Source organism: Malaclemys terrapin, chromosome 1, assembly GCF_027887155.1.
Source record: "Malaclemys terrapin pileata isolate rMalTer1 chromosome 1, rMalTer1.hap1, whole genome shotgun sequence".
NCBI classification, from domain to species: domain Eukaryota; kingdom Metazoa; phylum Chordata; order Testudines; family Emydidae; genus Malaclemys; species Malaclemys terrapin.
In genome coordinates, this window is record NC_071505.1 from 90,400,525 (window position 1) to 90,542,938 (window position 142,414).

Below are 142,414 nucleotides of genomic sequence, written 5' to 3' on the forward strand. Positions count from 1 at the left end.
ACTTAAACAAGAGACCAAACAGGGTTTGGACAACTATGGCAGACCTGCCAGCAGGACGGCACCACCAGCTTTCTTCACACTGGTCACTCAGCCCACTTGTATACAAGATAATCTCAGGGAGACCAGGAGAGGGTTTATCTGGGAATTTCCTTATTTTTTTTAAAAGGAGAGTCTAAAATATGGACATGCAAGAGTTGCTGTAGATCTATATTTTCTGCTGGCAGGCTAACAGAGAATCCAATTACAAATACGATGTAGAAAGGACACATTTCATTCAGCAGGAGCCTGCCCACCGAATGGGAGCCCTTCCACCAAACTAAATGGACTTTGAATCAGGGCCTGAAACGGAAGCCAGGACTGGAATCAAATATTCCATCAGCAGACTCTTCACCCTCTTTGAAGCAGAGCAGCTTAGATAAAGATTACCCAGTTTTAGGCTAACGGGAGTTTTTAGAAATTCATTAGCACATGCTAAAACCCCCAAGATAAGTCACCCAAACTGTACAAAAGGGTGGGTTTCCTTATTGGAGGACACGTGGATAAAGCAAATTGGGAGTTTTTAAAACAAGTTGTCAGATGGGAGATTAAAGTTTGAGTTTTAAAACAAAAAGCCCAGGTTTCAAAATCCCTTGTCTGATTAACTTCTGCCAAGAAAAGTTGTCCAGAGAGACTGTATGAGAAGTTTGGGGTTTTTCTGCACATTGTTAGAGGAGGAATAAAAAAAAAAAAAAATAACCATCAGGCATATAAATGGAAAGGGAATGGCTGGTTCCACAACACACTTAAACACTGCGTTGCTCAAATTTTCTTTCCTATTGTCTTATCAGTAGTAGTTAAGCTTGGGCAAGTTACCCAATGAATCAGCAACCTACCGCTATACTTCCCATCATGAAGCAGCACCCCAAGCCAGCAAGAAAGGCTGGGGTAGAAGGAAAGGATTTCAAGAAGCATGACAAATGAACTGGCATAGTAAAAAAGGTATCTGAGACCACTGCAGTGTATGTGCAGAGTAGGTTATGCAGAAAGCTCTAGCTACTCAAGAGCCAGAGTGACCCGGATATGAGTCACCATTACTATAGCAGAATCTCCACAAAGAGTGATTTTATTGCCAGGGAAAGGTGCTGGATTCACAGCCTGGAGACCTAGTCCTCACTAGAACAAATACAGAAGCAGCCAGCAGAGATGTAAGGTTTCCCAACACACCGCCCTCTCCTACCCAGGTGCCTCGACCCCAGAGGACCTAGTACTATGACTGAAGGGAGTTGTCTCGGGCCTTTTGTCCTGATTTTTTGTTCTGTAAGTGCCAACAATAATTAGTGCCAACTGTGACTGTTGTTTCTGAGATGACTACTAGGAACTAGAACAAGACCACCAAGTCATTTCAAACAGGGCATCACAAGTGTCAGATGGTAACAATTTTCACCCACTACTAGCTTGGGGTCAAGTCTGAACCAGTGATATACAGAGATGCACACGCCTGCATTTCAGTGAAGAAAGATCTGCTGATCTCCAGAGAAGCGTGCTCACTTTGTACAGTCGTGAATAGCAGCCAACAAGATCAGCAGTTGAAGTTGGTGAACCCATCACTCGCCTACCCCCTCCAACTCCCTCTCAAGCTGAACCTAGGAAGCAACTAACACATGCAGAAATTCAAAGATCAAGTAATTTTCTTATAACATTTGGATCATGGTTACAAGTTTATACTGGACAAAAATATCCATTATGAGGCTTTTGGGGGGCTTTCCACTAAACTTAGGACATGCCTATGTGGGAAAATTGACTGGCATATTTCACTATTGCTATGCCAGTCAATTTCTCACGTGGACAAGCTCTGGGCTAGAAATTCAGCAGAAGGGAAAAAGTACTTGGGAAGCTCAGTTAAGTGTGCTTGGAACGGCAATGCATTAACACACACCTCCTGCCTCAGCCTGGATCACGCCTTTGATGTAATTGGCAGCGAAGACAGGCTGCTCGATGGAGCACCCTTTCACCAAGTAGAATGGCATCATGAAGGACATCATGGGGTCCTTGCCTTTAGACACAAAGATCATCTGCAAGATAGAGGGGACATTTTAAAGTTGTTAATTTACAATCAGTCTTTATACCTAGAGTGAAACAGGCAGTTTCAAGAGTGTTCAAAGCAGAGACTGCTTTAAAAAGCTGGTAAAGAGAAACTACAGCTCTGGAACAATTAAACATGCAAGTTCCTATTCTACAGCTACATAGCAGTTTTCATCCTGAGAGATCCAAAAGAACTTTGACAATCACATATGTAGGGCTCCCACACCTGAAACACGTGTAACTTCCACAGTAGCGTGCAGTTGACTGAGAAATATTTTCTCCCTTTAAAACTTCAAATCACTGCACTATTTTCGTGCCACAGTCTGCAGCACTGCAGCTTGAAGTTCCACTGCACCAAGTGGACCAGAAGTTCTGGACTGCTTAGATGTGTGGTCTTTCTGCTCAAATCTAGCAGCCTGTTTGAATAGTAACTTAGCAGTTACTATGATCATTCTTACATAAGGAAAACCAAAGGCAGGGGATAGAAGAGCAGTGCCCTGGCGTAACATTCCCTCGCTCATTAAAAGGTCTAATGTCACAGGCTATGTGTAACTCACTGCAGCATACAGGAATGCTGCTGCATTGCATCTTCCACAGCTATTACACCCTTCCGGGATCTAACTCATTGGTGCGTCCAGTGCTTTGGCAGATTCAGTGCAGCATATCTAGTTAAAGCTAAAGTCAAAACAGGACACTCAAACCAAATGAGCAGTGTCCATCTACAGACTTACAAACCAAAAGCTGTGAATTCAGACCAGCTTAGTTTGTTTGGTGACTGTCTCTAGAGAAGCACCGGCTAAGTGAAGAATTCTAGAGTGCTGCTGGCACCCGAAGACTGGATACAGTCCAAAGGGATGAGGAGTACCTGTGGGCATGCAAAATTTTGCATGAGCCACATCATAAGCCACAGGACTGAAGACAGGAAAGATTTACTGTCCATCCCCTCAAGCCAGTACAGAACTGACCCCTTTAGGAGGTTCTCCAGGGCTTTCCTAGTCCAGTTTTTTGGACTACACTGAACAGTTTCCCCTAGTCATTTGTACTTTCACTCATCAAAACACTTGCAGAAGCATCATAGTCACCTTCAGTAATCCCTGGAACAGCAGGAGAGAGTTTTTTGCCTCCAGCTTTCAAATGTTTACTAAGAAGGGGTTTGTTTCAATCAGATTAGTCCACTGTGCCTGTATGATAAGCCATAACAGGTCAAAGCCTATGCCCATTTACGTGGATCTAGAGAACATTATAAGTCAACTCCTGTTCCCGTTTAAAAAGCTACATACAGCGGCAACAGGCATGAGAACTGAGAAGCCACGTTAAACAGTGGTTGGCGTTCAGGACAGAGACTTTGGATGTGCGTATGGAGGGTTTGTGTCTCTCTCTCTCTCAGCAAGGATTGTGAAGGAGACTTTCAAAGGAAATGGCGGAACCCCCACTGACTGACACTGGAAACAGGACAATGTAAAAGACACATGAAAACATGCTGTAGAGAATAATCTGGCACCAGCCCTAGCTGGGAAAGAGGACTGTGGAGAATAGGACAAGCATGGACCTATTTCCACCACCCTCTCCCATCTTGAATTTCTAGCCTCCTCATAACTAGGAGATTTAGCCAATCATTTACAAGCCTCCAGGACTAGAAGCCTGTGGGAGAATGCTGCTGGCTCAAGACTTACCCTGTAGGGGGTGAGGTACACCATTCCCTTCTTGGTGCCTTTGAAGATTTCAGCCTTGTCAGACACATCGCTGAAGGAAAGCTCCACGTCTTTACAATGCTTAAGAATACTGCAGGAGGAGGAAGAGACAGACATCAGGGATGCATAGTATCAAACAGTCCTAAAGCATGTGCAATCAACATACGTTAGTTGGCATGCCAAGGAACAGGTCATTTCCCTAAAAGGCTCAGTTCAGATACGGAGCCCACCTTCTCTCTCTGCATATGCATGCACTGTTTACGCTACTCTCTCAATAAGTAGAGCAGCCAACCCTACTCCGCCAAGGGAAGCCTCTAGCCTCGGGACAGTTTGTTTCTCCCTGCATTTCCAAAGCCATTTGAGACAGTTGTTGGGGAAACCGTTCATTTCTCATTGAAAGAGACTCAGTACAAAAGGTCACAGCACAGAATAAGCACAACTAACTGCAATATTTCTTTCTGGAATAAGCGCGTTGCCTCAGAGCAAGTCCCTGTCTGACTAGTCCAGTATCCATATGTTGATGCTACACAGGAAAGCATAACCCCAGTAATGCAACCCCCGTTGTGTCAACTGTACTAAAGACGACGCTTCTTCATAACTAGGCTAACTACAGATGCAGTCACTATTTCCTGTAAATGACCGAGGACTATCAGCAAAGATTAGTGATAAAGAGCAATGCATCCAGGGATAGGAGAACTGGGGAAACACTGTTCCTTGTGGTGGGGTTTAGTCTTTTTCAATGATCTAGAACAGGGAGCCAACATGTTAGTGAAGTTTGCTACAGACACTACCCGTGAACACTAGCAATGACAGGAAAAATATAGAGGGACTTCGGGATAACAAATGTGAGTAGAAAAAGTCAATTTGGGAAAATGTGGGGGAAGTGATCCAAAACAGACAGACAGTCAAAGAGAAGCAGAAATACTGAAAGACTTAGGGAGTGATAAGTTTGCAGTGTATTATGCCAGCAACACAAACAAACAAAAATGCACTGCAATCCTAAGCAGCATACAGAGGCATCATAGATGAGGTGGCTACATAGGGCTTGATGAGACCATATTTCAAATGCTCCATTCAGTTGTAGGGACCCTGCTACAGGAATATGGGCAAATTAGAAAACAGCAAAATTATCGAAAGGGAAGAATTAAAGGGACTTGCTTCTGAAGTAAACAACTGAAAGCTGGATAACATCTAGTGGAACTATTTAAGGGAGACACAGGATAACAATCCACAAGTACCTGAAAGGTGTAGCTGTCAAGGACTGAGGGAAATGTAGGGTATTACTGAAAATGCAATACTCTAGTCACACTCCTGCAAGGCTGGAAGGGACAGACTGAATGACCTAATACAGGGGTAGCCAACCTGAGCCTGAAAAGGAGCCAGAATTTACCAATGTACATTGCCAAAGAGCCACAGAAATACATCAGCAGCCTCCCCTCTCCCCATCAGCTCCCCAGCACCTCCTGCCTGCCCACAGCCCCCACCAATCAGCACCTACTCCCACCACAATCAGCTGTTTCAGTGCACAGGATGTTATGGGAGGAGGGAGGGCTGTGAGGGAATGCAAGGCTCAGGGGAAGGAGCAGGGCCTTGGGACAGGGGTGGAGTGGGGGCAGGGCTTGGGGCAGAGCAGTGAGCACCCTCCAGCACATTGGAAAGTTAGCATCTGTAGCTCCAGCCCTGGAATCAGTGCCTAGGTAAGGAGCCGCATATGGCTCCAGAGCCACAGGCCTAATAGGTTCTCTCCAATTCTCAGATGCTATGGGGAGACATTTCTTCTTAACTAGGGCAATTGCTCATGTCTAATCCAGTTCTGAATCCCACCAAACTCTTTGCCTCAGCAATATTCTACGGTAGTAAATTTCATAGGTCACTTTTACATCGTGTAAAAATAACTGTCATGTATTAAATTTAAAATGTGCCTTTTTAAAGAGCTTTTTTTAATCATACTTTATATGTATGTAGGTAAAACAGCACTTAATACGTTTAGTATACCTGTGCAGTGGTAACTACACTAAACCTACTGAACAATTTTACTTATAAATCTAGGACTGTCACAGGGAGGGCTGGCCCCTTAAGGCAAATTGGCTTCACCCCACCTGTGACTAAGCTTTATCCCAGGTAATAGGTTTGAGGTCAGAGATCAAGTGATTCTGGCAGGTCACCTGGCTCTTAGTTAAGAGGCCAACAAATAGCAGATATGGGGAAGGATCTGGAAAGGGGCCAGGACCTAGTTTATTTAATTTATGTTGGAGTTTTTGGGTTTTGAGATGTAAACCCATCCCTGAAGAAGACTGAAATTCTGCTGCTGTTAGGAATTTATATACTGTCCAGCAAGATGGCCTAGCAGCTTACAAGGAAAACTACAGCTGGTCATATAACATTTGCCAAATATTACTTGACAAGTTTTAAAGTTTTGAGCTTCATAATATTACTTATTCGTTTATTTTTCTGTTATTCACCCAGCTTAAAGGACAATTTAGTAATCTAGAAGGCAGTTTTCTTTCCCACACTTCTCCATTCAATGTCTTGTGTCTGTCCAGGATCTCAGAGCTACCTTCACACAATTTAAGCAGATTGCCTCCTGACTTGCAGATCAGGTCCAGCACTAGTGGCAGTACCATCCCAAGACACCTGGTTTGGATTTCATAAGTGAAGTTACTTCCTGCTACAAGGAGGTGAGGAATTTGCTCTGCTCAGACCCACCCCCTCCCCCATCTTCAGAGACAGCATTTTGCTAGTTCCATCCTTGCCCTACTTATTAGTTACTGTTTTGTCACCTACATTGCAAGGGACTGAACTTGTGATTGACTTTGGTGGTACTGATTAGGGTACATCTCCCCAACAGGGATAGGCCAACATACAATCATATTCGAAAGCAGACTGTTCACATACACCCATTTTGCCCAGAGGCTGATGACTTTTCACCAGTGATGCTGTTTGAAATACAAGTAAATAAATACCAAGCTTGAATAGTGAAACTAGGCTGACCAGTTTCATGATTTTTAACCAGGTTTACTTCCTTTTTCATGCACTAACCCAGTGCAGCTGTTTCGGGGCAGCCAGGGAACCAAACAAACCCCATGACTCCATTGTTTTTAAATGGCACAAAATCATTCTATTTGTTTCAAGTTTGGTAAAACTCCCTCTGTATTGATTTTTTTTTTTTTTAAAGGGCCTGACTTAGCATGACTATGTGCCTTTAGATTATACCAGCAGCCCAGACATTGACCATCCGTCAGGGTGCTCTTAGGGCCAAGCCACAGCCTCAAGCTCCAAGACCATTTTGGATAACACAGGAAGCACCACCATGGCCACTCCGGCCTAAGGGCTCATTCCCAAACTCTGAAATCTTCAATCTTTTCAGACTGCAGATTATCCAGGAGGGAAACGGGGCAGTTGCAATGGTTGTTCTAGGTCTGAAACAACCAACTGCCAATGACATCTATACTAGATAAACAAAGAAGGAGAGAGAAAAAATGTTCAGTAGCTTGGGAAAGCCCAAGCACAAACAACAGGTTGAATAAACAATCTAATACTACTACCATGGGTGCAGCTTAATGCAAAAGATTAATGTCTGTAAAGGTGCTGCTTTATTTTGATGGTTCACCAGTTGTGAATAATTGTGCCAAACCTTAATACAGAATCAGACCAGGAAAACACAGGGTTTGTCCAAATCACTCCTCTCCAGCGCACTATTTACCAGAAGAGAGATGAGAAGTGGTCTAGATGAATCTTTAGGGATACCAGAATAGCAGTATTCCTGTAGTCTCCTTAAGAGGTACACTAATGAAGTGAGGAGGCCCAGAGTTTGAACTGATTTTGGTGGTGGGTTGTTTTGGGCATAGTCCCCTAAGAATACCATGGAATTTCTAATGGCCATGAGCAGTCAGACTCAGAATTACATCTCATTTGGAAAAAGCAAAATAGGAGTTAGAAAGTCAGTACCTCCTGTACATACCTCTGTTGTTTACAGCTAGTGCAGATTTGTGGACAGGGAGAATTAGGTCTCAAACTAGAGGTACATTTAATATTTAAGAGTATGTTTACTGGAGTAATTTACTGCAGGTCTATTCAGAAAGTGACTACTTCCCTATTTGCAACCTGAGCATATTTAATTCAGACCTCAGCACACACCCAAACCCATGCAGATGTTGCTAATGACCTAGGATTGCACACACTGCTAATGAAAGTACAGGTAATGTCTTGTGATGGAGCTCAGACACTAATCTGTTGACAAGCTAAAACTCATGTGACTACAGATTCACGCCTATGCATTTCCTCTGGGGTTGTCACGCCCATTATTAGTGAGCAACAGCTTTCAGAAAAAAACAAACTGCCCTGCTGCCAACTTGGGAGTTGGTCAGAGAGCACAGGAAAAAACTGATGCCGAAGTCAAGGAAACAGTCTGTAGAGAAGAAAAGCTCCTTAAAGAGAGTGGGCTAAAGGAAGCTGGGTTTATCCGGGCAATGATCTAATCACTGCTCATCTCCCAGCGGCCTCTGGCCAGTTCCCCCAAAGAGCTTGACAGTGCTACGCAGCCCTCAGTCTCCGCTCCGCTCACTGCCCGACACACCGACTTTTCCCACCAACTTTTTAATTATTCGGCAGTCAGTGACCGCTGGCACCTGGGTCAGGCCTGAAGCTACCGGGACCGGGTTTGAAGAACTGAAGCTAGATACGGATTAACCCGCAACAGCGAGTGTCCCGGGCAGGGCGGCCTCAGCCGGGCCAAAGGGCGAGACCCGAGCGGCAGGGCAGGTCCCCGTCCCTCCGCTCTTCGGGCCGGGGCACCCCGGGGCCGGGACCTCCGCGGCGCCCGCAACGTAAACAAACGAAGCGCCTCAAGTCCTGCGCCGGGGGCGGGCCGGGAAAAGCCCAGCCCGGGGCGGCCGAGCAGGGACATCGGATCCTCCCGGCACGGGGCAGGGCTGGGGCCAGTGGCCGGGCCGCTGCGCGGGGCTCGGGCCGGGGACCTGGTTCGGCTCCGGCCGGACCCGCCTCAGTCTCGGAGGGGAGGGGCCGCGCCCCACCCGGCACGCGCGGGTCCCCCCGCGCCCCGGTACCTCTCCCCGGGGGGGACGATGACCCCGCCGCCCTGCGAGTGGTTCCTGTTCAGCGCCATCTTCCCGGCCAATGGCAGCGAGCGCCCCCCCCCCCCCCCCCGCCTTATCCCGCGGCCCCGCCCCGTGACCTCATCGCGTACAGCCCCGCCCCGTGACCTCATCGCGCACAGCCCCGCCCGCGGGGACTCGGGATAGAGCCGGGGGCGGAGGGAGTCGCGTGGGCGGGTAGCTAGAGCGCCAGGCAGAAGCGGGACTGGACACATGGGGCGGTGTTGGAGGGATGGGTGGATGGACGGACGGAGGAGTGGAAGGATGGGTGGATGGATGGATTGACAGACAGAAGGACGGATAGATCAATGGGTGGATGAGTTGACAGAAGGACAGAGGGATGGGTGGATGGACAGACAGGTAGGGGCGGTGTTGGAGGGATGGGTGGATGGACGGACGGAGGAGTGGAAGGATGGGTGGATTGACAGACAGAAGGACGGATAGATCAATGGGTGGATGAGTTGACAGAAGGACAGAGGGATGGGTGGATGGACAGACAGGTAGGGGCAGAGGGATGGGTGGGTGGACGGACACAGGAGCGGATGGGTGGAGAGAGGAGTGGAGGGATGAGTGGATGGACAAACAGAGAAGTGAATGGATGGGCAGACAGAGGGGTGGAGGGATGGATGGACGGACAGACAGAAGGATGGGAGGGATGGGCAATGGCCAGACAGGGATAGAAGGATGGGTCTTTTCCAGTTTTATAGCGCTGTGACAAAGCTGTATCTGAATGGCTAATTTCTCTGTCTCGTAAACTTTTTAATCAAAGAGTTGTTTGCTCTTGAGGTTGGTGAAATCCACATTTTTGTTTGCTTGTTTCTCATTGGTCTAGAAGGGCCGGTTTGAGAACCTGTTTGTTACTAAAATGCCAACTCAGAGAGGTAGGAGAATATTAACCTGATGGGAAAGGACAGCTAGGAAGAAAAATAGCGTAATGCAGGTTGAGAGTAAGCAGAAGAATGAGGCCACTGAACCAGATTCCAGATGGTTTCACCTTGCTAATATGGTTTTATAAGGCAATGTAATGTGCAGACCACCAGCTTGATTCAGAAGGGCAGCAGGTGCCTTTTGGTAGAACGAAAGTGATGTATTCCTTACAAAGCGGTAAAGGAGTTCCAGTTCCCCATAGACCTTCCTCGCGACATTTGACAGACTGAAAGACAGAGACAGCTTTGCTATTAGACCAAAGGCTCTTCTACCGTGTACAGTTTTTCATGTATCTAACCCAATATTCTGTAGCCTAAGGTTTGGGCCGGCTTTCTTGTAGTAGCTGTGCAGGTGAGTGCAGATTTTACTTATCCTCTTATGGTTTCTTCTCTTGGTTTCAATAATTTGGCAATAAAATCTATTTTTAGTTGCAAGTACCGTAAGTGGGTTTTGAATACTATTCAGCGCGGATAATCACCTCAGAGAGAATCTGACTTCTGACTAACAGGGAGGTAGGGACACAAACCATAAAAGCCAGAGTTCAAGGTCTCAGGCACAGTGGCTATTGGGTTCCCCATTCTCAAACACTGCCTGAGCAGCTGGCATGGTCCCATGTGGTACAGGGAGAAGCAAATCAGTGATCTAGTGATCAGACACTGAGAATGTGCGTGAGACCTGCCAGCAAGACACATGGAAAAGAATTCTCTGTAGTAACTCAGAGGCCTCCCCGTCTAGTGGCCCATCTCTGGCTGCAGAGGCTATTTGCCAGTCACAGATCGGCCACATGCCATTGTAGACAATCACGTCATACCATCCCCTCCATAAAAAGCTATTCAGTACAGCCCTCCTGCTCAGTCGGGCTCTGCAGAGACCTCACATCACTCCTTGCAGGCCAATGACAGAAGGACCGCTTATAAACGTGTGGGAAAAGGATTCTCCGACTGTCCTACAATTCAGAAGGCAGTCCTCAATCTACTGGCTCTACCCCACGTACCTGTGAGCCTAGCTTTCATGATAGTTCCAGATTTCCAACTGTATGTACATAGAGGTTAAACTCAATCCCCCTCTGCCACCCAGAATTCCAGTTCTGTGAGCCGATCTGATTCATCTCCACCAGTTCCCTGCCTGGGTGGACCCTGGCTTGTGCAGGTTTAGGACAGACCTTGAATTGAGAAGAAGCTTGGAGGGGGATCTTCTAGAAGGGCTGATTCCATCTAGCCTTCCTATGTCAAGCTCTGGTCTTCATGACATCACCAGATTTCAGAAAAGCATCCAAACACTGATGGGAGTTGAGAGAAGAGCAACCCGGATCATTAAAGAGGCTGGCATGTTGACTTGTGAAGAAAGAGAGAGAAATATTTAGTGTTGCTAAATGACAACTGAGAGACTCTGAAGGGTGTAAACACCAAGCAGCGAGAAAAATAGTTCAGGATGTTTTAGGGGAGTATAAGTAGGAATAATAGGGGTTACCACTTTAATATATGACACATCCTCTAGTTGGAAACTCTCCTGCATGAGAAGATTATCTAATAGGTCTTCTCTGCTGTAATTTAAAGGAAGCAAAAGAATATCCCAGCCAAATGTCAAGGAACTTTGCCTAGTCTATTAGGCAGTGAAATGTTCTCCCAAGAGAATAGGGGGAAGTCTCATCACTGGAGTGATTAAAATCAGATTGGACAAAGTCCAGGATAATATACAAAATGTAAGGAATCAGTGAGCACTGGATGGGGGACTGGGAGTAGGGTGACCAGACAGCAAGTGTAAAAAATTGGGATGGGGGTGGGGGGGTAATAGGATCCTATATAAGAAAAAGACCCAAAAATCAGGACTGTCCCTATAAAATCGGGACATCTGGTCACCCTAAATGGGAGGCAGCAAGCAAGTTGTGACCTAACAGCTCTTTTCCAGATCTTATTTTTTATTATTCCTGTTTCCTGGACAGGCCCCTGCCTGTAGTTGCAGGATTGTGCTACACAAGGATAGTGCCAGATGGATATTGGGGCAACTCTAACTGTACAGGGGAAGGAAAGTAAAAAAAATGAAGTGTAAAAAAACAAAACAAAGAAGAAACAAGACAGGCACTTGTTCAAATGGCAACATTTTGTTTAATCATACAACACAGATAGAAAGTTAAGTCTAGCGACATTTACACCACAAGTTTGTGTGATTTTGTTCTATCTCGACCAGCGCTGGACTGATACAAGAAGACTCCATCATGATACTGTCAGTGTACGGGAGTGCCAGGAACCCGGTTTCATTTGCTTGTTCATGCTTCCATTTCTTGCTCTACCATCTCTCAAGTAAAATTAACTGTCTTCCACGGCACTTGCTTCCAAAAGAAAAGTGGAGTCTAGATTTCTGAAAACCTGTGGGTGCGTCTTGAATGGCGGATGGTGGCACAGTATTTCCAGAACCAAGGCAGGAGTCACCATTTATTTCTTTTCTCTCTCTGCCCTGTAAGCCTTGGTGTCCTGGAGCTGCCATACAGATTCATAAGTAACATCGAAGGGGAGTAGATGTCCCCTGATTGCTAAGGGGCTTTTTTCATTCTTCTTTGTAGAGTTCTGTAATAAGGTACATCAGAGTTTGGTATGTACCAAATGATTTTCAGGTTGGCAGTAGGGAGAAAGGAAAACTCAGGGTGCTTTGTCACCCACTATTAGTTGAAATATGTTGGGCGGGAACATGCAGCTTTAAGAGTGGAGTCACCTGTTTTGTTGTTGGGCATCACCAATCCATCCACTGCACTGGCATTTGCTCTGAAATCAGCAGCCCTATATCTTTCTTAAGCTCAGGGGTACTGCACGGGAAGGTGCTGCATAAAGGATATGGGAGCTAGAAAGGGGAGAGAGTGTGGGCATGACAGCCAACATCAGAGGGGCATGCTCAGAGGTTGGCCCATACTTTGGGGGAAGAAATAACCTGTTAAGAAGTGACCCTAGATTCCTTATGGTTTGTTCAAACAACAACAAGTGGTTCATTCAAGGTACAGGATGTTCCCCATCCTTGGTTTTTAAAAGCACATGCTGATGGGGGAGGCAGCATAGCTGTGGTACTCAGGAGGTGTGGATTCTAGTCACAGCTGTGCCCCTGATTTGCTGGGTGTTTTTAGGCAAGTTGTGTAACCTCTTTGCCTCAGTTTATGTCTGTAAAATGGGAGTAATTGTTACCCTCTTTTGTAAACTGCTTTGAGATCTCTGGATAAAAAGCACTACCTACTTTCAAAGTATAGTTATTGTATTTTATTAAATATTGTGTTTTCTCCAGGGAAGAGCTTACTGCAGCATCTGATCTGCATCAGCATCTGATGTTTCCAGTGAGGTTCAAAATTTTCCCAGTTGTATTTACTGATGGACAATGTTAAGTGTCCTTAGGGGAAAATCTTTACATTTTACAAAAAACCCCAACCCCAAGAAAACACTCTCTCTTACCAAGACACGGCCAGTTCAGTCCTTGAGCACTTCACTTACATGTTTACCTCTTTCCAGATGCCTACTTAGGCCTTGTCTATACTGGGAATGAAAACATCCTGTTAGAGAATGTGTTGACTAACACAATGTTGCTGCTATTAATGAATTAACTTATGTATTTACTTATTTACAAACCAACCATAACACATAGGTGCCATAGGCATGGAATAGGACCTCACTGTGTTACATACAGCTTTGTCCTTAGTGTGAACAAGGACAGGTATGTTTAAAAACATGAGCTGGTCAGGGTTAGTTCCCCATAGGATTAACCATGATGAGTTAACACATTTTTTAACACAACTGTCCTTGTCCACACCAAGGGTAAAACCATGTTTAACATCATGTTAGTTAAGACATGTTAGTTAACATGCTAACATGACACTTTTTTCCCAGTACAGTAATAATAAGAATACCTATTTCTTATATAGCACTTTTCATCAGTAGATCTCAAAGTACTTCACAATCTGTAATGCAGTTATCCTCTTGTGAGGTAGGATGCATTATTATCCCCATTGTGCAGACGGGAACTGAGGCACAGCGAGACTGAATGACTTGCACAAGGTCACACAGGATGTCTGGGCAGAGCAGGGGATTGAAAGCAGATCTTCCACATCCTAAGCCAGTGCCCTAATCACTGGACCATCCTTTCCCATATGGGCTAGGTTGTGCAACCCATATTCATCTTGGTGAACACCTCCTAACTGGAGGAGTCAGAGAGACTTTGAAGTCACTAGGGCTGCTTGCATGAGCAAGTGTTCACCTGCTTGAGAAAAGGTTGGACAATCAATCCCTATATGTTAGGAAAATGCTTAGCATATTGTGTGGGTGCCAGTAAAATAATATCTATTAAGGAAGATCATCTTACACAGGGGGTCCGTGAGTGGCACAAGAGAACTGGAATCCCTGCTTGGACGACCAGGCCCAAGTTTCTCCACAGAAGACCATATCTACTACTCCCCTTCCACATACACGAGCCCCTTTGACACAGATCACAGAGCATAGCCCTAGTACTTATAATCCAAGTGACAGACAAAGGGAAATCGGTCACCTTTGTGCATGTGGCCTGGAACTGGCCATTCCTCAGTTAGCCAGGGAGATATCCACACTCTGCAGTGACCATTCTTCAGGCCCCAAAGTCACAGAAACTTACCACTGCACAAAGAAACTCTGATGTCACTGGAGTTGATAATACCCCAGTATGTTCAGCATGAACAGGTGCAGTTAGTGGGGAAGCCAGCTTGAGTGTTTTAGGGTACATCTACACTGCGATAAAAAACCCTGCGACAGCAAGTCTCGGAGCTCTGGGCAGCAAACTCAGGCTCATGGGGCTTGGGCTACAGGGCTGTTGAATTGCATTGTAGACATTTTGGCTCAGGCTGGAGCTTGGCCTCTGAGACCCTCCCCCCTCATGAGGTCTCAGAGCCTGGGCTCCAGCCCAAGTGCCTACACTGCAATTTTATAGCCCTGCAGCCTCCACCCAAGGCAGCTGACCCAGACCAGCCACAGCTGTGCAGCAGGCATTTTATCTCAGTGTAGACATAGCCTTAGTTTCCCCAGCATGGCAGGGCTTAGGCTCCATCCTTCAACCTGATGGCTAGGAGAAGCACTGATGGAATCTTCATCCTGCTGTATGGGCAGGGGCAGCCTTCCCCCAGCAGGTGGCTGAGAACAGCTGAGATGAAGGCTTATGGGCAGCTGCAACACTGAAGAGACCTTCACTCTGCAGCGGGGTTGGGGACAGCTGATATGTTTGGCTACTCAGGAGTAGAGGCCTCTGGTGGGTTGAGGACAGCTGAGACGGATTGATGGACAGAAGCGGCATTGAAGATGCTTTTGCCCTTCAGTGGGGTTTAAAAAACAGCTGAGTTTGATGGACAAACAGGAATTGTTCTGCGGAGGCTTTTGCCCTGGATTAGTCTGTGAGTGGCTGGATGGAGAAAAGCACTACAGAAGATGTTTTCACCCTCCATTAGGTCTGCCCTACACTAGGTCTGAGAATGCCTGGCCCAGATGGAATGATGGGAGCAGCAATGAAGGCCCTCTCCGTGCAATGGAGCTGGGAGGAGTTGATACAGATGGATGGACAGAGTAGGGCTGAGGGGGCCTTTACACTTAGTAATGTTGAGAATGGTTGATCTGTATGGACAGACAAGAGCGATGCTGAAGAGCCCTTTGGTCTGCAGTGATAGCACTAGCTAACACCACAGACCCAGCGCAGGCTTCTCTGACGCAGCTCTGCTAATGCATGTCACTTCTAGAGCGCTCCCTGCTCTTCCAGTCCTGGGTTTCACACGGTTCTGCCAGCATACCTCAACTGCAACACTCCCAGAACACCTCAGTCCTGACCTGCAGCTCTTTCTGCTGGTTGCCGTGCTGGATGACTCAGCAGTGCTAACGCATCTCAGATGTGACCTACTGCTCTTCTACTACTAAGGGATGACCACTAATCATGGGACCTGCATCCTCTTAGGATCAGAAATCACCAAACTCATTGCAATTGTTGTCAGGTTGGATTGATTCCAGCAGCTGTCTGCCATCTTTGTCAGTCTCATTGCGTTCTAAACGGCTGAGCGAGATAGAGGAATGCTTGGGCTTCAGTGTTAGAGACTCCGCTCCAAAGCAGGAAGAGTTAGCCAAAGACTCAAAAAGTAATAGCAATTTTTTTTTAAGTACATCCGAAGCAGGAAGCCTGTTAAACAACCAGTGGGGCCACTGGACGATCAAGGAAGGACGATAAGGCCATTGCGGAGAAACTAAATGAATTCTTTGCATCGGTCTTCACGGCTGAGGATGTGAGGGAGATTCCCAAACCCGAGCCATTCTTTTTAGGTGATAATCTCAGGAACTGTCCCAGATTGAGGTATCATTAGAAGAGGTTTTAGAACAAATTGATAAATTAAACAGCAATAAGTAACCAGGACTAGATGGTATTCACCCAAGAGTTCTGAAGGAACTCAAATGTGAAATTGCAGAACTACTAACTGTAGTCTGTAAAAGCAGCAAAGAGTCCTTATAGACTAACAGACGTATTGGAGCATGAGCTTTCACCCACGAAAGCTCATGCTCCAATACGTCTGTTAGTCTATAAGGTGCCACAGGACTCTTTGCTGCTTTTACAGATCCAGACTAACACGGCTACCCCTCTGATACTTAACTGTAGTCTGTAACCTATCATTTAAATCAGCTTCTGTAACAGATGACTGGAGGATAGCTAATGTGATGCCAATTTTTAAAAAGGGCTCCAGAGGTGATCCTGGCAATTACAGGCCTGTAAGCCTGACTTCAGTACCGGGCAAACTGGTTGAAACTATAATAAAGAACAATATTGTCGGACATATAGATGAACATAATTTGTTGAGGTAGAGTCAACATGGTTTTAGAAAAGGGAAATCATGCCTCATGAATCTACTAGAATTCTTTGAGGGGGTCAACAAGCATGTGGCCCAAGAGGATACAGTGGATATAGTGTACTTAGATTTTCAGAAAGCCTTTGATAAGGTCCCTCATCAAAGGCTCTTACCAGAGTAAACTGCCACAGGATAAGAGGGAAGGTGCTCTCATAGATTGGTAACTGGTTAAAAGATAGGAAACAAAGGGTAGGTATAAATGGTCAGTTTTCAGAATGGAGAGAGGTAAATAGTGGTGTCCCCCAGGGGTCTGTTCTGGGATCAGTCCTATTCAACATATTCATAAATGATCTGGAAAAAGGGGTAAACAGTGAGGTGGCAAAATTTGCAGATGATACAAAATTACTAAAGATAGTTAAGACCCAGGCAGACTGCAAAGAGCTACAAAAGGCTCTCTCAAAACTGGGTGACTGGGCAACAAAATGGCAGATGAAATTTAATGTTGATAAATGCAAAGTAATGCACATTGAAAAGCACAATCCCAACTATTCATATAAAATGAGCTGTTACCACTCAAGAAAGAGATTTTGGAGTCATTGTGGATAGTTCTCTGAAAACATCCACTCAATGTGCAGTGGCAGTCAAAAAAGCGAACAGAATGCTGGGAATAATTAAGAAAGGAATAGATAATAGGACAGAAAATATCATGTTGCCTCTATATAAATCCATGATATGCCCACATCTTGAATACTGTGTGCAGATGTGGTCGACCCATCTCAAAAAAGATATATTGAAACTGGAAAAGATTCAGAAAAGGGCAACAAAAATGATTAGGGGTATGGAACGGCTTCCGTATGAGGAGAGATTAATAAGACTGGGACTTTTCAGCTTGCAAAAGAGATGGCTAAGGGGAGATATGATTGAGGTCTATAAAATCACGACTGGTGTAGAGAAAGTAGATAAGGAAGTGTTGTTTACTACTTCTCATAACACAAGAACTAGGGGTCACCAAATGAAATTAATAGGCAGCAGGTTTAAAACAAATAAAAGAAGTATTTCTTCACACAACGCAGTCAACTGTGGAACTCCTTGCCAGAGGATATTGTGATGTGCAAGACCATAACATGGTTAAATAAAGAATAAGATAAATTCATGGAGGATAGGTCCATCAATGGCTATTAGCCAGGATGGGCAGGGATGGTGTCCCTAGCCTGTTTGCCAGAAGCTGGGAATGAGCGACAGGAGATGGATCACTGTTCATTCCCTCTGGGGCACCTGGCAGTGGCCGCTGTCGGAAGACAGGATACTGGGCTAGATGGACCTTTGGTCTGACACAGTAGGGCCATTCTTATGTTCTTATGCAATGCTGTTTCTCCACAGGTAAAATACAAAATAGAGGCCTTAGTATTAAGAAAACTGATATAACCATTCAGTGACTACATCTACCCCTAATCTAGGGCTCAGGCTCAGTGCTGAGAGAGAGACAAGTCCCTTAATCAAATACCAGGCCGTCTCCTGGAAGATCAGAGGGGGAAACTGATAAAGCAGTCGCGATTCACATCTGGAAGCTGTGCAGAGACTGACCATGTTTGTTTGGCAGCTGGAGAATGATATAGCTGTGACTGGGAAGGGGAAAGGGATCCCTAGTGCAAGAAATCCAGGGGATTAAAAAGCATTTCTTCATCGAGCAATTAAATAAGATATGAACTTTACATCTCTATAATGCCCACATTTCATCCCAAAGGATCTAAAAGCACAGTAGAGGCTCGGGCCCCAGGGTAAGCCAATGGAAAGGTTCCCAGTGTGGAAAATCTGCGAGGAACCTCACAAGATATCCACAGTTCTCACTTGCTCAAGGACTGGTATCCTCCAGCACTATGTCAAAAGTGAGTGGCCCTGGCCGGGGGGGGCAAGGGTCATGTGTATTTTTCTCTCTTCCTTCCCTAAACGCAGAATCCTATACAGCAGATAAAGGGATCCCATGATGTTTCCCAACAGAATTAGGAGGTATTCTTGTGTGGAAACTCACTCCAGTCCTGGGAAAGATGATTTCCTCTCTGCTGTCAACGTCCCTTTTCCCTTCTCATTCACCCTCCCTTAGCACATATTTCTCCCCCTCTATACATCCTCTGACGTCCTCAATAACTAACTAGTGAGAGTGTGCCGAGAACTGGTGGGTGTAGAGGGGATCACTTGACCCAAGACCAGCAGGCCAGCCAAAATTCTGCCCCGTTTGTCCATGAGCTAGTTCCAGTGAACCCAGCTCTTTGTGCTAAGGAAAGAAGAAGGGATGGTCTCATGTTCACATTAGTACGTGCAACTCATGCTTACTGGTATTGGCTTCGTTTCAAGCGATTAACTCTAGGGCACATTCCAAGGCCCTCATTCATTTTTTTTACTTAGGCACATCTCCCATGGCTTCAGAGACAAGTTTGTCCAAGTAAATACTGGGTAAAAACTGAGTGAGGACTAAGAGCTTGGCCCATTTGCTTAGTTGGGAGTTCTGCCTAAGTAAACTCCCCGGGGCCAGATTATGGGTGGCCCTTGCATGGGTGACTACATAAGGAGCCTACCCTGTGTGTCAATTGCAGGAGTGCAGGGCCTGCCCCTCTGCTGTGTCCCAGCAGGTGTATGTTGCCCCACAGGAAGGGAAGCAATAGAGCTATGCCTGGGCCTGTTCTCCTCACCCTTTGCATTGGCTTGCAAAGTGGGCTGAGCACACTGGGGGCAGCAAGCTGAAGTATCCTAGAAGATGGGGCAGCCTACCCAGGCCCCCTGCCTGCTGGGGTAGGGAGACACCCTGCCAATTCCAGAGCAGTGGCTAAATGCCACTATTTGGCCCTCAGTGAAGACCTCAGGATTTGTCCCTCAATTAGTGTTCCTGTTTTTTTGTTGTCTCTCCCCTCCCAGACACCTGTGATGGGAAGGTAAAACAACACCTTCTAGATCTTACAATGAAACCCTAAGGTCCAAGATCTAATTTGTGCTCACTTCCCACCACCACCCATCTTCCAGTTAGAACATGGACTGGAAAATATGATAATCTCTCTTCTCCCAGACACAAATTACCACTAACCCCGCCCCCTTCCCTTTTTTAACAGGCCTCAGTGAGAAAAGGGGATATGCCATAGCCACCTATCACTCCCCCTAATCAACCACCTACCTTCCCCATCTACACCAGGGAACTCCACTCACATGCAGGAAGAGGTTCTCCGATGCCACCACCATTCGGAAGGCACTGTGCTCATTGATCAATCTGTCTGTCCTTGGAGTCTTTCTATGCTTTTCAAATGTGCAAACACAGAACCAAGTCATCCTCTCCAAACACCCCAAATGCCAGAAATCAAATCTCCCAGCATTCCCTCCACTACTTCCCACAACCAAGTCACGCAACTGAACCACAGAACACGAGAGAGGGGAAGACAACAAACAGCCTGCTGTGCAAAAAACAAGAATGACGACATTCTAGGAAGGAGAAAGGTATGCCCCTGCTCCTTCTCCCATACACACACACACACAGGATGTGCCACATGCTTTGAAGACAGGCCTACAGTAAAGTCAAGGGTAGCTGGGACGGGTTGTAATATCCAGACAGTGGGAGGAGTGATTCACAGATTACTTTCGTGGTTCTCCTCTGTCTCGGCGGTCACCGGGGGGAGCCCCCCGTTGTCATTCAGCCGCTTGGCCCTGTAGGTCTCATAGTGGATGTTGTGCGTCACTTCTTTTAGGTCTTGGAGGTGGGTCCTGCAGGAGACAGAGAGAAGGAGGATAAGAAAAATAATCAGCTGGGTCAATGTTATTCTTTCTGGGTCTATTTTATTTCCTAAGATAAATGGGACGGTTTCTCCAGTCTGGCTGGCCAATGAACATTCGGAAGGCACTGTGCTCATTGATCAATCTGTCTGTCCTTGGAGTCTTTTTTATGGAGGCCATAATACATTAGCCAATTGAAACTGCATCAGTCAGCAAAATGAAATAGGCACACAGGATATGTCACACTGGCTCCGATCATTGGCCTCACCAGTGCAGTATGCTATCTCCTGCTACACCAGATCAGACCAATCAATGGTCCATTGAGTCAGCTATTCTGCATCCTGCTGTATCAGTTAAGACATCTGGTTCATCAGTCTTCCAGCAGCAGTTAATACATGATACATCAAAGAAGGTAAAACTTCCCCATGATCAGGGCCAGCTCTGGCTTTTTGGCCGCCCCAAGCAAAAAAAAAACAACCTGCGGCACGGCCGGAGCCAGGGTGCAGGGGGACTCCCTGCGTTGCAGACGTGCCCCAGCTAGTAGGGGGGAGAGGGAGGAAGCGGGGGGGGGGAGAGAGGAGGGGGGCGGCCAGAGCTTCAGCAGGGGGCTGCCACGCGGCCCCGACTGCTGCGCCGCCTGCCGGGAGGCTCCACGCCACTCCGGTCGGCTGGGAGGGAAGGACGCGGCCTGCCCTGCCGGGCTTGCTGCAGGGCACTCCCGTCCTCCATGCCACCGCCCCCTACAGGGTGGCTGGAGCGGAACAAAAAAAAAAGCGGCCGTGCTGCCCTAGGATTGGGCGGAATGCCGCCTCGAACAATCTGCCGCCCCAAGCACCAGCTTGCTCGGCTGGTGCCTGGAGCCGGCCCTGCCCATGATACATCTGGTCAGTTGTGCAGTGGAGCCCAGAGTAGCTGTGCTGTTGTCACCAGCCCCCTGGAAGAGTCCCCACAGCCACAACTCCTTCCAACCAGTCATTAACCGCCAGAAAACGCCTGGGCTTTGACCACCATTGTTTAATGGCAACCTTTATTGAAAGATCTGGGGAAAGCCCAACAGTGACAGCTAGATGGTACCAGCATTAGGAATTTGTTGTGAGGGACAAACAATGCAATATTGTAATGTCACCATGACATCACTGTGTCACAATCTGAGGTTTCATCACTCCCAAATGCCAAAACACCATGACAACAGGAAGCATACAGGGGATTGGTTTTTAACTTTGATGTATATTTACATTGGGCTTCTTAAAAAAACCTACCTTGTTAGTCTATAGGGCATAGAGATTACCTTCAAACAGGGGGCTGGAACAATGTGTATAGTGCGGGTGCTGAAAGCCATTGAACCAAACTGTAAACCCTGGATATGATGGAAACCACTTCAAGCCAGGGGATGCGGCAGCACCCTTGGTCCCATAGTTCCAGCGCTTTCAAACTATGGGACTTGCCCACAGAATTTCGGCCAGATGTCAGTTCTCCTGAAAGGGCTTCAATCCATATATGAACTTGAGAGAAGGGGGACTAGAGATTGAGGATATGAAGCTTTTTATCTCTTGATCAATTCTAATCCATCCCCAAATCAGGAGGACTATATGGTCTGAGAATTGGAAATGGACTGAAGAGTCTTTCCCTCTTTGTCACTGATTCCAACTCAGCCCTAAGTCAGGAGCAACTAAAAAGTGTTCCCATCTATTGTGTGTTTGCATAATGGGGCATGGGGGAGGATATCACTCCAGTTCCTTGTCACACAGGCCATCCACATCACCCAAGCACCATCACAACTAGCCCCCTTGTTGGCATAGCAATCATAGACATTAAAAATCAGCTAGATTGCCCTGTCCATTAGTTAATTTAAGATTGTTCCCTATAGTAGTCAGCCCAGCTTGAATTGTCTTAAGAAATATGACTTTCATCTGTTTGGAGACTGTTCCATTATCATGGCTTTCGTCACTAGGAAATTCTATCTGAAAGTCCGTTCAGTACCGTAGCCCTTCTCATCAGGAATAGACAGTTACATAACCGCTGGCCTCACCTGATGACAAAGTCTCGAAGTAGGGCAAATTCACAGTGATTGAGGTTTTCCACTGTAAACAGAGAAAATTGGGAAATGGGGTGTTAAAAAAATCCTTCATTAGTACAGTGCATGGGATGGTGGTCAAGACAGTGGGTGACGGGCACAGATCTTATATTTCAAACAGGGCATATAGTGCTATATGTGCATAACATGCAGTCTATTGGGCTTGTCAGTTCTTAAAACCACAAGGGAGGGTTCACTTGAAAAGCGAGGTGACCTCAGGGCCCCAACGTGGCACCTTTCATATTCTAGAGTGGCAGCAATACCTTGCCAGTTGCTGATACCACAGTGGTAGCTCCAATTCCCCTCAGCAGAAGTGTTTGAAAATATCTTTGTTTTATTTTGATTAAAAAACATGTCTAACTATAGGTGCGAGGGGTAGTGCTCTGCTGCGTACCTGGAGCTTTGCGTGCCTGAGCCTAGGTAGATACATCCATCTCAAAAGGATGGACCTGTTTACCTTCAATGACGCCCCAGGGAGTTTTCCTGCCCAGGATTCTTTTGCCATTTACTTGGTATTCCTTGTCGCTGCCCACCACTGCAAACGGCATGCTTTCCTGCTGGAGATAGACAGGTAGACAAGCCTAGTCAAGCTGTTCCTCTGCGCACTAGACAACAATGAGATATGGGCTGTAGTACTACTTCTCTCTCTCCACCCTTCCTTGTTACCCTCTTCCCTCCAGCATACGGTCTTCTGCAGGACAAGAGGCACTCATTGCCAATGACCATCCAATGACTGGCCACTGCAGACTATGACAATATCCCAAGCATTTCAACAGTTGTTTACAGCTGTTGCCAGAGCTGAGCCTGCAGAGGTTCCCAGTGATTCCATGGGTTCTGCAGATGGGTGCAGTATTGTTCTAGGTGAGTCTTCAAATGTGACCGGCATTTTTGAATCAGATGAATATGGAGCTCTCTAAAATCATTTATTAATACTGTATTTATTAATACTGACTTTGGTCTGGTGTTTGCTGCACTCATATTTTGGTGTAAGTATTTCTCCCCAGGGGTCTCTCTGGGGTGGTTCCCAGAAGGAAAGAGGAGATGGCTCAAGATGGTCACCTATGAGTCCTAAAGGGACAATGCCAGAACTGTTTGCTCTGATAACCGTACTCAGTCTCCTGCCAGGGTATGAAACTTTCTCAACCAGAGGGCAAAAGCCACCAACACTTGACCAAGCTCCTGCAAGACAAAGAGCTCGGGAGTGTGTGTATGGGGTGGGGGGGAAACAAGGACACTGCAAGGGAGTGCATGAGATTGAAAAGACTAAGACATAGGAACCTATGGGGGTGTCTGAAGAAGCTAGGCCTACCTGGGTTTGGGGCCTACCAGTATGGGATGGTAGGACTCTAGGTAGGACAGATGTCCAGGAAGGCTGTTTGTTACTTTAAAATCCTATTTTTTTCTCCAGTGCTCCATTCCATGAGCTATATGTTGTTTTAAGGAGGCTGCAGGTCACGATATCACTGAGTGATAAGAGGTTGCTATTCATGGAGCATTGTACCCACGTCCCAGGCTCAGAGTGGAAGAATCACATGATTCCAACCCCAAGATAGATCTTTTGCCTGTACCTATCACCTGAGGAGATGCACTCAGGGAGTTTGTCTTCACTGCAGAGTTAACTTGGCCTTTTACTCAGGTGTTGCCCTTAACTCTCCTCCCTTCCACATACAAAACTCTGTCACCCAAGTTTAGTGGTGTTTTCAACCCCAACTAGCTGTCCTGTCCTGGGGTATAGGCTAAAGCAGGGGTAGGCAACCTATGGCACATGTGCCAAAGGCGGCACGCAAGCTGATTTTCAGTGGCACTCACACTGCCTGGGTCCTGGCCACCGGTCCGGGGGCTCTGCATTTTAATTTATTTTAAATGAAGCTTCTTAAACATTTTAAAAACCTTATTTACTTTACATACAACAATAGTTTAGTTATATATTATAGACTTATAGAAAGAGACCTTCTAAAAATGTTAAAATGTATTACCGGCACACGAAACCTTAAATTAGAGTGAATAAATGAAGACTCGGCACACCACTTCTGAAAGGTTGCCGACCCTTGGGCTAAAGGCTGAGTGAGGTGATAATCCACTCACTTTGCAGTGAGGACACAGACTAAATCATTCCAGTGCTGATAGTCCTCCAATGCCTTCCCACAATTCCTCTCATCTGGCCAGAAGGACAGACAAGTTCTCCTACAATTCATTGGGAAAGAATCAGAGTGGCTCATCTCACTGCAGCACAAAGAACCATGGGAGATGCTCCCTCCCACCCCCCAAGTCCTAGCAACACACACACACACAGGGGACTGCAGCATCAATGAGGACACAATAACTTTGGAGTGGCCACTCACACCTAGACTAGGCTAACCCAGGTGCTGATCCTCCGTGTTTACTCTGCAGTGAAGAAATACCAAGAGGGGGCAGAGGTGCAGCTAGTTCTATAAATGTGACAGTCCACAGAGGTACCCGACACTTCCTGTGTAGAAATCCCTTGCTTCCATAGGTTAGTCTGGAGATCCCCCAATATTTCCATAGGTTTTCGCAGGTCTCCACAATGTTCCATAAGTTTAGGGCTTCTGATTTTCAGTATTAACTGATAAACACCAGTAAAACATCCCAATAAAAAATGAAATCAGTGTTCAATAAACGTGGGGAAAACATGGGAAATGGTTAGTTGGATCTAAGGTTTTATCTACACGGAGCAGTAATGCGGATGACAGAGGTATGATTTCTAAAGCACACTAATGTGTTGCACATTAATTGGTCTGTGTAGACCCTGCTGGTTCACACTAAAGGTTCCCTAGTGCACTTTAGTGTAGCACTGTTTCAAACAGCTTTATTTTAAAGTGCACTAGGGAACATTACAAAGAGATTGGCCTTTTATTCATCCTCCTCCCGGGGGGAGGGATAGCTCAGTGGTTTGAGCATTGGCCTGCTAAACCCACCGTTGTGAGCTCAATCCTCGAGAGGGCCATTTAGGGATCTAGGGCAAAAATCTGTCTGGGGATTGGTCCTGCTTTGAGCAGGGGTTGGACTAGATGATCTCCTGAAGTCCCTTCCAACCCTGATATTCTATGATTCTTTAGTGTATATACTACTGTAATGTGTATAATATATATAGGCATGGAAGAATTAGATTTTTATTGGTAAAAGTAGGTAAACATCAATTTAAGAGACACACAAACTGATGAAAAATATTTCCACTGATAATTGAAATTTACAGATAGACAAAGTAAGAAAAATGCTGCTTGAGAACTTACTAGGGTTTGATTTAAGGATATTTACTTTTTATATTTTGACATGTGATATTGACAATTTGTGTTTGAACGGTTATAAAGCTTTAACTTTTTGAATCTCAACATCTACTGTCATTAAATAATTATTGTCCTATCTTCCCTATCATCTGACCAGCACCCCAATTTCACCCACTGTGAAAATTTTAACTGAAAAAACTGCTTAAAAATAAACTCTATTATCCATCAAAATTATGAAAAAATAAAAAATCGAATTCTGCAAAGCCTAAGTATATACATAGAGAAATCCCCAAAACCACAGATTTTTGACAGCTACACAAAACTCAAAAATTGCTAAAAATAACCCGCCTGCAAATTAAATTCATAAACCCCCAAAAGGAAAAGCCCTACATGTCTTCTACAGATGTCCCCAGCTTCCTAGAGATTGGTCTGCAGATATCCCCAGCATTTCTACAGGAGATGGCTGCAATGATGATTGACGTGAAGGGGAAATATCAAATTTTTACTTGGGAGATTCCCAAAAATAAGAGTTTGAGGGGTCAAGCCGAGAACAAGCTGGGCTTAAATAGCAACAGGTCACATGGGAAGTTAAACCCAGCCCAAACCCAGTGACCAGCAAGATGAAGTGAAACAAACAGTCCTCTTAAATTCAGCAATCACAGCACTCTATGGTGATAATGAATGGAGACAATGCAAATTAAATTAGAAAGGATAAAAGAACCCATCCTCCCTACTGGATATAAATGGTAATAACAATACTTTGCATTATAGCATCTTTCATCCAAGGATCTCAAAGCACTTTGAAAACTAGAGTGATTTGTCTCCATTCTGCACTCAGTGAAATCTAACCACTCCTCAATACTCTCTCATGATATGGTGTGTCCTACCCTGATTTTGTCATTCTCTGTTTTATCCTCCAGGTCCTCATCAAACTCTTTCTGGGGGTAAAACTCGATCCCATTCACCTCCAGTTCTTTGCGCACCTGGGCAGGGAAACATTGGAAAGTAAAAAGCAGTGCAAGCATTGAATTATGGCAGACAGCAGAGTGCAGGGGTATTACATTCCTACTGCAACATGCTCAAGGGGAAGGCGCCTGCAGGGAATACTCCTGAAGGAGTGTGTGATACAGTTGTGACACACAGCAGTGCTGGCAAGAGATTGGACTTTATTCACTGGCCCCATTGGTCAGGGTTATGAAGGATTAATACCCCAGTCACAGAACAGGGATCAGCAGAAAGACATCTTGGCAGGTCACAGCACAGGTGTGAAACCCTTGCCATCACTGTGACAAATGCCCTTTGAGAGACTTCAGCATAGAAACAGCTGCTCTTCCACAATAGATGCATCCATCAGTTAGTTTTTGCCCAGGGTGATCTCTAGTAGATTTCAGTTCACCAGAAGATCCACCCATTTTTAATTCTCCATTGTGGTGCCCCTAGCAGACCATTCAGCATTATTCTTTGTGGTCTTAGTTGATCATTTCCTTAGGCTCATTTGGGCTAGGAAGGTACATTCTCCTATCAATTAGTCTGAGTTCAGAGGTAGGGTTCACTAGCACAGATACATGCTAATGTCAGCTCTGACCCGCTGTGGGCACATGTTTTGCGAAGGTTCATTTAAAGGACAAGTGTGTTCTTGGATAAGGCCATATTGTCAGGAATGTACAGCAACTTGGGAAAGAGCTGAATTGCTGTGATATCCTACCAGCTGGAAAGGTGGCCTTCCCCATATTAGTCTGAACGATTTAGGCAATCTTCTGCCATATGAGCACACCCAGACCATCGCACACGCCCCACATTGACACAGAACCAGGTCCAGTTTTAAGGTTGCACAATAGCTGGACTCTGTCAGTGGAGAAGAATCCAATATTGTATCCCATGGCAGCAGCTGAGTGCTGTTCTGAACCATGAAGGGAAACACCAGGATGTCTGAGTGGTCAAGACAATATAATCCCAGTCTGAAGGATACAACCACTTTTCCCACCTTCCTGCCAAGACAGGTGAGGCTGGGAAAGACTCGTTCCACACAGGCGTGGTGGTACTCACCCTTTGTTTGAACTCAGTCTTCTCTTCCAGGGTCATGGTGTCTGCCTTGGCAATAACAGGGATGATGTTTACTACTTTGCTGAGATGTTTCATGAACTCTAGGTCCAGGGGTCGCAAGCTGCAGCCCGATAAAAAGGAATAAGTGAGAGTCATTTTACCATATCACCCTTAATGCTGGCTCTGCTCTTCTCCCTCCCAGAGTCCAGACGAGAGGGGGAAGGGAGAGCTCTCCTGCGTATCCCCCAAGAGATGCTCCCATTAGATCTTTTCTCCTCCTTCCTCCTCACACAATGCCTAGAAAAAAAAACCTATGGGGAGAGCTAGCCTGTCTATCCCATTCTAATGCTTTTCTGTACAGCCTTCCCAGTGTCCAGCCCAGTAGGGAAAAGTTAAACAGCAGTGAGATTCCTACGCATGACCCATGGGAGAGATGAAAGAGGCAGAGTAGGATGTATGTAGGAGTGATGCATGGGATAGGATACCGGGAGAGACTCGTGGAGGACATAAAGTAGAGGGAGTAGTGAGATACATATGACTGGTCCATAGGGGGAGCTAAAGTAGAGGTGCAGTAAGATAGAGATGAGATAGGATACATCAGTGTTTCCCAAACTTGTTCTGCTGTTTGTGTAGGGAAAGCCCCTTGCGAGCCGGGCTGGTTTGTTCACCTGCCGCAGCCACAGGTCCGGCCGATCGTGGCTCCCAGTGGCCGCAGTTCGCTGCTCCATGCCATTGGGAGCTGCTGGAAGCGGCGGCCAGTATGTCTCTCGGCCAGCGTCGCTTCCTGTAGCTCCCATTAGCCTGGAGCAGTGAATCGCAGCCAGTGGGAGCCACGAGCGGCCGGACCTGCGGACTCAGCAGGTAAACAAACCAGCCTGGCCCGCCGGGGCTTTCCCTATACAAGTGGCGGAACAAGTTTGGGAAACACTGGGATATATATAAGTGATGAGTGGGAGAGATGAAGCAGTCAGCAGCGGGATACGTACGAGTGACCCGTGGGGGAGATGAAGTAGAGGCAGCAGTGGACTCTCGTGTCTGGGATTCGTTTTTTCCTTGCAATATTCACTTCCTCTTTCAGGAATTTTTCATATTGCTCATTGATGTATTTCTCAATGGGCTCCCAGCTGTGAAAGTCACAGAGAGAGAGAGAGAGAGAGAGAGAGAGAGAGAGGCACATTCATCCATTAGCCTGATCAGCTCCTGCCAGGGTTATTGATCGGCAGAGGTGCTCAAGCTGAAGCCCCAGTGGCATACGTGGAAGGGGCTGCTAGCCGGGTGTTCTCCGTGAGGGCCCCCCGTGACTTTGGAATTTTGCCTTACTCTGATCCAAAACAGTCAGAATCTGCTGAATTTTTTTTGGTGGGGGGGGGGGAGCAGGAGATTGCAAGCGGGGCGGGGGGAACTGCTGGACTGGGAGGGGGACTGGAGAAGGATGCGTTGCCTGGTTTGCTGGTAGTGGATTATACTGACTGCACTGCTGCACCAAAATTACACTTGGGGTGTGAATTTTGTTGAGTTTTGAAGTTATGCCTAGGGTCCTAGAGCATAGCGAGAGGCACTCCTTTATAGCATGTGTATGCCTAAGTAAAATAAATGAAATAATAATGATAAGGATTGAACATTTCCTGAGCTTCTTTCATCTAGTAGGATCCCAAACACTTTATAAGCCGTGTATATAAGAATCATGTCACCTGCCACTGAAGTGCAGCCACCTCTGGAGTGGAACATGTTGGTAGTTTAACAATTCACAGCAACACTTCACAGCAGTATATGGGCCTGATCCGAAGCCCATTGAAGGCAATAGGGATATTTCCATTGACATCAATGGGCTTTGGATCAGGCCTTAAGCGAGGAAGAGAAGAATAACATCACATCCCTTTGGAACCCCCGAATACCATTATCCAGATTGGAGTTTGGCAGGATGCTACTCTATCACCTTTATTCTTCTCAGATTTACTATGGGATCTGTAACGAATACATCTTGTATGCAAGACAACAGCTGGAGCCACAGAGTACCCCCAGTCCCATGCTGGGGACTGGTTCAGAACTGAATCAGAAGGAACACCAACATCCCATCCTGCTGCGCTGACTCAGCCTGGAGCTGAGCTCATACGGACCTGTTTACTGTGTTCCGGAGGTGGGGTCCATCTTAGAGCTGGGTGCTGACCCTTCTGCACCCCCAGCCCTATGAGTGGGTCAGCCACCCAAGAGGCAAACAGAGAGAGGGGGAAGATAGATGGGGAGGTCAGACACTCACCAATTCTCATTGTTGATCTGGTCACCAAACCCTGGGGTGTCAATTACTGTCAGTTTCATCTTGACACCACCTTCTTCAATGACTGGGGAAGAAAGCAGAAAAGACCTTATGATCTCCCTCGAGATTGGCTTCTCTGTGTAGGCTTCTATGACACATGTGGGAATGACGATGTTCTGCCCTTTCCACCACCACAGAAGCAAGGGAGAGACAGTTCGTGCCTCACTCAGAGCAGGAACTTTGAACCTAGGTCTCCCACTTCCCAGATGAGTGCCCTAATCACCAGGCTACTGGCTAGTCTGGAGTGGGTCAGGGTCTCTCTCTCCCGCTCTCAAAAATTTGGAAAGGTCTCGGTTTCATCTCAATGTGAAACTAAATCTCGAATTCTGGTTTTCCAGCCAGCGCTAGTAAAAGTCCTTGACAGGACTGTACTAAGACACCAGCACCCCCTATGCTCTTTCAGCCAGTACTGGTGGTCCACGGGATACTTTTCCTGGTTCTTACCATGCCCAATGGCCTTGATCTCCACTGTCTTAGGGATCTTCTCCTCACGGTTCCAGCCTGAAGACTTGCGGCTAACTTGGGATTTGAAGAGGGTGTTCACCAGTGTTGATTTCCCCAGCCCGCTTTGACCTGATAAACGTAAAGGGGAAGAATGTAGCATTCACCACAGCTGTGCCCTGACAATAGGCTGAAGAACTTAAACCCAGGGAAGTTGCCAGGTTGGGTGTACGGGATCTTCTTGTCCTTCATATGTACCTTAAGGGAAAATCACAAGGACAGGGACTAGGGATCTACTGGAACTAGGCACGGCCTGATATTAAAGCATACTTCACCCATACTCCCAATGATCCCCTGTACCCTTATAACCTCTTGTACTTGTGCCTGTGAGAGTGAAGTCAAAGCCCGACAAAGCTTCTCTCTATGCCCTCCAAAGGCTCCGTAGGCCTTGATGATCCCTCCTACCTACAACCATGATGTTGAAGTCAAAGCCTGTCTTCATGGTCTTCTTGCGCATCTGCTCAATGATGGTGTCGATCCCAATGTAGCCCAGCAGGTTGGAGTTAATGCCAACAGGTTTCATTGGCACTGCTGGTTTTTGCCGGGGCTCCGGCACCAGCTCAGACATAGCTGCCTCAATCTTGTTGTCTGCTGACCCTGCCCGGGAGAAAGGAGGGAGAACTGTCATTCAGGTGGCACCACTAGTAATCTCCCTCTGCCCTTCTCTGGTGCTGGGTCTCGGATGTGTGTTTTACTGGCTGCTTGCTGGGCATGAATTAGGTTACAGATTTGAGCTTTACGGCCCTTACTGGACAATTAACTTTCTGAGGCTCTGGCTCTATGTTATACACCATTGCATCTTGGGAGCTTCAAGGGATGGGGCCCCTAGAGCATGGCATGTGCAGGGGGGACAGGAGGGAAAACGTCTGTCTTGTTGCCTCTGTGGCCCCAGGGCTGTGGAAGGCCCTCCCCCCTTTGACCTAGAAATGTCCACAGAATCAGCCCCTTCAACATCATGTTGAAAACTGGCTCTCAGCAACTGCTGCTGGATGGTCTTGTGGGTTTAACCGTATGGTTTTTAATATGTAGGTCTAAATTTTCAAGTGTTCCCATGGGTACTCAACAATGAAGGCACCCAAAATCCGGGAGCACTTTTGAAAAGGCGGCCCAACCTAAATATAACACTGTATTTCTGCTATCATAGCCCTCTTTAGCTGTCACTTTCTCGTTCTTTTAAGGAGAGGCTAGGCTAATTATCAGAGCAAGAGTGTGGGAAGCCGGAGATCCAGTTTCTATTTCTTACTCATCTATAGACTCACGGCATGTCTCTGGGCAAGTCACTTAACCTCTCTGTGCCTGTTCTTCCATCTATATGGGGTTACCCACTTTGCAGGTAGTGTAGGCAGAGCTCACTGCACCCCAGTGACTCCTTGTATCCATCCATTCCCCCCACAGACTCCCTGTGCCACCCTCCAATCCCCTTCTATTGCAGGGACTCTCCCTACCAGCCACATTCAGTTTTTTGAATGTGGCTGGTAGGGAGAGTCCCTACACTGAACGTGTACAAAGCAATTGTTATTGCCATCACAACATATAGCAGTGAGACCTGGCAACTTACCAAGAAAGATATGCAAAAGCTGGATGCATTTCATCACTAATGTCTGAGAGGAATATTGGGAATAACATATAGAGATAGGAAGATGAATGAAGAAGTCAGAAGAATGACTGGACAAGGCCCCCTCTCACAAATAATCTATAAAAGAAGACATCAGTGGCTCGGACATGTGCTGAGAATGGAAAAAAGAACGCTTACCAAATACCGCCCTTGAATGGAAGCCAGAAAACTCAAGAAGAAAGAGAGGAAGACCGCGAATAACATGGAAATGAACAGTTCTGAACGACATCAAGCACCTCAACATGAAATGGGAAGATTTGGAGAGAAGGGCAATTGAGAGGCAAAGGATGGTAAATGTGGGTAGCCTAATGTGCAGCAAAGCACGGGATGGACTAAGGCAGGGGTAGGCAACCTGCGGCACGCGTGCCGCAGGTGGCACGCAAGCTGATTTTCAGTGGCACTCACACTACCTGGGTCCTGCCCATCGAGCCGGGGGACTCTGCATTTTAATTTAAATGAAGTTTCTTAAACATTTTAAAAACCTTATTTACTTTACATACAATAGTTTAGTTATATATTATAGACTTATAGAAAGAGACCTTCTAAAAATGTTAAAATGTATTACCGGCACACAAAACCTTAGAGTGAATAAATGAAGACTCGGCACACCACTTCTGAAAGGTTGCTGACCCCTGGACTAAGGTCTGAGGTCCCTACCAGCCATGTCTACACTAGAGCTTACAGTGGCGAAGCCGTACCAATGCAGCTGTGTCGCTGTAAGATCTCCTGTGTAGCCGCTCTATGCCGGCGGGAGAGCGCTCTCCCATTGACATAATTACTCCACCCCCAGCAAGCGGCAGCAGCTTTGTTGGTGGGAGAAGCTCTCCTGCCAATATAGCGCTGTCCACACCGGGGCTTATGTGGGTGTAACTTATATCACTCAGGGGGATGTTTTTTCCACACCCCTAAACAGCATAAGTTATCCCAATATACATGTCAGTGTAGACCTTCCTCCTTCTTTCTTTCTTTCTTTCTTTCTCTTTCAGGGTATCAGCATTTTTACACAGTATTGGGGCAGAGCTGAGAGGAGGGGTATTGTTATGCTGGAAGGGGTTAATGGCTGCCATCAGCTAACACAGAAGTGGCTGAAGAAGTAGCTCTGCTAACCAGATGCCAGGGGCTCTGTGCCTCCTCCGTTGCTTTTGGTTTTTCTGATTTTCAACAAAATCTGGCTGTGGATGCCTTGAACATGCCCTGTTTTATACAATATTGTAGCCAGGTTGGTTCCAGGATATTAGAGAGCCAAGGTGAGAAGTTGGTCCAATAACAGATATTACCTCACCCACCTTCTCTCCCTAGAACCTTCCTGACACTTGGGAAGCGAATGGATTCAGTATTCAAAATGGTCATATTATAGACAGACAAACAGTCAGACAAGTTCAGTGTAGGGCCTCGCAAGCTCAGCCAAAAATGGAGCTAATAGCACCTATCTCACAGGAACATTGTGAAGCTTCATTAGTGTTTGTTAAGCACTTTGAGGGCCTCAGATGAAAGTGACAAGGGAAGTGCAAGGTGTTGTCATTATTTCATCACTTCCCTCTCTCTCAGCCAACACATCCAGGCAGGGTCCCACAGATTTCTAAGATCTAAACTTTTCTCTCTGTCCACCCAGCTAAAATTCTTGTCCAGGCCTTCATCATTGCCTCTCTGGGTCACTGTAACCTCCTTCTCCCTGGCCAGCCTGACACCCACATTGTACCCTTCCAGCCCATACCAAAACACAGCCACTCAGATCATCTGACCTCAGCACAGTGGTGCAAGTGGGACGGTCCAGTCCAGTCCGCCGTACCAGTAAGCTATTTATAGCCTGCATGGCGTACTGGAAAGACATAGGAGGAGCAGAACGTGGGGCCGCCAGCAGCTCCTCCAGCATGGCTGTACCACCCCCAGCCCTTCCATGCAGCTGTGTGCCTGTGTCTCCTGTCTAGGGTCTGTACAGGAGCCCCACCGGAGGGCAGGGCTGGGGGTGGGGCTCGTACAGCCGTGGCAGAGGAGCTGCCGGTGTGGGGCCACTGTCTGCTCCTTTTGCCACTGCGGTTCCAGAGAGCCCTGTGGTTGAGAAGTCTCCGGCGAAGTGGGAGGAGGACAGAGCCCCCTCTCCTCCCACCAGGTAACATGGGATGGATCATGGGGAGGAGAGGGGAAGAGCATAGGGCCTGGGCTGGTGGTGGGGCAGAGTCACATGAGGAGGTCACGTGCCTCCCCCTTTTAGCTGATTCAGTGTACTGGTATGAAATGAATTCTACTTTCACCACTGCCTCAGCACCACCACCTCTTGGAATGTCTGCCCCCTCACATACATCTCTGTGCTTTCTTCCATACCACCCTCTCCACAAAGCACAAACACCCTCTCTGAGCTGGTCCACAAGGCCATTATCTTCTCATTTCTAGTACGCTTGAAGACCCACTACTTCTGCAGTGCCTACAAAGAAAGAAGCTAGCTGACTCAATCTCTCTCTCCCCCATCTTCCATGTAAAAGAGAGAGACAACAGTGAAGTCCTTACTGGGTTTCATGGAGTCTCTTTTTCTTTATTGGGTTAGAGAAAGTTCTGCTTGGGATAGTAAATCATCTGCTTCTCTAAATCACTGATTTATCTCATTAATGAACTGCTCACATACATGGAGGGAAGAGGGCTGAATGGCAGGTGGGATTGCTGGGAGGGAGGAGTATATGCACACTGGAACTAGCACTGGGAATCGGTATGGGGGGAATGCATAAAGGTTGAATTTGGAAGGGAAGCAGAAGAATTTAGTATCTTTATTTAAAAAAAACCCAACAGTCGTGATCCTTGTAAGCTGTTGTGCTATCACCAGGGCCGGCTCCAGGCATCAGCTTAACAAGCAGGTGTTTGGGGCGGCCAAGGGAGAGGGGCGGCACCTGCGGCAATTCGGGGGTGGCAGGTCCCTCACTCCCTCTAGGAGCGAAGGACCTGCCACTGAACTGCCGCCGCGATCGCGGCTTTTTTTTTTTTTTTGCTTGGGGTGGCAGAAGTGCTGGAGCCGGCCCTGGCTATCACCACTCCACTCACTTCGCTTGTATGTTTTTAGATTGCCAGCTTCCCAGGGCAGGGGCAGTGTCTTCCTTTGTCTGGCCTTTGCAAAGCATTCAGCACATTGTGGGCACTACTCCAATCTAAATAATAAATGGCAGATTATCCCCTTAAATCAATCCCTCCCACCTCTTGTTTCCTCTGCTCTCCCCTGCCCCAGCCACACCTGAGGAAGTTGGCAATCCAAAGTGGCAAGTGAGCAGTTTTGTGGCCTGACTACCATTTGGCATGTTGCAGCCACTGCTTCTGGAGGAGAAGACATCTGGGGCCCACAGACCATGCCAAGGGCCAGAGGCACCAATGACCAACATCAGGGGGTGCAGCAAAAATAAGTGTACAGGGTAGGAAGGAGTCACAGATAGGAAGAATTCCAAGGAGTGTTTCAAGACAGAGATGGTCTGGGAGGAAGAGCCGGTCTGGGTGACTGAGGAACTGCTCAACATTTCCTCATTTAAAGCACTGTACAAACATTAAGGGATTCTTCACACAGGGAAATTTACTGGCATAACTATACCAGTATACATTTATAACTAAATTGTCATGGTTATTTTTAGTCAAAGTCATGGACAGGTCATGGGCAATAAACAAAAATTCACAGAAGCTATGACCAGTCTGTGACTTTTGCTGCTGCGGCTCCGTGGTTTCCCCCACCACGGTGGTGCTGGGAGCTGTGGGGTTCCCGCTTTGCCCACGGTGGCTGGGAGCTGCAGGGTGACCATATTTCCCAAAGAGAAAATGGGACACCCCAGCCGCTTGCCTGAGGCGTCCCCCTTCCCCCGCATGAGTCTGTCGCCGGTTGCTGGAACCCTGAGGAGGGCCCCTTCAGGAGTCTGTCACCTGTCACTGGAACTTTGCACGGGGCTCAGTCACTTGTCACTGCTGTCGCTGGAACCCTGCCAGGGCCCCACTGGCTGTCAGCTCCAAAGTCCTGCAGCTCCTGGGGCTGAAGCAGAGAATGTCACTGGAGGTCTCTGGAAGTCAGGGATGCCGTGACATAAACGTAGCCTTAGTTATAACTATAGCCACATAATTATACCACCACAGCCACGCTAGTAAATTTCCCTGTGCAGACAAGCCCTAAGGCCAAAAGTGGCAGTGATTTAGGGAGCGTATGTCAATGTTTGAGTGTCCTACCCGAGACTCTTTAAAGGAGCGTAGTTCCCAGAGGGTGGGTACGCACGGAAGACATTGCTTTCTCTAAGGATAGAAATCCTACCTATGCCATGTATATGCTTATAGCATCATAGAAATGTAGAGCTGGAAGGGACCTCAAGAAGTCATCAATTCCAGCCCCCTGCACTGTGGTAGGACTAACTAAAACTAGACCATCCCTGACAGGTCTTTATCCAGCCTGTTTTTAAAAACCTCCAATGATGGTGCTACCACAACCTCCCTTGGAAGCCTGTTCCAGATCTTAAATACCTTTATAGTTAGAAAGGTTTTCCTAATATCTAACCTAAATCTCCCATGCTGCAGATGAAGCCCATTACTTCTTGTCCTCCCTTCAGTGAACATGGCCTTTGCAAAGCATTCAGCACATTGTGGGCACTACTCCAATCTAAATAATAAATGACAGATTATCCCCTTAAATCAATCCCTCCCACCTCTTGTTTCCTCTGTGTTTTCCCTCACTTTTCTCAAGACTAAACATACCCTTTTTTTTTTTTTTTTCTAACTTTTCATCATAGGTCAAGTTTTTTTAAACCTTTTAGCATTTTTGTTGCTCTCCACTGGACTCTTTCCAATTTGTCCACATCTTTCCAAAAGTATGGTGCCCAGAACTGAACACACTACTCGAACTGAGGCCTCACCAGCGCCATGAAGAGTGGGACAATTACCTTCTGTGTCTTACATATAACACTCCTTTTAATAAACCCCATAATATTAGCCTTTTTCACAGCTGCATCACATTACTGACTCATATTCAATTTGTGATCCACTATAACTCCCAGATCCTTTTCAGCAGTACTACCACCCAGCCAGTTATTCCTCAGTTTGTAGTTGTGCATTTGATTTTTCCCTCCTTAGTGATGTACTTTGCACTTGTCTTTATTGAATTTCATCTTGTTGAATTAAGACCAATTCTCCAATTTATCAAGTTCATTTTGAAATCTAATCCTGACCTCCAAAGTGCTTGAAATCCCTCCCAGCTTGGGGTCACCTGCAAGCATGCTCTCCGTCTCTGATCAAAATCATTAGTGAAAATATTGACCCAGACCTAAGACTGACCCCCACGGGTCCCCATTACATACACCCTCCCAGTATGACAGCAAACCAATAATAACTACTCTTTGAGAATGGTCTTTTAACCAGCTGTGCATCCACTTTATAATAATTTCATCTAGATCACATTTCCCCAGTTTGCTTATGAAAATGTCATGCAGGACTGTGTAAAAAAACCTTACTAAAATCAAGCTACATCACATCTACTGCTTCCACCCATCCTCTAAGCCAGTAATCCTGTCAAAGAAGGAAATTAAGTTGGTTTGGCATGATTTGTTCTTGACAAATCCATGCTGACTATTCCTTATAACCCTATTATCCTCTAGGTGCTTACAAACTTATTGTTTAATAATTTGTTCCAGTATCTTTCCAGGTATCTAAGTTAGGCTGACTGGTGTATAATTCCCTGGTACTCTTTGTTCCCCTTTTTAAAGATCGGTAGTATGTTTGCCCTTCTGTAGTCTTCTGGGATCTCACCTGTCCTCCAGGAGTTAAAAAATAATTCCTACTGATACCGAGATTGCTTCAGTTAGCTCCATAAGGACCCTAGGCTGCATTTCATCAGGCTCTGCTGACCTGAATACATCTAACTCATCTTTAACCTGTTCTTTCCCTAATTTGGCTTGGATTCTTTTCCCCTTGTTGTTTATATTAATTGTGTTGAGTATCTGGTCACCAATAACCTTTTTAATCAGCTCAGCTTTCTCGATGCCATTAGTTATTAACTCTCCTTCCTCATTAAGAGGATCTACACTTTCCTTCATCTTTCTCTTTATGTATTTAAAGAATCTCTTATTGCCTTTTACGTCCTTGGCTAGGTGTAATTCATTTTGTGCCTTAGCCTTTCTCATTTTGTTCCTGCATGCTTGTGCTATTCTTTTGTACGCCTCCTTAGCAATTTGTCCATGTTTCCACATGGTGCAGGATTTCTTTTTGATTTTCATGTCATTAAAGAGCTCCTGATGGAGCCATATTGGCTTCTTGCTATTCTTCCTATCTTTCCTTTGCATCGGGATAGTTTGCAATTTTGCCTTTAATATGGTCTCTTTGACAAATTGCCAGCTCTCTCGAACTCCTTTTCCCCTTGGATTTTTTTTCCCCCATGGGACCTTTCCTACCAGTTCTCTGAGTTTGTTAAAGTTTACTTTTTGAAGCCCCTGGTCTTTATTCTGCTGCCCTCACTCATTACTTTCCTCTATCATTTTATGATCACTATCACCCAAATTGCCTCCTATCTTCAGATCCACTACCAATTCCTCCTTGTTGGTCAGAATCAAGTCTAACATACTAGCCCTCTGTTTATTTCCTCTACTTTCCAGAACAAAAAGTTGTCCCTGGTACATTCCAAGGACTTACTAGAAATGTTGTGTTTTGTCATATTACTTTTCCAGCAGATGTCTGGGTAGTTAAAGCCCCCCATTAATACCAGGGCTTGCGTTTTAGGTATTTCTGTTATTTATTCTAGAAATACCTCATCCACCTCCTCTTCTTGATTTGGTGGTCTATAGTAGGTAGCTGTATGTGATTGTAGTGGGCGACAACTCAGCAGCACAGCACCTGCTGCTGGTCATCCAGGGATCTGGCTTTTCCACTCTTGGAGCGCCCTCTGCCGGCCGGTATCCCGCTTGCCTCAGGCCCCCCCATGTCCCTCCCAGACCCCAGTGCCCCTTTACCTTGGGTGTCACCCCCTGGCAGTGCCCCCCAATCTCTGGGTCTCCCCACCCAGGGGATCCCCCAACCCTCTACCCCCACCTCACCTCACCGGCTACTGCCAGTCACCATCTAGTACTCGCTCACTGGGGCAGACTGCAGTCTATACCACTCATCCTCAGCAAGGGGGATTTGGAGCTGCTACCTTTGCCTACCCTGAGCTGCACCTCTGCAACCCCAGTACCCTTCCTGACCTTTACCAAGGCCTGCAGTTCCCCAGGCCTTTCCCCAGCCCTGCTCCACTCTACATACCCTGCTGCACTCCCAAGCAGCCAGGCCCATCTCTCTCCACAGCTAGAGAAAAACTGCCTGTGCTCCTGGCACACAGCCTTTTATAGGCCAGCTGTGGCCTGATTGGGGCATGGCCCCAGCTGTGGCTGCTTCCCCAATCAGCCTCATCTTTGGCTTGCCGCCCCGGCTCTCTCCCAGGGTAACCCCTTCGGGGCCAAAGCAGGGTAACTACCCCACTATAGTGATGCAAAGAAGGTATTCAAGCCATGGTAGCTAGATACCCAGGACCCTGCCACAACCCATGTGTCCTGCCATTGTCTCCCATAGCACTTACCCCATTGATAGCCTGAGCCCACAGAGATGGGAAAAGGGGGTGGCAGAGAGGGCTCAGGAGCATTTTTTGCCACTTCCTTCCACCCCCCGTCCCCCATGTCCCTTTCTCTGTCATCCCCCTGGTCACTTGCCCCAGATGCTGTGGGTTTTGTCTCTCCCCAACTGCATCTGAAAATAGGCTGCTTTTAAACTGCCCACATCTAGGTGCCTCAGCTTCACTAGAATATGTAAACTAGTGATTTACACATGCCCATATAAACCTAGTGGATATTTCTGAACTCCCAGGAAATTCACAGTCACCTTTGAAAATCTTGCCAGGCACTCTGTGGCCCAGGTCTTCAAAGGTATTTAGAAGCCCAACTTCCAGTGGGAGTTAAGCTCCTACATATCTTTCAAGATCTGGTTCTGTATGCTCAGGCATCTTGAGGGCAACCAAACACCCCCCTGAAAGCCCCCTGAGCTCCCAATCAAAACTAGTTGGAAAATTTCCCTCAAAACCATTTTCTGACAGACAAGGCCATTTTTGTCAAAAATCAAAATATATTAAAAAAATGTGTAGATTCCAATGAAAATTCTTGCAGAAAAAATATTTTGAAGTGAAAATATTTTCATTCTGGAACAATGTTGTTTTGTAATTTGTCATTTTTGTTTCTGCATTTTGACATTTTGTTTCTTTTTTTCCATTTGCATTTTATATGTATGTTTACATTATTTCATGACATGCCGGTGGGAACAGTGCATAATATAATAATTTGCACTACTGCTGATAAAGTCAGACCTGGCAGCTGTAAGAGTGGTCCTATTGGGTTCCGCAGCCTTAGGGGAGGATCCACAAGGTCCAGGAACTCTAATAATTACGGGGGGAAACCAAAAATGTATCAGGGGCAGATGTGAAGGTCAAAGGGTCAAAGAAAGGGAACCTGAAGGGGACACCAAGCAGAGAATCCCGGACAGCACCCACTGCTCCTCGAAGATGTCAAGGGAGCCAGCAGGTGCCTCCCAGAGTAACTCTGCTGGATACATGAATGGAGGGAGGACCGGAAATAGGCCCCACCGTTGCAAAGAACCCCATCAGCCAACCCCTTTTCCCTGGTATTGTAGATGGCCACTTTGGCCATTGCCAGGAGGAGGTTGACGAAGAGGTCCCGTGACTTTGTGGGGCCACAGATAGAGTGTGTGTATATGAAAAGGTGAGGGGAAAAGCGTAGCCAGAAATGTAAAAGGATGTTACAGAACAGGGGCCGGAACAGGGGCTGCAACCTGGCACACTCCAGATATACGTGCACCAGGGTCTCCCTCATGCCGCAAAAGGGGCAGATGTCGGGGATGGGGGTGAACCACTCCAAGTACATGCCAGTGCTCACGGCTCCGTGAAGGAGCCACCAACTAATATCCCTGGCAGGCCTTGGGACTAGGGTGGGATATAGTCTGGCCCACTGGGGTTCCTCACTCTCAACAGGTGGCAATAGGTCCCGCCACTTCCTATCGGGGTGGGACACGAGGGTGAGGAAATGAAGGATGAGAAGCATGAGTGTATACAGATGTTTCCTTGGCGTGGTCTGGAAGTGAACCGGCTGCAAATCATGCAGCCGGCTCCCAGTGTATGGGTGGGACAACCAGAAGGACTCATGGGGTAGGGGCCTGATGGAAAGGTCCGGAGGGCCCGGGGTGCAGGGTGGGTGAGGAGTACCCTCCCACAGGACCCAGTCAAGGTAAACCCGAGCAGCGGGCAGTAAGGCTGTCCTCACCTCCTGAAGTATGCGCCGGGGACTATGAAGGGTGGAGAGTCCCACGTGCTGAGTGAGCATCAGGGGATACACCCAGTCTCCCTGGTCATAGTCCAGGAGGTCTCCGACCCTGGTGACTTCTGTCAGGACCAACCTTTGGCGCACCATGGGGAACTCTGCCACCTGCACACAGAGCTGGGGGTTGTGTAGCAGGGGCTCCGTGAGGAGATCAGCCCTCACGGTGGCCGCCACAGACCTGGTCATTGAAAACAGCTTCCAGGTCTGGAGGAGGTCCTTGTAGAAGACCGGCAGCCTGGAGAGGTCTCCTGGAAGACCTCTTGGATGGAGATAAAGGAGCTGCCAGTCATATCGGAGCCCTCGGAAGCAGCGCAGGAAGGCATGCGCCAACGTGCTCCAAGCCGGAGTACCTGCACCACAGAGGAGTCTCTGCAGAGCCTGGAGGCGAAGACATGGACCTGAGTGCGCAGACATGTCAGGCCCTGTCCTCCCTCCTCCAGGGGGAGATGGAGAACCCCTGCAGAGACCCAGTGCAGTCCTGGCCAAAAGAACTCCAGAACCAGCTTCTGAATATCTGTCAGGAATCCCGGGGCTGGTACCAGGGTGTTGAGCCGATGCCTGTCCATGCTGGACAGGACTAGCTGGTTGAGAACCAGTGCCCTCCCTCACAGGGAGAGGCACCGGAGTAGCCCTGTCCACCTCCACAGCCGGTCAGACACCCTGCCCTCCAACCCCACTGTAAGAGTGGTGGAAGGCAGATATATCCATCCTAGAATTGTGAAGTTCCTAGGAACTGAAAAAAGGTTACCTCAGGTTAGTTAGAGACACCTGAGTCCAATTAGGACCCACTGGCAACCTTTATAAACATCCCCTTTCCAGTGAAATGGGGAAGAGAGAGAAGAAACAAGTGGCAGCAGGGTGAAAAGAACTGTTCTCCCTGTACTTCTGTTTTGGGAAGTGCTGGCCACCAGAAGCCAGCATAACAAGCAGTGCTCAGGCGGAGGCAAGGAGATGTATTTCTTTTGTGTTGTGAGGTTTTTTGCTTACGAGAACTACTCAGGCCAGCCCTGAGGCCCACCTTGTAAATACTGTGAATAAACCAAAGTTAAGAATTAAAAACCTCCATAGTAGGACTGATCTATTCCAGCTCCCTCATCCCATCCCCCGGCCAGAGGGAGAAACACTGAGGCTGAACTGGTGAAAGAGGTGTCTGGATATGTGTGTCATGGTATGACATCATAGAATAGTTTAAATATTCTATTTTTATTTTATTTTTAAACTCATTAAGGGCAGCTGTACTTAATACGTATTGGAACCTCTGCTCTTCTCAAGCAAAGCGACTCCTCTTTGTGTTGCAATGAAACAGTGCAACACTTTGAAAGTTTCAGCTATGATGTCATATTATAATATGCCTGTAGCAATGCTTATTAATACCGACATGGCATGACTGAATGCATAAATAATAAACTATAACAATGAAAAAAACCTTTAAATAAAATAAAAATAAAAAGGAAATTTGGAAACAAAATTTAAAAATTCAAATTTCCCAGAACTGACATTTTTCAGATTTTCTGTCTTGTGGGAAATTTCAGAAATATTTGGTTTTGATTCCAGATCAGAAGAAAAGACATTTCAAAATGTCAACATTTCCTGCAAACGAGAAATTCCAACTTTCAACCAGCTCTATGCCTAGTCCCAACCTGGGAGCCCAGTTAGGGCCCTGATTGGCTAATATTGCTGATGTCATTGTGCTGTCACAGCAAGCCATGGGCGCCTGATGAGAGGATTGCAGAAATGTCTTGAGTGAACCTTAAAGCTGGGGGGCAGGGGAAGGAGGCAAGGACATTCCGAGCCAGGGATAATAGCTGTGCCCGGAGAGCCGAGCATCATATCGCAGTGAGGTTTCGATAACCCCAGCGTGGCTGAGCACCAGGCCGAACCTGAGCATCCAATGTAGTTTAGGCACCCCAGTACCAAGAGCAGATTTTCAAGGAACCGGCACTGCCCACACTCTGCTTTGAAAACATCCCTTTTGTCTGAGGGCCCAAGTCTCCTCCAGAGCACTCATAGGAGCCCTTTGAAAAGTCCCTCACACATGACTTGCCAAGGCCACTCAGTGAGTCAGTGGCAAAGGCAGGATCAGGACTCGTGGATTCCTGATGCTTAGTCCTGCGCTCCAGCCCACACAGCTTCCTACAGCTTTGGTGAGGAAGAGAAACCCAAACGTTTGGTGGATCCGAGATCCATTTAGCCTTCATCCAATCCTTGCCTGCAGGGGAAAGGGCTGTCGGGAAGAAATCACCCTTCCCTGCTTTTCTAAACTGAGGAGGTGCATTATAAGTTATTTGCTCCTTCCTCTGGAGCATCCAACATTAATCCGGTGTGCGGGGTGGACAGGAGACTGGATGGACCATTGGTCTGACGCAGCCTAGCAATTCTTATCTCTTTATACAAAAGAGAGGCTGCAGTAGCCCCAAGGTTGAGGCAATAGCTGGTGAGTTGAGATTTTCTCAGCTGGAAGTCACTCTTCTGCACATCACAACTAGTTTGTGATTTTTATGCTGACAAAGCATCCCTCAAGGCTGCTGTCGTCTTTTTCCAGCTTTCTCAAAGCTGTTGCCAGCCAGGAAAGTCCAGATATCAGATGAAACATGCAGAGCTCAACCAGCCAGCTTTCCTGCTCCCTTTGCTTACCCTGCTACTCCTTCTCCTTGATATCCCAGTCATGGGCATCCCTGCAGCCCTGCCAATGCCCATCAGTCCTCACCCAGATGCTCCCCAATATCATGTTGCTGTCTCCGAGACCACAAAGTGCTGCCACTGCACCTTGTTCCTGAGCTGCAGCAGGGGACTAGACATCCCTGCTAACTGGGATTGTCCTAGTTTGAGTAGGAAAGTGGTTTTAGTTCACTGTGGATTAAGCTACAGAGGACTAAGGCCACTTTCCTTCTGAATGAGAGCATCCACACAGAAACTAAATGCACTTGAACTAATGTGCTTTAACCTCACACCTTATGTTAGTTCACCTTAGCTTTCCTGACTGTCCCAGTGTAGACAAGCCCTGAGACACAAGCTGGGACCAGCCTGGCTTTCAAGAGTTCCTTGGTTTTCCAACAAAACGGAAGTTGGGTCTGTTCTTTTCTGGAACTCAAGGGGGAAGCCTCTTGCATTCAATTGTTAGTGAAGTATAGGCTTAGATAAGACCAAATATACATGCTGACTCTTTGTTTTACATCCTTTTCTCTAATGCTTTGTTCCATGTGCTAATAAACATAGAGAGACAAGGTGAGTGAGACTTCTATTGGTGAGAGAGGCCTAATAAACATAGTTGTTATAAGAAGGCTGTTGGTCACTATAGCACCGATTCCCCAAGGGAAGAGATGCAGGTGTCCAGTCAGACCTGCACGGTGACTGGGTGTTGTACCCAGATCCCAGTCCAAGAGGGAGAATTGCAAGATGCCCCTCGAGGATAGATAAGGGCACAAGGCTGAACACTGAGGGGGTGCACTCAAAGGGACTGGAAAGGGGACTGAGGTGCAGCTAGCCCTGTGACCGTGACACTTAAAGCACATTGAGATCTATGGATGAAAAGCACTACATAAGTGCTAATAATGAATAATTGTGACTGCTGCTATTCAACATAATTAATATTAATTCATCTAGCATGTCCATCACTGTTATATTTACAGCAGCCATCCAAAGCTGGATGTAGCCCCACAAACTCATTACACATAGGCTGCTGAACAGAGATCAGATGGTAAGGACTTTCAGTCATCACTGCCCCAGGGGAAGATTAGAACCAGTAACCTAGATATGAAAGGCTCCTTATCCCCTCCCCCCGCCTTCCTGTTCTTTGTCTGAATGGCAAAAGGAGTGAGGGGTGGAAACATTCAACCACAAAGAATCCAGCCTCTAGGAACAAACTGCTATTTATTACTCAGGCAATACATCTATAGCTTTACTGTATATCTCCTTCCACTCAATAAGGGCCTGATCCTGACACTGAAGCCAAGGGCAAAGCTTCCAATAGTCCAGATTCCCATTTACACTACAGCTCCCCCACACTGCCCTGGCAACGTAATTACACCTACACACACTTTAAGGCCCTTTTTACACTGCCAGGGTGGAATAAAGGGGTCTTCTTAGTGTGCAAATCAGAATCTGGCCCTCCACGCATTAGTGTATGCCCCTGAGAAAGCAAGTGGCTATTGTTTAAGCCAAATCTCCATGTGGTTTGCAGACATTAACATTCGTTAATTCAGACCTAGAGAAATGTCATAGTTAATCATTTTTTCTCGCTTGTCTAAGCTTTAGAAGAGATGCCTTTCATTTTTATCTAGGTCCCAGGGTTACCAGGGGGCCATTTATTCCAGCATGTACGTCCGTACAATACAAACAATTTATAGTGCAGGACAATCCAATCTAAATCATTAGACTAGGAGGCCACAAATCAGTTCATTTTTCCCCCCACTAAGGACAAGGGTATCTCGAGTAGGACAGAGAGACTTATTCCAGCTCTTTGGGGCTGCTACATTCTCCCCAAACCCAGCCTTCCTTAATATGCCTTTAATAACCACCCGGTGTATCAGGGCCAGACCGTAGCCCATCTCTCTCCAATCTGCAGTGAAATCTAGCACGCTGAAGCCTCACTGAAAATACAGAAACTAGAAAGGAGGAAGAACTATTAGGTCATCTCCTCCCCTCCACCTCAGCTGCAGTACGAGGGTTCTCGATTCTCTAGGTTGAAATGGCTCAGGCAACAGGGCTCCCTTGGAAAGCTGTTCCATGCTCTGACAGGTCTGACCTGAAGAAGAGCTCTGTGTAAGCACCAGTGTTTGTCTCTCTCACCAACTGAAGTTGGTCCAATACAAGATATTACCTCACCCACCTTGTGTCTCTAAGATCTCACCATTGGGGCATTCCCCCCAAGCATGTCCTACCCCTGGGCCAGTCCTCAGGAGGAAGCTATGCTCTCCCATGCCTGCCCCTCAGCCCCACATCAGCACACACCTCTCTTCTCCATGCTGCCAATCTCCCCAGAGCCCCCAAGCTCTTGGCTGCACTCTGTCTCCCACCCTCATGCCCCAAAGGGTTTGTTGCACAGTTGTGCCACGAGGCAGCCTGGAGAGTGCTCTGCCCTGGAGCCCAGGAGTATGGGTTTCCAATCCCATGTCAGCCTAAGGGCCCGCATCCGTGTCTGGGTTTCCTTGCCTGCCCACTGAGTCCCACTTGGATGCTTGGGGATTAGAACAGGACATTCCCATTGCCCAGAGCGCAATCATCTGCAATCGACACGGGCCAAGCCAGCTACAAAGAAGCTTGCAGTTTCTCCCACCTCTGGGCCAGCTGCTGGGGTTATTTCCCTCCTTCGGAGCAGCCTTGGTGACTGCTATTCACCATCACCAGCACAACCGCCCCGCTCTCTCCTGGACACCAGAATTTTGCCATCAAGAGGAAAAAGGCATAAAGAAAACGTTCTCTCTCCTATCTGCAGCACTGGCAAGTCACCATTCTGTGTGTGCGCGTGTAGGGAGCGATATGCCAGCAACATCAGGGGATCCCTCCAGCATCCCTGAGCCCTGACAAAACCATGCCAGTGTGCAAGCATCAGCATGGACCACCTACCTTTGAACATGAATCTTTCTTTGTCTCTGAATATGCTCCCGAGCGGTGGCTTCCCCCCCCCACACACGCACTTTTCTCTCCTGACACCGGTGCAGTGTGGCTGTCTCAGAGGTTCTGCTTTTCTTTCTCACTTTCTCCTTCTCTCTCTTTTTTTCTCTCCTCCACTAGATGTTTCAGATAAGCAGGGATGCTGCTGCTGCTGCCGCTGCCATGGTCATATCATGTGACCTGAATATTAAACATCCCTGCAAAATCTCCCCCACTCTCTCCCTCCCTCCTCTCCTAGGATCCAAAGCTTCATCCCAGCTGCTGCTGCAAGACCCCGGCTGGATTGGTGGGCACAAGAGGGTGTGCTTGCTGCTGGGGACGGGAGGTGCTGTGATGAATGGATTAGATGTGCCCTGAATATGCCTCCCCCCCGCCATACACAAACTCGTTCCCTCCCTCCTCTCCTTCCCTATTCCCAGGCGGTTTTCATATGCTTCTGTCTGTGGAGCATCTCTAGCCACAGCCACTTGTTTATGCAGAGAGATTTAACCCTTCGCCAGGCTGCTGAAGGGGTTTCGCAAAGAGAGGACTGAGAACAGGTTGGGAGATTTTAAGCATTTGGGGAGTGTCAATTCCAAGGCCTGACTCCAATCTCTCTCACACCAGGGAGGGACAATCAGGAGTCACTCTGTTGAAGCCAATCAGGTTTCCAGCCGGGGGGGGCTTTCAAAGCCTTTTGCCTGGTAAGTGGATGTCTGGTTGTTGGCCAGAGGCAGAGAGTGGGCCATCCTCTGTGGGGCGGGAGGGAAGAGAGAAGCAGTGTCTGTAGGCCAATGCCTGTGTGTCAGCCAGGGCAAGGAGACACGTGTCTTTGTGTCACTGTGCATACACTGTCTCCCTCCAGGTGCCTATAGGCATCTGTGTCTGTCTGGGTCTTTGTGCATGTGGTTGAAGATGGGTATCTACGTGGATGTGACTAGCGTGTATTTCTGTGAGGGATGTTGGGTCTGGATCTCTGCTGTCTTCCTCCTGGTGTAATCCTGTGAAAAACTGGCCTGATTCTCTACTCTGCTGTGATCTGTATGCTGCTCCAGTGATACACAAGGCCATACAGTGGCCAAAAACGGACACCCACTGCCCCCCGTCAGAACAGGTGTCCGCTGTTTGGCATACAGCTGGCAGAACAATTCTATGCCACCCTTCCTTGCAGCTTCTGATACAAGGAAATGCCAGGGGCGGAGATGAAGTGGGAGGGAGCCTGAGAATACTGCTTTCCACTCGTTCACAATTGCAGGGCCATGGGCGGTCCAAATAGAAGTTAGAATAACCCCAAGTCTGCTCTAGTTTACACTGGGGGCTGCACAGGTGCTTGAACAGAGTCATAGGGTGTGTCTGCACACTAGCACCCCCTAGTGGCCAAGCATAGTGCTGTAGGCACACCCATGCCTCAGTTTCCCCTCATCCAGTTTTTTCTGTCTCTCCCAGGGATTCACATGGTTCTGCCCTCAGACTGTGCCATTCTCAGAGTTCAGTCCCTTTCCGGGGAAACAAAAATCCAAACAAAAGTCCCAAACAAACAAAAGGTTCTTCCGTCCTCTTGGGCTCATCTTCACCCCACCGCCTGGCTCAGCTCCCCATCCCTTCTGAGTTGCCTTTAAGTCACTCTGGCTCTGGGATACAGCCCTGACTCCCAGCCTCCTTCCCTAAAGTCTTCCTCTCAGTCTCAGCCCCTTTGAGCAATCTTTCTCTCTTCCCTGCTCTGCACCTGGGCACTGACTCCAAGGCCAGGCTACTACAGACCTTCTCTAGACCCTGCCACAAGAGCCCAACTTACTCCCTATGGTTCCTCCAAAGGGAATTTTCTCAGCAATTGTTTTAAGCCCAGGTGTTTAAGGCAGTCACCCGACCCCAATTAGTCCAGCCCCCTTAGGCTGGTAGGCAGATAATTAAGGCACACGTGGGGCTCTTTGAACAGGCCTGGCTGGCCCAGGCTTCTTGTCCCCTAAAGGAGCAGGCCACCTGTCACAGAGCGTATCAGGAAATGCAAAGGTGGCTTTGCTCCGTACTGCGGCTCTGTGACCAGCACAGGGATGGAGGAGCATCGCCCCTGGCCAGGGAGTGCAAAGTGGGTTTAAAACACTATCAGATCAGAAGGGCAGCACTGTACACTGACTGTGCCCAGCAGCAAACAGCTGCACAAAAATCAGGCCTCTGGTGTCTGCCAAATAGTGGCCCAAGAGAGGGAATTTAGAGGCCAACTGAAAATCAAATCTCTACATTCCACTTTCGGGATCTGATGCCTATCCGTCTATTTGTGATGCTCCTGGCAACACAGTATCTAGGCACCACAGATAAGATTAAGAAAACCAATGTCCATCTGGCAAGGCCGTACCCTCCGTTCCTCCCATGATCTGTGCCACTTTCTTACGTGGGATTATCCTGCTGTTTATCTGCCAGAGAAACACCGCCAAGCTGCTCTGCCATCGCCGTGCCTGGAGGATAGTCTGTTCAAAGAGAGGTGTTTGAAACCTGGCCATGAAGGCTCATCCTGATCTCCGGTGGCATGGAATTCCACAGCGGAGGGCGTTCCACTGAGAATGCCCCAGACCTCACCTGGGGCTCCATCAGGTACAAGGTCTCCATCAGTCGCAGCTGTCCTGATGTGGTGAGACAGGAATCTCTGAGATAGCTAGGGCCTAAAACCCAGTGAGGACTACAGAGCATTCCTCTGTTTGGCTAAAGGGGGCATTCAGCACTTTGCCGCCTAAAAAGAATCAACTGTATTTTCACTTCAGGACACCCCCCCCCCCCCACACACACACACAGTCACTATGGCTGAGATCCGGGGGGAGCACAGGGCTGGCCCATGGAGATGCCAGTCAGGGCTGGCAGGGTTAGTTCTTTTGTGAGGTTTTTGAAAACCTCCTTTTTTAAAATGCAAAAAGAAAAAAGAAAGAAAGTTAGATGCCACTTTCTATTAAGGGAACATTCAGAAGTTGCTTAAAAACAATTGCTAGCTAGATTAACTAGGATAACATCTAGAATAACTTCTTTGGACGTGCTGGTAACCATCTATTACACACAGTACAGATGCACCATGCTCACAACATCTATTAATTATCTATCAACCCTTTATATACTTTTATAAATGATGAACCGTTAAGATTATGCAGTGTGACTGGAAATGTGAAGAAGGAAAATTGCCACCCCCACTCCCGGTTGATGTAATGCTCCGTCAGGACTGTCTGGTAGCTGGGACTTCAACCACATGAAACACCATGATGGAACCCCATGAAAGATGAAACCTCAGGGCTAAACCCTCATGCCTGTTTCTACCTCCATGCCCCAGCATGTTTCAGGACAAGACCCCAAACTCAACCCAGTCTAGCTGCCCTCTTTGGACTTACATGCTGGCCCAGTTGTGTCCATCACAGGAGACATCATGGTATCTGCAGCAGAGAGTTGGCCCCCCAGAGCCGGCCCCTGAGCACACAGCTCAGGAATGGGACTTGGCGTATTCCCACATCCAAGTGGCCCTTGGAGAATTCCCATGCCAAGTGGGTCACTGTATCTCTCGGTAGCCATGTGGTCCTCTTGACCAGCTGCTGTCATGGATGAGTTCATGGGATGTTTCCCCTTGACTTGGGGATGTGGCAGAGGAGGAAGTAGGGTAGCACGGGCCAAGCATCTCTGGAAATCTGGACCTGAGGGAAGAATTGTGGTGGGCATCTCTGACCCTAGATATGCGGCACTGATTTGCCCATCATGCCAGATATTTGTTTGTTCCTCCATGCAGCCAAGAGGCAGTCTTGGGGACATGGCTTGTACTCCAGGTAATGGCTGCAGATTCGACAAGGGCAGTTCCCCTCCTGGTGCTTCCTTTCCCAGTAGACAGTGGAGCTTTCTCCTTGCAGAGGCTGGTGGGAGCAGTTGCCGGTCAGGTGGAGGTGCACAGCCGCTCCGGCGGAGGGTAAATGAGATGGAGCTCAGCTTCCGTGGTGCCAAACCATTAGAAGTAGTCCACGGAAGGGACCTGGATGAAGGGGGAAGAGGGCACGGGATGGGCAGCCCGGTGCTACTCAGCTCCCTTGGGCCTGCAAGCCTAGAGTTAGGCCTGGCACTCATTCTCCCCTTTGCAAGTCGACTCTGCCCTGCGGTGTCCTGGCTGAAGGAGTCAGGATGCGTTTCCTTTCTCAGCTTGGGGCTGAGAGGCGCCGGTCCCCCTCCTCCCAACGGCCGGGCTGATAAACCTGGGATGCGGCTGGAGCAGGCTCCCGGAGTTGGAATACATCTGCGGACCCTGTGAGGGGAAGGAGCGAAGTCCTTGTCCATCCTAAACTCTTGGCACTTTTATGCTTCCTAAAGAAACAAGTTCAAAGGGAGCATCAGTCTTCACCTACAAGGCTTAGTGCTGGCAGAAGGGCTTGGACTGGCCGGGCAGTGACATTACAGGTTTCCCCATGTGCTGTCCTCTGCCCAGTGTGCCTCAACTCTGCCCTGGCAGATAGCAAATATAAGAGCAGTCAAGTGGGGCTTCAAGCCACATGCTTCTGGGCACACACTAATCCCCAGCTGGGACCAGGAAGAATTTCCCCCACACCCTCCATAACTGTACTATTGGGAGGAAGTGTTACCTTGCCTTTCTCTGCAGTGTCCTGCATCCTGGATACTGATCAGGTGCAGCAGTTCTTAGGTCAAGTCAAAATCAGCTCAAGGAAGGCTCAAATTTACCCAGCCCTTTGTCCTCTTCAGCTGACTCTCAGAGGAGAGTCTGATAATGAAGGGGAAATTTAAGAGCTTACCTGGCTCTTGGACTGCAGCAACTGAGGGTAGACTGTCAGCAGGGACCAAGCAGCTGATGTCCCAGATCCCTCAGCCAGTGAAAGGAACATTCCACATTTCTGAGAGGGGGCAGCTGTGACCCAATCTCCCACAGACTGTGTTGGATCCAGCTGGGAGATTTTAACCACATCAGTGCTTAGCAGGAGCATTGATCACAAGATGTTCAGATCTCCTGGCTTCTGTCCTGGCTGAGGCAGCCACAGAAAATGCACCAGAGCCCTTCCTCCTGCCATCCCTCCTTCCTGATCTCTCTCTCCTTCTCTCTCTTCATTGTAGGAAGTTTTTCCCAGCTTTGTTAAAAGTAAGTGGGAGAGAAAGAGACTTGGAGAGCTTGGGGTGGAACACAGCTGGCCCCAACAGCAAGAGGGAGTGGGCAGAGAGTGAATGAGAGCACTCATAAAAAGTCAGGCTAGGAACTGAAAAACAAGGACAAGGGAATCAAAATAGCCTTGAGGCACATGGGAATATTCATGGCTGACATTTCTACATAGAATCTTTCATCTGCGGGATTGCAAAGCACTGTACAGCCTAGTAGATACACGGGTTTTGTTCACCTACTTACTGCTACAGTGCAGCCACCTCTGGGGAGCAGCAGTTAGAGTAGATTGAAACAGGAAGGGGAGCTCCAGTCAAGAAGGAGAGGGAGTAGTCTGGGGATGCTGCTCCAAGGAGAGAAGCGGGAGCTGTGTTTCACTCTACATCCCTCCCACCCAACACTCTCTTATCTTATGCTGGGGAGGAATGTTGCAGACATTTTGAGCCAGCAATGCTGCATGACAATTTGAGGATAACCATGTTCACCTGACACCAAAGGAAGATTTTTTTTAGACCAGCAGAATGCATTGATCAAAGTTAGACTATATTTGGGAGGTCAGGGTTAACAATTTTGCCATAAGATCTTTAAAGAGAATGAGTGCTTCAGTGCCTCGGTTTTATATCTCTTGAAAAACAGCACCGCCTTCAGTACAGCATCCCCTAGCAACACACTGGGACATTGCAAATATACTACCTAAATTGAACTATGTCACCTGCTGAGTTCCTGGCATTTCCTGCAGCCCCCTGGTTTTTTATTGGGGATTTTCTCACCAATTTAGCACTGTCCAGCCCCAGCCCTGCTTAATTTATGAACCCTGACACAATCATAAGCCAAGGTGCCATGGTTCTCTTCCCTGATCCAAGACAAGCTCTAGCAAGGACAATGAGACTCTTAATCTTGGTTCTGGATCTCCCAATGCCCCTTTTGGCTGTGGGTTTCTCAATCTTCACCCCAGTTGTGGAGATTAACAGAATGATGTGTGAATCTGAGAAAGATGTTTGGAAGGGAACGTGCAAGTGTCTGGATTCCCCTCCATTCTCTACCATCCTGCTTCTGTACTGAATGGTGAGACCTTTGCTTCCATCTGGTTTGTCAGCATTCCTGAAAACTCCCACCAATTTTCTCCAAAGGCAGGAGCTGTGCGAGGGACTGGCAAAGCATAAGGCGCGATAGGTCAGGACAGAGGTGCACTGGCAAAGCTGTGTGAACTGGGGGTCCCCAGGATGGAGTAACATGGAGTGTAACCAGTCAGGATGAAGCAGCACCATGAGAAGGGCCAGAACTGGGTGTTTACAAAGAGATGCATCACCAGAGCTGTGAGTCCCGGGCACTGGATTGATAAGAAGGGGAGCTGCTGGATTCGCATGCATTGATTGAGCTGTGTTAGGGGATCCTAAGACTGGAATAGCAGTGAGTGCAGCTGGCTGGGTTACAAGTGCCCTAACAGCCCTGTACAGGGGGTGCTTTTAAATATATTCCCTATCAATGTGTATAAGCCTCTTCCTGTTCAGCTTTGCCCTTGTTTGGTTTTCTGGAGCCCTTTGGCTTGGCTTCTCTGTTCGAGCTGCGTGCCTTGCCTGAATCAAGCTTCAAAGCCTCGGCAGAGCATCCTGGACCACCTCCAGCCTCTGACCTACTTACAGTAATTGGGAGGAAGAGGAACATCACCCCCATCATCATCATCATCCCCTCCCCTACCCACACCCAGCATTGACAGGAGACAAGAGCAGCAGAGGGTGGAACAATGAGCTGTTTGTGGAGGGCCTGAAGGGCTTGGAATCTTAGCATTACAGCCATTCCTGCCCTGTGACCCTAGCACATTCTTGCCTCCCTAACCCTGTCATTCCCGGCCAAGGCTGAGTCCATCCACATGGCATAACCAGAGGTGTGGATTCCTCAGAGACAGATGAAATTATCAAAACATGCTGCACTTCTATGTATCTATACAATAACCTATATACTCCATGTATTACTGAGATGGCACACTATGAGAATTTTTATTATTTATATTAAAGGACCAATTTTGTGAACATTTTCAATTGTTTCTGTTTCACATGGGCCAAAACAGAACAAATTTTATTTTATGTATTTATTTATTTAGTACAAATATTTTTGAAAAGTTTTAAATTTTTAAGATTTTAATTTTTTGTTTTTTTCCTTTTCTTCCCTTTTCCCCTCCCCCTGCAAAAAATCAAATGAAATTAATTATGTCCAGGGTTTGTATTCCACACACACACACTTTTTTCTCTTCTTTTTGCTACTTTGTAACTTTTTGAAATTTCTCCAACTTTTGAAAAGTTACCGAGTTTCATTATGCTATTCTGTAACTTTTCCAAAGTTGAGGAAGTTTTGAAACATTACAATGTGGCAAAATGAAAAAATGGAAAACGTAGAGAGCACTCACTCTGCTGAATTTGGTGGCAAACAGGAATAAAGGGAGAAAGAGAAGGGGAGGGAAATGAAATGAAAATAAAAAATGGCAAAGTTTCAAAATTTTTGGTATCAACCAAAGTCTGCAAAAACATTTTTTTTTTAATTGTGGAAAAGTTGGGGTTTTTAAAAAGGGTATCTTCTCATGAATAAATACAATTTCCAACCAGATTTTATTAATTGTTATTATTTTCGCATCTCTTATCCAGAAGGGTCCCAAAGTGTTTTATCAAGGATATATACTGTACAGGAATCATGCATTCTCCCTACCAGTGCAGCCATGGCTGGTGTGCAACCTAACAGCTGTTTAACAAACAACACAATAGGTATTTTAGAAGGGGAAGTGAAGAATAACTTTTCTGTCTGAAGCTGCCTGGGGGTTACTGTAGGTGGGCAGAATGTAATTACCCACACTGGAATTTGGCTAGAGTATCAAGAGCTAGTAACGCTTTCCTTATGAAAAGTGCCAAGTGTCTTGGAGTTTGATTCCATGTCTCCATGGAAATATAAAAAGCAACAGAGGGTCCTGTGGCACCTTTAAGACTAACAGAAGTATTGGGAGCATAAGCTTTCATGGGTAAGAACCTCACTTCTTCAGATGCAAGTGAATCTGAAGAAGTGAGGTTCTTACCCACGAAAGCTTATGCTCCCAGTACTTCTGTTAGTCTTACAGGTGCCACAGGACCCTCTGTTGCTTTTTGCAGATTCAGACTAACACGGCTACCCCTCTGATACTTGACACTATGGAAATATAGTACTTCCAGCAGCACAGCACCCCTGGCAGCCTTCTGCAGCATTGGTTCAATGCTACCTGCTGAATCATCAGCACCTTTGTTTTCCTGGGAGGTGTGTCATCCTAGTACTGGCCACTCCCAGCCTTACTTCACTGGTGCAATTGTGGTTTGTTGCACTGGTACAACTGCAGGTCCTTTTTTAAATGCAGTCTTTTTATTTCATCTTTTGTGTTCCATAAGGTCAACCCAGAAGACAAAAAGCAAGACACATAGAAAAATACAAACAAAAAGGAAAGAAAATGAGGAGGCAAATATATACCACAGCAACCCAGTCATATACGGTCAGACAGACCCTTCTGAATAGATAGGCCCACAATCTAAAGCTATGGTGATTCAGATTCCTGGAGGCTGTTTTCAAACACTCCAACACAAGAGAAGTTTTAGATCCCTGGACCAGGATTCAGCACATGGAAAATAAGGAGAGAAATGTACTCCCTGCAGTGCAACCAATTACCAACTGTAATGGAAATAACTGAATTGCTAGTTATTGGATGCCTGGATTTACACTAAACCAGCACATGCAGAGGTAGGGGGAGAGAGAAAATATTACCATGCACTGGTTTTCTAAGTGAATAATTTATTAGGTTGATTAATTTCTATGGTCCCATGAGAAAAAAAATTGAGATGGAAATAGAACTATTAGATAATCTAGTCCAGTGGTTTTCAAACTGTGGGTCACGACACAGTACCGGGTCACGGAATGTCAGGCACTGGGTCGCAGCATCTCTGGTCAACACTGCTGATCGGGCCGTTAAAAGTCCCATCGGCGATGCTGCCCAGCTCAGGCAGGCTAGTTCCTACCTATTCTGACACCGCGCTGTGCCCCAGAAGCGGCCAGTAGCAGGTACGGCTCCTAGGCGGGATGTGGAGGCGAACAGGGCTCTGCGGGCTGCCCCCACCCCAAGCATCAGCTTCGCACTCCCATTGGCCAGTTCCCGGACAATGGGAGCTGGGGGGGGGGGAGGCAGTGTCTGCAAGTGAGAGCTGCGCAGAGCTGCGCAGAGCTGCTTGCGTGCATCCGCCTAGGAGCTGGACCTGCTGCTGGCCGCTTCTGGGGCGCAGCGTGGTCCTCGGTGCCAGGACAGGCAGGAAGCCTGCCTTAGCACCCCCCCTGCACTGCTGACCGGGAGCCGCCCGAGGTAAGCCCACGACCCAACCCCACACCCTGATACCCTGCCCCGAGCCCCCCCCAACCTGAAGCCCTTTCCTGGACCCCAAACCCCTCATCCCCAGCTTGACCCCAGAGCCTGCACCCCCAGCCCAGAACCCTGCCCTCCTCCTGCACCCCAACTCCCTGCCCCAGCCCAGAGTCCCCTCCGATACCCTGAATCCCTCATTCCCAGCTCCATTGGGTTGCGGGCATCAACTATTTTTCTTCAACTGGATCGCCAGAAAAAAAGTTTGAAAGCCACTGATCTAGTCCACCCCTCCCTTGTGGCCCGTGCAGCATTATTCTCAGTCCTGTAGTATTTTTCTCTAGAGCTTTTTCCAGTGTAGTTATAAATGTTCCAAGCACTGGGGCTACTCCCCCTTCCATTGAGAGGATCATCTACAGTTGGCTCTCTCTCACAGGGAGGAAATATTTCCTGACAGTCAGCAATTTTCCTTCTGCTTAATTACTCCAAGATATACTCAGACCATCCATTACTGAAACCATTGAGATAAAGAATTGGCCTGCATTAACTACAAATATCCTTACCCGATGTCTTGAGTAGGCTGTGACTGCCTGATGTTAGAGGAGAAATTACAGCTTCTTTTTCTTTCTCCCCCAGGAATATTATTCAAATATTGCTGCCACCTGTCAATTACCTCTGGAGACACCTGTTCTAGGAGCTAGTACATTAAGAATGGCCAAAATATTGTAACATCAAGGCTATGGGTCAACTCTGAGATGCAATTGCACAGCCGAGAAAATTACCTTTCCAATGACATATGGCATAGCCATCAACTAATCCTATCAGTCTAGAGGATGAAAATGAGACGTTAAGTGACTTGTCCAAGGCCATACAGGAGTCAGAGCTAGGAATCTCCCAATTCCCTGTCCCATACTTTCGCCTCTTATATCACCTGTGCCTCTCATACCTGCTTAGTTAACTGGGATGCTCAGTTATATGGGTTCTCTCCTCCTGCCTGAGGCACATATCTTCACCATTAGCATCACTGGGAGATGTGCAAATGGTGACAGAGGCATAGAAGATAAAGGACTGAATTCTACCAGTTCCCACACCTGAAGTCATGAGAGAATGATCATGAGGGATTCAAAATACCTACTCTGAGTGATCCCTGCTCTGAGCTCTATGGATGAAAGTCCCCTTTGTGCAAGGGGCCACTACAAAGCCTATGCACCACCTAAGTCCCTCTTAAGGCCCATAGGGGCTTAAATGGTGCATAAGCCTTGTACTGAAGGAAGGTAAAAAAACCATCACCAAGCTCCCTGCTAACAGACCTCTAAGGGAGAGGGTGGGATGACATTTCCCCACTCCCCCCCACTCCAATACCTTCATATTTGGTAACCTGTTTAATCCCAGAGAGAATAAAAAACACCCCAAAATATGATGTTAAAAATAAACCCCAAGGACAATAAAGCACCAGAAAACTCATGTCTCTATAGATATTTTATTACATACATTTATTATATAGACTTTTGACTCTAATGAGAATAAAACACCTGACAGTTAATGATAATTTCATCAGGACCAGACAGTGCAAAACACATGCTGCAAAAAAAAAACAACAACATTTAACAGCTTTGGAGGTTGTGTCTATTTTAGCTCTTAGGTTAAAGGTGGGGTGTTCACAGTACTGGTGTATCAGACAGATGAATAGAGAGAAGTATCATACAAGTTAAAGATGGCAGATACTTGCTATATCACATGTAGGCCATCCCCCTGCCCATGAAGGATTGTTCCCTGGAGTCTCCAAGGCCTTGTCCAGTCTAGCTTTAACAAGTCCCAAGTGACAGGGCTTCCACCACTTCCCTTGGGAGACTATTCCAAGACCTAATGGATCCCACTGTTGAGAAATGTTTTCTCTTCCATTTCTGACAATTAAATTTCTTTCTGGTCAATTTCATCCAGTTAATCCAGGTCCTGGGGGAGGTGGGGTTAAAACACTTGAGACTACACACAGAGAATGGCACAGAACAGGAAAGGGGTCCAGAGGATACAGGGAGAGAAATAACAGACCTATTTGTCCAGCCCATACTCCAGCAGGACTTTGTAACTCTGTTTCCTAGAGAGGGGGGTCTGTGGGGATTCCTTTGCGAGCCAGAATAGGCGCACATGGATAGGGCTTCCCACACACACTGAAGGTGTTCCAGACAGTCATTCTGCCTGCCACATCCCACAGAGAATTGGCACAAGACTCAATCACTCATTTACTTTTTTTTTTTTTTTTCCCCTTCTTTTGACTTAGTTTATGAAGGTGAATTTTCTGCTGGTGAAATACAAGAGCGATTGTGGAGTTCATGCTGGTGACATTCATGGAGACTGAAGTCCTCCATCCCACACCTCTCCCCTCCTCCCCCCTGCCCCGGACAGTTGGAGCACAGTACAAACTCCCCATCACTTCCTGACAATGTACATCCATCCAGGGTTGGAGTGATCGCCTGTGGTGGAGAGGAGAGGTCAGTCTCTGTGGTTGGGTCCTTCCTGACCCTTTCCGTAGGAACTGTTAGACCTCTGATTGTAAGTGGGTGGTTGAATTGGCTCCCAGCCATTTCTGGAGGGCAGACTGCACCTGTGGGATGACTGCCATACACACAGTAATAGGGATTCTTTCATAGAGAGAGAAACTGGGATTACCAGAGAGAGAGATTTCCTTATCTTGAGTCTTTTCAAAACATGGAACCTCAGTCTTATGGGGATATTTTAACCTGTCCCTGACATCTCTGAGCTCCTGACCTCTAGTGAAAAGGGTTTTTATTGCTACCCCGTTGCTCAACCTGGGGTCCATTTACATTGGTGGCCTAGCCACCAGGTTACAACAGTCAAGGTCCAAGAAGCAGGTCTCTAAGTTGACACTCAGAAACTATGGCTTTATTAATTTGAGTGACCTTTGGGCAATAGATATTGTCAATGTGATTGAGGGCTGCCATTTATCTGTATTCATACTGAGGAACAAAATCATCACCGGATGATACGGTGATGCTGCACTGTGACATTTGCACTTTCACAGCCTTGATTCAGCAAGGTACTGAAGCACGTAGGATAACTCATGTGCGTACATTTAGGCACATGCTTCAGTACCTTGCTGAATCAGGTCCCATGTTATGATATCTGCATCAAGATCACCATGTTCCAGTCTGAATGTAGGGACTCAACTGTCCCGCATTGACAGACCCAAGAAGGTCCCATCAGTTGGGACCTTGGTGTGGGTGATGATGCCTTATCTGACCTGGGCAGATGAAATGGCCAATAAAGGCCAATGACATTTGCCAGGTGTTGAGGACAGTTTCCATTTGTACCACAGCCATCACTGCTAACAAACGTTATTCCCCAAGCAACCCCCAATGACAAGTCACCCACTTAAATCGACATAAGATGTTCTCCATCCTTCATTCAGTAATGGATGAAAAAGCTGTCAACAGTTTCCAGTGAAAATTATCACTGGCTCCAAAACTCTCATCCTAGGGACTATATGTTGTGAGCTGATCCAGCAGCCATGAGGAGGGGAGGAGCCTGTGTGCACCCTTGCGTCTAATGGCTCCTGCTGCACAGTGGAGCCATCAGGGAACGTGGCACTGAACCAGCACCAAGAGCAGTCTGCTGGTATGGAATGTACTGAAGTATGTACAAAACAGCAACACTTTGTGTGTGCATATGGTATGGAATGTACAGACATGTGCACAGTAGGGCAGCAGGGACTGTGTTACAATGATATAGAATGTACAGAAGGGCGGCCGATAGGGCAACAATGGCTGTGTAATAATATCATCAAATATGCAGCAGGGTATATCAAAAGGTGGCCATGGCTGTGCTGCACTGGTATGGAATGCACTGACAATGGCACAGTGGTGCCATACGACAGTGGTACTGTATGGAATGTAGATAACTGGGCGTGACTGGTCAAGAGTGGAGTTTTATAATAAATAATATATAGAAATGAGGACAATGGGGTAGCAGGGGCATGTTAGCAGAGTAAGTGAGAAACAGTCAGGGGTATGATGGATCAGCAGAGATACAAAGCACCATGGAACAGGAGCCAGTGTCTTACTAGATTTCTAAGCAGGTGTGGCACAGTAGTACCTGTTGTGGAATACCTTAAGTCATAGGCTCTGAGTTGGGCCAGTGTTATCTGCTATGATTTGCACATTGTTCGCAATGAAGAAAAAGGTGCTGGATTCCCACTCTCCCATGGAGTCACATTTTCTTACAGTACTTTGTTAGCAAATCAGCCCTAGGGAAGAGTGGAGGAAAGTGCAAAAACAGTGTACATATACACATTATATGGTATACAGGTGGGATCTAGAAAGCACAGTCATTAGTAGTGCCCCATCTCCACCTGTCTGGCTCAGCGTCCCTTACCAGAGATTCACAGTGAAGGGTTCTCCAAGGAGCATTTCACAGTTTTCAATGTGGATGACAGTCAAGAGGGTGCAGCACCAGAACTGATGCACTAAGGGATCCATTTCAAAAAATGCTGTAGACAGAGGACTGAACGAGTGGAAATCTATTCATAATAAAGGACCCTTGATTCCTGGGTCATGGACAGGTGCAGAAGGTCCAATGAATCTGTTGAGGCCTATGCGATAAATCCAGAGCCCTGGGGCAAGGAGAGGTGCAAGAGATTTCCTGGCAGGATCAACACAGACCTCCTTAGCTGAAAATTGTGTGTGAATTTAGTGCTCATGAAAGTTGGTCCTGCTTTGAGCAGGGGGTTGGACTAGATGACCTCCTGAGGTCTCTTCCAATCCTAATCTTCTATGATTCTATAAAAGTACCAGATTGACAGCCCTGGAGACTGATGTCCTCTATCCCCGAAACAGGTACAACATGGGCACCAATAAAGCAATCTTTACTCCCATTGCCCCTCCTGTGTGTCTCACTCCTGAACTGGGAAGATCACCTCTAGGGGTGAGTAGGGAATTCACTCTCCATGGCTCATTCAATCTGTGGCTTCCCTAATGAGACTCCCAGCACAGGTGGCAATTCAGTGGCATTGGTGATTTCTGTGATATGCAGTTATCCACGAAGAACTGGCCTGAGACCCACCAAATTCATTTTACGTAAGTCACCAAAGAGGCATTCGATGATGACACCTTTCAGACCCTAGCAAATTGGGCTAGATTTAAACCAGTGACCTAGCAGTTAAAGGATCTATGTCCCATATCAAGTCTATCTATTATGATCTGGTGCCCATAAGAATTTTTTTTAAAGGTAATGTATAGGCACAGGTATCCTCCATTGGATAATGAATAACAGAGACCTTTACCTTTGGTGGATCCAAAAATCCAGGTCATGGAGTGGTGCAGGAGATCCTTTGCTGAGTGATGAATATCTTGTCTAGGGTAGACCTGAAAGCCTTGAGTTAATAGAGGCACACAAACCTTGCCTTAGAAAGGGAGAAGATGATGGGGGAAAAAAAGAGGTAACTCTGGTGATTAACCAAGACCCGTGTCAGCAAAGAGTAAAACTACCCTTCTTCAGTCACTAGACAGTAGAAGATTCTCTCCTGAGTAAGGAGAAACGTGCATCCAGCCCAAATCTTGTTAGCCAGGGCCCATCCAGAAAAGGCTCTGTTTGGCTCTAGAAACACCCCACACACAGAATACTAGACCTCAGGCACCCCAAAGGCAAGGTTATCCCGTATCATCAGTGTTTTCCGAAGATCTCGTTCCATGATCGGCCTTTGCGTCCGCCACTTGTGGGCCTCCTGTAGGCCCGGCTCAAAGTAGTATATGCAAGCTCCGAAGCCCACCAAGATGAGAATGGAGATCATCAGATACACTGGCACGAACCAATCCAAGAAGTGGGGCATGGCTGCTGGAGAAGGGGGAGAGAAGCAGATGTAGATGGATTAAGATGAGTGACAACATGAAACTGATCAGACATAAGGAGACATGGCAGAGATTACCTAACTAAAAGTACCCAGGCCACTCCATCCTCCTTTACAGCCCTCCTGCATCCAGTTTAGAACATAGCTTTGCCCTATTTTAATGCCTAGTTCTGCCCTTTAGTACCCTGCTTTGCCCCAGTTTGGCACTCTACTTTGTAAGGTTCAGCACCAATTATGCCCCACTCTGCCCTGGTTAAGCAGCATCTTCCCCCTCAGATTGCACTGGCATGTTCTCTAGTCTCCCAGTGTGTACAAACAAAGGCATTTAGACTGCAATGGTTGGGGGGTTGGATTTTTTTTTTAATTCTCATTAACATATTCATGTTTTTAACTTCTGGTTTTCATTTGACTCGGTCTCTGACTTCAGATCATTTGCTGGCTGCAGTGCATCTAAACTGATGTGAAATGTTCATAGAATGCCCGTAGCTTAAGTGGGCCTAAAAAGTGACTTACCTCCAACAGCTGATTTTTCTTATCAGACTTCACTCTTGGGTGGCTTGTGATGTTCCCTTTTCAAACCAATATACCCCTAAGAAAGGCAAAACAACAAGCACTCAACTTACCCAGACACAAAACCCATCACCACTGGCGTTAACTATCTGCCTTGTTAGTCTCAACAGAGAGGCCAAGAGCTGAATGGGTTATAGAGACCAAAAATCTCTCAGAGCAGCTACATTCACATCAGAGATGAGGCACTTGGCGAAAGAGGGTGGGGAAGTTCGCATGGCTGCTGCTTGTAGTATGTCTGACCTGTAAGGCTGCGATTTAGTCATGGAGGTCATGGAGTCCGTGACTTCCAAAGACCTCTGTGACTTCAGCCAGCACCAGCTGGGAGCTGCAGGGTTCCCTGCTGCCTGTAGAGGCTGGGAATTGTGGGGTACTCCAGCTACCCCAAGCGGTGGGAGCCCTCCACCATTCCCAGCCGCCGTGGGCAATAGGGGGGACCCCCGTTACTCCCAGCTGCCGCAGGTGGCAAGGGGGATCCCTGCCGCTCCTGGCCACTGCGGGTGGCAGGGAACCATCGCTGCTCCTGGCCACCACTGGCAGCAAGAGGGACCCTCGCTGCTCCTGGTCGCCATGGGTGGCAGGGGTACCCCTGGAACTCTCTGCCTCCGCAGGCAGCTGGGGGGACACCTGGAGCTCCCAGGCACCACCGGCAGTGTGTGTGTGTGGGAACCCCCAGAGCTCCCAGTGGCCACAGAAAGCCGTGGGGAACCCCGCAGCTCTCCACCGCACTGGGAGCCGCCAACGGCGGGGATCCTGGAGCTCCGAGACCCCATGGGTGGGGACGGACCCTTGAAGCTCCCAGCTCTCTCCCTGGCCTCTCTCCCCCCGGGACGGGTCACGGGCTTCTGTTAATTTTTCATTATTATCGGTGACTTTTAATAAAAATATCCATGACAAAATCGTAACCTTACTGATCTTTACATAAATAGGGGAACCATCCTCCAGCATTATCATTCCTGCAACTTTCACCATTCATAATACAAAGCATTTTACCAACAGTAACAAATCCATTCCCAGGGGCCCCCTACAAGGCAAGGAAGTATTAGTGTCCCTATTTAAAGCAAGTTTATAGAGAGGTGATTTGGCCAAGGTCACACAGGACATCTGTGTCAGAGCCAGGGACAGATCCAGGTTTTTGAACTCCCAGTCCCCTGCTCTTACCAAAACACTGCCCTAAGTGTTTCACAAGCAGGGGTAGAATAAGGAGACCAAAGTCAGCCCTTTCCCAAGCAGGACCAACTCCCACCAAAGACAGCTCTGAATGTTGTGCGGGGGATTTTTGGTTTAATTTTAATTTCTGATCACCATACGTTTTGGTGAGCAAAACAAAAATCCTCAAGCACAAGAGAAAAGGCTTGGAAAGCAAGACAAGCACAGAAAGCATCTGCAGTTAGACGGAAGTCACAATGGAGACCTATTTAGGGCTGGATTTTCAAAAGCACTCAGCATTGCCCTAACTCTTCTCCTTCTAAAGTCAATGGTAAAATGACCATTGACTTCAACAGGAGCCGAGTTAGGCCAATGTTGAGTACGTGAAAATGACACTGTGACAGACACTGCAGTATCTTTGGGGGCCACTGTATTACATTTATGAATGGTTTATGTAAGACTGTGTTCCACTCCATGGGGGAAGGTTACCACAGTGTCTCCTGGAGCTAAAAACAGTGGGGGTGATTAAGGCAAGTCACTGAGTCTAAACAGCTCTGCAGAGTACCACTCCCTGGAATGGTTTGCATATACTGGTTCAAGCTGTGTTTTATAGGGACTAACAGACAAAGGGTTTTTTTGTTTTAAGACAATGATCTTGAACTGACACAGGCCTTCTTTATGATCCAGCAAACAGACAGGACCTTTTGTCCAAGAGTTGGAAACACTTTGGCCAACTAGGACCCCTTAAGACTGATGGGTGACTCTAGGTATGTTTAGTGTGTGTTTAAATCTGTTTATTAGTTTCTTATGTTTTCTCTGTATTGTTTCTACTTCAAGAATAGTTGTGCTTGCTTAGAAATAACAGTGTATTAACTTGTTACTGCTGGCGACACACTGGTCATAACCTTCAGAGACTGAGAGCAATGCATAGGTTCCGGCTGTCAGGCAGACTGGCTTGCTGGGGCTATCACAGTGTAAGGCAGGAAGCTGTGCAGCCTTAAATCCCCCAGTCAGATGGGAGTGGGACAAGGATTCCTGCCAGAGACAGTTGATGGCTGAAGACCTGACTGGGCACTCCTGGAGTGGACCACAGAGCAGAGAATACAGGTACAGTTACCTACAAACTGTGACAGTCGCATCAAAGAGATAGTCTGATTATGTTTTGGGCTTTATTACTACACTATTAGCTGCTTATCTCTGTCCCACGCCTCAGGCCTTTCCAGAGTTGGTCAAGGGTAGGGAGGGGGGGAGATTTGTCACACTAACTTCTGCTGCTACTACTGCCCATCTATCTCTGTCCCATCCCTACCTCCAAACCAGGTGAGACACATTCTCCTCTCTTCCCAGCCAATAATATTCTTACATCATATATCTGTCCTATGGGCAAAGCAGATGTATGTCATGCCCCTGTGATACTATGTCGCAGCATGATTGTACCACAAAGGAACATAATACTTGGATTATAGAGACGCCACATGATACACTTATCTTGTTCTGTGTACCAAATCCAGGAAGTTAGCAGTCAAACCTTCCCAACATCCTCCCTAACTGATAAGTGGATGGGAATCACTCCTTCTCTTGTGCTGTTCCACAATTTCCTTTTAAATCTCTCTCTAGATGTATTCAGTGATCTTATACATGAAGGGCAGTATATTTAAAAGCAGATGGTGTATCATTGCTACTGGGATCTCATCAAAGAGTTTCTGAAAATCCCTTAGGGATATCCCCAAATTGCTGGCTCAGACTGCCAGTCACCCAGGAATATATCTAATTAAAATATTATATAGCATAAAATTAACTAAGGCAAATGCCTTCTTAAGGATAAGGAGACTGCGAGAAAATGAAATGTGAAGGGTGTAAACAGTAAGCAGGGAGAAAAATTATTAAGGATGATCCAGGAATACGACAAAGAGCAACAGGAAGTATCTGAGCAAATGGGAAATTTAAGATGGAGATCAATACACCTTTTTGTAACAGGGACCTCTGTGGCATTGGACTACAGCACCATTTTCCAAGCAAAGTGATGAAAACCCCATCACTCAGTTATTATTCAAAATTGGACAATGTCCTGGAAAATGTACTGAACAATTCTGCATAAACCACAGTGGAGGAATGGACAGGATGTGACCTGACAGATTGCTTCCATCTCTGATTTTTTATGACATGTTAAGTGTTTTAGCTAATTTGGTACCATACTGACTGATTTCATACAGTTCTTGTTGATTTTTAATACTGGAGCAATCAACCAAAGCAAATTTGCATAAAAGTGCATGTGTGGGACTGTTTTTCCCCTACCTAAGCTGTCAGCTGATTTCCCTCAGTTACCAAGATCCCCCTCCCCTCCCACTAGTGCAGAACAAGTCAGCAGGAAGTGTAAGAGTGAACATGATGTTCATTTCAACCCTATCAATCGCATTTTCTATCGCCTCAGATTCACAATACTAGATATCAAACCACCAGGGATTCTCACTCGCATGCACAGGGATAAACAACAAACTGTCAGATCTGAGGCTGGGAAGGAATCTCCCTTCCCCAGTCTTATTCACAGGGATCTTGGAAGTTTATCCATTTTCTAAAGCCTTGAGGGGGAGGGATCAGGTGGGTTTATCCTACATGCCGAGGGATGCATTGGTAGATTTCATTCCTGCCTACCTTTTTCCGTCACGTTTCTACAACTCAACATTTCTGCAACCTCCCTGGCATCCCCATCTCCTTGTTAAGTCCTTGAGCATTCTTCTCTTCCTCTCACTTGATTGCAGGCTCCCATCTCGTCCTGTCCACTATCCTCCTCACTGAGCCTCCCAACATCTCCCTTAATCTGTTAGGGGGGGGAACCTCTCAGTGACAGGAGATATGACTTCCTCCTCATACCCTGGAATTAAACAGGTAGTCTCTACCTCAGCTTCATTTCTGGACATCTTATATAAATAACTTTAAAAACCTCCACATTGGGACAACAATAATTTTGTGTGGGAAGGGGGGAAATTTACATCTAAAAATGGAATGTAATTCACTCCGTCTTGTAATGAAGGGTGGCAGAGAGATAAGTGGTGGAAAAGGAACCAGTCCCCCATGTCAGGAAACACCGATCAGGTTGGGATTTGAAATATGGTAGAAGATCCTTCAATCTAGATGCCTGTTTATCCATTCTCTACCAGTGGAACCTACTTCTTCAAAGGCTAATTATGCCAGTGAAATTTCCATATTACCCATGGACAACAAATGACCCTGCATTCTTCACCTTGGCACTTACTGAGCTATCTGAGTGGGGACCAAAGTTGCCAGGACCAACTTCCAAAGGTGTCAGAGGAAATTACATCAAGTCACAGCTAATATAACAGATGCCTGAAGTGACAGGAATGGGGAGAGGGAGGGGAAATGAACAGGTAACTTACCATTGCTAAGCTACCACAGGTGGTGGGGGAAAGGCTGACTGCATGAGTAATTTCCCTCCCACATTTCGTCCACTTTCAAAATCTGAAAGTGAAGTTATAGTCCAAAAAGTGACAGTAAAAATAGCACCGTGAGTTCTCTATTTATACTCCCCCTGTGACCTGCAGATTCCCATCTATCCTCAGTTCACCAGTCAAAAGATGATTTTTCTATCTGTTTCCAATTGAAACTCCACCTTGGCTTTGCCAGTCCTTCTACTCCCTCTGCCTTCGACATCCCAAATGAAGAATTTTGCAATCAGATCTTGGCTGGACATACTGTGAGACATATTAGAACCCACCTCGCTCTCCCACAGCGATACACTAGCTCTGCAGTCAGCTCTTGTTTTGGTCAGTGAAATGAGCTGTTTTGACTGAAAGACCCCAAGAGCAGATATTTAGACTAGAGAATGTGTCGGTTTTACACCGTGGGTTTGCTGATCTTAAGCGGGCTTTAACCCCCATTGTGCTAACATTTCAGTGGTTTTTTTTCACTTAAATTCATGCCTTTTTAAAGGTGAAAAACATCATCTACATTTGAGCTGAGATTTCAGTTAACTAAGTTCAAGGGGATCCCTCCTCCTTTTAAAAACCCACGATGCATCCCACCCTCAACACAACAACCCCCTGCAGCAGCACCTCTTCGGATTGATCATTTGTGCTGGACACCAGGCTGGCTAGAGGTGTTGTGGAAATAGCTATGATGGCATACTGGGCCTCCCAGGAATTTGAGCACCAGTCCCAAGGGACTGAGCAAAATCCACTTGGGCAGGAGGAACCGGACAGAGCTTGCAAGGGCCGCCCGACGCCTGACCGTGAGTCTCCTTCCACTGGCCAAGTGAAGGTGGGCTAGCGAGATACGCAGGGGGCTGCTGGCTCACTAGGGGCCCTGGCCGGGGTACAGAGGTTCAGCAGCGGGATTCTTCCCCTGCCAGGTCTGGGAGGGAACATGTCGAGCTGTGGTTCCGAGACGGAAACCCGAGCCCTCCCCGCCGCAGCGCGCCCTTCGGGTGCTGCTGGAGACGTCCGGACACAGAGGGGCTCCAGCCAAGCCTGGGACGGGGGCACGGGGCTGGCCGGGGGCGCAGCTCGCCCGCCCGCCCCGCCTAAGGGTCCGGCACGCGCCACCTACCGGGCTCCACGAGCATGGGTCGCGCGGGGGCTTCGGGCAGCGCGCGGACGAGCCTCTGGTCCTCGAGACCCCGGGGGCGCCCCTCGCGCGTGACACCGCTGCGCGTGTCAGGACCACAGGGAGGGAAAGAGGGTCGGGGCGGGACAGGCGGAGCAGAGCGCGTGAGAGCGACGCGCGCTGGCCCCCCGCGGCTACCCCTCGTCCATCAACCTGCGAGGCACTCTGCCGGCCGCGGCCCCGCCTCCCCCTCACGGGCGGGACAAAACCTTCCCCGACCAATCGAAACGGCGCGGAGGCCTTTATGTGCTGTTGCCATAGCAACAAGGCTAGCAGCGCTTCAGCGCACGTGGTACAGCGCGAGCCGGGCTGCGATGGGAGCCGTCTCGCGGGGACCTAGGCGGGAGGGTCTGTCCGGGCTGGCGGACGCCGGCTGGGGCGATCGGCTTGTCTGTGACTTGTCTGACTGCGAGCCAGCGGCAAGCCAGGCTGGGCTGCACGGGAGTGCGGCAGGGCTTGGGGGAAGCTGGGCTGGGCGCAGGGGTGGTGTGAAGGGCTGGCGGCCGGGAGCAAAGGGCGGGACTCAGGAGCTCTTCCCCCCGCCCCCCACGGTGATCTGAGAATGGGGGGCGGGTGGAGCCCCCCTTACTGGAGGAAGCCCAGCGCCTTCCCCTCCTGCACACAGGCTTAGCCAAGCCCTGCAGCGCCTCCGCAGACCCCAAGCTAACGCAGGGAAAAGGCTCTTAGCGCTGCGACGTTTCGCTCACCGATGGGCGGCTCAGCACCCCTTTCCAGGATGGAATATGCTGCTTCTGGACGTTGGTGCCCAGGAAGAATTCCTGTTATTCTTCCCCTTCTCCAAGGGGAAACTAGGGACCAGCTGCTGCCTCTCTGTACAAATGGACGCAATCAGGATCACCCACTAAGCTTGCATCAGGAGATCCCCATCCAAAAGCAATGCCGTGACTCGGATTCGAACCGAGGTTGCTGCGGCCACAGCGCAGAGTACTGACCACTATACGATCACAGCCAGCTGTCAGCTGATGAAGCAACAGAGAGTGAAATGCTCAGTTCTGCACTCTTGGAGTGGCCACCTATCGCCACAGCTATTTCTCAAGTTTCCCCATGACTGTCACAGTTAAAATCATAACAAAAGGAAAAAAGACAGGAGGCCAGCGTGCTGCCTGTCCACTTTGCACTCTTCCTGGCCCCTTGACCAGCTGCCACCCCATTTGGCTGAATATTTCCCTTTGCAACTCCAAAAAGTGCCCAGACATGCGGGTCTTGAAGCTGGGCCCAACGGCAGAAGGCAATGTAGAGGCTTTTGCTAGGACAAGCAGGCAGGGGTGGTCTTGTGGGCTAATTGTCTCTCTGGAGCTGAAAATCCACACTGCAGGGTGTGAACAGAAGTCACTATAGAAGGAGGAAGTGAGGCATGTACTGGCTAGGCATTTCTTTCTCCCCTTTGGGGAATCAAACCCCACTTGCCAGGCAGGGATATGCACCACTATACAAACAAGAAATGGGGCTGGATTGTGTGCTGTATGGAGCTCCTACAGGCCAACTTACATCGCACCCCAGAGCCAGCTCTCAGTTTTTTGCCGCCCCCCCCCAAGCAAAAAATTTGCCGCCCCAAGCTTAGGTGGGGCTGGGGCTTGCAGGTTGCGCTGGAAGTGGAGGGAGTGATGTCTCCTTCTCCCAGCACCTGCAGGGGCTTTATCCCCTCCCCCGCCCAGCTGCACAGAGAAGCCCCGATATAAGGGGTGGCACACAGCAGCCAATGCACAGATGAGGCGGCGCAGCCTTGGCTCCGTGGCAGGACTCGCCCTCTCCTCCCCAGGTAGTGGCTGGGCCCTGGCAGCTCAGCATCCCGGGGCTGAGGCTTCCCCTTCCCACTATGGCCAGGGGTGCAGTGCCCTCGCCCCGGCTAAGTGGCGCAGCTCCGAGAGTGCAACTGTCCCGAAAAAAAAAGGATGGCTGGAATGCCACCCCAGAAATGTGCCGCCCCAAGCACATGCTTGCGTTGCTGGTGGCTAGAGCTGATCCTGATCACACCACAGCCTCCACCAGGGAACAAGATCCCTTGCTCTCTTCTTCCTAAAGCCTTTGGCTGCAGGAAGCAATAGCCCTGGGAAAAGTCCTGTCCCTCCTCACATGCACTTGCCCAGCAGACCGCCTTTGGGGGCTACACAGCTCTTCCCACAACACCTGCCTGGGACCTTGCCCTCACCGATGGGCTGCTCAGCACCTTCTTCCTCTCACAACCCTTTCATTCCACCCTCCCCCTTCCACACTTCACACGCTCCTCAAAGTCACACCATCACAAACTCACCCAAGGCCCCTTTGGCTTTCAAAGTGCCTCTTGACGGCCACAGCTTCTCAGGCCCATAGATCCTTCCCTTCAACGCACAGTGGCTGGACATTCCAAACTCAGCCCTTTCCAGGATGGAATACACTGCTTCCGGACATTGGCGCGGTGCCCAGGAAGAATTCCTGTTACTCTTCCACACTACTCTTTTCCTGATTGACTTTCCTTTTCCAAGCAGAAACTAGGGACCAGCTGCTGCCTCTCTTTGCAAATGGATGCAATCAGGCTGACCCACTAAACTTGCCTCAGGAGATCCCCACACACTGGGAAAATCCCTGTCCCTCTTCACATGCGGTCACCCAGCTCCTGTCCAAAGAAGCCTTTGATCTGTCCCATGTAGGTTCTGTGGCCACAGATGATGTGGTATTTGCTACTCAGCTTCATGGGTCTATCAGTAATGTCCCTGGAGTCCAGGGAGGTTACTGATGAACCCAGGAAGCAAAATAGCACATACCGCCTTCTCAACTTTTCCGGAACCTTCATGGGGCATAATAAAGCAAAAACTTCTTTCCCAAGAGCCTCCCCTGGCCTATTATAGCCAAGCCCATGGATAGGAGGACTCGTAACTGATAAGAGGGTTAGGGAGGCGGGAGTCTTGTCATGGGGACTGAGGGAGGATTTTAACAGCTGGGACTGAGCTTGGGAAGGTAGCTGTAACCATGCAAGGCGCCCCACTCTAACCCCTTGCCCTTCACTCCACTAGTCAGAGTAGAGCTAGGCAGAAAAGGCCATGGGAGTTTATTTTATGCAAAGAACTCATTTTTAGCAAAAAATAAAAAACGCCCTAACCAGAAAATCTGTTTTTAAGAGCACTTTTGTTAAAAAAAAAATTTTTTTTAGTAAATATGTTTTTAAAGCCACTAAAGCTGATTTGACTTTGCCAATAACCGAGTTTTAGTTTGCAATAGTTCATTGAAAAATCAGGGGGAAAATCAACCAGAATGAAAAATTTCCATAAAAAATTTCTTTTGATTAAAAAGCTACATTGCATAAAAATGTTTTGCCAAAAAATTTCAACCAGTTCTAACCCAGGGACCTCCCAGCCTACCCTACAATTTGGGATCTACAAACTCCCTGATACCACCTACCCATCAAGATTAACCTGTTGTGGGCCTCTCCTTTATGTTGCTGGCTTAGGTACTCAGTGAGGTCTGGGAGCTGAATATGTGTACATGGCTGCAACTCCAATAACGTCAGTACAGTTGCCCTTGTAATGCCCCACCTGTATTGGAGGCTGTTGGGTCTAAAGAGCAATGGGAACAGTAGGGCTGACCAGGCAGCAACTTCCTCCCTAGATTATTGCTGTGAGCAGGCCAAAGAAAGATGCAGCAACGGAAACATTTGGTGGAGTCTGGAGGTAGCAAGGCCAGCATTGGGAGAAAGAGATGCCAGTAGCGAGCAAGGCAGCAACTGGTACCAGAAAGGAAGGGATGCAGTAATGGAGAGTTAGTAGATAGGGACCTCGGTGGCTGAGTTGTATCATCAAAGGGGCAGCAGGAACAGAACTGAAAGGGAGAAAGTCCAGTTCAGGAAGGATAGGAAAGACAAGAGATCAGAGGAACGGTAGGAATAGCCACAAACTGGACAGTACCTACAAAGAGGAAAGACAGTAATATAAGGGCAAAAGAGGACAAGTTAAAGGAAGAACAGTACTGTTAAACAAAAGGAAAATAACTAGAGAGTCTAATCTAAGAAATTATTAGAAAACTGAGGAAAGTAAAGCAAGAGTGAAATGTGAAAGAAATAAGCTGTAATAAAAGAAACTAATTAAAGAGAAACAAACTTAAGAATAAAGAGGAAGTGAGCTGTATGGAATGTAAGAAAAAGGACTGTAAAAAAAAAAAAAAAAACCCAAACACCATATTATGGTATATAAGGTGAAGTGACAGGGATAAAGAAACTGTCAGAGACCAAAGGACTGTGAACCAGAAAGGAGTGAAGAGATAATTGTTTAATCAAGTAGCCAAAACACAGTGTCAAGGAATACAAGCTTTTATTTACCCTGGAATTCAAAACAGTAAATGAAGATTGCTGAAGATAGAACTCAAATTTTCCTCCAAATTCTTGGCTTACAGAGGCTGGAAACTGAAAAAGGACCATGTAACAGTGGGGTTTATGTTCTAGGGCATTGTATTTTCCAATTCAAAATTCTGTTATTTCATAAATGCAAATTGTTACCTATAAAGTGAGTTTTATTAAGATAATAGTAAATATACAGTACATAACAGTTTGCAGTAGATTATGGTATAAGCCTAAATAGTAGTTCCTGCTAAAACAACTAACTCTGATTTACCTGTGATTATTCCCAATTTTACTGATTTCTACTTTATCCCAACTGATTGAGTTAAAACATAATTTGGCCTCTAAATTGCCTGTCTCACTTGATTGCTCTGATTCAGAACACTCCTCTCTTGGGTTCATTCCAAATTAGCTGAATTTATTTGGCCCAAGGATACTCCAGATCCCGAGGAGTAGGGGAGTAATGTTTAGATATGAACTTTCCACAATACTGTAATTCAGCAACTAAAGAATTACTGGGTTCAGAATGTATATGTATGGCCTGCAATAGAGTCATATGACGGGCTGTGCTCCTGTTGGCTACAGCTAGGAATGTTGAAAGGTAATACATTGTAGCAGCTAATATTCTAGTCTGCATCTGTATCTAAATGAGCTGGAGATAGAGCTGTGCTGAGAGCTGCTTGGGATGCTATCTGATTTCTTTCACACCTTGCTGAATTTGTATGTGTTTAGTAAAAGTTAACATTAATTTAGAAATTCTAAGTAGGTGCTTGTGATTCTCTGCTATACAACAGGGAATCCAATTAGGATGAAAGTCTTTCCTATTTGTTCTAAGAAGATTGGCTGCATATCATGAATACAGTATCTTTCCAGAAAGAACTGTTGAAACAGCTGCATTTGATGCAGCTGAAGCCCTTATTTTAACATAATTGAAAAGAGCTTTAATACTTAGTTGACCATTTTGGACCATTATATCCTCACTAATCAAATTATAGAAGAAATAACCTTTAAGGGCATATTTTTGACCATATTAGGAAGAAAAACGAATGGAGTATGGACTGACTGAAGAGCACCACAAAAGCCAGATGATACAAAAATTGGATTGACATTTTGAAGGGATATTATGTTCCCGGAGCAAATCTTAAAGCAGAGCATTACAAGGCACGCTTGAGAAACAGCTAGAAGGGGAAACATGCTCCAAGTCCCTGACAGATGTAAAGAAAGTGGCAGCAGGAACATATTGCTTTGAGCTATTCCTAGGTGAAGCACTGCATGGCAGTTCTTTTGTCATTCTTTGGTGGCCCTAAACTAAAAGAGTGCTTGTTCCAAGTAACCCATACAAGACTCTACACTAACCATGGCTGTGGAGAGAGGATACATTTTCATGTGACCAAACAAAGTGCACATCTGGTTGGCAGTAAGCAGTTCAAAACCCATATATTGTTAAACAAATTGTAATAATAGAAAACAAATTAGAACATTTTCAGGAGGTGTTGGTTTTTTGGTTTTTTTTTTGGGGAAGCTTGAGTGCTACATGCTTCTTCAAAAGACTAGACTGTTGGAACTGCAGATCACTAGGATACATTGGTGAGAGTCTGCTAAGGATACTATGCAGCTTGTTATGAGAACTACTATGGATAAGACAGCACCAGACACTGATGAACTGTATACTGTTTGACAGCATAGAAATGCTTTAACTCATTATTATGTGCTAAAATACTGATGAATAACCATGAAACAAAAAGGGATACCAGGGCTGCCGTTTCTTTGAAAAACGTGGGCCTGATTCACCACTGTGTTACTCCAGTTTTACACTGATGTAAGTCCATTGATTTCAGTGCAAAACCAGAGTGAGGCAGTAATGAATCAGGCCCTATATATTAATAAAGCATTCGGTATGGTGTCTTGGAACTCGTATGGGACTATAATACCAATTTACAAAGGAGGTCAATATCCTCATCCCCATTTTACGATGGGGAACCCAAGGTACAGACAGATGAAAGCCCAAGGTCACAATGTGCATTTAAAACTTATATAAAAAAAGATTGGAGGTTTGGGGTTGGTTACATCAAGGTAAAAGTAAGATACACATCAAGGTAAACAGTACAGGTCAGAGTATCTGCTATGTCCAACCTCTGCTGGGCACAGCAGAAATAGGGTTGTCAGGGAATTGGTTAAAGCTCCCTGATTCTCTGCCAAGCCAGGCTTTCGGCCTGGGGGTTTCTCTAATCTTCACTAGCTGACTATGGTCCCTAAGGGACCTTCCAGGGACAATTGAAGATTGCTGGAGTTCATCATGCTATGGGTTCTGGGGACAGAGGCATAGGAGACACATTGGGGGACTCACACCCAGTTTCCACTCCCTTTGTGCCACCAAGAATCTGGCCCTATAATTTTTACTTCTGGTTTTAACAATGGAGTTGGTTCTGTCATTACTGGGATGCAGCTGGATATGCCCCTTTGCCTCATTGGTCTAAGGTAAATAAAATATCCAGTGTCCTGAAGAGGGTTATGTGGAAAATATGCTGATGTGTTTGCCCAAAGACTGGCTTTGGTAAAGATGAACTCATGCCATGCTAGAATGGTACCTCAGTCTTATATTGAAAAACATGAAGAGAATGTGGTTAACCAAAATGTCCTATAACCTGTTCAATTTTCAGAATGAGTAGCATCTATTGTGTGTCTTCAGAAACACGCTGGCACTGTCGGCACTTGCAGAGCTTATAAGGTAACAAGCCATGTGAACTAATATCCAGTTGCCCAAGTCCAGGATCTACTAGCACAGATTTGCAAAACTAGATGTGCCTCAAGTTTACAAGTAGGAGGCGTTCCAACAGGTGTCACAAAAATACTTGTGCTTAAATACCCAGTTTCAGCATAATTGATTTCCCCATGGAGAGACTAGCCCTCTGGATGTATATCAGCATATCTCAAATCAAATATTCCAGTGTTTTCGTGGTGTCGTCTGCCTTCTGGATGCTCTTATAGTTTTAAACAAGGAAACTAATTAGAGAAATCTGGACTGTTATACACAGATCAGTCCTCCTTGACCAGCTTTCCTCTTCTTAGTGAGCCTGTATTCCTAGCAGAACTGATTCCCTGTTGCATTGTCTCCTGTGCCATCATTTACACCTGTGCAGTGAATGTAAAATGCTACCATTCTGATTTGGGTGTGTTTTCTTGACCCCACTGTAAATGATTACACCAGGTGCAAAGCAGTGGAGAATTAGTCCCAACATCTCCTCATACCCATGGAAATGGGCTCACTGTGAAGTGGTTGTTTTGGGGCACCATCCCTCCCCCACCCAAAAAATAAATAAATAAATAAATTTGCTTTTGTCTGAATTCTTTGTGCCATTCATAACTGTTATTCAAGAAAGTTTGATTTACCTCTTCCTCCAGTGCCCCAGATTGCATAGCACATGTTTCAGTAAGAGGCTACAAAGCAGCAGCAGGATTAAAGGGAGAATGCCACTTCTGTGAATTATTTGGCAGTTATGGCAGAGGATCATGGAGCACTTTCTGAAGTGCCCTAATTAATGAGTGCAGGGGTAGCTAAGGAGCGTGAGCATCTTCACTTAAAAAATGGGGACAGGGCAGAAATGAGCAAACAAGAAGAATGGAGATTGAATTCCTCTTACCCCATGAGAGGATAGAGTTGAGATCCAAGGGCAGTGGGAGTCTCTAAAGGGACAGCCCAAGACTGAATAAAAATGGAGGTTGGGTGGGGAGCCTAGCACTTACCAGATCTCTCCTCCTCTCATACAAAGATAGGAGGGTCTCATACCTAGAAGGTGGTGTGTTGAAGAAGTACCCACCCACATGGTGCCAAGGTACTCAGATAACATGGCAATGAGCAGAGTAAAAATGCCTAGTATGGACAGTTAGATAACTGTGGAATCAAGATAAACTGGCTAATCAGTGCTGGAGCTCTCAAATTGAAAACCGATGTTTGAAATGCCTGCAGTGACAAGTGGATGAAGCCAGTGTGTCCCATACTATGCAATGACCTCATCCCTAGCTACAGCTCTCTCTTTCAATATAGAGAGCAGGGGAGGGGAGGAGTGGGGAGAATCATTTCTCTTATTAACTTGGTGCTGCATCTTTTAGCACATTTTAATTTCTTCAGCAAATAAAAGAACCTTTGTCTTCTCACTCCAACCCCAACTAGCAGCCTCTGGTTATTCAATGCTTCTGTCTGCCTCGAACCTTTGGAACATGCCTGTCTTGGATTCCCTCCCAACTGAATCTGACAGGAACCATAAATATTCTCTGATCCCTTCTGCTTCACCTGTAATTCGCCTAGTGCTGGCAATGAGCTGAGCTGCCTGCCTTTGTCAGGATCAAAACAGGCATCTAAGCCATATGATGTCAGACTATATTACCCACCACAACCACCCTGCCTCTCCTATGAGCACTCAGCAGAGGACAGGGAAAGGTATGGCCTGCAAGTCTGTCCACACTGTCTTCGTTAGCCCATGACATCATCCTCGAGCCTTCTGAGTCTCTCCCTGCCCCCAAGCATACACAAATACTCCCTATTATGCGGGGTTAAAGTTAAAGCTCAGGCAGTGACCCAAGCCCAGCATGAAACAAAGCTGCTAACTATATACAAGATTCAAGCTACCTCTGCATGGCAGTGCAGTCAAGCAACAATGGCTGCAGCCAGACTGCAGTTTTATATCTTGGGATCAAGGAGGGTGATGGACTGCCTCTCCAGGGGCATTAGATTGTCAGGTGTCTCTTCAGATTATAATCTCATTACAAATTCATTGTGATAACACAACCTTTATATATTGCTTTACATCTTCAAATTGCTCTGTAAACTAACTGATTCATATCAGTGATACTATAAGCAAAAGAGCAGGATGCCTGGGTGGTAAGTGAATGCGAGAAAGCTCCAGGGGAAATCCATCAGGGTGTGGTAGTAGGATTTAGCCCTTTTCCATCTTCTAAACTCTTCACAAACACGAATGAATGAATCCACTCAGCAGTCTTGGGAGGCAGGTAGGGACCATTAAACCCATTTTACTGATGAAGAACTGAGGCACAGACAGGTTAAGTGACTTGCTGAAAGTCAGGGGGAATCCATGTAAGAGTGAAGATTACACCTAATGAGTTCCTGGCTCTCAATCCTCTCATCAGTCTATGCCTCTCTGCTGGTGCTGGAAAACAACTAGGATCACTTGTCTCTGGGTCAGTAGTCAGACAGTGACTAAGCACTGTACTGAGGCTCTGTGCTGCAGATAGTGAGGAAGAGGACTGAAAAACATTCACTTCCCATCTCAATTGTTGATTAGTGTTGCTGTGTGCTGATAAATATTTTTTGGATTTCATCCTAACGATAGATGCATTTTAATAGTGAGAAAATGACTTATAGTTTGCATGTAGCAGTGGCGTGTTATGACGGTTTTAGTAAGGCATGCAACAACTCACGTTTAGGTGGTCCAAAATGGCATCCTCCATGTGGCATAACCTCACGTATCCGGTCACACCTGGGTTGAGATCACGCTGTGCAGAGGATGCCATTTTGTTCTACAAATGCAGTGTGACATTACATCCTCACAAATGCCATCCTTCATGAGGAGTGGACAGTCATCCTGAGCGCTGTCAGCTGGACAACATACAGCCACTCAAGCATGCAGGCAAGGCAAGCCTTGTATACTGACAGCATGCCACTGGTGTGTAACTCCTTCCCTTTCTTGCCTAAACCCCCAATCGTTTTTTTTTTTTAATTCTTATTTCCCTCTAGGAGCATTAATCTGTGTTTGTTTTCCCTTCTGTAAAATAGAGCTAATACTCATCCTCCCAGCCCACCTCATAAGGTTGTTGTGGTTAGTTAATATCTGTATAAACACCAGGCATCTCTATTAAACTGCTTTATAGTACCTGGGTAGAAAGCACCTAAAAAACTACCAAGTATTATTTATTATTATGAACGTCCAAACTGAGTGACCAATATGTATGATTAATGCCAGTGGTGTCCCAATACCACATTAATTCAGAGATGGCAACTGGTGGCCATGGGGCTGCATCTGACTGGCCAGGTCATTTTATTTGGCCCATCACAGCCCCACTCGGGCAGGCGACCCAGTGGCACCAGGAAAGGCGCAGGGCACTGCAGGGGAACGCCTCACCTGGCACAGGAGCCACTACTGTGGGCTGAGCTTGCTCTCCAGGCCCCCCTCCGGGGCAGAACCTGACCCCAGCCTCCCGTGCCCCGACTCACCCCTGGGCTATGAGCCAGGCTACTGGCATCAGGGCCAAGGAGAAGCCCAGTGAGGCGGGGCCAGCGTTTATATTGCCCCCCGCCGAAAACCCTGGGCCAGGGGACTGAGAGGCCCTGAGCAGAAGAGCCCTGCGCAGGCTCCAACGCAGGTCGGTATTGGCGAACCTCCCCCGTCTCTCTAAAGCGCGGCTGGGACCCAGGCACGTGCACCGCGCCGCAAGCCGCACGCGCAGGAACACGGCGCCGGCTCACCCCTAGGGAGACTGCGCTGCGCAAGCAGCACCAGGGGAGGGAGAGTGACGCGCGCGCCAGACAGTCACGCGCCGGGAGACCGAAGTAAGGTAACGGAAGCGAACTGCGCACGCGCGCACAGCGCGAGGGCCCTCACGCCGCACCAAGGAAGCGCGCACAGCACGCGGTGTGATTCTCCGGCGGGCGCGCGCGCGCGCGCACACACCTGCGCATGCGCGTCGCTCAACCTCACACTTTTTTCCCTGGCCCCTCCCGCCCGTACAGTCGCACATGCGCAGTGGCGTGCGGTGATCTTGCTCCGCGTACGCTGCGTGCGTTGGGCGGTCCGGCGGGTGATGACGCAGCACGTGGTGGCGGTTTGAAGTCCTGGCGCGGCAGAGCCCGCGCGGTACTCTGCAGTGATGTCGCTTGTGAGGCCCTTCGATAAACTCCCGACGCTCAACTCGGCCGCTATCTTGGTAGGTCTGTGAGGAATCCGTGTCCCGTCCCCTTCCCGGGGCGTCCGGAACCAACCTCCCCGACCCGTTACCGCCGCATCCCTGCAGTTAACCGTAGGCTTCGGCCAATCGGCGCCTTTGGCCACGCCCTACGTCCTGATTGGTGCTCTGACTTTAGTATGCAAACAAGTCGCCCCGCCTCCCCAGGGGCCAGTACTGATAGGCGGGGAGGCTTGTTTGCCCCGCCCCTCAGAGCGACTGTGGGCAGGTCTCGTGCCCTCCCCTCTGGCTAAGCAGGATCATGTCTGGTCAGTACCTGCACAGCGGACCCGGTTGGAGCAGGGGCTGGTGGGGTGACTGGGCCATGCGTGCTCTGTGGATGGCTACCTGAGCCCCAGCCTGACCGTGGGGGGTGTGGCACTACCAAGGATACCTCCTCTGCTGGGCTACAACACTGACACTCTGGTTGCCTCTGTTCTCCTTAACCTGTGCTAAGTGTTCCCCTAGTGCCAGGGGCTTGAGAGTCCTGCACAGCTGGACACATGTGCCTGGGGTCTGATGGGCGCAGGCTCAAAATGTAGGGCCAGGTGGCTGCAACCTCTCCCCACAGAGGTGCTGTTTTGTGTTAACCAGCTGCCCCATCCTGCCCCAGAGGTGGCTGCCTGTGTGTGAACCATCTTCCCCGAGCCTTGTAGTTCATAACGTGCCCTGGGACCTCTCAAGGTGAAGGGCACTAGCTAGTGACTTCCCCCCCATCTTTTGGATGCATCTCTTACAAGTCATTTTCCCTTCCTGAGCAGTTGGTGGGCACGGATGAAAGTCAGCAGCAGCAGCTAGCAGAGGCAATTCTTAAGGAGAAAAAAAACTTCAAGATAAATATGTAAGTGATGGAAAAGGGTGGAACAAAAATCTTCCCAATTCAATTCTGAAATTATTCTTTGGAAAGGTTTATTTGTGTCTTCTTTTTTTTTTTCCCCTTCTAGACTCAGTCTCAAGTTGAGATCTGGTCAGATAGGCTTGTGGAAGTAGTATTGGTTATGGCAGATTAAGTTAAAACTGAGGCACTGCAGGAAATGGATAGTGACTCAGTAGGGCTGCATCTGCGCTTGTCAAATGGAGACCTGAAGCTCACTCACAGGTGCAATCTCCACGGTGGTAGCAATGGAATCAAGTGTAGTCCAAGGGCATTCACTTCAAGGATAGAATTTGCTTTTCTGAACCCCAGAGCACAATATTGCATCAATGTGGTTGTGCAACTGCAAGTTACAACTTCTCAGTAGGATTTAGGTGTATGTACAAGAGACAAGTTGCATTCTCTTCAGGAAATAGCAGCCCACACCTGATTAGAGGGGGAGAATACTTAGCCCTCTATGGAATGGTCTACCCTGAAGCTGGGGACATGCCTCCTAGTGTGGACATGCCTCCTAGTGTGGGCAGACAGACTTGCACTATCTCTGCTCAAGCTTAGGGTTACCATATTTCAGCAAGCAAAAAAGAGGACGGGAGGAGCCCCGCCCCCATCCTGCCCTAGCCCCGCCCCTGCCCCCCCAAACCCTCAACCCTCCCCCCGCTCCTTGTCCCCTGACTGCCCCCTCCTGGGACCCCTGCCCCTAACGCCCCCCAGGACTCCACCCCCTACCTAAGCCTCCCTGCCTCTTGTCCCCTGACTGCCCCCTCCTGAGACCCTCCCCCCCCCATCCTAACTGGCCCCCTAGTACCCTACCTGTACCCTGACTGCCTCAACCCTTATCCACACCCCCACCCCCAGACAGATCCCTGGGAGTCCCACGCCCCCATCCAACCACTCTCCACCCCCTGACAGCCCCCCCCCCCCCCGAACTCCCGACCCATCTAAACCCCTCTGTTCCCTGTCCCCTGACTGCTCCGATCCCTCTCCCCACTCCTGCCCCCTGACAGCCCCACCCCCCAGAACTCCCAACTCCCCCCGCTCCTTGTCCCCTGACTGCCCCCTCCTGGGACCCCTGCTCCTAACTGCCCTCCAGGACCCCACCCCCTACCTAAGCCTCCCTGTTCCTTGTCCCCTAACTGCCCCCTCCTAAGACCCCCCCCAACTGCCCCCCAGGACCCTACCCCCTACCTGTACCCTGACTGCCCAAAACCTTATCCACACCCACCCCCAGAAAGCCCCCCCCGAACTCCCGACCCTCCCCCCCCCCCCCGTCTCTTGACTGCCCTATCCAAAACCTCCCTGCCCCTTCTCCGACCCACTGGCCCCCTTGTTGTTGGCCTTTGCCTAATGTCTCTGTGAACTTGCTCAGGAACGGCCTGAGCCGGTCGTCCCGGCACGCTGGGCAGCAGTGGAGGAGGAGTGGGGGAGGAGCTCCAGACTGCCGGAGGTGATCTGCAAACGCAGGGAGGGAGGGAGTGAGCTAGCTCTGCTGCAGGGGGGAGGAGGGGCTCTCTCTGGCTGTCGGAGCCCCATGTAAGTGGCACCATCCGGCCAGCTGCCCTGTTAGCTGCGCGCGCTCTACGTGGTGGGGGGAGGGGAAGTCCGGACATTTACAAATTCCCCCCGGATGCTATTTTTAGCTCAAAAAGCCGGACATGTCCGGGGGAATCCGGACGAATGGTAACCCTAGTCAAGCTAACACACTAAAAATAGCTGTGTGGCAACGGCCACCTGGGTCTGAGCTTGGGTGCCTAACCCGAGCCACAACCTGTGCCGCGACAGCCCCGCTGCTATTTTTAGTGTGCTAGCATGAGTCTGTCTGCCCTCCCTGATACCAGCTGCAGTGTAGACATACCCCATATGTAGCCCAAGTGCTTGAAGATCAGTGCTGGGTGCAGTATAAGCATCTTAATAGATTGTTTTTGTCTGTGTGTGGGTCTTCCATCCAAAAATGGAAACTCTCTGAAATCAACAGGGGGAATCAGGCAGGTGTAATGCCTCACACTACTTTAAACTGATTAGATTTCAAGTTTCCTTGTAAAATGTCCACTAGCTACAATTCTTGTCCTACACGGACCCTTTTGTTATGTTATTCCTCCTCACGCTATTGATTTGCATTTGGAATTTTAACTCCAGCTTAAATGATAACTTCTGTCTGGGAATTCCCTTTGTTGCTAATGTAATGACTTTTGCAATTATATCCACAAGAGGAAATGCATTAACTTGGATTTTTGGGAGAAGGGTATATTTCTCTCGCTGCTGCAGCACTAGTGATTCTAGAGCAGTATAATTGTCCACCAGAACTCCTGAGAAACTTCCAAAATCCATAACATTGTTTGGACCATTCAAGTCCATTGGCAAGTGTGTTGCCTGATCTGTTGATTGTAGGTGAATTACATTACCGATTTAGTTTCCACAATTAGCACTCTGGAATTTGGTAGGTTCTTGTCCCAAGGTTAGGCCAAGTAATTATCAGAATTACTGTTCAGCTGGGAGCTCCACTGTGCACAGACAGCAATGACAACACTCACACTTAGGAAAAACCTTCTGTATTTGTTATAATTTTATTAACACAAACAGCAAAATCACAAATGCTCCAACTAAGCAAGGTAGGTAGATATAATACAGAATGAGTGGAGCATCCCTATACTTATACCATCCCTTGCAGAACAACCTGAAGTGTTAGGTATCGTCTTTCCCCCTCACTGTCATCACCATCATCAATGGTCATCACCCTGGCATCTCCCCAGGCACACAGGCCAGGGTACAGCCAGGTTACATGGCATTCTTGTGGTCAGACATCTGCTGATGTCTCTAGCTTAAAATATCTCAAGCTGATATAAACTAGCATCTTGTGGTTACCTGTCAGCAGTTTAGTCTTTACCACATTCTGTCTTGTGATATCTTATGATCTATGATTGGTCTTTGTTAGCTACTTATGCTTAAAGTTTTTTGGGTCTTATGCCCTAATTAGTTTAGCTAAGCTATTGACCTACAAGCATCAAGACCTGTAAGACCACTGCATTACTGCCTTAACTTTATACCTTTGCCTCACTTAGCAAATACCTATAAGATGTAAGTGTTACAAAGGTACAAGATTTGCCAGATATCATCAACTGTGCTGGGGACCTCCAAACCATTCTGATTGTAATTCAGTCATGGAGACCTTCCAAAATGTGCAGCTCCACTTCTTAAACATGATAAAAGACACTACATCTGTCCCTGAACTTTTCCATAAATGTCATCTGAAGTTTTTAAGCCAAATTATTTTTGACAAATGGTGTTACAGACAAAAGTATTTTCCAGAGATAGTTTTCACCCGACTTTTAAACTCTCATATCTCAGAAATGACTTCCATTTTTTTTTTTTTTCAAAATATGGCCAAAAAGATTCTCCCTTAGCCACACATAAAACACACTCTGTTGGAAGCCGAAAAGATCACTTTTTGAGCATTGCAGGGGTGGTTATCATTAAATATACCATAGAGAGCTGGTTAGAAGTTTTAACTGGGAAGATGCTACACTCTCTCTGTGATACATAGATAAAAAAATACTGTATCTCCTAACTTACAGAGCCTCAAGGTACTTTACAGTAGGGATTCTCAAACTGGGGTTGGGACCTCTCACAGGGTCACAAGGTTCTTACATGGGGGGGTTGTGAGCTGTCCGCCTCAACCCCAAACCCTGCTTTGCCTCCAGCATTTATAATGGTGTGAAATATATTTAAAAAGTGGTTTTAATTTATAAGGAGGGGTTGCACGCAGAGGCTTGCTATGTGAAAGGGGTCACCAGTACAAAAGTTTGAGAACCACTGATTTACAGGATAGTCATGTGCTACTGAAGTAGCCTCTGATGTAGAATGCAAAGCACTATTTACTGACATTATCCTACACACATTCAGTGTTGCCAAGTAAATACAGTGCTTCATTCAACTGTAGTTACATGAGAAATTTTAGGCCCCTAAAATGTAATTATTGTAATGGAAAGACAAACTGTATTATGCTGTTCTATTAGGTGTGCTATGTGTAAAATATTTTATTTAAACGAACCAAAGCCATAGCTGGCAGAGCATTAAAGGATCCTATGATGAACAGATTTGGGTGTATAGTTTGCTCAGAAGTAAACTCTGTAGCCAGTCCATATCTGGTACAAGACCATGACAGCTACTTGATTTGAAGTTGATCAAGGAGACCAGGGCTAACACCCTCCTTCTGACAACTAAAAAAGGAAAAACAAAAAACAATCCTGCTGTCACTAATGACTCTGGTCTACATCTTATCTGAAAGATGGACTTCTAACAGCACACAATTCCTGATACCTTGCTAGGGCTTTTATAGGGAAGAGTACAGTACGAATCCTTGGAGAAAGCTATTGTCATACGGGATGGCCTCATTAAGCAGCTTGGAGGGAACAAAGTTTATGCTACCAAATGTCAATTGTGGCTGTTAATAACTATGAATAGGCTTATGGGGGACACCAGGAGTGCCATTTAGCCAAGGAATGAGTCTCATCAACTGCTTATGGCCATTGAAATGCATGGCACTAAATCTGCTCTTGCTAACCATTCTAGCTAAGTAAGTGGCTGGCGAAATGGATTCTGCTTTGCCCCTCTATTCAGTTTGGGTAAACCTGCAAACTTATTTTGTCTTTCAGCCACGTGGCGACCTCCCTCCCTTTACCTGCCGAGAGAGATCATATCCGGCCCCGGATTGATCTGATTGCCTTTATGATTAACATGCAAAGCAAACACAGGTAAATCCAGAAGGGGTTGGAACAGCGGAGGGAGAGCTTGAGGAAGGAGTTAGTTGTCAATTTAACCTGGGGAAACTGATCCAGCAGCTGCATCATTGTGATGGTTAGAAGCGCATGGAGCCATTGGCTTTCAAACACTGCTGTGGAACAGATCAATAATTCCTCCAGCAGTTATCCTGCCTATGGCAATGAATGAATAATGTGAGACCTGCTTTCCTTTAACACACCTAATTGTGCAGTGCTCTGCCATACCAAGGAGGGTGGAATTTCTTTCTGATCACGCTAGTAATCTGCTTATGTAGAGTCAGGTGCATGAAATCTGAAAATTTACCATCTGTAAAATGGAAACAACATACAAGTTGGTGGTGTGTGTTACGGTGTTCTGATAGCTGGCCTACCCTAGGCAGTCTTAATTAACAGTCAGATCTGAGTCAATGGTGTGTGCAGGTACTCTTTATGATGGAATTGCTAAACCAGGTCCCTCTGGGATTGGAGCTCCATCAGTCAGCAGGACTAATATGATCTTTGATCTTTGTCTATCTTATCCCTTACCTCTCTCAGCTGTACCATTGCACCTCAGTGTTGATACAAAGAGAAATCCAATCCTGTTTGTATTTTTATAATGAGGATAAAACCTCATTGCTGGGAAAGGTAAGAGTGTTGCCAAAACCGCTTCATTTGTGACCTTTGATTCTGGACTCGAACAGATCTTCAAAAGTAACAGGTCACACTGGACAGCCATCCAGATGAAAGTCATTATAAAATACAAGGACTGGGATTTTCAAAGAAGACTAAAGGAGTTAGGTGCCCAGTGGGATTTGGATGCTTAACTTCCTTGGGCTCCTTAAAGATCTCCACCAAGATATTCATTCATTTGAACAGTATCCTCTTACTCTTGAGTTTGTTCTCCTTTCTGTCTATTTCATGGCTTCTCTAGCACCCATCATTAGTACCTAAGCACAAAGAGGAGAGACTTTGAAAGGCATAAATGGCAGCTACACCCAAGTCCTTCTGACTTTCAGTAGGAGGTGGATGTCCATCTGCTATTCGTGCCTTTGAAAGTCTCTCCTTTCGTGCTGCTCTGGCTTCCTGGTGTGCTGGTGACAGTACTAGCACTAGCCTAACCTCTGGTTTAACTGGATTATATGATGTGTTTTTTTCTTTCCTTTTCCATCAGTCTTAGGAATGTTGAAGCTTCACTATCACACATGGATGCCAACTTCTTCCTTGGGAAAGTGTGCTTCCTCATCACAGGTGGTATGTATGCTGAGTATCCACCTTTTTCTTTCTCCTCCTCCTTCCAGTGTTTCGTCACTTCTTCTACTCCTTAAAACACCTGGAATGGCTTCACCTTAAACAAAACAAGCCAACAGCTTGTCACAGAAGCTTTTCTTTAAATGTTGCTGAATCTCCTCTCTTCTCCCCAGCTCAGAACATGTTTCTGACCTCACTTGGTCCTTCCCTTCATTTCCTCCAATCAGGTGTCTCTTCTGCCCTTGCCCCCATGGATACGAATTGCAAGATTGATTTGTATAGAACTGCAGTGTGTCTTCCCATGGACTTTTCTCAATGCCATTCTGTTTGACCTGCTCATTACTGCCTGAATGAGCTTTGCTATTATGAGGACTATGCTGTATGCTAGATTTGGATCATTTGTGGAGCTAAACATTCCTTAATGCTCTTCTCCACTGGGGATGGGCTGTGGAATATTGCAAAACTCTCCCTAATGCCTTCCTGTTTTCTCTCTGGTGAAGTTGGTAGGATGAATCACTGCAGCGTAGAGATGAATGCTGTCCGGAAACTGGGAAACCTCTACTGCAGCCCTGTCCTATTCTGTGAGCTGGATGTAAGGATGCTTAATTTTTGGGAGGGGTTAATCAACTGTTGCTGATTGAAGGGCTGGGGGAAGAGAGCTTGCATAATGGAAATGGCTTGCTGCTCCCTTGCACATAGTTGGTCATCGTGAATCTAGTGAATACCTCCTCTACCTTCCCTCATCAACCCTGTGGCTCTGCTGCCCCCTTTCACTCCTCCTCCCCCCTCCCCAATCTCATACCAGTGGGTTTGGGTCCACAGTACTTCTTCAAAGGGGCTTTCAATCTTTGTGACTCTGCCCCCTCCTTCCCACTGGTCCTAGACAAGTAGGTGAGCAGGTTTGGGAACCTCCATGTCTAGTTGATCTGGGTCCCATTTAACTTTGGTTCCTGCCTGCGCCTCAGCACCAACTAGATTTTCATTTCCGTCCCTTTATTTTTAAATAACTTGTGGGTTTGGGGTTTTTTTTTTTTTTTTTTCTCCCTCTGCTTCCAGTCTGAAGGAATCAGAGTTGCCACAGCTCAGCGGCTGCTCCGGATGTTGCAGATCTGCGCTGGTCACATGCCGGGGGTTTCTGCCCTCTTCTTCAGTTCTTTGATGAAAAGCTCCATTGATGAATAACCTTGATGTAAATCCATTGCCATTCTTCCTGTCCACACTCAGATGCTGTTTCAAACTGCAGAAATAGACAGAAATGGGAATTTTATTGAGACGCTTTTTCTGTTGATTTGTATTGAGGCCAGCTCATCCCATGCTGCTCCTTGCTTTTATTACCTTTATAGGAAAGGCTTAGTTCCTGTTTGGTGGGTGGTGGCTGGAGCTGTACTAGTGAATCTCCTTTCACTCCTAGATCCCAGTTTGAATTAACCCCATTTGTTAGTGACCAAGAGCTGTGTAGCCTTCTGATTGCTGTATGGGAAGTGGGAGATGGCCATGTCCTTAGGTCAGTGTGTATCATAGCAGGTAGGTGTACTTCAGAGGCACAGCAGTCATGGAGAAGAAGTATCAGAAGTCTGCAAGGCTGCTGCCTGTTCTCTGCCTAGTACCAATGGACTATTTCACCAGGGAGAACATAGGAAAGCATTAGAAAGAGTTTTTTGCAGTATTCAAATTGAAATAGGGCACTTCTCTCAAATGCAAAACATTCACTTACCCATAAAGCCCCTTAAAGGAGGGAAGCCAGTTTAGTAGCCGCCATACATACAGCAGTTGGCAGTAATGAACAAGCAGTTGGGGGATATGCAAAGAAAGATTGGCCTAGCCTTTCTAATCCCCAAATATCTAAGCCGAGAGGGAGGAGGGGCTTAAAGGAGACAGCCCAGCAATTTGGCGTTTTTTCTTTCTTTGAAAAAAATGGTCATCTTTTGTTATATAGCCCCAGCAAACTACCTGGCAGGTAACAACCCTACCACCCCCCCCCCCCCCACACACACACACACACACATACACCCTGACTAATGACTCTGACGGTCACATTCAATGCTGTGCCATTGCAAGTCAAAAAGTCTCCACAGGACAGAGAGAATATCAGAGCATCAGAGGAGGTGGGGGACTGTTGCTAGTCCAGGTGTGTGTATGGGGGCATGGATTTGCTCAGTGCAGTGGTGAAAGTGTGTCTATTACACAGAAAAGTGCAGAAGTCACTCTTCAATGAGTTTTATTATTAGTTCTAAAAGTAAAGATCCACAGAATGGTTCCTCTCTAGCAAAGTTTGATTTCAAGGGGCCTAACATTCAGAACTGCTGAGTGCCTCTGAAAGTCAGGCCCTTAATCTGCATTCCTCTAGCTTCCCTGCATCTTGTGCCATCTCTGCCCTTTCTTCATGCGTGGAAAGGTGTAATGTGGCTAACCTGGCTATAAACATGCTGCATAACGTGTTTTTACACTTGCCTATAAACATTTTACATGTGCCTATAAACCCCAAAGTCAGACTATACTTGTCAAGACATAAATAGCAGTAGTTGTATTGGGAATATACCATGAATCTGATACTATGTGCTGGAATATTAAGTTAATAAAATGTATAATATCTAAAAACTAGTCTCTGGTAACGTTCACTTATACATAATGTGGGTGCGCTGGGAAAACCAGTAGGTATTTTTCATCAGTGGTGTAGCTACACTGGTGCTACCAACAGTGTAAACTGAGTGCAGGAGTTCTTACCACGGTGTTTAGCTTCTGTTGTATTAACTTAAGATGGGTTGCAATTACCACTTCAATCCACAAGGTGGTGCTAAGACCTCGTCACTGGAGTAAACCCCCTAATAAACATCTCAACAGCCTTCCTGAACACGTGGTCTAGACTCTTCCATACTGAATAGGAAATAAATCTTTTTCTAGAATAAAAAAACCTCTTAAGGGACTTCTTTTAAGTTAAACCAGGGTGGGGGGTGATCCCTCACACTGAACTAATGAATACAGAGCCCCAGTCCCAGGTGCAATGCAGGTTCAATCAGCTCTGGGTGTTGGCAGTCATCACAGAAAGGACTTAGGGAGGCGCAGAGCCTGAGCTAACACCCAGAGGGCACACAAATCCCATCTAAAATCCTTTTGACACCGTGACAGTGGGGAGGGAGATGGAGAAGTCTCCAGCAGCCAGCTCGCACAAAAGAGCTAAAATGTTAAGCTGTGTTTCTGTGTCCAAAAGCAATGGCTGCAACTCATGGGAGGAAAAAGTGGAGTGGATTTTCATGGCCATATAGCAAGAATTCAAAGCCCACAGCAGCTCAATCAATGTGAACTATTTTCAACTAGCTTTGTGGATCATGATCACAGTAGCCAAGGCCTTGTCCCTATTGGCATTATTGTGGTGCCAAAAAGGAAATCAGGTTCTATTTCCTCCTGTATATTTTGAGTATGCTGTCTCAGCCCTGCTTTCCCTTTAGGGCTCGTGAAATAAACCAGCACACAGTTTGGAGGAACCAGTAGTTTCAATGCGATCTTGAAGCACAGGTGCAAACTCATGTGGGTGGGTAATTGAAATGGAAGAAGTCCAGTTTAGGTTCTTTTGTTCCCTTCACTAGCCAATGCAGGATGGTTCCTTATACTATATTCTCCTGACAGTTGTCCAGTCTACTTTTAAGTGACTCAGACAGTAGAAATCAGATGAGTTATTTAAGAACATAAGACTGGCTGTACTGGGTCAGACCAGTGGTCCATCTACCTCAGCATCCTGTCTCTGACCATGGCTAGTGCCCAATGCTTCAGAAGGAATGAATAGAATAGAGCAATTCAAGTGATCCAGCCCCTGTTGTCCACTCTCCACTTTTGGCAGTTGGACGCTTAGGGACACCTGAAGCATGATGTTATGTCCTGACCATCCTGGCGAAGAGCTACTGATGGACCTATCTTCCATGAACTTACCTAATTCTTTTCTGAACCAAGTTATACTTTTGGCCTTCACAACATCCCATTACAGCACATTCCACAGGTTGACTGCATTGTGTAAAGTACTTACTTTTATTTGTTTTAAACCTGCTGCCTATTAATTTCATTGGGTGACCCCTGGTTCTTGTTATTTGAAGGGATAAATAACTTTTTCTACACCATTCATGATTTTTTTAGATTTCTATCATATTCTCCCTTAGTCATTTTTTTTAAAGATGAACAGTCCCAGTCTTTAATCTGTCCTTGTATAGAAGCTGTTCCATATCCCTATTCATTTTTATTGTCCCTTTCTGTACCTTTTCCAATTCTAAAATACCTTTTTTTGTGATGAGGTGATCAGAACTGCTATTCAAAGTGTAGGCGTACCATGAATTTATATAGTGGCATTATATTTTCTGTCTTGCCTATCCCTTTCCTAATGGTTCCTAACATTGTTAGCTTTTTTGACTGCTGCCGCTGCTCATTGAGCAAATGTTTTCAGAGAACTATCCATGATGACTACAAGATCTTTCTTGAGTGCTGGCATCTTATTTAGACCCCATCATTTTATATGTCTAGTTGGGATTATTTTTTCCCAACAAGCATGACTTTGCACATATCACTTATTTAATAGCCATCACTTTCTTGGGAATTAAGGTTAAGATTCCGTCACTGGTATTTTTAGTAAAAGTCAGGGATAGGTCATGGGCAATAAACAAAAATTTCCAGAAGTCCATGACCTGTCCCTGACTTTTACTAAAAATATGTGTGTGGGGGGGTGGGGGGGAACTAACACCGGGAGTGTAGCTGGGTGGGGCTGTTGGGGGCCCCTGCTCTGGCTGTTGCGGAAGTCATGGAGGTCCCAGAAAGTCACAGAATCCGTGACCTCTGTGAGAGAATCGTACCCTTAATGATAGTCTACAATTTTTACTCTGGGATGAAAGTCCTCACTGTGCTCTTCACTATCACCCACTTGTACAACTGTTACCAATTCTTACCTTTTTACCCTCAGACTCCAATCTGTGTACGCCAGCATGGTTTTAGTACAGTATATCCTTCCTCACCACAGCCCTTGGAGAGAGAAAATGCTGAAACCCATTTGTCCTACACTCCTCTGAGACTTTTTACAGGTGGTTGAATCTCTACTGCTTCAAGATGAAATCTAGTTCCTTCAAGAGCAGCTGTTCTTTTCCCCCCTTTCCCAAGGCAAATATTTCTCTGATGGTTAGAAAGGATGTCCTCCTTTTACCTATAGCCCTGATCAACTGATCTTCTGTAATATAACTGGCAGGATAACTGGAGCATGCCTGAGAGTGCGACGCTGTCTCTCAGGTCCATTACATTTTACAAATAGAAGTTCTTGGGACTCATCTAAAGTGACAACCACAACTATGTAAAGACCTCTGGGAACTGCTGGCTGTTTATTTAGACAGGAGACAGCAAGGTTTGTCATGGAGCAGGGCCAGACAGCCAAAAATATCTTGATCTAGACTCAAAGCACAGCTTTAATACTTACTAGAGCTGGGTTATGGAGGTGGCATTCACATCCAGATGAGGTTTATGGAAGAGTTGGAGGCTGAACTAGGACTACATTTAGGCTCCACCATGTTGAACTCTCATGAGAGATTTGGCCAAAATTGTAGAAATCTAGTGAAAATCAATTGTTTGTGCAATGTGCCACTATCCTGCCCTTCATCTCTCTGTGCCTCCTTCCCCTGCTTCCCTCAGATGCTGTGAGGATGAATCTACTAATGTCTAAGGTTTGATCTACACTCAGAAGTTCTGCTAGTATACCTTGGTTGGTTGGAGTATGATTTTTTTTAAACCATCTTAGTTATGCCATCAAAACCCTCCTAGTATAGACACAGTTATATCAATATACAAGTGCTTATACTGGTGGTTATGCCAGTCAAACTAGTATTGGCGCCACTAGTATAAGCAGTTCTAAACCAGACCCAGAAAACAGGCCATTCCTGGGTTTGGAATTGACTTGGAACCAGAATCATAGAGATGGGTTCAGATCTGGGGACTTAAATGTGGACCCTTTGCAATTTGGTGTGGGGTTGGGGAACAGTCTGTGAGTTCAGATTCCTGTTTAAGGATATCTCCAATATTTATCTTTTGAAGCCTACTAAGGGTAGTTACCAAATAATCTAACTGTCCAAGTAGTGTAGCTAGAGGGTGCTCACTAGGTAAAATCAGTGCAGGGGCTACACTAGATGATGGATGTCGTTGTGACGCTTGTGAGTGAAGCTTTGGTAGCTGCTCTCCTGAGTGTTGCAATCAGTGGTGACGCTAGTGAGATGGTAGGCGGGGCACTTTCTGTGGACTCGATGCTGAACTGATGGCACTGTATGGTGTTAGAGGCCACTGAATAGCTGCAGGTCTACACTGCCAGAAGAGACACAAACCAAAGGTCCCAATGCTGATTAGAGAAAAGGAAAATACTTGTTTTCCTTTTGTCTGGTTTCATTTTTGATTTTGTACGAACGGGCAGCTTTGTCCCAGCCAAATTCCAGCTGTGCTATTTACGGTCTGTTGGCCTAATTCCCCCTGCAGTTTCCACTGCGTGCCCTATTCACTTCCTAGCCTAAGCTGTTGAACAGCTGCCACTCTGCAGCCTGCAACTAGCTGCCCGTTGGGGGGAGGGATGAGTCGTGGGCAAGAGAAAGCAATGGCTGGTGTGGCACAGCACTGGACGGCGGGAGGGCTGGGGTCTTTTTCTGACTCGGCTGTTGACTTCCTGCATGGCCTAGGGCATGTCTCTGAAAGTCTCCGTGCCTCACTCTCCCCATCTGTAAAACAGGGGTCACATCTCTGTGAATTACTGGAGTGTTCAGAGAATGAATGAACATTTGTAAAGGGCTTTGAGCCCCTCAGATGAAGCGTGGGATAGAAGTGCAAAGTAGAGTTGGCTGGAAAAATTCAGAGAAAACGCTTTTTGTCGGGATTTACTGATGCAATGAAATTGAAACCTCTTCCTGCGCGTACGTCTATGCTTATGGCTGCATGCAGAGTACAGACTCTGCAGGCCCAGCTAGTATGTGCATGCAGTAGATTTTGCTTATTAGCAACCCCTCTGTTGCAAACCAATAACTTCTATTATCCAGCGGTTGCTAACAAGAAGGCAAGTTTGCAAAGCAGCAGTCATGGTAGGAACCATTGGGATGTGCCTTCCCTGGCTGCAGCCCTGTAAACCTGCCTGCTGGTGGAACTTGTCTCCCAAAAAATCTTGCTAAGAAGCAGCATACCATTGCCAATCTCTGAATCCCATTAACATTAAAGTCAGTGGGATGGGACTGGGTCCCAGCAACAAGTTGCTATTCGCCAACAGTTAATATCTGGGTTGCTATTAAGTAGAATCTACTGTAAATAGCAGGGTAGAGAGGCATGGCTTCGGTGAGTAGAGCGCCCTACACCAGCGATTCTCAAGCTGGGGCCCACAGAGACTGTGCTGCGAAATATTACCAAGATGTATTTTTAAAAAATGTCATTGCACGTCTGCATTGAAACCTCTGGACCCCTCGGCCCCCTGGCAGACTCCGAGCCCTGGTAGCTGTGAGCGATGCCCCTGCCTGGGCTGTCAGCTCGGCGCTGGGTCCAGGCTGCGGAGGCTTCAGAGAGGGGGAGAGTCGGTAAGTTCTTGGACTGCACGTCACTTCCCCCTGGGGCACAGGCTCCTGCACCCTCCTCAGCCCCCCACCGGGGAGCTCCCAGCCCCACTCACAGCTCGGGAAAGAAGCATCCCCAGCAGCAGAGGGAGCCTCATCATGGAGCCAGGCAGGCACGGAAGGTCCCTGTGGTCCAAGCTGGTCCCCATGTTCCTCCGGGTGCTCACATGCTCCTCTCAGGGCTTGGCTACCACAGCACCTCCCTGCCTTGCTGGGCAGGCATGTCCTGGCTCCGCACTGTCGAGTGCTGAGTGGGGACTGGGCAGCCTCCTGCGCTCCGCAGGCTCTGTGCATCCCGCTCCTCCCGGACATGTTTATACGATGTACGCCTACTTTTGTCAATCTGTTTCTCGGGGTGGGGGGTGTCCATGATTAAAATTGCATTTGAAAAGGGGTCTGTCAACAACAAAAAGTTTGCAAATCTCTGCCTTACACGACTGAACCCCCAGGGTATACCTCCCACGTGGCTCTCTCCATGCCCAAGCAGTGCCTTCCATTTCTACACTGCCATTTCCAGCAGTGTAGTTTCCCGCTGCCGGACCTTTCCTGCTGCACTGAAAGGCTCTGGCAGCTCCCTGCTGCTTTTCCCCTGCCAAAGCCTTTCACCCCTGCACATAGCTATGCACCACGGTGACAAGTGTGCCCGCAGCCTGCCTTGCACTGCGGCATGTTGCTGCACGTGTAGTGCCTGTGCTGTACATGCAGACGTAGCCTGAGACAGAGCGATCTCACAGAAGTTCTGACAGACCCTAGGCAGGTGTCTGATCAAAACCTGCCTGGTTTTCTGTCAGCTCGCCTGGCAGACTGATAGAGCCCGTGTGTGACAGCCCCATCATGCAGACAGCCTCGGAGCCAGGGCTTCACTCCCCCGGCAGAGAATTTTGAAATTTCTGGGTTTTATCCTGAAATGGAATGAAACCAACTTTCAGGACTCCTTCTCTGCCCAGCTCTCGGGCAAACCTCTATATGTATTTCTCTTTGTTAAATATTTATATTGCTCTAGTGCCTAGATCAGGGGTTCTCAAACTGAGGGTTGGGACCCCTCAGGGGGTCACGAGGTTATTAGATGGGGGGTCGCGAGCTGTCAACCTCCACCCCAAACCCTGCTTTCCCTCCAGCATTTATAATGGTGTTAAATAAATAAAAAAGTGTTTTTAATGTATAAGGGGGGGGGTCGCACTCAGAGGCTTGCTGTGTGAAAGGGGTCACCAGTAAACAAGTCTGAGAACCCCTGGCCTAGATGCTAACCAGGATTGGTGCAGGTTTTATGTGAGGCTCTGCTCCCAGCCCCACATGTAGGGTCATGGGTAAGGGGGCTGGCTTTCAGCACCCCCACTATTAAAAGTGTTCCGGCACCTCTGGGAATAGAATCCAGGCTTCCTGACTCCCAGTGCAGTACCGTCTACTATGCCATATTGCTTTCCCTATTACAGGCCCTGAAATCCACTGGAGTCCTTCTGGAGGAAGGAGGAGCTGTAGGTACTATTCTGTTCTCCAGTACTGTCTAACTAGAGGGCTTAAGGCGGGGGCTCCTTCCTGTACAGAACATCACTCATTGTAATGGTATGATAGTAATTGACAGCTGTGAAAGCCACTGCCCTCCCCTTGTGTCCTTCACGCATCCTTTCACGGTTCAACGAAGGCAGCAGTGTGTGAAAGAGAGAGAGACCTTATTTTACATACCCACAGGCTGCTGTTCCCCCTGAGCACAGGTGCAGCTGTGTTCCCCTGCTGAAAGAGCTCTCGGGGGGGCTCCAGACAGCACAGGAAGAGGAGCTGAAGGGGAGGTAGTGAGAGGACATACACAGAGACGATGACCAAAGCAAACTCTCCTATTAAAGTCCATCTCCTTTCCTAACATGCAGTGGCAGCAGGGCTGTCTGTGCTCTACATATTTTTATCGCTGGGGCAGTTTTACATAGAGATGGACGTCACCCTCCACACTTCTGAACCCAAACGTCTTGTCTTTGTAGTGAGTGGGGCTGGAATCCAGTTCTAAAGCCAAACTTCCTTCACATTTGGGTTGTTTGGGTTTGGTCCATTTATATAGAAAGAAGTGCAAGTGGCAAATCATAAGCCTGGATCCAGGTACCTGGTGCTCACCCATCTCTGATCTCCTGGATCTATAAAGCACTAGTGTCCCTGCCTGGACCTTTCCTGCAAAAACAGCGATGCAAATGGACAATCATGAACATTTAAAATACATAAACTGGAGGCACTGTCCCTATTTTTTCTGTCAACATTGATAATTTCTTCACTCTGCCCCTCCCTAGAAGCTCTCCTGCTCCGGTGTGTTTCAAGTGAGTTAAAATGTCTGTGTTTATTTTTCTCCTCCAATCTCCTTATTTATAGCTGTCAAAAGTTGGCAGGCAAAGCCCAAACCAGAACGGTGTTCAACTCAGCCTTCATCCTGTATGAACAGCCCATAGCTCTTACAGCAGATAGCACTTCTCATCTTCAAAGCACTGTGCAGACAGCAACTAATTAATTTTCACAACACCCCTGGGAAAGAGGTGACTAATTATCATGAGTTGTTATGCAGCGTGGCATAGAATCAAAAGAATGAGAGATAAAAGACTGGTACACTGCAGTGTGTCCCATCTTGTTCACCATGCAGGCACACCTCAGGGTGATGCAGTTGTTCTCTACACTCTGCTCTCCAGGGCTTGGTCCAATCTAGTTTTAAACCACTCTAGTAATTGGCAGAAGCTGGGTTACCTTAGGAGACGATTCCACGGCCCATTCTTTCTCATCATGCAGGGAATTTTTCTGCCATATTTACCCTTTGCTCATTTTCATCCAGTTGTTCCCTAGTTATACCTGGTGCAGCCACCTTAAACAATTCTTCTCTCTATCCAGTCTCTCCACCCACCAGTTCTCAGCAGTGCCAGTGCCCCTTTCTCAGCAGTGCCCCTTTATCAACTTGCTGCTGTGCTGAGGGCAAACAAGACTGCGGTGTATGTGTGGGGCTGGGGTTAGGGGGTAGGATGGAGCAGTGAGGGGGCATAGAGGGAATACTTACAGATACGATAGTTTCTGGAATGTGCTGGTTTCTGCCCCTGCCTGCCCTTTTTAGGCTCCACAAAGCAAATTCATCCTCCCACCCATTTTCCTCCCCACAGGCCCACTCTTTGCTCCAGGGAGACTTCAGTGTGGCTGTGAGGTCACCGCAAGCTACATGGGGGGACGTTCCATTGGAGTGGCATGACTTTGAGGGACCTGAAACACACTGAATCATTCTGGGTCTGATCACGAAGCCACTGCACATGAGCTGTTCCGAGGAGAATTAACAGGAGTTGTTTGTGTGCAGCTGCTGCATAATGATCTGGTTCAGCCACAAGTTACAGGGCTTAATAATATTCACCTACATAGCAGGGAAGAATAATTCCCTCCACTGCAGGAATCACTGGGTGAAATCCTCTGGCCTGTGTTATGCTCGAGGTCAGACTCCATCAGAGGTTCTCAAACTTCATTGCACCACGACCCCCTTCTAATAACAAAAAATACTAGATGACGCCAGGGGGAGAGAAGCGAAGCCTGAGCTCACCCAAGTCCCACCACCCTGGGCAGGGGGGCCAAAGTTGAAGCCCAAGGGCTTCAGTCCCAGGTAGAGGGCATGTAACCTGAGCCCCGCTGCCCAGGTCTGAAGCCCTCGGGCTTCAGCTTCGGGCGGTGGGGCTTTGGCTTCATCTCCGGGCCCCAGCAAGTCTAAGCCAGCCCTGGCAACCCCATTAAAATGGGGTCGTGATCCACTTTGAGGTCCCAACCTACAGTTTAAGAACTGCTGGACTAGATGAAGATCAGGTTCCCTCCTGGCCTTGAAATCCATGAATCTGTAATTGAGCCTCCTGTCTGTGTTTTGTATTGAATTATCCTGTAGTCAACCTGCGCATGCTTTCATGCTGTACATGCATTGGGGCAGGGACCTGTTATTTGCCAGGCTTTATTCATCCACCATGAGGGGCTGATACACAGTGATGGCGCTATGATACGACTGGTACATTTACCATCTCTTCCGTGCTGAGTCCCCCTTGCTAGTTAGGACATTCAGTGCAGAACTGTTATTCTCTCATCTGAAATCTGCATGGGTTTCTTTTGAGTGGCTGCTGATTCAATCAGGTATGGAGGAAGTCATTTAAGCCAGCTGTAGTGTTCATTGCACCCAATGAGAGAACTGAAATGTGGCCAGTGTTAATTTACCATGAGGATGTGAGTAACAATTAAGGCTGATTTTAATACTAATTAGGCTTAAATTGAGCGAATATTGATTGAAGTGGAATTGCCAAAGAATCAAAATAGGACAAATGCAAAAGAGTGGAGGAAACCCCAGCCTGATTCACAAAGGAAACGATGCAGAGAGAGCAAGGGGGAAGGGGGCTGAATTGCCCTGCTACTAGAGAGCAAAGGGTTCAAATCATCCTAATTAGATGGTGCCTTAAAAGCAGTGTTTTCCCAGAAATTGACATTTGTTTGAATTTACGGGGGGGAGAAGAGTAAAGGCCGAGGGGTGAGATCGTGAGGGCAAATATGGGCTGTACGTTTTCGTCGGCAAAACGATTCGGTGCTAACTCTCTGCCCCACATTTCAAACATCATAAAACACCAATAGACATCAGCATTTCAATTTCTGATGATTTATTGGTGTTTATAAATCATTTGAAATTATTAGGTCAGCCAACATGGCCGAAAAGAATGTATTGACATTGTCATAACAAGCACAGCTGTGTGAGGAAGCTAGTCTTTGTTCTCACTTTTCAAACCTATTTTGCTTTTTCAGGTACAAGTATTTTATCATATATATGCTTTTAAAGTGTATATTAATGTTTCAATTTCAATTCAAATTTCCAACCGACAACTAAATGACAATTTTTTCCAACTAGAAAATTTTCCAGACCACTAGATCTAGTTGGAAAATGACTAAAGGGGGGGAGGGGAGTAGGGAAATCTCTGCTTTAAATTATTATTAGACTAAATGAGCAATTAATCAGTCACCGTCAAAAAAGTGCCTAGAATTCTTTCCAGAGGCCTGAGAATCATGGTTATCTGGTCCTGTCCGTGTCCTTGTGACTGTCTGTCCCAAACCAGGGGAGGGGGAGGGGCCCCTTACAGAAACCTTGAGAGGAGGTAAGAAGGTGTTAGACAAGCATGCAAACCAGCACAGAGCATGTGCAGTGGGGAACAATCCTCACCCAAACCATCAGGGGAATGAGAGGAATGGTGAAGCGGCCAAACCGAAAGATGTGCTGGAAAGTGGCCAGATGTTTGCACCCTCATCACAGCATCTCTGACCTACCCCACCACCCCTGCGGCTAGGCAATGCATTGGGCTAAATGATGACAACCACAGATTGCTGTATGTTAAAAATGTGAGGCTAAATTCTGCTCTCACACCTGTCAACTTCCTTGACTTTGTTGGGGCTCAGGCTTTACCTGAGAGCAGAATTTGGGCTTTTGTTTTAATAGCCTACATTCCATATGAAAACCAAAATTCTCTTGAGCTGCTGGAAAGAGCCAAGGACTTCCTCTGTTGTAGACTGCAAAGAGGGACTGGCCTCCCTGCTCTGTATCGAACGGAAGGTGGGATTAGGGAGGTAAGACCTTCTTGCCCCTACCTGCCTGACAGAGAGGCACACCCAGGTACAGCATCAAAATAGTGTACTTTCACTTGGCATCCCTTCTTTTTCCTTGCTTAGTCCTTGTTCTGTCTTGAGCCATTACAATCCCTAAGGCTCAGAAATTGATGGTGCGATGCTGATTGACACCCACTGAGGATCTGGCCCTTGTGTGCTGTAGGAAGGGGGTATCTTTTTGAAAGCATCTCTGGGTAATTGAATGGAGTTCACCCAGTAGGGCAGAACATTTCTTGTGGAAAGGAGGAATTTGTATGGTTCATGGCCACCTGCAGGACCTCCCACACATCATACCCTTTCCATCCCCCTGTCTCTCTTCTCTTTCTCCTCACTGTCTCACAGTCCTCCATCTCTCTTCCCCCCCCCCCCCTAATTTCTCTACCTTATTGCTTTCCTGACAACTGAATAAGCTCTCCATGCTAACCACTAAGGCCATGTATCATGATGCTGGACAAAAGAGAACTGACAGACATTTGAAATAGTGGCCAAACACAGGGCCAGCTTCAGATCTCAGTTATACCCAGTATAAATCCTAAGTGACTCTAGTGAAGCCAACCGAATTATTCCAGACTCACACCAGTGTGATTGTAATCAGAATCTGCCCCTCACATGTTTCAGAGCATTCGTTTTAGGGGAATGTTACAAAGTCTGCTCCTAGCTCCTACTGTATAACCCCACCAAAGTTAATAACAGTCGAGGGTGCTCAGCACTTTACAAGGGAAGACCCTCGCTAAGCTTGGCCCAAGGCTAAGCTTGACTTGGCCACAGGGGCCAAGATGAGACCATGTGTCGACCCAAGAGTTGTGCTGGATTTCTGTCTGTTCATGATCCAGGCCATCCTATGCCACTAGGAGCCAAAGAAGCCTTTGCATGTATCATTAAGCAGAGAGATGATACAACCAACTAAATCAAATTGACCCAATGTTCCCGGTCTCACTGTATCCCATCAAAAGAAGACAGAAAGGTTAAACTTTCAGCGGAAGTCTTCCAAAATGCAGCGACTAGTTCCTTGCCCACAGAGAGACAGCGGCAGTGCCAATTTCAGCCAATACTAGAGGTGATCACTCATATTTAAGGATGTTCATTTATTTATTTATCAATCAACAAACATGGGTGCTGAAGTGAGCTGATACACGAACGTGCACTTTGAAATATCACAGTCGCTGCTGAAGCTCCTGGGGTTGACTGGGGTTAATCTGATCCCTGGCAGCCTGTAGTCGAATTCAAATGCAAAATATTTTATTGGCACAAGCTTGATGGGTGTTTCCAAGTGGTAGGAAATAAAAAGGTCAGAACCCTCCGGGTCTGTGTCGGTGGGAGATAAAATACTATGAGCGTTTGTCCAGCTAGGTCTATAGGGAGGGGGGTGTCCCTCTGTGTTTGTCATAACTGTCCATTCCTGATTTGCTGTCAGGTTGCAGTGTACCATGATGTGCCGCGCTAACAAAGAGAGTGAATCAGTTAACATAACAACCCCAGCGACTCATTGCCGGCTGATTCTGGAAGACATTTAGTATGTCAGCATTCGCAGGTTCATCTTACCGTTAGTCCTATTTAGTTGCTACTCTAACTTTACAGTGTCACGGAAGCACTGATTTGTCATTCTATCACCAACACAGGCCCCCGTCAGCAAGATGGCTAACTTTAAGCATGTGAGGAGTCCCCAAGTCTCCGATGGGACTGCTCCCATGGTTGAAGAGAAGCGTGTGCTGAAGTGCTTTGCTGAATGGTGGCCATACTGTGCTTGTGCTACAGATACGCTAATGGAGGGGGATGGGGGGAGATGTAATGCACAGAACTGAGTGAATAACTGCAGCAAATAATTTATTTGGCCAATGTAGCCTCTTTTTCTGTTTGGGAATTGTCCGCAAGCACCTTACTGTTCTCTCTAGTTTACTCATTATTCAAAAATATTCACCAAAGCATTCCTGTGAATAATCCTCGGTCTGCAGATCTTCCGGGAACAGTTTGTTACAAGTGATTAATATGCAAAATTCAAACGGGGTTGGTTAGTTTTGATTTGACTCCTGGGTGACGTAGAGTTGTTTCTGTTCCCTGATTTGGGGCCTTCTCCAAAGTCCACTGAGTCAATGGAAAGACTCCTATTGACTACCACAGCCTTTGAGTCAGACTATTGATGAGCATAACTCTGAGGCCTGGCGCTCATTACAAAAGTTGCACAGATGTAACTAAATTGTTTTAAAAGTGATCTCATTCCACTGGGGCAAATCCTTAATGTGAACGCACCCAAATGGATTTAAGCCTCACTTAAATCTATTCTTTAAACGAGGGGTTGAACCCTACTAGAAGTGCACTTAAGTGAGGTTTAAACTGGTTAAATAATAGTTTTAAGTGAAGTTTAATCCAGTTTAAGTGCATCTACATTAGGAACTTGCCCCACTTGACCTCAGTCACTTTTAAATCAATTTAGTTACACCAGTGCAATTTTTCTAATCTGGACAAACCCATAGAATCAGGTTTCCTGTGCAAATAGTCATGTAGACAAGCTCAGCATTAACTTTTAATGGATATTCTCTGACATATAGAGGCCCAAGCCTGGAAACGTGCAGATGAGTCACTTTACTCACCCACTGGTATAACTGGAACTACTTGTGTGAGTCAAGTTACTTGTATGTGTAAGTGTTTGCAGGATCACGTCCTTCATTCACTGTTCCCGTGATTATTTCCACCGGTAGAGTCCTTCGCTAAGATATTTGTGGGGACCAGACACAATGGGGTGCAAACTCAGCCGATGCAGATTCTATTTTTGATGCATTCAAGTGAATGTTAGTGGAAGATATTTTGTGGGATTTTCCCAGCTCCAGAACTAAGCCGTACTTTTAATTGCTGTTTTTATACTTTTGCTGTTTTATTTCTTTAATAAAAACTACTTGGTTAACTAGATTCCTAAGCTCCTGGGGCTTCCATCTCTTCACAAACAAGATGAGAAATGTGAATTTCCTTAGCCAGTGAGTCAACTTTGTGCTATTTAATTATTCATGTGAGTTATTATCGATATCTGCCTGTCATGTAGCACTTTTAGACGCAAACCTTTCACAGCCATTAACCACTTGCTGAGCCAGGTTTAACTCATGCTGATCCAAATGGATCAATTGTTTGTTGAGAGTAAAAAGACAGAGACTGATGCATGAGACAAAGGGGAAAGGTCTGTACTGTGGACCCCTGGTTCACCCGGGTAAGTCGTTAGTCATATGAGTAAAGTTCCTTGGAAGACAATGGGGCTTTTTGATGAGTGAGTGAACTGCAGTGGGAACCAGAGCTCACTATCTGCCCCACAGAAGAGATGCAGACAATAGGGCTTGGGGCAGGGTGGTAAGAGAAATCAGAGAGAGACTGAAAGTGACAGAACAGGACTTCAAAAGATGAGCAAGAGAAAGAAATGGGGTAGAGTGACAGAAAAGGGTAGAATTATTGCTCATTAACAACATGCATTCAGGCAGCGGCAGTTTTCAACACAGTATGATGTCAGTGCACTCTGCAAACATTAATGCATCAAGCTTCACATTCTGTGCTGTTGGCTTAGGATTAGTGTCTCCATTTTTTGTTTGGTTTTTGTTAAGGGGCCCAAATGGGAGCTGTTGGGTGCTGAGCTGTACTGAAAATCCAGCCCTAGCTGTTAAAATATGGACTTAACTGCCTTTATTTAGACCCCCCCCCCCGCTTTTGAATATTTGGCCATGAATGAGTTGCCCAAGGTCACGTACTTAGTTCATGGGTGAAGTAAGAATAGGACCTAAGAATCCTGCCTTATACCCTTAGTAAAGGGGCAACAAGACAGAAAAGAGAAGAAAGAGTGAAAGGTGGAAAGAAGAAGGAAAAGAGGGAGGGGTAAGATGGGCAGAGGGAGATAGTGTGGGGCAGGGGCGGGAGGGGAGGGAGAGGAGAGATGGAAATGGGAGACTAGGGTCATTTTGATGACTGGAGTAGAGAAAACACAAAAGAACTGGGTGGGGGAAAGTAAAGAAGGCCAATGGGAAATAAAGAGAGTGAATGTCCCTCTTGGACAAAGACAATAGCAGGTGAAATTAATGCGAGCAAAGAAGCTGGGAAACCATTTGCCTGGTGACACATATTTCCAGAGAAAGATTTTTTGAGGAGCATTGTAGCTGATCATTATATGGGTGTAAGCAGCCTACTGATCTGACTCATCAACCACCCCAAGTCAGTGGGTGCCACAGGAGCCCGATAACGAAGGATGTCTGCAGAGGTGGAATCGCATTGGGCATGAGCATTGTCATGATTCCTGCATCCAGCACACTCAGCAGAGAGCTGGAAACAGGACTGAAATGAGTGTATGTGTCTATATGGAGACACTGAGACTGTACCAGAGAGGACTCCTATTTAGTGAAAGCTTTTCAGACTCAATGTTTTGCAAACAGCATTTTACAGCAGCTGGATTACTGCTGTTGGCTACAGAGATGTTTATTAAAGAGGCCTAGCAGAGGTTAATCACCTGTCAGTTGAAGCCATCATATCAATGGGATATGTGCCCTGGCTCTTTGAAATGCTGTGGCATACTCTCAGCTGAAGTTTCAGGCCTGGACATCTTGTCTCTATGTGTAATGAGGGCATAACACACAGAGTGCCACAAGGTCTTTATTTCCTAGTCCCAGTCACCTGCTCTGAATCAATTACAAAAAAAAAAAAAAAAATGGAATACCCTTGTCACACGCAGAAGTGCGTCTCACTCGTGGGGCTACTAACATACATTAGTGAAGCAGAGAGCATTCGGGGTGGGGGTGGGGGGTCTTTTTCACTCAGCTCTCTGCTGCAATGCTAAAGCACGTTCCATAGGAGCTGGATTTGACAGGGGCTTCGGCTTTGGAAAGGATTTTTACCGACCTAATAGGATCAACTCTTGCAATTTTGTCACGAGTCACATGATGTTTGGTGTTTTTGCTAAAGCTGCAGTTCCTGAAGTTAAGCGATTACAAGTTAATCCCAGTTTTCACTGAAAGACAAAAGTACATTTCTAGCCCTCATGATTGTGGCTAAAAGCTTGAAAACATGATTCAAGTGAAATTGGAAAACTCAAAAGCCAGAAGGCAAAGAAAAAGAACCCATTATATATTATTGTTAATATGATCTCACAATTTTGGGGGGTGTCATTCATGATTTTTGAATGCTCAAGATTGACAATACTTGGGGATGGGTTGAAAAATGCCTGTTTTTTTTTTAACATCTCAACACCATAAGCATGTGTACAGCATGATTTATTTTCAAACCACCCGTATGTATTTTGTAAGAGTTCTCTTTCCATTCATCCAACCTGTTCCTTTGTGAGTGCTGCCTCATGGAGAGAGTATTCCCACAATGCTTTCTGCTGTTTGAAAGGTACTTGCGCTCAGCTTTCTTGTTTGCAGGATGGTCCTGCAGTCCAGCAGGAATACATGTGAAGCGGTGAGAAGTGACAGGAGGGGAAAGATGAGAAGATTTTCACAACCAAGCAATCTGCTGTAGGACAGGAGGAATCAGGCAAGAATCACAGACAGATATCCTGGGTCCCTGCGAGGAGTTTCATCTGGTTCCTTTCCAATTGAACCAAACCAAAGTGTGTATTTGGAGAAGAAATGTTCTCTTTCCTATTAATTATGTTGCTTTATTTAGAGTGATGTGAGGGAATAAGTGGATGAAACTGATCAAAGGGAAAGCTAGAGTGGATTTCATGAAATATTTAAGATCTATTCAACTACAAGAGTCCCCCAAAGAAAGTGGAGTAATCCCATCCTTGGGGTAATTTAAAACAGGACTGGACAAAACAGTGCAGAATATACTGTAGGGAAGAAGCATGGGAGGGTTGCGGGTAGGAGAGAAGATGGGACATCACTGGGTTCTTTCATCTCCAGGGTCTAGGATTCACCAAATGATAACTGGAATAACAGCTCTTGCTGTGAAACAACCGTCCATCCTGCAGTTGCTTTGGTTGCAGAAGAAGGGAAGAGCTGTTGATGCAACAAAAGAGTTAATGTGTTAAGTGCATGAAAGTACACTTAAGTCAGTAGGAGTCTTTCCATTAATTTTACTGGGCTTTGGACCAGACATGGGTTCCTCTATGACCTAGGTCACAAGTGACATGAGTTTTGAGGGTCTCCGTCTCATTCTAGCCAGCAGTTGTTTACATCACAAATCCAGTTTGGCATGATTGGCTATTGCTGCTCAAGAGAAGTCAGGAACTGGAAGAGCAGAGGGTGCTGCAGGTTAGGATTCAGGTGCATTGGCAGAGCTGTGTAGAGAAGACCAAGACAGGAATAGTAGGGGAAGCTGCAAGTTCAAAATAATAGACATGGAGGTGCTCTGATTCCATGGAGAAAAGTGCAGTAGAAATGCATAGGCAGATTAGCTGCAAAAAGGAAGCAAAATAAATAATTTGTTTAACATGAGCAAATACAGCACACGTGATGTTGAGTATTATTCCACCATGTTCAGACATATCTGCAGCTCAGAACTATGGGGGGGGGGGGGGGTGTTTGTTAAGCACAGGCCCATGTGGAGAGTTCTAGTTTTACAGATACTTGTGCTGAGAAGTGGAGTCATAAACCCAGGAACCACAGCTCCGATCCCCAAATGGGCTCTCTCGCACCGTAATGAGGCGAAAACAAGCCCTGGGTAGGAAACTGAATCCTTTCAAAGTGAGATAAAGAAGGGTGAATAGCAGAAACTGAGAAGGCCACAAAGCAGGGCATAGCTGAGGCCTCCAAACCAAAACCAAATTGGTGGTGAGAGAGATGAGATGTAGTGAGTGAAAAGGGAAGTGAAAAGACAAGAGGGATGGGACTAGCGGGCAGTGACCGAGAAAGAGTTTGAGTTGTGGTTTTCACTTGCTTGGATTCCTTCTACAAGCAATGCTCCTCCCTGGAGGAGAGACTGGATGATCAACTAGTGGTTGGCTGTGGTGTGGCAGGAGGTAGGTTATTGGACTAGAAGGATAACTAGTCAGCGCTGGTGTGGTGGCTCCTATGGGCTATGGAGCTGTTAGATGGGCAGATTGGGGAAGGGAGATGGGCTGAGGAGGGTGTTGCGTGGGCAGGCTTGGCTGATGCCTTCAGCACATTTCCTCTCCTCCTCCCCCTGATATAGGGCCGCCCTGGGGGAAGTGCAGAGAGCTGGAGCCCCCGAGGGACAGACACAGCTTGACAGACTGTATCTCCCTCTGACACAGGCCCCAGGGCTCTGTGAATTCACACTTGGGCGGCATTCGTCTAAGTCTCCGGGCAATAAAGGAATTTTGAATCTGACTCGGACATGGCGCGGGGAAGCTTAGACAGACACCAGGACGCTACCTGCTCCCTTCCCCTGTGCTTCGACCCCTTGATCAAGGGATGTGTGAGGTGCACAGACCTGCCTGGACACTCCGAGGAGGACACAAGTAAGAGAAGAGCCTCTGGGTTCCCTGGATGGGGATCAGGCACCCATTGGGAATCGGCCCCCTCTTGAAGGGAAAGATTCCAGGGACTGCAGGAATGAGAGAGAGAGAAGGTGGAGACGGGTTCAGGAAGGCAGGGGAACTTCATCCCAAGAGGTGTGGGGAAAAGAAAAACGGAGGAATGGGACAGTCACCGACAGCCAGGGAAGGGGAGGAGGGAGAGCCAGAAAGGTGAATATGACCCCAACAGCTAGGGAGAGAGAGAGATCTCAACCTACCCCAGAGATGGAAAAGACAGGCAATATGAAAGGTGCCCCATCCGTACTATGGGCCCCATCCTTTAGGAGAGAGAAGGTGGGGGACTTGGACTATTACTTCCCTGTGTAAGGGGGGCAGAATGGGCAGATGTTGGGAATTACAATTGGTGAGGGAGTTTGCCCCACATTTGATGAAAATATTGGGATTATCCATTGTGTTTTAACTCCCCAGCCCCTGAGCCCAAAGCTGAGACCATCCAAGGTACCATGGGCAGGATTGCTGTCCTCAAGTCTGCACAGTAGGTCCCCTCGGGCTGACCATTGCCTGTCTTGCTTTAATTCCCTCCACAGCATGCCACACCAGCGTAGCTCCCACCTCAACCCAAGCACCAGCGCCTGGCCCAGGTTTGATCTTTGGGATCCCTGCTTTAGTGGGGCTAGTTCTGGTCCTGGCTGCACTCTGTGGATTGCTGACCTGTAAAGTGAGGAGGAGGCGGCAGAGGAAGAGGAGGATCCCTGATGAAAAGCCCAAGGGTAGGTGTCTTTATTTCATAGATTTTAAGGGCAGAAAGGATCGTTGGATCAGCTAGTCTGACCTCCAGTATAACACAGGCCAGAGAATTTCACCCAGTGATTCCTTCATCAAGCCCCGCCCCATGGAGCTGAACCTGAACACATCTTTTGGATAGACATTCCGACTAAGTGATGGAGAATTTACCACATCCCTTGATAATCTGTTCCAATTACCCATCACTTAAAATGTTGTGCCTCATTTCCAGTTTGGACTCTGCTGACTTCAATTTCTAGCTACTCGCTCTTGTTATGCCTTTGCCTGCTAGATTAAAGAGCCCTCTAGCATCAGATACCTTCTTCCTCTGTAAGCACTTTCGGCCGTGATTAAATCACTCCTTAACCTTCTCTTCCGTAAACTAAATAGATTGAGTTCCTTTAGTCTTTGTAAGGCAAGGAGGCCTCTCTGGGTTCCAAGTGAGATGAGACAGGCCAAAATTCTGTCCCAGCTCTTCTCCAGAGGCCCCACTAGCTTCTGCAGAAGCTCTCAAGAAAAAAAAAATTAAGAGTGAAATTTTCCAAGTGGCCTCATCTCAGCTCCATTTGTGCACTTGAAGCTTTATGGACACAAACACTTCCCACCCTTCCACCCCCCACCACCCTCTTATTTTGAGCATATTCATCTGTACGCACAGGTGATAGATGCTCGCAGAGGTTGGTACATATGAGTACAATGCACAAAATGCATTTGCTTGCAGGCTAAAGAGCACAGCCATTTGGGGAAAAGTTCTTCAGTAATGCAGTAGGGCTCTATTGGAATTATTCTAAACCCTGCATCACTGAACAGAGAATGAAATCCTTTCTAGAGGCTTTTTTTTAACCTGCTTTATAGAATTTTGCTGCAGAGCTATAATGCTCTATTAGATTTTATACGTTGGTTCATAAAAACTATAGAGAAGTTACCATTTCCTATTCAATTCTGTGGATTTTCCCCCAAGCTAGAAATATACACCCAATTGTTCATGCTTGCAAAGTTGTGCTTTTAACCCTAAAATAATAATTAAATGGCAAAACAGTTCATTAACACAGATGGTGGCCTGGCTCATGCCATTCCAGAACATAGAGTTCAGCAAAACTTCTGGAAACCACAAAATATAGAGTTCAGGTAAATACCCACACCACCTTAATTCTGCCCCCTGGGAGCTGGCAATACCCACTGGGAATTATCTGCATGCAGAGGCAGATTTACAGTAAAACACAGGGTGCCCTGGCACGGGCCTCCCAAGGACAGGGGGCCCCAGGGCCAGGCAGCTGCGGGGCCAGAGGCTTGGTCCTACTGGCTCCTGGGGCTCCTGCTGCAGGCTCCCACCCACCGACAGCCAAGCTCCCTCCTCCCCCGCCTCCTTCCCCGAGCGTGCCGCGTTCCCGCCCCTCCCTGCGCTTCCCCCGCCGCCAGACAGTTGTTTGCTGGTGCTCAGGTCACTCTGGGAGGGAGGGGGAGGAGTGGGGCCACAGCATGCTCCAGGGAGGAAGCGGAGAAGAGGCAGGGGCGGGGCCTTGGGGAAGGGGGTGGAATTGGGTCAGGGCGGAGGGAAGCGCGGGGCCCCTGCAATCCTCCTACACGTACTCCCTGAGCCCCCTGCTGTGAGCCACTCAGGGCAGGAGGCTGGGAGCACCCCCATGACCCCAGCCCACACCCCCAGCCCTGACTCATGCACCCCCTCTCACCCCCCCAACCCCCTGCTCTCCCTGACTCCTGCACCCCCCCCCACATCTCCTCCTTACCCTGAGCACCAAACAGGAGCTCCTGCAGCCCCCCATACACATTCCCACCTGCACCCCTCACACCAAATAGGAGCTGCCCCAGGTAAGCTCTCCACACCCCAACCTCCTGCCCCAACCCTGAGCCCCCTCCTGCATCCTAACTCCTGGCCAGACCCTGCACCCTAACTCCCTCCCGGAGCCTGCACCTCCACCACTGACTCCTGCACCCCCTAACGCCCCCCAGCCACCTGCCCTCCCTGACTCCTGCATCCCCCTTACACACTTGCAGCCCTGACTTCTGCACACCCCCCCCCACATCCCCACCTGCACCCCTCGCACCAAACGGGAGCTGTCCCAGGTAAGCACTCCACATCCCAACCCCGTGTCCCAGCCATGAGCCCCCTCCCGCATCCTAACTCCTAGCCAGACCCTGCACCTCAACCCCCAACCTACTCCTGCACCCTAACTTCCTCCCAGACCCTGCACCCCCAGCCCTGAGCCCCCTCCTGCACCATAAGTCCTGGCCAGACCCCGCACCCCAACGCTTTTTTACATATTTTTTTTTTATAAAGTGCTCTTATTCAAAGCGGTTTACAATAGTTAGCTAACGGGACAAACAATATTTAGAAAGACTATTAAGGGGTCCGCCGAGACCCTCAGCGATTTTCAAGTGGTCTGTGGAAAAATAAGTTAGACTACAAAAACAATCAAAGTACCTCACTTTATTTTCATTTACTTCCTATTACTTATAGGAGGAGGAGGATGAAAAACAGAGGCGGGGAGTGGGGGGGCAGGAGATCAGAGAGAATATTCTTTTTCTTGTCTGGGTCCCAAGGAGGGGCCTCAAAAATGAAGCTGAGCACAGGGCCCCACTAACTCTAAATCCGCCACTGTCTGCATGCGCTCCAGCTGCATTCACTGTGGTAGTCAGAGCCATATTCAATGGTAGAGGAATACGTTGGAGCAGCTTGGAGGAGCTGTGATTGTGATATGAGGAGGTCTGGGTCTGAGTCCCCCCAGTGTGCGATCAAAGGAAAAGGTGCACGTGTGTACTTTGAGGGTCCTGTCAGGATCATTTCAGCACAGAATTACATCAGTCATGTCAGTAGCAGGACACCGGGCTCTTCTTGCCATGGGTATCATGGGTAGTGAGGTGGGATGTGAGAGCTGTTGGTGGATTTAATGATTGGTAGGGGAAAGTATAGGTTTGGTGGTTTCCTGTGTGCAGGTGTGAAGGGGTTGTAGAAGGGTATGGAGTGGTTATTATATTTTTCAAGTATAGTATTAGGTCAGGGGAGTAAGCTCCGTGTTGGAACATAGGGCAAGTGCAGGTAGCACCTATCCAGTACAGTAAAAAGACACAGCACAAATGTGTGTGTTATGGTTGTATTGGGGCACCACTCAAAGAGGGCGAAGATATGGGTGTTTACCTGAACTCTAGTTCCTGATTTTCTCAAGTCTGAGTTTTGTTGAACTCAGCATGCTGGAAGGGCATGAGCTATCACTGGGCAACCTGCACTCTGGGGCAATGTATTTTCCCCCTTTAATTTCCTAAATTTTTAAACAGAAAGAGAAATGTTTGTTGGTAGGAGTTAGTGGCCATTTAGACAGGTGTAGTTCTCACCTAGGTTTGCAGTTGATATGCTACTGTGGCAAGGTAATAATTAAAAGACCTAGCTTTTATATTGTGCAATTCATCAGTAGCTCTCAGAGAACTTTACATCATTATCCCCATTCTACAGATGGGAAACTGATTTGCCAGGATCATCCAGCAGGCCAGCGGCAGAGCTAGGAACAGTCTAAATACAGTGGTGTTTCCACTAGGCCAGTGGTTCTCAACCTTTTGGGGCTCAGGACTCATTTGTAAATGTTTATGTCCTGTTGCGGCCCAGTAAATAGTCTGGGGGTGGAAGCCCTGGGGTGGTCTTGGTTGGGTCCTGGCCCCCTGGTGGGTGGTAGCTCCTGTGCTGTGGCTGGCTGGACTTGGCTCTCCACTCCCAACATTGCAACCTCCAGGGTTGCAGCACTGCTCAGGTTTGACCCCGCCCCTCTGACTGGACCAAATTGGTGAGTGGAGTTCTGACCCGGCTCATGGGGTTGCAGTGCATCTCACTCAAATTTGGCCTATTGAGGCTCCCGTCATCATGACAGCTGGGCCAAACCTGAGTGGCCCTGGGACCCGTTAGGTTGTAGTGCCTGGAGCAGGGAGGTGAGCCCAGCCAGCCCTGTGGGATAGGAGCCACAGGGGCTGCCATGAGACCGACCCTTTGAAACATTCCCAATTTTGGAAAATCCTGCACTAGGCCACCTGGTTGCTATGCAGTTCCTCAGTGCTTCTTCCCCCTCGCACATTCTGTTCCAGTGGAATGGGGATAGCCTTTGCAATGTGTAGTTGCTAACCGCTGGTGAGAGAAATCTCATCCACGGTCTATGTCCCAAAACCTTGACAGTTTTACTATATGTTTGTTACAGTAACTAAGTGTGGGAGAGAAGACTGGTGTGCGTCTCCTTCTCCACCCCCAAATCTAGGATTGCCAGGCATCCGGTTTTTGACCAGAACACCCAGTCGAAAAGGGACCTTGGCGGTTCCGATCAGCACCGCTGACCAGGCCATTAAAAGTGCGGTCAGTGGTGCAGCGGGGCTAAGGCAGGCTTCTTGCCTGCCCTGGTTCTGCGCGGCTCCCGGAAATGACTGGCATGTCCCTGCGGCCCCTAAGCACAGGGGCGATCAGGGAAGATCCACACACTGCCCCTGCCCCAAGCACCAGCTCTGCAGTTCCCATTGGCCGGGAATTGTGTCCGATGGGAGCTGCGGGGGTGATGCCTGCGGGTATGGGCAGTGTTGCACTGCGCAGAGCTGCTTGGCCGCGCCTCTGCCTAGGGGCTGGACATGACGGCTGCTTTGGGGAGCAGTGCAGAGCCAGGGCAGACAGGGAGCCTGCCTTACCCCCGCTACGCCGCTGACTGGGAGCTGCCTGAGGTAAGCACCACCTGGCTGGAGCCCGCACCCCGAACCTCCTGCTCCAGGTTGGAACCCCCTCCTGCACCCTAACTCCCTCCCAGACCCTGCTCCCCCCTCCTCTCGCCCCCCCACCCCACATAGGGGTGATGTATATCTTAGCTAATTGTGTTCCGGATTTCAGATGTTTAAATCTGTTACCCTTCATCCCTCCCACCCCAGCTCGTGTGGAGGGACAGGTAGAGGGGCCCAGACACCCCACCAGGATCAGGGTCTCCAGATCCCAGGACCCACAGCAGGCAGGGAGCGGAGCAGGGCTCCCTCCGATCCCAGCACACATACAGAAGGGAAGCCCCCTTTCCCCAACTTCCTCCACTACTCCCGATTGCTCCTGTCTTCTCCCCTCCCCCATCACACATTCCCATTTATCCTCCTCCCCATAATATCTCACTGCAGACTCAAACCCCTCTGCCACCTATCACCACCTACTCTTCCACCGCTCCCCTCCCAGGAAGTATTTGCATTTATAATTTATTTGCTTTTCAAATATAGCTTCATCATCTCCTGAATATTCTGCTGTACTCAGATTACATTTCTCCAAAAACATAACAAAACTTGAGAGGCAGCTTTTCCCCAAATGTTTACAGTTCAGTCTCAGATTTCTGCCCAGGGTAGGTTTCAAACTTCAAAGTTGCAAGCTCAGAGAGTTGTCAAGTAGTCCATTCATCTTACTGAGATGTTCTCAGATAAAAGAGAATACTCAATGGGAATGAATACAGCCTGAAACAATAACTCGGAGACACGTGAACTGCTCCATGGCAGTAGGTGTTCCCTTCCCCCCATGCCAGGACTTTCTGATGTGCATCAAGCAGTGTGGTTTTGGTACATGCTCCGAGTATGCCTGTTCTAAGCTCCCCACATCCTAATTCACATGGGGGAGGAGGTAGGAAGAGGGGCTCAGACCCTCCAGCAGAGCCCCCCCCCAGTACCTGGCACACAACATGGGGAGTTAGATCGCCATAGATGGGCAGCCCCCACCCCTCCCAATCCTGGCACACAGCTCAGCTACCACGGGGGAGGAGGGGCAGGGAGCACCAGATCCCAGTTCACATGGGGGTAGGGAGAGGGGCTGAAACTCCCTCCCCTCTCAGATCATGGCGCACACACAAAGTAAGGAAGAATGTGGGGCTGACAGGAGCCCCTGCCCCTATGCTCCCCCAATCCCTATGCTGCTTACCCCCATGTCCTCTTCCCAGTGTCCCGCCCCCTAGCCTTTACCTCCCCTATCACTCATCCCCCTTCCCTCAATGCAGCCTCCAAACCCTCTCACCCCATTCACCGCGCTTCTCCACCCCCGAACATGCCCCTCCCTTGCCAGCAAGCATTCACATTCCCCCGAAATAAAAGAAAACCCGGACAGATTTTAGCAATTTGCCTCCCAACCTTTCCCAGATTTCTGCCCAAGGTAGGACAAATCTGACATGGGCTGGGTGGAGTGTCTGAAGAGCTCTTTGTTAGCTTGAAAGCTCATCTCCCTCATCAACAGAAGTTGGTCCAATCAAAATATTTCCTCACCCACCTTGTCTCACTAATGGGCTGGGAGGGTCACCTTCAAAGATTTTCTGCTTATCCCTTTGACTATCTAGGGAAAGTTTGAAGGCTATCAAACCTGAGAACCCAACTCCTCTGTCTGCGCATGCTCAGTGTAATCTATTACGATCAAGAACAAACACGGGAAGCTTGGGACAAGTCTAACGGGAAAAGCAAAATCTTTTTCAAACATTTTAATTTGACTTCTCTCAAAGGGCTAATGGGTGCCCCACGTGCTCCGTTGGGGTAACCCAAGCACAGGAGACCCTGGTGGGATGATGGGAGTCCTGGTTGGAGCTCTAGCCATCAGAAAAAAGTTGCCAGAATCTCTCAACTTTAAGAAAAGCTGTTTTTCTGGGGCTGCTTCTTGGGAACCTCTTGCTCAAATGGCTGTGAATTTGGATCACTAACAGAGCATTGTGCCCCCAGAAGTCACGCCAGATTTCAAGGCAATCTCATAACCATGTAGATTTTAGAGCACTTAGAAGAGTCGAGCTTTAAGCAGAAAGCTGGTCTTAACCTCAAGTATAACAGAGCTGTTGGGCTTCCCTCCCTTCCCTACCAGCCACAAAAGGGCCATGCTCCCTAATCAAAAGTCAGGCAGGGCCACTATTGGGTTGGGTGTGGCCATATCTCTTTTCCCTTGGGAGCTTGTGCCTCTGTGCTGACTCAACCCCACACTCTTTTCTCAGAAACTGTCATGCATAATTTCATGTCTCTCTGAGCACGTCAGAGGCTTCCGGGGAGGGGGTAAGATGTGCTGTTTTCCTGTTCTCTTCACCCTTCTGCTTCTAAGTTTCTGTGCAGCATGGGTGGGGGGAAAGAGGGGAAAATTCTCCCTGAATGTCACAGATAAGCCATCCCTGCATACTGACGCTGGCTGCATGACTGTGCTCCTCTCAGTATCAGTGGCAGCTAGGGTGAGAGATCATCAGGGGCCTTTCAGCTCCCAGGCAGAACGCTTAGTTAATTAATTAGAGTGAAGTTTGCTGCAATAAGTCACAATCATTAAAATACTAAGAATGCTACAGGTGAAAGAATCTATCCATGAACGAGTTTGGAAGTGACAAGATAAGCAAGTATGAGGCGTGGAGTAGTCTGATAGTTTAAACCAGGGATTGGCAACCTTTGGCACGCGGCGGGTTTGTTTACCTGACGCGTCCACAGGTTCGGCCGATCGCGGCTCCGACCGGCTGCGGTTCACCGTCCCAGGTCAATGGGGGCTGCGGGAAGCCGAATCTGCGGACGCGCCAGGTAAACAAACTGGCCCGGCCCGCCAGGGTGCTTACTCTGGCGGGCTGTGTGCCAAAGGTTGCCAAGCGCTAGTTTAAACATTCTCCATACTTCAGAAATTTCCTTAGCCCTGTTCCCAAAGCCTGACTGCCACAAACACAACGCTTCAGTATGCAATCTAGAAAGAAAGCTTCAAAAGACTTAAAATAGCAACAGGTACATATGTTTAAGTGTGTAAACGAGGGGGCCAGAGACGTGAGAGGCTGAAAAGGGTCATTTTAAAATTAAGTATAACTAGGGTTACCATTCGTCCGGATTCCCCCAGACATGTCCGGCTTTTTTGAGTTAAAAATAGCGTCCGGGGGGAATTTGTCAATGTCCGGACATCCCCTCCTTCCCCCCCATACAGAGCGTGCGCGCGGCTTACAGGGCAGCCGGGGCTCCGGCAGCCAGAGCCAGAGCCCTTCCTTCACTTCCCCCTCCTCTCTCCTGAAACTTGACACCACTTCCCTCCTCTCTCTCCCTCCCCCTCCCTCCCTGCATTCACAGATCGCCGGCCGTTCGCCTCGGCCTCAGGCCGTCTGGAGCTCCGACCCTGCTCCCCTCCCCCGCTGTCGAGCGCGCTGCTCTGCAGCACAGTAAGGGGGCCGGGGGCCAGAGAAGCGGCAGGGAGGTTCGGGGGGGGGGTCGTCAAGAGACAGGGAGCAGGGGGGAGGGTTGAATGGGTCAGGGAGTTCGGGGGGGGCTGTCTGGGGGTTAGGGGTGTAAGGTTTTGGGCAGTCAGGGTACAGGTGGGGGGGGTCTCAGGAGGGGGCAGTTAGGGGACAAGGAACAGGGAGGCTTAGGTAGGGGGTGGGGTTCTGGAGGGCAGTTAGGAGCAGGGGTCCCAGGAGGGGGCAGTCAGGGGACAAGGAGCGGAGGGGGGGGTCGGGAGTTCGGGGGGGGCTTTCTGTGAGGTGTGTGGAGAAGGTTTTGGGCAGTCAGGGTACGGGTAGGGGGTAGGGTCCTGGGGGGCAGTTAGGGAGAGGGGTCTTAGGAAGGGGCAGTTAGGGGATAAGGAACAGGGAGGCTTAGGTAGGGGGTGGGGTTCTGGAGGGCAGTTAGGAGCAGGGGTCCCAGGAGGGGGCAGTCAGGGGACAGGGAGCAGAGGGGTTTAGATGGGTCAGGAGTTCTGGGAGGGCTGTCAGGGGGTGGGGGAGTGGATAAGGGTTGGGGCAGTCAGGGGACAGGTAGGGGGTAGGGTCCTAGGGGGCCAGTTAGGATGTGGGGAAGGTCTCAGGAGGGGGCAGTCAGGGGACAAGAGGCAGGGAGGCTTAGGGAGGGGGTGGAGTCCTGGGGGGCAGTCAGGGGACAAGGAGTGGGGGGGAGGGTTGGGAGTTCTGAGGGGGCAGGAAGTGGGAGGGAGTGGAAGGGGCAGGGGCGGGGCTAGGACAGGGCGGGGCTAGGGCGGGGCTCCTCCCGTCCTCTTTTTTGATTGTTGAAATATGGTAACCCTATTATAACTTCAGTATCATTTCATGAAATGACTTGAAATGTGAGGGAGTTGGGGGGACACCCCCACCATCCTAACAGCAATCAGAAAAAGTGCTGCTGAAAATCTTTTTATTTTCCTAAACTAACATGGGGTGAAGATTGGGCTTGTAATGGAACTGAAACAGGGTCAGCTGCACTCCCTCATGGGCAGAGGCCACTCTGCAGCACCCTGCCGCTGTTCCCCCTGCTTCAGCGACCTCTTAAACACCACACACCTAGTTCAAAGGTAACTTAAAATATTCCCCTCCTGGTCCTTACACAGTCGGGCCTTCCAACCCCCAAGCTCAGTGTGTGTCTCTCTCCCTCCTTCCTGGAGCTGGGCCCCAGTTCAGAGTCTCTTCCAGTAGGAGTTTAGCCCTCTAGGTCCCAGCCCCTATTCATTATCTCTCTCCTTTTAGTTAGGGAGGACCCAGCCCTTTTTCCCAGAGCTGGGTCCCAGTTCAGTCACTATACCCAGGCTTTCTATGACTATAGCTCAGCCTTGTGTCAGGATCTTCTTCCTGCCTTAGCAGGCTACTCCCAGCCCTCCTAGCTGGGCCAACTCCCCCAGTGTTCGGGTCTTCCTTACAGCAACCTTGCTTGAATTTCCTCAGTCTCGTCCATGGCTTTCTTCCTGCTGCTCGTGGGTAGAATCATCTGATTCAACCCAGTTGTGTCTCTGAAGTAATCAGGATTGGCTAGCCCCAGGCTTCCCAGCCAAAGGGGTGAGCCACCCTGTTACAGGAACCCTGGCTGCTGTGGTGCAAATAGAAATAATTTCTTGCTGGTACTGCACTCATGGGAGGGACATGGGGGGGGGCATGTGACCTCCCCACATGACCCTCCATGTGACTCCTCTCTGCCCTGTCCACAGCCCGGGGCCCCCAAGCTCTCCCCGTCCCCTCTGATATCCCCCTTTGTATATACAAACATCAACATGCTTAACTACTCACTTTCCCCCACATACGTAGTATTCAGTTTGGGTTTATATGGAATATGGGAGTTGGGTGAGGAGCTATTTCAGCATATGTATGACTTATTAAAAGACAAATTTTAAGTAGAACTGTATCCTAAACTGCTTTATGGTATTGTACCCATAGATTGCATTTCAATGGGGGATTCAACTTCCTTTATGAGAACAGAACAGACTCCTGAAACTCTTACCACAAAAGTGGTCCATACTCATGCAAATAGTGGGATTGAGCAAATGATTAAGGGTTTTCAGGATTAGGTTCCAAATTTGTAAATTGTTCTGGATGAAACTGACAATGCCTGAGCTGTCAAATCAGAAGGAGCTTCATTTGAATAAAGGTCGGCAGATGTGTGAAAAGTCTTAGCTCCGTTGCGAAGATGAGGAACATATTTTCAGCAAAGTTCTTGGCAGATTCCTGAGGCAGCTGGTTTAAGGCCATCAGTGTCCGACATTATAATCTTCACTTATAGTTCTCTCATCTACAAAGCTAGAAAATGAGGCATGTGTTTTCTTTGTTTGCTGCTCCAGTTCCAGTTAACAAAATGTATGTTAGACTAGTTTGGCTGCAAAGAAGAAAAATTCTATGTGCACTGGGGACAACACCTGATTCCCATCAGGCTGCAGAACTGGGCTGACATCAGAATCCAAACATCCTCTGGTCAGTGCAAGCAGAGGCAGTCCTCTAATGATTTGGACTTGATGTGATGCAGTATGAATGTCATGGATAATTCAGACCAAGGGGGAGAAACAGAATCAAAAACATTGTTTAAATACCTTCTGTCCACCCCCCCACTCACACACACACCTCCCCTCTTGAGGACTCCTGACCAATATAACAGCCCAATAAATATGCTAACAAACTTAAACAAAGCCTTTGTTTAAGTTTGTTAGCATATGTATTGTGCTGTTAAAGCCATATAAAGAATTAATGCCCTCCCTAACCATGTTCTGCTCCTTTAAGGAGCAGAGCGCAGCCACCCCCCTGCAGAGGGAAAGGGGCTAGCTCCAAGTCTTTCCGGTACCCCATACCTGCTAAAAATTTCTTGCCAGTACTGCATACACCCTACTTGCACTCCTGCGCTGAGACCTTAACTACAGAGGCAGCTGCCTCTCCATCACCTGTAGATGGGAGGGGATTGTGCATGAGAGGGGCTTGCCAGCTAGAGAAGTGGACACTGAAGGGGTGGTGGCATCTGCATGGGAGGCATTGGCAGCTCTCTTACGGTATGTCTACACTGCAATTAAAAACCCATGGCTGGCCCATGCCAACTGACTCAGGCTCAGGCTAAGAGGCTGTTTAATTGTAGCTTAGCAGGAGCTCTGGGACTCTCCCACCTCATTGGGTCCTAGAGCCCAGGCCTCTGCCTGAGCTCGAATGTCTAAACCACAACTGAATAGTCTCTGAGCCCCAGTCAGCTGGCATGGGCCAGCCGTGAGTTTTTAATTACAGTGTAGACATACCCATGAGGGCTTGTCTGCACTGGAGAGATCAGTCAGTGGTAAAGCAATTGATTGTCCCACCACCATGTTAGTGTGAGTGTCCACACTTAGGCTAGCTTAAACTGGTTTAGGTGAGGCGGTTTGACAGATGACGGCTCCCTTAGTGTGTTGACTGATGGTCCCCTTTTACACCCCACTAGCCATGTCTCCTTCATCCAAAACCCCCATAATAGGAGGGGATCACACATAGCTCGCATAGGCCAAGCTCATTTCACCCACCATCCCTCCATTCCTTCCACAAGCTCCCAGTGGGCCACCTTCCCATCCCTCTCTATTTCAGGAACTCCCTGCAACTGCCCTTAATCTCCCCCCTGCTAGCATCCTCCAGTCTCCCCCCATCACCAGGGGTTCTGTGTGCCCCCATGACCCCTTTTCCCTCCCTCCAAAAGTCCCCCATTCTCTCTTCCATGCCAGGGGTTCTGTTCCCCCCTACTTTCCCCTCCCCTCACAGCAAGGTCCCATGCCAGGGGCTCTGTGTGTCTTCCCTCTCCTCTCCCTCCAAAAAGCACCTGTCTTCCCTCCCCCGCCCATTGGAAGGGAGGGTTGGACAGCCCTCTCTCCCTCAGCTGGAGTAGGTTTTGAGGAGGCAGGACTTTAGGAAGGAGGAAGGAAGGGATGAAGAAAGCCTCCTTCTCTCTCCTCTCCCTCTGGCTGCCCCTGCTGGCTGCCTGTTCACCCCGCAGGGAGAGCAATTATTTCTCTTCTGTATTCAGGGTGTCAAGATGTTATATGCTGATGGGAGGGTGAGCAGGGGTATTGTCATGCTGCAAGATGGTAGTGGGTGCTACCCCCAGGTGATAGACGCTCCAAGTGTTCCCCATTGTCCCTCTGTAGATGTTCTGATCATCCCCAGAATCAACAGAGGTCTGGCCATTGAGGCCAGGAACATTCCCCGAAATGCTGGCCTGGATCAGAGGTGGTGTTCAAAAGTTATTGTGTTACAGATAAACAAACCAAGAAATGCTGTTGAGTGTAAGGCCTTGCAATCTCAGCCAACTACCCTTCCCCAGAAATGTCCTCCACCCACTTTACTCCATTCTCCTCCCACCCCCAAAAGACACCCTCCCTGCTCTGCAGAGCCTCACCCAGCAACCCAGAGAATGCAATCTCTGTCCCCGCATAGTGCCCCATGGTGTCCCTCCGATGCGCTCCCCACACCCTGCAGTGATGCCCCAGAGGTTTGCAGCCAGCAGAAGAAGCAGAGCTAGTAACTAGGGCCAGGGCTTTCTCTACACTAGAGAAGGCAGCATTGCAGTCGATTGTTCCACTGCTCACAGAGCGCCAGCTGTGCCAGTGTGATGCATGCGTACAATTCAGGCTAGCCCAGGTCTTACCCCCACAACATCTGGGGGTAAGTTACCTCAAGTTCTGCCTCCTTAGCAATCATCTGACTCTCTTTTGAGCATGGATGCGAGGTGTTCTTCTGCAGGTTGGGAGGGAAACTGTCAGTGTAACCTGGCTAATGCAGACATGGTCTCTGGAAGGTGGGATGGGGAAGAAAGGCAGAACTCCTCCTTGTCACACCTTTCCCACTTGTCACTGGAAGCACAAGAATAGTTTGGCAGCTGGGATGAAGGTTGAGGGCCTTGTCCTGAGGTGGGGAGGGGATCTGACAGCTGAATGGTTGTTGGAGCTGCCCACTGACAATAGAGGGAGTGCCCACTGGTGACATTCACTGGCCCTTTACCCCCCCCCTTCACTGTAGCACCCCACCTCCATCTTGCATGTGCTCCTGCAGGAGGTTGTCATGGAGGGTAGCTCAGCCCTGAACTATACAGCCCACCGTGGCTTGTGCATTATTAATCAGGTTTTTTCCCCTTGTAGAAAGCCTGGACAGTGTCATTTCCTGTGAAAGCCAGGCCTGTAAGGGACCAAAACTGCCAGAAGAAGATGATCTCGTACTGGCCACATGCCCACACGTGAATGGCGCCCTGAAGCATGCTGGGCCAACAGGAAGAGGAGATTTCTCAAAGAGGAAGCCAGTCTTCCAAGGTGGGGCAGGAAGTGATGTCATTAAGCTCTCTGTTCTCTCCGCCGGCAACGAAGAACGTGACCATGGCTTTCCCCTACCAGCAACAGAGCTGGGGGCCACTGTCTTGGTGACCACAAAGACCATTCAGAATAACTGCACCACTGAGGAGAGACCATGACAGCAGGCAAAATAGGGCTGGCTCTAGCTGGTTGCCCCCTGAAAGTGACAAAAATCCCTTCATTTGGGTGGATAAGCTGTTGCATGGAAATGACTTGAATCAGAACGAGACTTTTGCCTTAAATGAGGTCAGCCTCCTATGCCTTTTATGTAACCCTTCTGCCAGGCCGAGTTGATAGCAGCAAGGGCCGGGTTCAGTACATAGGGGTCCCCTCCCAACAACGTAACACAAAACCAGCTCGAGCCCCCACCCAGTGACCTGGGAAAATCTTACACCCGCCCCTGGGTGCCTCGAAGAGACAATACTTCCCCTCTCGCAAGCACTGTCTCAGTGTAGCAGAAAATGTTTAATAACCTGAGGCAAGCGACATAGCATTGAATTGGGAAAACACCACAACTAGAGTTCATAGACCAAATCATGAGCGAAGACCCACCCCAGCAAATTGGGCCATGTCCTTTCCCGTTGGTTCTTGAAACCAGCAACCCAAAAATCACCCAAAGTCCCAAAAGTCCAACACCCCCCAAAGTCTCTGTCCCTGGTCAGTGCAGCCCCAGAGTTCAAAGGGGGGCATGCAGGGTGTTAAGGGGCACCTTACGTGATCCAAGGCCGACCGGCCGCCTCTCCATGGGGTTCCACCGCAGCCTTCTCCACAAGCCGCTCCACTCCACCAGCCGTCCCGTGAGCCGCTCCTGCCGTCCCACGAACTGCTCTGCTCCGCTCGCCGTTCCTTGGGTCGCTCCAACCGTCCCCGCAAGGCTCCGCTCTGCTAGCTGCTCCTCCAGCCATCCCTGCAAACTGCTCCGCCAACCGCTTAGCAATATAGCTTCAGGCTCCCCCACTAGTTAACACAGCACTGAGTGATCTCAGCTCTTAGTAACTTTAGCTCTTTTGTGATTTTAGCTAGTAGTAGGGGAGCCCCAGTGCTGGTGCACTATTGGCCCAAAGTAAATATGCTCAGCAGCCTGTAACTAGACTCCTAATGGAATCAAAGTTAGCTCTGACATTCAACAGTGGAGAGAGGAAGAGGTGCAATTGGTGTTTCAGGCTCACAAAAGGTGCCCACACCACCAAGTACAAATACCTGCCCCCAGCCTCTCTCAATTCACTAGGTTTTGTAACCCATACCCCTTGTCAAGTGAGTGCTACTTAGTTAATGGTGAGTCCGTCTGTCATACAACAGTTCCACTGGCCTTGATTCACAGAATCAGGGTAACAAAACTTTATTCTTCCTGCCCCAATAACAGAGAAACTGGGGATCCCACACCAGCCAAAGTAACCACTTTCAGTTGCTGTTGTCTCATGCCAGGCAGGTGGGTGTCGCCTATGCAAACAAGATCAGCCCCTGAAGTTCTTTTCCACACTTGCCATAATTTACCCCAGATGTCAGGGTAGAGGTCATCCTGACTCTGCTTACATTTATATTTCCCCTTTCACATGGTGGTTGAAGTCAGGAAGTCCCAGTTACTCCCCTAACCAGTGGTGGTTACTTGAGTCAATTGTATTGTCCCTGGTCCGTGAGCTCTGTAGCTAGAGAAGCTAGAAGAGAGATGGCACGTGAGGAAAAGTGATTGTTCAGAGCCAACATACCAATTGCATGATTGCTGCACCGCTAGGCACTGGCGAACTAGCGTCCACATTTTAAGGGGATGGGGTGTGTTGTGTGGGGGCAGAGAGGGAGTCCTAGGAAGAGTGGGAAGGGTAAAAAGGAAGAACAGAGTGAAAGTTTAAATGGAGGGTGAGGTTTCTGTAGGCCCTGATCCTGCACAACTGAAATCAATGGGGGTTTTGCCATTGGCATCAATGGGAGCGGGGTTGGGTCCTTAGTGCTGGTACAATGCTATGTTCTGTGGGGCTCTGTGCAAAGTAAGATAGGCCGGGCCCCATCCAGCTTCCATTCAACTTACAGTCAAGTCCTCCAAGCATCAGAGGGCCCATAACATACACACACACAGACACCTCCTTCCTGTGACTACTTCACACTGTGGCAAACCCCCTGCCAAGGCTCTGTGGCTCTCCTTGCAGGGTCTGGGAAGCCAGGAGGTGGAGCTGAAATGCATCTTCCCAAGCAAAGAATGAGGGAAGGAAATCTCTGCAGTGACCAACTGGCCCTGGAATCAGCCAGGACCATTGTCAGAGAATTGGGGCTCTCACTGTGGCGGGCACTTGGGATGTATTTGTACGTCCCATTGGCCACCAGTGCTTTAGTTCATGTTTAGTACATGTAGGAAATACTACATGTATCATGACAACAGGAATTATAATAGATATTTTTAGCATGATGGGAGGGTGAGGGGGAATATTTAGCTTATAACTGATGTTTCTGTAAGGATTTGTCTACATGGGGAAATTGACCAGCATAGCTATTCCAAATAACAACTTATGTGGTGTGACAAAGTTCCTCCTCTATCTTGGTGGGTCCTGCGCTTATTGGTGGATTTTCTTGCCTCAGAGATTCACCATGTGGGTTGGGGAACAGCCCAGAGACCTTCCCCTCTGGAAGAACCCACAGTCCAGGTCAATTGGGAGGTTTGGGGGGAACCCGGGCCTGCCCTCTACTCCGAGTTCCAGCCCAGGGCCCTGTGGACTGCAGCTGTCTATAGTGCCTCCCGTAACAGCTGCATGATAGCTACAACTCCCTGGGCTACTTCCCCATGGCCTCCTCCAAACACCTTCCTTAGTCTCACCACAGGACCTTCCTCCTGGTGTCTAATAACGCTTGTGCTCCTCAGGCCTCCAGCAGCACACCCTCTCACTCTCAGCTCCTTTCGCCTCTTGCTCCCAGCTCCTCACACTCGCACCACAAATTGAAGTGAGCTCCTTTTTAAAGCCCAGGTGCCCTGATTAGCCTGCCTTAATTGATTCTAGCAGCTTCTTCTTAATTGACTCCAGGTATCCTAATTAGCCTGCCTGCCTTAACTGGTTCTAGCAGGTTCCTGATTACTCTAGTGTAGCCCTTGCTCTGGTCACTCAGGGAACAGAAAACTACTCATCCAGTAAACAATATATTTGCCCTCTACCAGACTCCTGTACCCCACTGGTTTGGGTCTGTCACATATCCCTCCCCCTGTTCAACGCCAAGGGGTTGGGCAGCTTGGGATGCCAGACAGTGCACACGTGACAAGCCATCGGCGTTGCCATGACGGCTCCCTGCTCTGTGTTGCACACGGAACTGGAAAGGTTGGAGGGGTAAGAACCATCTGGTCACCCTTGTGTTCTTCTCCTTGTTCTGCTGCATCCATTGAAGAGGGGCATGGTCGGTAATGAGGACAAATCTGCGCCCGAGCAGGTAGTAGCGCAATGTTTCCATGGCCCATTTTACAGCGAGGCATTCTCTCTCCACCACTGCATATTTTTGTTCCCTTGGAAGGAGTTTCCGACTGAGGTATAGAATGGGTGTTCCTCCTCCCCGACCATCTGTGATAGAACGGCCTCCAACCCTACTTCCGATGCATCCGTCTGCAGGATAAACTCCTTGGTGAAATCAGGGGCTATCAGTACGGGGTTACTGCAGAGGGCAGTCCGTAGGTCTGTGAATGCTTCCTCTGCTGCGTCAGACCATCTCACCAGATCAAGTCCACAGGCTTTCACTAGGCCTGTCAGGGGGCTTGCCCTTGTGGCAAAGTGGGGGATAAATCGTCGGTAATACCCCATCACACCTAGGAACACCCGGACTTATTTCTTGCGACTTGGTCGGGGCCAATGTTGGATGCCCTCTAACTTGTTCACTTGGGGTTTTACCAGACCTTTTCCCACAACGTAGCCAAGATATTTGGCCTCTGTAAACCCTACAGTGCACTTGGCAGGGTTTGCTGTAAGGCCAGCTCGCCTGAAGGTATCGAGGTCTGCCTCCACCTTCTCCAGGTGGGTTTCCCAGTCTGGAATATGAATGACCACATCGTCCAAGTAGGCAGCAGCATAACTGTTATGTGGGCATAATAGCTTGTCCATGAGGCGCTGGAAGGTAGCTGGGGCCCCATGTAGTCCAAAAGGGAGGAAAGTATATTGAAAAAGACCCTCTGGTGTAGAGAACGCAGTCTTTTCCTTTGCATCTTCTGCAAGGGGAATCTGCCAGTACCCCTTTGTCAAGTCTAGGGTAGTCAAGTACCGGGCATTACCCAGACGGTCCACTAGCTCATCTATGCGAGGTATGGGGTACGCGTCGAACTGGGATACTTAGTTTAGTTGCCGGAAGTCGTTGCAAAATCTTGTGGTGCCATCAGGTTTGGGCACCAACACGATTGGGCTGGACCACTGTGGGATTCTTCGATGATCCCCAACTCCAGCATTTTTTTTACTTTTGCTTTTATTTCCTCCCTTTTTGCCACTGGCACCCAGTAGGGCCTCAAATTGTTACTCTGGCCCCAGGGTCCATGACAATGTGGTGATATGTCTCGGTTGTTCGACCCGGTTTTGTCGAGAACACATCTTGGTTCCGGAAGATCATCTCAGACACCTCATTCTTCTGGTCTGGTGTTAAATTGGGAAACACTCTCACCTGTTTGGAAGGCTTGTTTCCAGTCTTTTTGGACTGTTGTGCATGCCTCTTGTGCATGCCAGGGTTTCAGAAGGTTAATGTGATAAATCTGTTCTTGTTTTCTGCATCCTGGCTGCCGCACCTTGTAGGTTACTTCCCCCATGGGTTCAGCCACCTCATAGGGCCCCTGCCATTGGGCCAGAAGCTTGCTTTCTGCCGTGGGTACCAACACCATAACCCAATCCCCTGGTTGGAACTGTCGCACTTTTGCCTGGTGATTGTAATGGGTTTGCTGGGCCTCCTGTGCCTTCTCCAAATGTTCCCGTACAATAGGGGTAACCCGGGCTATCCGGTCTCGCATCTGCATTACATGCTCTATTATATTTCTCCCCTCATTGGGTTCCTCTTCCCAGATCTCTTTGGCAATATCTAGTATGCCACGGGGGTGACGCCCGTATAATAACTCGAAGGGGGAAAACCCAGTTGAGGCCTGTGGTACCTCCTGGATAGCGAACATAAGGTAGGGTAGTAGGGTGTCCCAATCCTTCCCGTCCCGACTTACCACCTTCCTTATCATAGCCTTGAGGGTTTGGTTAAACCTTTCTACCAACCCATGAGTCTGCGGATGGTAGACCGAAGTTCTCAGGGTATGTATATGGAGCAGCATACAGAGGTCCTTCATTAGCTTTGACATAAATGGGGTTCCTTGGTCAGTTAATATCTCCTTCGGTAGCCCCATTCAGGCAGAGATCCCTACCAGCTCTTTGGCTATAGTTTTAGAGGCCGTGTTCCGCAGAGGGACGGCTTCTGGGTAGCGAGTAGCATAGTCCAAAACAACAAGTATATATTGGTGGCCCCAAGCCGTCTTCTCCAGGGGTTCCTCTAGGTCCATGGCTATTCGCTCAAAGGGGACCTCTATGATGGGAAGGGGTACTAAAGGTGCCCTCAAATGGGGATGGGGACTGTGCAGCTGACACTCCGGGCAGGAGGCACAGTACCTCCGCACTTCTTCGTGTACTCCGGGCCAGAAGAACGGTCATAGGACTCGTGCCAGGGTCTTCTCTACCCCCAAATGCCCCCCAAAAAGATGACTATGAGCAAGACTTAATACAGCATTCTAGTGTTTTTGAAGTACTAGGATCTGCTGTACCTTCTGCCCCTATACTGGTGCAACCCGGTATAAGAGATCCTTCTTCATTATGAAGTAGGGTCCTGGTCCCTGGGTTTTTCCTTCCACGGGGACCCCATCTATTTCAGTCACCTCCTTCCTGATGTTGTCACACATGGTTTACCAGTTCCCGCAACATAGCTCGGTCTTGAGCAGTCTGGTCCATCAGCAGGCGATTAGTCTCTTGCTGCAGCCGCACTGCCTCCTGTTGGGCAGCTGCCTGGACACGGGTAGCCTCCTGCTGGGCCGCCATAGCATGTATCAGTGCCTGCACTACATCATCCACTGTGGTGAAAAAAAATAAACCCTCTCCCTTTTTTTTTTTAAATCACCCTCCTTCTTCCGTCGCGCTGTGCACCCCAAGATCCCCTCCTGACACCAGTGTGACAAAGTTCCTCCTCTATCTTGGTGGGTCCTGCGCTTATTGGTGGATTTTCTTGCCTCAGAGATTCACCATGTGGGTTGGGGAACAGCCCAGAGACCTTCCCCTCTGGAAGAACCCACAGTCCATGTCAATTGGGAGGTTTGGGGGGAACCCGGGCCTGCCCTCTACTCCGAGTTCCAGCCCAGGGCCCTGTGGACTACAGCTGTCTATAGTGCCTCCCGTAACAGCTGCATGATAGCTACAACTCCCTGGGCTACTTCCCCATGGCCTCCTCCAAACACCTTCCTTAGTCTCACCACAGGACCTTCCTCCTGGTATCTAAAAAAGCTGCGATCGCGATCTGTGGCTGCAATTCGGCGGGAGGTCCTTTGCTCCCAGCGGGAGTGAGGGACCGTCCGCCAAATTGCCGCCGAATACCTGGATGTGCCGCCCCTCTCCGGAGTGGCTGCCCCAAGCACCTGCTTGCCAGGCTGGTGCCTGGAGCCGGCCCTGCGTGCAGGGCACCAGATATCACTGCAGGTTTCAGCCTCAAATTGCTCCCTCAAGGCATCCCTAATCCTTGCAGCCCTGCGCTGGGCCCCTGTAATAGCCCTGCTCTCTGGCTGTGCAAATTCAGCCTCCAGATGTTCAACCTCGGAGATCCATGCCTGAGTGAAGCTTTCACCCTTCCCTTTACAAATATTATGGAGGGCACAGCACGCAGATATAACTGCGGGGGTGCTGTGTTCGGCCAACTCCAGCTTCCCATACAGAGATCACCAGCGGCCCTTTAAATGGGCAAAGGCACACTCCACAGTCATTCGGCACCGGCTCAGCCTGTAGTTGAACCGTTCCTTGCTGCTGTCAAGGCTCCCTGTGTAGGGTTTCATGAGCCACGGCATTAACGGGTAAGCAGGATCTCCAAGGATCACCATGGGCATTTCGACTTCCCCTACTATGATCTTCCGCTCTGGGAAAAAAGTCCCGGCCTGCATCTTCCTGAACAGCCAAGTGTTCCAAAAGATGCATGCGTCATGCACCTTTCCGGGCCAGCCTGTGTTAATGTCAATGAAACGCCCACGGTGATCCACAAGCGCCTGGAGAACCATAGAGAAATACCCCTTCCAATTAAGGTACTCGGATCCTAGGTGGGGTGGTGCCAGAATAGGAATGTGCGTCCCATCTATCGCCCCTCCACAGTTAGGGAACCCCATTTGTGCAAAGCCATCCACTATGTCCTGCACGTTACCCAGAGTCACGGTTCTTCTGAGTAGGATGCGATTAATGGCCTTGCAAACTTGCATCAACACGATTCCAACAGTCGACTTTCCCACTCCAAACTGGTTTGCGACCGACCGGTAGCTGTCTGGAGTTGCCAGCTTCCAGATTGCAATAGTCAGCCACTTCTCCACTGGCAGGGCAGCTCTCAATCTCGTGTCCTTGCGCCACAGGGTGGGGGCGAGCTCCTCACACAGTCCCATGAAAGTGGCTTTTCTCATCCGAAAGTTCTGCAGCCACTGCTCGTCATCCCAGACTTCCATGACGATGTGATCCCACCACTCGGTGCTTGTTTCCCGAGCCCAGAAGCGGTGTTCCACGGTGCTGAGCATGTCCGTGAATGCCACAAGCAATTTCATGTTGTATGCGTTACACAGCTCGATAGCATCGTCGGACTCCTCACTCTCACTGTCACTTTGGATCTTAAAGAATAGTTCGACAGCCAGACGTGACGTGCTGGCAAGATAAGTCAGCATGCACCTCAGCAGTTCGGACTCCATTTCCCGCAGACAACAGATCGCGCTGCACAGAAATCGTTGAAAGATGGTACCAAAGGTGGACGGAAACAAAGTGATTTCTGGGATGCAAAGCGATGCATCACGGGGTGTTGGGACAGGACCCAGAATGCCCCGCACCCACGCCCCCTTCCCACAACCCACGGTGCCAGAATGGGAAGAGGTGCTCTGTGGGATAGCTGCCCATAATGCACCACTCCCAATAGCGCTGCAATTGCCGCAAATGTGGCCACGACAGTGCGCTGGGCAGCTGTCAGTGTGGACAGACTACAGCGCTTTCCCTACTCAGCTGCACGAAGTCAGGTTTAACTCACAGCACTGTACATCTGCAAGTTTAGCCAAGGCCTCTGTGTCCTGGCTAAATTCCAGCTGGGGTAATTATATCTCACCTACTTAAAATTCCCCCTGCAGTTTCAATTGAATGTAGCATCCCCTGCTTCCTATCCTCAACTGCTGCATAGCAGTGCTAATGTGTTGTTAGATAGTTGCCGTGTTCCACCCCGAGGTGGCTGCATTTCAGCGGTACCGTGGGTGAGTGATTTCTATACGTCCAGACTGCAAAGAGCTTTAAGTGCCTTCATGAGGAAATTAGCTATTGTGGCAAAGTTCCTCCTCTACCTTAGTGGGTCCTGCGCTTATTGGCGGATTTGCTCACCTCAGTGATCTTCCCCTCTGATGGAACCCACAGTCTGGGTCAACTCCTCCTGTGTCTGATCAGGAGTTGGGCGCTTTGGGGGGAACCCGGGCCCGCCCTCTACTCCGGGTTCCAGCCCAGGGCCCTGTGGATTCCAGCTGTCTATAGTGCCTCCTGTAACATGATAGCTGCATGATAGCTACAACTCCTTGGGCTACTTCCCCATGGCCTCCTCCAAACACCTTCTTTATCCTCACCACAGGACCTTCCTCCTGGTGTCTGATAATGCTTGTACTCCTCAGTCTTCCAGCAGCACACCCACACCCTCTCAGCTCCTTGTGCCTCTTGCTCCCAGCTCCTCACACACATGCCTCACTGACTAACTGGGAGGCTTTTAACTAGTTCCAGCCAGCCCTTGATTGGCTTCAGGTGTCCCAATCAATGTAGCTATCTCCACTGCCTTCTAGAAAGATCTTAATTGGCCCCAGGTGTCTTAATTAACCTGGAGCAACTGCCATTTGGTTACCATGGTACCAGGGATTTGTTTAGCCTGGGGCTAACATACCTGTTCCTCACTGCTTTACTGTAGCCACCTGGCCTTGCCCCATCACACTATAGAAATCCAAGTTACAGGCATGAGGAAAGGCCTTTGTCTTGTAGCAAAGGTGCTGCACTAGGCCTCAGGACAGTGGGGTTCAGCTCTTGTCTCTGCTGCAGACCCCTCGGGTGAGTCACTTTCTCCCTCTGCCTCAATTCCCCATCCTGAAATAGGGATGATAATACTCCCGTTTGCCCACCCTGTGTTTGTTGTGTCTATTGCACTGTAAGCTCTCAGGGGCAGGGACTATCTCTTACTATGGGTGTGTACAGTGCCGAGGGCACTGGGGGTCCAAGTCTGTACTGTAATACTGTACCACTTCACCCATGCCTGGACCCTCACTCTCTCAGGTGCTAAAAATTCACACGCAATCCTTAAAAATGTAGCATCCCTTCCACCTCCTGAACCAACGTCCCCTCCAGTCACCCAACCCTGCCCATTTCTCGCTCCCACAAGCCATGTCATAGTCATAATGCTGAGTTACAATCTCCCATGATGGGGGAGGGGGAAGGGGGTGCCGTGGAAAGGGGCTGAGCCCCAGGGCAGTCACATTTCATCTGCAGCATTTGATTAGCAGTTCTGAAAGGTCACCAGTGCCTCATTCTCCTCCGTGAGGGAGCAGGGTGGAGCTGAGGGGTGTTGACAGTTGCTTCTTCTCACCACCCTCTCTTATTTTCCACAGCAGTTTTTCACTTCCCCATCTTGGGTAGGCTGTGTGCTTCCTCCCCCTACCGAAAGGACATTCCCTGCTGGGTGTATAAGGGGGCTTCCCCTGTTTTGCATGGGAGGGTCTGTCAGAGCTGGGGGGGAAGACGGTGGAAACCCCAGTGGCAGATCCTAAGGAGCTGGGTCTGAAACAACCCTTCACTATAAAAACACGTCAAGACAATTAATAGCACATCTGAGAAATCATCTCCCAGACAGATTCCAGTGGGGTCATCTCACCAGGCACATGTGAGTGGGAAAAGCTCCAGGGGGTCGTGTTGCTGGCGATGCTCCAGGGCCTTTGCATTGGAATGGGGCAGAATGTGCAAGGGGGTGGCTCTGAGCACCAATTACTCCTGTTCCAGGCTTATCCTACACCCTTTAGTCACAGAACTGAACTTGGCCTTCCCTTGTAGCAGGAATCAGCAAGGATACAGCGTTTCTGAAAATGTTAATGAATAACACTGTATCTTAGGGACCTAAGTCAGTGGCTCTCAACCTTTCCAGACTACTGTACCCCTTTCAGGAGCCTGATTTGTCTTGTGTACCCCAAAGTTTCACTTCACTTAAAAGCTACTTGCTTACAAAATCAGACATAAAAATACAAAAGTGTCACAGCCACACTAGTACTGACAAATTGCTCCCTTTCTCATTTTTACCATCTAATTATAAAATAAATCTATTGGAATATAAATATCGTACTTACATTTCAGTGTATAGTATACAGAGCCCTATAAACAAGCCATTGTCTGTATGAAATTTTAGTTTGTACTGACTTCACTAGTGCTTTTTATGTAGCCTGTTGTAAAAGTAGGCAACTATCTGGATGAGTTGATGTACCCCCAGAAGACCTCTGCGTATCCCTGGTTGAGAACCATTGACCTAAGCAGTCGGTGGTGGATATTAACAGCCTCCTCACTCCTGCAGAGGGCACAACTACAAAATACCTACCCACCACCTGGCCTTGCCTTCCCCGTGTTCCGAGGAAGCTGAACCTTCAGTGGGGAAGCGTCATCATCTCTGGTGTTAGAATGAAACAAAAATCCTCACTCCATTTTCCATGCATTACATTCACCTCAGGGAGCCACCCGTTTGCATAGCTTGTGTGAGATAAAAGCATGATGCTGTGGCAGCCGCATCCTCATGTCACAGCACTGTGTCAGTGTCACCCTGTAATCATAGCGTGAGAGCTGTGGATCTTAGACTTCCAGGTGCAGTGAGGGAAAGAGAGGAGGGAAAAAACAGAAGTGTGTTAAAAAACAGAGAAAATAAATTATTTCAATTTCAGATTGCATAGGAAGCATGTTAATACGAGTGACAACGTTCCTATAGCAGCTTCCCCTCGTTAAGGGTAGAAACGCTTCTAACAGCAACCCTTAAGCAAAGGCTACCAGTTCTCCAGACTGGAGTCAGATCCTTAAAGTAGAGCAAGTTTCAGAGCCGAAGTGAACTCCCAAACTAGAGCAAACTTCTGAGATGAACCAAGCTTCTAAGGGGGAATGAGCTCCTGAACTCAACTGAGGAGTCAATTCCACCTTGTCAAGTCTGGAGCAGCAGTAGTTTTCTAACTAAACTGAGCTCCCAAAGAGCAACCCACTCCACAGGGCCGGAGCAAGCACCTAAGTAAATTAAGCCATTGCCCAGCAACTAGAGTGAGGGCTAGAGCATCTGCACTGATCTCCTAAAGTGGAATAAGTTTGGAGTAAACTTTATAGTCCCTCAGCCCCTCCCTTAAGACATTCTGGCCAATCAGGCCCTTCTACCTCACCCCAAATGGAATCTCATAGCTGCCAGCAAATGTTGCAGCACCTCCCCGCTCCAAGAAATCTCCATCAACACAGCACCCTAAGGTAAAATATAACTCCAGCTCTATTCTTGTAGGGTAAAGGCAACCAGGGGAAGAAACCAACCATTCAGAGCACACCCCATAACTGGTTTTTAACTTCCTATCTGTCCTTGGAGTTGATTAAAGAATTTTAACAGTTATCCATGTAGCTGTTTCACAAACAAGTCCCCTGGGATCCCACGCTCTCTGGGGCAGGTTGCTCTGGAGCAGAGTGTGGCGACATTGTGATCCCACAGTGGGATGTGTTATCTGTTGATGCAGTTCCCTGGCAGTGTTCTGTTTTGACCAAATTTTTTTGGATCCTTTCATTCTCAGAATGCCAAAGATGAGTCTCCCCAACTGCTGCTACTGGTCCCTTTTGCTAAGTCCTTAGACAACCCCCAGAAGCTCCCAAATCCTCCTGCCACCCACCTTGCGCCCCCTCCCAGCCCTGCGGCAGCTCCCCCCCCCGCCCTGAGGAGCCCCCCCGCGGCAGTTCCCCTCTCCCCAGGGAACCGAGCGGCAGCTCCCGCCCCCAGCTCACCTCTGCTCCGCCTCCTCCCCGAGCACACCGCCCCCGCTCTAAATCTCCTCCCCTCCCAGGCTTGTGGCGCCAAACAGCTGATTGGCGCTGCAAGCCTGGGAGGCGGGAGAAGTGGAGCAGCGACAGCGTGCTCAGGGAGGGGGGGTAGCAGAGGTGAGCTGGGGTGGGGAGCCCTGCGGCAGCTCCCCCCCCCCCGCCTTGAGGCACCCCTGTGGCAGCTCCCCACCCCTCCCAGCCCGGGGAGCCGTGCGACACTTCCTCATCCCAACTCACCTCTGCTCCGCCTCCTCCCCGAGCACACCGCCCCCACTCTAATTGTCCTCCCAGGCTTGCGGCGCCAAGCAGCTGATTGGCGCTGCAAGCCTGGGAGGCGGGAGAAGTGGAGCAGCGACCGCGCGCTCGGGGAGGAACGCTGTAAAAAATAAATTGGGGGCACCGCTTTTTGGCACCCCCAAATCTTGGCACCCTAGGCAACCGCCTAGTTCGCCTTAATGGTAGCACCGGCCCTGCTGGCACCCCTCACCCCCAACTGCCAAATTCACCCACTATCTCCTCCAGCAAGCATCACAGCCCTCCCCCACTACTGATCCCTTCTACTAATCCCCAATGCGTGAGAGAGCCCCAGCCCAGCTACCTAAACCCTCTGATATCTCGAACGAGAGCCCAGAGCTCCTAACTCCCAAACCTGACCCAAAGTGTCCTGCTCTTCCCCACAGTCATCAACACCTCCCACTCACTTCCAACAAGTGATCTACACCCAGCTGCATGGTTCTCTGGCAACCTGAGCTGCCCTGACTACCACATCACCACGTGGTCCCTACCAAAGGCATCTTGACCCGAGTTCTGCCCCATTGCCACTGCAGACCAAACTAGATCCCAAACCAGGCCAACTTCCCACTCTCTGGTGCACTGTGTGTTCCAGGTGGTTGCTAGCCACCAACCCTGCTCCCAGTCCCAAGGACACTGTTTCCAGGTGTCATTTACTGGAAAATACTGTAGACACCAGCATTGTGAGGCTAATGGTCTCTCAAGCATTTGCTCATAGAGCACTACGACTGGCCCACGGACACTCTTCTTCAGCATCCTCCAATCAGGAGTCTCCAAGGGGAAGTCAGGCCCTAACTGCCACTTTCCCTAACCGCCAGCTCCTCAGAACAACTAGAAGATAAAAGTGGGCGGAAGTGCAGGGAATAGCTTGGTGAAGCCACGCAGCTTCTGTTGAGTAGCAAAGGGGAGCTAGAAGGGGTCTGGTTGACTATGAACGATGTTTATAACAGGCAGGAGACATCCTCATGCCACTAGGTGGCTCTGCTGTACTGCACGTGTGACTAGTAACAGGGCCGCAGGAAAGCCCATATGGCTCTGTACTGAAAAGCAGCCAGGGGAGCTGCAGCCTGGGATTGAGGAGGTGCATTGGCTGAGCTATGGGGGAGCCCAGACTGGGCAGAGCAGGACAGCAGAGGCGTGTAACAGGCAGGCCCACTTTTATGCCCTTCATTTTGCAAAATCGTTATTTTCTGCCCATCTAGGTCCTTATAAAGGTCCCACCATCACAGTGTCTGGGCACCTTCCACATCGTGTTCTTCCTTCCCAGACTCCAGGAGAAATAGCTGGATTAGTTGCTGGGCTGAGAGCATGGGGTATGCGTTGAGTGTGGGAATAAATTATGGAGGGAAAATGCAGACAAAGGCATGAGTGTTGCTGTTAGTTGGGAAGGTGATGAGCTCCAGTCTTCTTGCGGGGGATACTTCAGAAAAATTTAGGGCTGGTTGGGGGGAGAGGCGAGGGTTGTGTCAGCATATAGAACATATGTGATTATATTGTATCCTGCAAAGTCTGCGTCGGGAGGCAAAAAAAGGAAGACATAGTGAGCACATAGACCTATGAAAAGTTGGATGGTAACTGCCCCCCCTTTGCCATAGAAAATGATGCCACTGGCTCTTTGCTGTCTCTTGCTGGAGTAAGTGTCATGGTCAGAGGCCAGATCCCAAGAAAGTTCTATCTGCTGTATGTACAAGGCGTAGCTGTTGTGGGAGCACATGATCACAGAAGGGGAGATGCTCTCTCAGGTCATCATCATGGCAAATCCCCAGTGGACATAACCTCCTTGCAGATCAAGTGCCACCCGGATCGATCTCTATCTAGGTCCTTCAGACCGTCTGGCTGCCTGTTCAGTTGTCCATCCCTGGCAATCTTATCGCACCACTGAAGCTTTTGGTGACCACATGACTGCCAGCCATGTAGCAGCATTCCTTGGTAAATGCACATGTAGCTAGGACCAACCCCATGGAAGGCTTTGAATGTCAGGGCAGAGAGCTTGAACTGGACTCTGTGTTCAGTGGCCAGCCAGTGCAGCCGGCACTGAGCTGATGCGTTCATGGCATTGTGTGGCTAGACAGAAGGACTGCTGCATTTTACACCACATGAAGCTTTTTCAGGGCATATGGCACAGCTCCTTGAGATAATTCTCTTGCTCTCTGCCTGCCTTTCTAAATTATTTTTAAGGTGCCTAGCACCAGGGCATCTAAGCACCAAACGTTGGGTGATTGCTCCTCTTTGATCCCTCCTGATCATCCCCTGATGTAACCATAATTGCAGCGTTATTCACTACTACTGCATGCATCTTCACTTGTGCTCCTGCTGTCCCTAGCAGATTTCAATGTTAGACTGGCCAGCTTCCCCTGACCCCAGCTCCTAGTTTAACGAATCAACCCCTGCCACCCCCCAAAACTTCATAACTTAAACTGCCCTGGTTTACTTTTTTCTCTTCCTTAAATGGCTGGGAGGAAGAAGCTGGCTGGTTCCATGTGCTGAGTCTGTAGGGGGACAGGGCCTTCCTGGTATCTCTCATCAGCATCCGTCCGTAATCACTACCCACTGTGTAATGACAGTAATTAGGAAGAGCGAAACTGCCTCAGGACTGGAAGAGCTGACGGAGTTAGGGGAGCCAGATGGTGTTCGCACTTAAGGAAAGATTAAAAAAAAAAAGCACTCCAGTTAAATCAGCTTTCATTTCCTTTATTTCGTGTCAGAATTGCTTTGGTCCTGCATAGCCTCCAAGAGGACTTGGCATGTTCTGCGGGTCAATATACAGCACGCCTGGTGGGTGCAGAAGTGTGATATACACCATGTCAGCGCTGGGAGCGCCCAAGGATAGATGAGGACAACCAGAAGAGCAGCAGCCTTGAATCCAGGATCCCAGCCTGGTCCTTGGATTAAGTTGTCGGGGACCTCATACCTATCCTCCAAGCCCTATTGCCCCCAGTGAATCCCATGAGGGCTGGGAATGCAGGGAAAGAGAACAGAGACAGAGAAATGGAGGGAAACAGAATGGGCAGGATATTGGGAAAGAGGTGAGAGGGAACTGGGTGTGGGAAAGTCAAAAGAGGAGGGAGTTGGAACGCAAGGAAATGGAGTGATAGGTAGGGTGGTGTGGATGAGGGGAAAGGAGCCACTTCTCCTTTGGGTGCAGCTGCTCTCTATCAGTGCAGCTCAGCACAGAGCGCTCTGTGGACCAGAAGGTCGTGGGCTCATAGTCAGTGCTGACGCTGCAGTCTGAAGAGAGGTGTAGGCCTCATCTTTCTGCAGAGGAGGCCTTGAATCAAGGTCCCTTCAGCCCCACTCTGAAGTGAGAGATCCCCCAGGACACTTCAACAAGGCAGGGATAACCGACTCAGCCAACATACCCTGTCTTGGCTCAGCAAGTCCCAGGGCCTGGTGCTGCAGGTGGGCTTTCGCTGAGGGCACGCTGGCCATAGCGTGTACCCACACAGCCCCTGCAGCACCAGGCCCTGGTTCCCCAGCTGTCCGGGAAGCCGTTATCCATCTTTCTAAACCCCTGCAATATAAATATCCGTCCTTCTCCCCCCATCTCGAATTCGTGAGATATGAACAGAGAGGCCTGGAGAGCAGCAGCAGGGGTAGGGAAGGCACTGTCTGGCCTGCTGGTTGGTGTGGGAGGAGTCATGCTGTCACCCCACAGCCATAATTAACGGGCTCCAGTATTTGACTCCGCTGGAACAAAGGGCTGTCTCTTACCTAGTTATTACCCGGGAAGTGGCTGTCGGGAGCGACGGCATATCGTGTAACTGAACCTGCCGCATTGCTGCTGCTGTGCAGGGCCCGAGAGGACAATGCACTGGAGAGGTGGGCGGGAGCGGGGTAAGCTGCAGACTGTGCGTGGGAGGAGCAGATCATTCAATACCCTGGCCACAGAGCCTTATGGACTTTGCTCTGTATTATATTTGGTGCTAGGAAATGAGTTTTGGGGGTATCACTTCCTGGATCGCACAAGAGCATCAGGGGTGGCAGAGAGGCCTCTGGGCTGTGTCCAGGCCTCTACCACGGAAAGGAGTCAGCTCACGGGCACCTTTGTGCTCCCTGCCAGTGCCAGCACAGCCCAGCCCCTAGTGCCCAGTTTGCAGCTCATAGCATTGCAGCTAGGGCACTGCAATAACTCTCTTCCTTTCACCCGCATCTGTTCTCCCTGCCTGTGGGCTCATCTCTCCTAGAACCCCCTCCAGCACAGAGCCCTCTCCCATTTTCCAACACCACACACCATTGTGGTGCCCTCTCAGCCCCCTCCCACAAACCCAAGACCCCCTATCCTCAAGCTGCGCCATGCCACATCCTGAGGGGGAACCCAGCCACAACCAAGGACTGTGGTGAGCCCAGGTTGAGTTGAGTGGTTCTGCCTGACCAGGGGTTCCATGTTCCAGGAGAGAATGGGACAGCCCCATCACTACCCCTGGCAGAGGTGGGAGTGTGAGTGTGTGTGTGGGGGGGTGCCATTGGGAGTGAAAGCAGGAGTCCTAGCAGAACAGTCCTGGCTGCAGGTACTCCGGAAAAAGGGAAATAATGAAACTATTTGCAAAGAAGCAGTAAGAGCTAGTTATTGGTCCTGGTGTGGTGACTGGGGAGAAAACACGACAAGAACAGAGTGCTGGTGTGTGCAGCTGTGCCCAGGTGACATGATAACTAGAAGAGGCCATGGCCACTGCCTGTGAGTGTCTAATAGGGATGAACTCTAAGGAGCAAGAGGAAGGGTTCTGGGTGGCCCAAAGGGCTCTGGCTGGGAGTAACGAGCTGAAATGGAGCAAAGGGGAAGCTGGATGTCAGAAAAGATTTGCTGAGCAAGAGGACTAATGGACACTGTAATAGTCTCCCAAGAGAAATGGTGGAAGTGCCATCTGGCTTCTTGTTGAGATACAGGTGAAGGTATGAGGCTCTCTGCCTGCTGGGATGATGGGACTCTTCTGCTTGTCAGGGTATGAGGAGACCATATCCTAACTAGGCTAAATAAAGGTAAAAGGGGCTAGTCTGCTGTTCTAGGGCTAGACATACCCTCACCAAGTAGAGGAAGGACTCGGGAGATGGATGGGGTTCTGAGTGGGAGAGACAGAAGAGGTCTGGCAGAGTTCCTCCCTCAGATCAGAACCGCACCAGAAAGGTTGGTCTGAAGGCTCTACATTGGGACCTGCCAGATCTGCTCTCAGTTCCCTATTCAGCCGCACATCTCCCGTGTGATACTTCACTTTCCTGTGCTCCGCTCCCCCTCTGTCGGTGGGGATGATACTTCGCCGGGGTGTTGTGAGAGTGACTTCAGTCATGTCTGTAAGATGCTCCAATACTATCATGGCAGGGGCCACAGAAGTCAGATAAAAGGCCAACTCTACTCATTCTTTGAGTTTGAAGGATTAATTTAAAAAAACAACAACCTGGGTCATTGTTATCTGCTTGCTATGTCATCAGCCCACTTGGTGACTCTTCCTTTCCCCCTCCAACCCCTGCAGAAGACCCATGGGCTGGTGTAGGAATGCGACAGGATGTGGGGTCCCTGTTGCAGGGGTGGAGGAGGGGAAGGCGTCCTGAAGTGACACAAATCCTTCCTGACTCCTGAAGTGAGCGAAGGCGACAGGCAGATTGTAGAGGGAGTGTGTCTGGCCTGGTGTCAGTGCGTTGTGTTGACAAGGGACTGACCCTTTCCCGCCTGGGGCATCTTGGATTGTCGCCCAGGAGCAATGCGCTCGGCTCCTGCTGTCCACTGTGGCTGGCAGTGAGCTAGTCCTCCTTTCTCTTCTCATTAAGGGCAGAAGGGATTGATCTAGTCGTTGATGAATGACACATTCAGATTCAAATGGCTATGGGCATCTGGCGTTGGCCACTGTTGGAGACAGATACTGGACTAGATGGACCAGAAGGCATAGTACTGGACTGTACAGGCCATTGGTCTCTCACAGCATGGCAGTTTCTATGCTTATACAGCAAAGCAGAGTCTGGGGAGGTGGAAGAGGATATCAGGTATATTCGTGAGGTCACTGATAAACTCTCTTCTCTGTGCAGGCTGGGGCTGATCCTCAGAGAGGACACAGGAATCCAGTTCAGGGTCCTCTCCTGCCAGAGGCTGACCTCAGGGCTTAGTCCATCTGGACCCAGGAATCCAGTTGAGGTTCTCCTGCTCTCAAATAATGCACCAGAGGCTTATTCTCAGGCAGCAGAGTTATGGCTCGAGTTCTTCTCAGCAGGGCTGCATGCAGAGTCCACTGCAGTTCAGTTAAATAATACTCTGCCAGGTCTTCTTTTTGGTCCAGGTTACGTACTGCCTGCTCTTCCCTCATGGCAAAATCCTATAAAGTTTAACTCGACCCTTTCTGGACCACTTTGTAAAAACCCTGGTGTAGAATTGAATAGCGAATCCGATCCTTCCTATAGGATGGCTGAGAAAAGCCATAAAAAGGATAGACCTGTCTATGAAATACTGCGGGCCAGATCCTCAGCTGGCGTAAAGCCGCACAGCTCCAAGAGCATCAGGGGAGCGATGCCAATTTACACTAGCTAGAAATCTGGCTGGATGTGGTTTTTATAGTATTTTCTATAGAACCCTGTTGAATTCGGTAGTACTTTTCTATAAGGCTCGGTACTTTATCTCAGTCCCAACCTGCATCACCCCTTGCTATTCGATTCCTGGGACGCTTCACACAGCTCTGCCAAGGTATTTCACTCTCAGCCTGCAATACTCCCTGCTGATCTACACACAGAGCACCACAAATGCCCCTCATTTCTGACCTGCAGATTTAACCATCGTATAACCATCGTATAACGCAGCAAGACAGCCTGCAGTCGGTCACAGCTTGTTTCCCCTGTTGCCATCCAGAATCCATCTCCTAAGATGGAGGACAAACTCTGGTCTCTGCAGCCCCACCCCACCATAATGTCAGCAGCAGCTGCTCTACACACCCTCTTCCCCTCCACTGCACTGCCAAGGCACATCAATTCTGACCTGCAAAAGCCCCTGCAGGTTAAGCTGAGGCATAGTTCTGCCAGTCCCCCAGATAACTACGCTCCTAAAGCTGGTGCAATTTTGAGTTTAAAACACTGGCACTGCTCCATTTAAGAGTGGCATGCTGCCCCCTCTCCTAATGCTTTTAGTTTCGTTTAGTTGCTGTCTTTTCTAGACCCTATATCAGTATCCAGTACCTGCACAGGAGTTATTCAATTATACAGTGCTTTACGTGTGTAGGGAATGGCATGCTGAGTCCCCAAGACATGGCCTCCATTTGTAGCCTGGTGTGTGAGGTAATGCAAGGGTACGACATGCTTGGGGGTTGAGGGTAAAGGGAAGTGTATGGGGGAGAAAGCATTGCAAGGAATTGTGGGTAGACAGCAGAAAGAGCTAGCTCTAAAGCATGAGAGAATACTTCGTTCCCAAAAGATGAGTGACCGCAAGTCTTACAGTGGACTCGTGAGCAATGGCATTGAGCAAGATATAGACATCTTTGGTTGTGTGGATGGTAGAGGACAACTGGATAATGGCAGATGGTAGAGGACAGCTGGATAATGGCAGGGGGCCACGCCCTTGCCAGCCACGTGTGCCAGGAGTGGTGAAGGATGGTAGCGCACCAAAGAGCTGTAGTGGGGCTATGAAAAATAGCTGGACACGAGAGCACTGGAGAGGTCTTTGCCCCGGAATGGGACTGAGAGCAAACAGTGAGGCATACATGCATAAGCATGCTTGTAAAAAAATAAAAAAATCCTTTCTGCCAAGCGCCCATGAGAGCAATGCATCCTGGGAAATGGCAGACTGTGCCCTTCATGCTGGCAGTAGGAACATGTCTTGCTCCTATCGGCTCCGGTGTCTGCCTGCAGCAGCTTGCTGGATATTCTCGAATCGTGGAGGCTATTTTAAGCACAGATCGATGGCCTAATGGGGTGGGGGGGAGGGTGTCGGGGACGGGAATAGGAAACAGCTGGGAGGCTCACTGTGTGAATTTGGAGAGAGGAATGAGAGCAGGAAGCTTGATCTGGTATTGTTCTTAT

The 142,414-nt window shown here is 48.2% G+C and overlaps 5 protein-coding genes and 1 non-coding gene across 9 annotated transcripts in view; 2 read left to right on the plus strand and 4 right to left on the minus strand.

The window, feature by feature from the left end:
* Positions 1-8,900, minus strand: part of WBP2NL (WBP2 N-terminal like) — a 15,924-nt gene extending 7,024 nt beyond the window's left edge. Inside the window, exons 1-3 of the mRNA XM_054030554.1 lie at positions 8,819-8,900; positions 3,735-3,843; positions 1,916-2,051 (exon numbers count right to left, since the gene is read on the minus strand). Coding sequence (XP_053886529.1) covers positions 1,916-2,051; positions 3,735-3,843; positions 8,819-8,877 — 304 coding nt within the window. The 5' untranslated portion in view covers positions 8,878-8,900. The remainder of the gene's footprint in view (positions 1-1,915; positions 2,052-3,734; positions 3,844-8,818) is intronic.
* A 7,432-nt stretch (positions 8,901-16,332) lies between these two features.
* SEPTIN3 (septin 3) lies at positions 16,333-50,535 on the minus strand. Of its 3 annotated transcripts, none has more exons than XM_054030577.1 (10): positions 50,469-50,535; positions 30,946-31,137; positions 30,484-30,612; positions 29,983-30,064; positions 28,712-28,849; positions 27,729-27,846; positions 26,570-26,665; positions 22,895-22,991; positions 22,393-22,444; positions 16,333-20,354 (listed from the first exon to the last, which is right to left on the minus strand). In XM_054030577.1, the coding sequence occupies exons 1-10, from the start codon at positions 50,503-50,505 to the stop codon at positions 20,219-20,221; spliced, it is 1,077 nt and encodes a 358-aa protein (XP_053886552.1). In that variant the 5' UTR covers positions 50,506-50,535; the 3' UTR covers positions 16,333-20,218. The 3 variants fall into 3 exon arrangements, with proteins under 3 accessions (XP_053886552.1, XP_053886542.1, XP_053886561.1); XM_054030567.1 differs by having other exon boundaries at positions 22,895-22,994; XM_054030586.1 differs by lacking the exon at positions 50,469-50,535 and adding an exon at positions 47,074-47,338 and having other exon boundaries at positions 22,895-22,994.
* Positions 50,536-58,045: 7,510 nt separating this feature from the next.
* SMIM45 (small integral membrane protein 45) lies at positions 58,046-68,885 on the minus strand. 2 transcript variants are annotated; one of them, XM_054030615.1, is made up of 3 exons: positions 68,719-68,885; positions 62,953-63,028; positions 58,046-62,423 (listed from the first exon to the last, which is right to left on the minus strand). In XM_054030615.1, exon 3 carries the CDS (start codon positions 62,419-62,421, stop codon positions 62,215-62,217), a length of 207 nt encoding a protein of 68 aa, XP_053886590.1. In that variant the 5' UTR covers positions 62,422-62,423; positions 62,953-63,028; positions 68,719-68,885; the 3' UTR covers positions 58,046-62,214. The 2 variants fall into 2 exon arrangements, with proteins under 2 accessions (XP_053886590.1, XP_053886582.1); XM_054030607.1 differs by having other exon boundaries at positions 58,046-62,426.
* Positions 68,886-69,673: 788 nt separating this feature from the next.
* On the minus strand, positions 69,674-69,745 carry TRNAH-GUG (transfer RNA histidin (anticodon GUG)). Its single transcript has one exon. It is a non-coding gene; the product is annotated as a tRNA-His (tRNA).
* A 10,026-nt stretch (positions 69,746-79,771) lies between these two features.
* On the plus strand, positions 79,772-89,536 carry CENPM (centromere protein M). Its single transcript, XM_054030595.1, has 6 exons — positions 79,772-80,041; positions 80,821-80,900; positions 85,583-85,681; positions 86,859-86,938; positions 87,436-87,527; positions 87,992-89,536. The coding sequence occupies exons 1-6, from the start codon at positions 79,985-79,987 to the stop codon at positions 88,115-88,117; spliced, it is 534 nt and encodes a 177-aa protein (XP_053886570.1). The 5' UTR covers positions 79,772-79,984; the 3' UTR covers positions 88,118-89,536.
* Positions 89,537-107,424: 17,888 nt separating this feature from the next.
* Positions 107,425-121,993, plus strand: TNFRSF13C (TNF receptor superfamily member 13C). The gene is made up of 3 exons (XM_054037251.1): positions 107,425-107,548; positions 108,154-108,336; positions 121,668-121,993. The coding sequence occupies exons 1-3, from the start codon at positions 107,425-107,427 to the stop codon at positions 121,991-121,993; spliced, it is 633 nt and encodes a 210-aa protein (XP_053893226.1).
* Positions 121,994-142,414: the final 20,421 nt, after the last annotated feature.

Bases quoted from the DNA above. Each gene is read 5' to 3' on its own strand.
- SEPTIN3 (XM_054030567.1), bottom strand. From the start codon at position 50,505: ATGATGTCTCCTGTGATGGACACAACTGGGCCAGCAT. The intron at 26,666-27,728 runs GTGAGTACCACC...TTCCCTGCCCAG, and splicing joins AGACTGAGTTCAAACAAAGG to GTGCGCAAAGAACTGGAGGT. The intron at 20,355-22,392 runs GTGAGGCCAGCG...TGTCTCCTGCAG, and splicing joins CTTCGAGACTTTGTCATCAG to GACCCACCTCCAAGACCTAA.
- CENPM (XM_054030595.1), top strand. From the start codon at position 79,985: ATGTCGCTTGTGAGGCCCTTCGATAAACTCCCGACGCTCAACTCGGCC. The intron at 80,042-80,820 runs GTAGGTCTGTGA...CTTCCTGAGCAG, and splicing joins TCAACTCGGCCGCTATCTTG to TTGGTGGGCACGGATGAAAG. The intron at 86,939-87,435 runs GTATGTATGCTG...TCTCTGGTGAAG, and splicing joins GTGCTTCCTCATCACAGGTG to TTGGTAGGATGAATCACTGC.
- TNFRSF13C (XM_054037251.1), top strand. From the start codon at position 107,425: ATGGCGCGGGGAAGCTTAGACAGACACCAGGACGCTACCTGCTCCCTT. The intron at 107,549-108,153 runs GTAAGAGAAGAG...TTCCCTCCACAG, and splicing joins ACACTCCGAGGAGGACACAA to CATGCCACACCAGCGTAGCT. The intron at 108,337-121,667 runs GTAGGTGTCTTT...TTCCCCTTGTAG, and splicing joins CCCTGATGAAAAGCCCAAGG to AAAGCCTGGACAGTGTCATT.
- SMIM45 (XM_054030615.1), bottom strand. From the start codon at position 62,421: ATGCCCCACTTCTTGGATTGGTTCGTGCCAGTGTATCTGATGATCTCC.